This window comes from Lemur catta, chromosome 22, assembly GCF_020740605.2.
Source record: "Lemur catta isolate mLemCat1 chromosome 22, mLemCat1.pri, whole genome shotgun sequence".
NCBI classification, from domain to species: Eukaryota; Metazoa; Chordata; class Mammalia; order Primates; family Lemuridae; genus Lemur; species Lemur catta.
In genome coordinates this window covers 25,967,183-26,089,078 of record NC_059149.1, presented here as the reverse complement: position 1 = coordinate 26,089,078, position 121,896 = coordinate 25,967,183, and the positions used below count along the sequence as shown (strand labels likewise).

At 39.8% G+C, this 121,896-nt stretch overlaps 2 protein-coding genes and 1 long non-coding RNA gene across 12 annotated transcripts; 1 reads left to right on the top strand and 2 right to left on the bottom strand.

The window, feature by feature from the left end:
• Positions 1-7,226: 7,226 nt before the first annotated feature.
• On the bottom strand, positions 7,227-62,505 carry FZD3 (frizzled class receptor 3). 5 transcript variants are annotated; one of them, XM_045535566.1, is made up of 8 exons: positions 62,389-62,505; positions 55,890-55,935; positions 52,978-53,510; positions 39,503-39,699; positions 34,355-35,372; positions 19,704-19,852; positions 15,170-15,403; positions 7,227-9,847 (listed from the first exon to the last, which is right to left on the bottom strand). In XM_045535566.1, the coding sequence occupies exons 3-8, from the start codon at positions 53,164-53,166 to the stop codon at positions 9,634-9,636; spliced, it is 2,001 nt and encodes a 666-aa protein (XP_045391522.1). In that variant the 5' UTR covers positions 53,167-53,510; positions 55,890-55,935; positions 62,389-62,505; the 3' UTR covers positions 7,227-9,633. The 5 variants fall into 5 exon arrangements, with proteins under 5 accessions (XP_045391522.1, XP_045391521.1, XP_045391523.1 ...); XM_045535565.1 differs by lacking the exon at positions 55,890-55,935; XM_045535567.1 differs by lacking the exon at positions 55,890-55,935 and having other exon boundaries at positions 53,236-53,510.
• Positions 62,506-65,806: 3,301 nt separating this feature from the next.
• On the top strand, positions 65,807-102,129 carry FBXO16 (F-box protein 16). 5 transcript variants are annotated; one of them, XR_006730891.1, is made up of 9 exons: positions 65,807-65,942; positions 69,610-69,745; positions 75,727-75,762; positions 80,568-80,774; positions 83,417-83,581; positions 89,061-89,293; positions 91,373-91,475; positions 93,053-93,257; positions 101,755-101,780. XR_006730891.1 is itself a non-coding variant. In XM_045535561.1 (9 exons), the coding sequence occupies exons 2-9, from the start codon at positions 69,650-69,652 to the stop codon at positions 101,762-101,764; spliced, it is 876 nt and encodes a 291-aa protein (XP_045391517.1). In that variant the 5' UTR covers positions 65,807-65,942; positions 69,610-69,649; the 3' UTR covers positions 101,765-101,884. The 5 variants fall into 5 exon arrangements, 4 of the variants coding, with proteins under 4 accessions (XP_045391517.1, XP_045391516.1, XP_045391519.1 ...); XM_045535561.1 differs by lacking the exon at positions 93,053-93,257 and adding an exon at positions 101,241-101,266 and having other exon boundaries at positions 101,755-101,884; XM_045535560.1 differs by lacking the exon at positions 93,053-93,257 and having other exon boundaries at positions 101,755-102,129.
• LOC123626526 lies at positions 93,464-119,202 on the bottom strand. 2 transcript variants are annotated; one of them, XR_006730893.1, is made up of 4 exons: positions 118,966-119,202; positions 117,853-118,013; positions 98,748-98,879; positions 93,464-93,494 (listed from the first exon to the last, which is right to left on the bottom strand). It is a non-coding gene; the product is annotated as an uncharacterized LOC123626526 (long non-coding RNA). The 2 variants fall into 2 exon arrangements; XR_006730892.1 differs by lacking the exon at positions 93,464-93,494 and adding an exon at positions 96,545-96,855.
• Between the last annotated feature and the right edge of the window lie 2,694 nt (positions 119,203-121,896).

Genomic DNA, 121,896 nt, shown 5'->3' with positions numbered 1-121,896 from the left:
GTATAAAGAAAATCTTTAAATGGACTTTTGTGGCAAATTTGTTGACTATATAACATAGTAGTATTCATTATTTTAGAATGCCTACCAAGAGGATACAATTCTATAGTTAGCAAAATTTAATTCCATATTAGATGTGAAGGGGAAAAATTATTTTGCCTCTAAGTGAGATTTACAGATTAATCTTTTGATATATAACAATATCTCAGGTTATAAAAGCTTAAAAACTACCCACAGACTTGATGAAAGGCTTTGTAACTTATGCATTCTCAAAAGGCATTTGCTTCTATTATGAAGTCACATTTTGCTAAAGTATCTTTGAAAACTGGGGAATTTAACAACAAAGGAGAATTTTCTTGATAAGACTTGTGGATACCTATAGTCTCCTTCATAAAGTCTCTGATAGGTTGATCAGAAGACTTGGGTTGAAAAGTTAATATGTCTGTTCTAGAAGACCTTTTGGTTGTTTCTTGAATATACATTATGAAATTGCTAACGTCTGATCATTTTTAACCAACAAAACCAGCAATTTCACATAGTTCAGAATAATACTACACTCTTCATCTATGACCACGTGGCAAGAATCTCCTTGGCCTGATTCTCAGAGCAGTTGATCGACAGGACGGTTTTTCTGCTGAGAGCCGATCATGATACTCTAACATACAAAACACTGCACAAAGTTAAAAAAAAAAAAAAAAAGACAAAACAAGTCTCAAAAAACAGCTCATATTAAATCAATATGAGCTTTGGGTATCACATATTACAGAGAGTGAAATAACTAATAATTACTGTTAATTGTAGACACATATATATAAATAATCCCCCAAGTTCACTATCAGATTTAAATACAGGAAAGTATTTTTTTAATTAAAAATTTTTAATTTTGAATAAACAGCTTTCACTGCTCTTTTAAATAACAAAATAAGACAATTTAATACTTTTGAGTTGTCACATAAACTTTTCTTCTTGGGGTTAGGGGGAAGAGATGGTGGTAGTGATATTTTTACCATGCCAAAGCAAATGTCTAAACTACGGTCACGCCTTCATATATGCAATACTTTTAAACTTCAACCAGAAAATAAAACTCAAAAATAAAATTTGGCATTTGAAAACAAAAGCAGAAAAGTTGTTTGAAGATGGTGTTAAAGATGTGAAAAGGGATGATTCTAGAGAAGTACTATAAAACAATGAATGATAAAAAATTCAGATTTAGTCTGAAAACTCACAACTAAGGTGGAAATAGCACCTGATGGCAAAAGAACTGCTACATTAATATTTTCACATTGGAGAGTCCTATTTATGATTTTTAAAATTTTAAGTTCACATAAAAAGAAAATTGCTGGGAAATAGGCTAACAGACGTGAGGAGTTACAGGGGTTTTGCAGGGCTTTGCCTTGAAGGATTCTGTGGACATGTTAGTTCACAGTAGAAACTGCTTCCAACAAGGGGGGGATTGTCAGAGGACGTTTGCAAAGCAACATTTCTTCTTTGCCGCCGGCCATCGCCTTGAGATTTTTTGCAAGGCAGAAGCTCAGTTTGGGTCCTTGGCGGAGAAGCTGATTAAAAGGCCTGCCCGGAAGATAAGGTGCAGCTGGAACTATCCTAGACGTCAAGGCTGTTCCTGCTTCACCCCTGACTACATGTCTGTGTTTAGAAGAAGTAGATTAGAGTAGTACACAGACTCAGTGTTCTTATTTTATACATTTTATTTTGATTTGTATGCTCAGCTAGGTCTGTTTCTAACTTAGGGCTTAACATGCTTATCTTAGAAAAATTTTGTAACCGTCTATTCTTGTAGACAGAATTAGGTAAGGTTCCCCTAGAAACCTCAAAAAATGAACTGTACACGTAATTCTCTAACAAAAGAGAACTATTTGCTGTAACAATAAATACTGATGCGGGGACTTCACTTGTGGCCTCACAGCTCACGGGAATGCTGGGGGCCCCCTAACTCCCCCATCATTTAAACTGCACTTTGTCTCCGTCTCAATCATTTCTCCGTCTATATTATTTGTTTATTTTCTATTATTTCCAAATCCCTTGCAACGATCCTGCCTTGAGGCCTGTTTTGCTGAGGAAGTAGATAACTCCCGGCAGAAAATATATTATTTTAAAGTACACATTCACCTCAGCTCAATGTAAAGAACTACTGTGTTGATCTTATCTCAGAAATATGGAATTATTTCATATTAAATGTTTCTGCTGACAAGATTAGTTCAGGGAAAAATTATCTGAGGCAAAGCTAAGGGAAGACTTGTAAATTTCCTTTTCACAACTGAGGATGGGAAGAGTAGAGAAATAGGAAAATGGATGGATAAATATCAATTAAATCACTAAGATTATTTGATTTATCTTACAGAATATCCCATTATCAAAACTCTGAAAATATTCAAAGAAATATTTGAACCTCAGATTCAAATTTAACAAATGTGACAACAAACACTTGCTGAGCCAGGGAACTGAAAATAAATTTGTTGGGTTTCTTTGCAGGAAATCAAAATATTATCATATAGACATCTCTGAATGAGAAAGGCTGAGGATCCAATTTAATTTCTGGAAGCCAGGAGAGTTACCTGATCTGGTGAAATGACATAAGACAAGGAATCAAGTCTAGCTAAAGAAATCACATCAGAAACCAGTACACCTTCCTATATTAACCTTTCACTGTACTCATCAGATCCCAAGCCCAACACCTAGACTGTAAATCGACAGTCCAAAGTGTTCAAGAGACTGATAGGAGCTAATGTGGACAATCAGAGCAAAGACAATGATCTTTAAAAGTAACAGGAACCTCCGTGGCCTGGTTCTCAGAGAACACTGTTAATCTACAAGAGAACCCTGCTGAGAGATGGAACTAACGGAATCTCTACATTTTATTACAGGATAATTAAGGAACCTTTATGGAAATATTTTCTGTATAGCCAGAAAAAAAAATTAAAAATAAAAACCACATTTATCTCTTACAATATTTAAACCAGGACATTCACTTGTCCATGGCAATCAGGCACGGACATGTTTATATTTATTCAATCAATCTGAGAATGCAGTTTAAGAAGAATAATTTTTTTTAGAGACAGGATCTTGCTCTGTTGCCCAGGCTGGAGTGCAGTGGTGAGATCACAGCTCACTGCAGCCTCGAACTCCTAGGTTCAAGTGATTCTCCCACCTCAGTCTTTCAAGTAGCTGGGACTACAGCCGGCTAATTTTTAAATTTTTTGCAGAGACAGGGTTTAGCTATGTTGCCCAGCTGGTCTCAAACTCCTGGCCTCAAGCAGTCCTCCTGACTTGGCTTCCCAAAGTGCTGGGATTACAGGTGTGAGCCACCCCACCTGTCCCAAGAAGTTATTGAACAGAAAAATTTCAATCAACTCCTCTGAAATTTCACATTTTGTAGCTATTTTAATGTTAGTAAAACCCGATAGCTTTTCAATTAGCCGTATGGGCCAGTGTTATCATTCTTTGTTCACTAATTTCATCATGAATACATTTTGCATTAAAGATTAGGCTAACTAGCTATATTCATATTTAAGAGAACAAAGACCACAAAAATTTATGTCATTCTTTTCTGTATGTCAATTAAGGTACATATGTTGGTGCTTAAGAAGACATTTCCCATTAAAAAAAAGGTCATGGTGGCTGGGCCCGATGGCTCCCGCCTGTAATCCTAGCACTTTGGGAGGCCAAGGTGGGAAGGTAGCTTGAGGGCAGAGCAAAAGCAAGACCTTCCCATCTCTATAAAATAGAATAATTAGCTGGGCATGGTGGCATGTGCCTGTAGTCCCAGGTACGTGGGGGCTGAGGTGGGAAGACTGCTTGAGCCCAGGAGTTCAAGGTTGCAATGGGCTATGATGAAGACACTGCACTCCAGTTTGGGCAACAGAGGGAAAGCCTGTATCAAACAAAACAAAACAAAACAAAACAAAACAAAACAACAACAAAAAAAAACAGTCATGTCAAATATTTATAACTATTCTCTCACTTTTGTTATCTTAATTTTCCTCCTTTAAAATTACTTAAAGTCACAAATGGAAAACAAAAGTTAACATATCTGAATCCTATCAATTTAAGCATAAACTGCATGAATCATACAAGTTGATCTAGTAAATATAGTTCATGGGAAGAATTAGTAAGTATAAAAATGAGGCCAGGCTTGGTGGCTCACGCCTGTGTAATCCTAACACTCTAGGAGGCCAACTCGGGAGGATGGCTTGAGGTCAGGAGTTTGAGACCAGCCTGAGCAGGAGCAAGAGCAAGACCCCGTCTCTACAAAAAACATAAAAATTAGCCAGGTGTGGAGGCACACTCCTGTAGTCCCAGCTACTGGGGAGGCTGGGGTGGGAGGAGTCCAGGAGTTTGAGGCTGCAGTGAGCTATGATCATACCACTGCACTCTAGCTGGGCTGACAGAGTAAGACTCTGCCTCAAAAAAAAAAAAAAAGAAAATAATAAAAGAGACCAGAATAATGATTACAAAATGGTCAAAGGAGAACCAAGTCAGAGCTAGGTGGAATTTGAGACACTACCTAATCTAATTTCCTTGTTCCCTTCATTTACAGACAAGAAAATGGAGGCCCCAAGAGGTAAAATGCCTTGTCCAAAGTTACACAGGTAATTGAAAAGAGAGGCAAGACTAGAAATCAGGTTTCCTGACTCAAAATTCAGTATTTTAAAAATACCATAACGCATTTTTACTAATAATTAAAAAAAATACCCTGACAATTTAGGAAATAAAAGTTATTAAACTCTAAGATTAAAAACAGCCAATAATTACAAAGAAATATTTGTAAGTTAGCATATACAAACAAGCTGACTTATGTAAGAAAAACCTTAAGGCTACAAAAATAATACAGTAATTCACCCTGCTTCAGGAAATATGATAAAATAACAAGCTTTAAAAAAGCCTTAAAAATACTAAGTTTACCAGTTAATGGTAATTAGCAAAATAATGAAACACTAAATCTTCAAAATTTGAATATAAGGTAAAAAATCAGGGAAAACTGGTGACAGTGGCCAATAAAATGAGAGTCAATTATATGCAATGCTAACACACTAATGAAAATGTCCAAGAAAGAACACAACAGATTTCCTGAGACAGGTGATTATTAAAAAAGACATAATCTGAAGGAAATTACCCTTCAATGCATCTAAATAGATTGAACTACTCTGTCTTATAGGAAGTAATATACTGGCTTGGGGTTTGACTAAAATATAAGTAAACATAACAGATGTTTAATCTTCTTATTCCTTTCCCAAAACTCATATAACTGGAACAAAAAAAGAAGGGAAGAGAATTAAATTATGAAGAGATGCCAATATAATTTTTCATATAAAATAGGTCAAATTTATATAAAAATAATGTATAAAATTATATAGCTACTAGGAAAATTAAATGTAAATACTTTTTCTTAATCAATTGTAAAAAGGCATGAAATAAGTTTAAAATAATCATGAGTTTCTTTGTAAATCTATAAAAATGCTATCTTTTGTGTGATAATGGAGAAAAATTCTTACTTTACACAGGTTAAAAAAATTATAAATACATGTATATGAACAATTCCCACAGTATTATGACTTAAAGTTCGGCCATGATGAAAACCAGTAAGTTACAGTAATCGCCTTTTCAAAACTTGTTCTCAATCAGAAAGAATTAGGTACATAAAAGTCCTCAAAGAAAAAGAAGTTATAGGGCCTGCATTCCTCTTTATATTTTTCTTACAAATGTCACTCAGGGGAGTTTTCATTACACTAGACTGTTAAGTCATCCAAATATGATAATATATAAATGTACCTTTGACATGTCAAAAAACAATATAAATATCATCATAATGAAATTTTGGTATATTGTTTCTAAGCCACAGCAAATGATCCACTGTTTTATTAAAAAACATTTAAGTAGTTCCTTTTATTTTACAAGGATATGGCCCCAACTAAGAATTTCTGTTATTTCCAGCTATTATCTCAAAAAAAAAAAATGATGAGCTAGGTTAAAAATGAAAGAAGATTTTCTGATTTGAAGAGATTCTTAGAATTTTTATAAATCTAACTCTAAGAAGAAGCTGAAAAAAGAAAGGTTTGTTTGAATATTCATTCACCCAGCTGGTACACAAAGATCTAACTTCGCATGGGACTCATAGGAGCCTACTTACTTCTAAGAATCACTCTTCATCTTTTAAAATTAGTTAAAAGGATTGGCACATGTTTGTACATGTACGACTTAATTAAAATAATGATATGGACTGTTACTACAGAAGAAATAAGCTTCATTTGGTGTAATTTACATATTCTTATTACATGCCACATGTTATTCAGGTAAAGCAGAGACTTTATTTCACACAGTTTAAATTTAGATCTTTCAAATTTCTTTGAAGTGAGACTCACTACTAGGGTAAAAACAAGTTGTGTGACATGAGTTGTTCATTAAATATTTATTGAAAAACTTACTGTGTACTAAGCCCTGTGCCAGCTGAGTGATTAACCAATTGTTCTTTGAAACAAATTATCATTTTGAGCTTAAATATTTTGTCTTGGATCTTTTGCCTAATTACTGAATAAAACAATATTGCTGAAATTGAAGTACTTTTTGAAAATCTTTTGCTAATATATTAACATTTTAGGAGAACTATTATTTTCTCAGTTGTCAACTGAATGAATAAAACATTAAACATTATCATATGCCAATCAAAACACAAACGAAAGTTAAACATATGGTAGGAAAACTGTCCAGACTTGTTCAAATTGGTTTAAGCTAGTTGAGACTTGAAATTGTTTTGCTATAGTTCTTCAACTGTCTCTTCAAAATAAAAAATTCTTAATTTGGAACACTAGTTTGATAAGTAACACAGCCCCAACTAAATACTGCTATTTAAAGCAATGATTCAACAATCTTACATAAATTTTGTGGAGCAAAATTAAGATACTTACTGAAAGTAACTGAAAAGTCAACATAGCATTCACATATATACCAACACTTAATTTAACAGAGAAGATACAAATGAATATATAAAAATCTGAGAGCACAAAGTTAAGATTTTCATAACTGTCTATACTTGGCCCACTTGTATAAGAAAACCAATTAACATTTTGGCAGTTGATAATATAATGCAGATGGCGATGGATGACAACATCTTTGAGCTCAAACTGGTATCTTCTATTTTAACTTCTTATTTTTGTTTGTGAATGTTTGTTTTGGTTTTCTCATGCTGTTCTCAGGAGAGATTCTCAGACAAAAGCTTCATGAATTATTGATTTATTTATAAATGAGTTGTTATAAGTTTGGCTTTCAGAGAAAAGGTTTACTAATTATCAGTTATGAGGGAATTCAGACTCTGCCTGCCTTGAGTGCTAACTCCAGTTCCAAGAAGAAAGGTAATGAAGATAGAGAAAAAGAAAAATATTTTGAGCCAAATGTTCAAATATATCTTATGAAGAAGAATTAATAATAATTCACATTAAGACATGTGTACTTTGAAAGATACAACATGACAAACATTATTAACATCACTATCAGAAAACTGACTTTTCTGCCTGATGAAAGAAAGATTCTTTTTCAACACCTAATTTCTTGGTAGTTTTTGTTGTAAATCTTGAGAGAGAAAAGTAGACATGAATTAAACAAATGTTGAGGAATGTACTATAGTAGTCCTCAAATGAATCTCTTAAACCCACAAAACCTAATCCCTTATATTTCATAATGCTTTACAGTTTTCAAAGAGCTTTCATATTTTTTTATTTGAACTTAATTTGACAGCTTTATGAGGTAGGTAGAGTATTTATCTTCTATCTTCATTTACAAACAAGGTAACCGAGGCTCAGAGTTGACTTGTTCAAGGTCAAAAACTAGCATATGGCAAAACCAGGCTTCCCTAGAGTCTAGAAAAAATTTTCAAAGTGCGATTCTTCAATTACCTGCATAAGAATCACCTGTGGTATTTTTTCTAAATATAGATTTTAAAGTCCTACCACCTTTGACTTATTGAATAAGACACTCTAGGAGTGGAGCCCAGAATTCTACATTTTATAATAAACAGTAAAGTGGAGAGCAATTGAATGTTAAGTAATGATACAAAAACATACATTGAATCCAGCTAGATGTTCCAGTGACATAACATGATGCCTTCAGATCATCATCAGGGCGAGTTAGTAAAACCCGTGGATTTCAAGCCAGGCTAAAGACTGGCATCACCTGGAAAGCTTTAAAAAGAAACTCTACTGACTCTCATCTGAATGAGAGGAAGGTGTTGGGCATCAAAAGTTTCCCAAGTGATTCTTATCTGCAGTCAGGGCTGAGGACCACTTGTTTAAATATGCTTTTCTACATAACACATCCAGCATTTAACAGAATTTTTCTTTCCCTTTTGATCAATTTCATGCCTAACAAGGTTCACAGTTTATACTGCAAATTATTTAAACATTACAATATAAAATGTCAAACATTTTTTTACTTGATATTTTTAAGATTAAAAGATATTCATAGTAAGACTAATCATGCTTCATTTAGCCACAATGATTTTCAGATATCCAGATTAATCACCACTTTGGACTTAGGTTATATATATGTCAGCTGTAAACAAGAATGATCCAGAATCTGAAAATAAGGGTGTGGGGCAGCAGCTGTAGTCTACTGGCTACTGGGCAATGCAAGTGCAGACAATCAACTCACTGTAGGAGGGGCCTGGATACCAAGGTCTGGTGGCTTTGGCAAGATCATATCTCACTGTAGAAAAATACAACAATGAATACAGAGAAAATATTTTGCCATTTTGTAATTGTGGCTACCACAAAAAAACCTTATAATGTGTGATGCTTATTACATGCCTCCGTGGAGCAAAATCTGAATATGAAGTTTTCTATGAATCAATACTCTTACATGGGAAAAGATGGCTACAAATTAAAATTTTTCCATCATGCATATGGATGTTATAAAAACACAGCCAGTAAAAGTAATATTTACAAAAGTTATAAAAACATTACAATTATAGGGAAAAAATGCCCATCTCTGCTTTTATTCCATTGCTAATCCAAATCCTGAATATCTCTGAAGATTATCTTGATAGAATTTTGAGAGAACTGTCTATAGACTGATCAGATTCTTCTGTTGCACTTATATTCTACTAGCTAAAATACCCTTGCGGAATTATCAAATTCTTCTACAGTTTAAAAACACAGTTCTTTTTTCACTTAGTGGAAATAAAACTACAAAGTCCTGCTATTCATCTGAGAAATAAACCTTGCATAGAAAATTTCTTGAACTCTGAAATTGTTTTATTAACTGAGCTACCAGAATGTTATCTCACAACTAGTTCATATTATATGAAAGTTCACTACAAAGCAGTCACCACACATTTAGGATTTTTCTAAATATAAAATAAGTGGGTTTATAAAAATGCTCACCAGACAAATAATTATCTCTTTATAACCTAGAAAGAATTACTTTTGTGATGATATAATTTTTAGTGTTTGGGATGCCTTAATGTTCCAAGTTTAATGCAATATACATGGCAAAAATTTACCTTTCCAATGGATACAATCTGTACCTGACTGAAAGCATAACAGTGAGTCACAGCGATCAGTCATGCAAAGGCAAAGAATAAAATCTGCTTTTTAAATAGCACAAGTTTTCCACCTTAGACAAGACAAATTAAGCACTGGTTCCATCTTCTTCAATAACTCGATTCATGCTGGTGCCATGTGTGATGTGCGTCATGGGATTGTTACTGAGATCTCTGATGCTACTATGTCGTGATTGTTCATTGAGACGGTGAGAACTACTATGCCTGGAGTGATCCGTTAGTCGTGACATGCTGCCATGAGGTAGTCTCTCCTCCATTCCTCTGTAACTGCAGGGTGTGTACCTGATACAAGAGAGTTTATTTTGAAGTGAGTAACAGAACACACTAGAAAATAACACTAATAATTTTCATGAAAGTGCCTCATTAAGTGAAATGATGAGGAAACCAACAGTAAGTAATAAACTTTTGATTATTCAGACTAATATCATTAATGTTGTAGAATTACTGACATGGCCAACAAAAAAGGGGAGATAATCCACTGAGGTTCGGAATTAGGGTCCTATTCCCCGCAAAAGGACAGAAGTGAAGGTTAACTGCTGAATGATCTGGAGCTATACTAAGTATGGATTCTGTTCTCCTTCAAGAGTTTTGAGCATTGGGGTGGGTTCAGGAAGCGGAGGAACAACAATAGAAGAAATGTGGCCCTGCCCCTCAGAATCCAGAAGATTGGTTATATTAGTAGTACAGCAAAATCAAATTGTATGAAAGATTAGCAATGGAAGAGGGAACATACAACATCGGTGGAGGAATTACCGTAACCTAAAAGAATAAGTGAACTTGGTAAGCAATGAAGACGTACATGCCCACAGCTTATTTCCATATAGCCCACTTTTTCTTTCTCTCTCTTTTTTTTTTTTTTTTTTGAGACAGGGTCTCACTCTCTTACCCAGGTTAGAGTGCAGTGGCAGCATCATAGCTCACTGCAACCTCAAAATACTGAAGTCAAGTGATCCTCCTGCCTCAGCCTCCGGAGCAGCTGGGACTATAAGCTTGTGCCACCATGCCCGGCTAATGTTTTTCCATTTTTTTGTGTAGAGATGGAGTCTCGCTATGTTGTTCAGGCTGGTCTGGAACTGCTGGGCTCTAAACGATTGCCCGCCGCCCCCCCCCCCCCCCCCCCCCGAGTGCTGGGATTACAGGCGTGAGCCACCATGCCTGGCCCAGACAGCCCAGTTAACAGCTGAAATAACTACCTATAAATGATCTTAATTACTTTTCATTAGAGCTCGAGGCTGTGAAGATGCTCTTTCATAGAAGCTACATTTACCTGGAAGTTACATCCTAGTACTGTGTAACCTACATCTCCGCTAAAGCAAATTCTCTACCCCCCGAGCCTGAGACCCAGCTAGAAGTATGTCAGCTGGGCTACACTGCTTACTGCAGGCAGTCTCCTCCCTCACTGTAGGTATCTTGAAAGGCAACGGTGGGGGCTGTTAAATTTTCTTCTGTTGCAGTCCTAATTCACTGAGCCCCATCACAGGCAAGAAATTTTAAAAAATTCTCTGCCATGAAGAATAAGAGATTAGCTCTAGGCCAGTCAAGGTAACAAAAATCAATTACCATTTTTTTATTAGTCCTTTGCTTATAGAGCTAGTATGCTATTTATCAATGTTTCTGGCTTTATAGTGTGCTCTTTCAGGGTGAGGACTGTATTTTATTTATCTTTTAATCCCTAGTGTCTTAAGAAATATTTGTCTAAGAAACTTTTTGCTCATACATACACTCTTTTGTAAAAAGTATTTGATTTAGGATAATAAAGCTCAAAGAAAGCTCAGTATAATTTATAACTTTTTTTTTTTTGAGACAGAGAGTCTCACTCTGTTGCCCAGGCTAGAGTGCCATGGCGTCAGCCTAGCTCACAGCAACCTCAAACTCCTGGGCTCAAGTAATCCTCCTGCCTCAGCCTCCCAAGTAACTGGGACTACAGGCATGTGCTACCACGCCTGGCTAATTTTTTCTATATATATTTTAGTTGTCCATATAATTTCTTTGTATTTTTAGTAGAGACAGAGTCTCACTCTTGCTCAGGCTGGTCTTGGACTCCTGAGCTCAAATGATCCACCTGTCCCTCAGCCTCCCAGAGTGCTAGGATTACAGGCGTGAGCCATCGTGCCCGGCCTAATTTATAACTTTAATTAACATATCACGTTTTGAGTAACATTTCTAAAAATAAATAGAATATAGCAGGCTGTATTTTTTTAATAGTCATCAAAACAACTAACCATAAGCATTCACCTACTATTCCTTCATAATAATAATAGATTTCATGACTCAGTGTGAATCACTTACAAAATTTAAAGATTTTAAAGATAGATTCATACATTACTGAGGTGATCTTCTAAGTCTTATAGCAGTTTGTCAAATAACATTATTAGATCACAGAGTTTAAAAATTGAGAAGCCCCTTGAAAATTATTTTTTTAAAAAGCATATCTTTTGGGCCGGGCGCAGTGGCTCACACCTGTAATCCTAGCACTCTGGGAGGCAGAGGCGGGAGGACTGCTGGAGGTCAGGAGTTCGAGACCAGGCTGAGCAAGAGCGAGACCCCGTCTCTACTAAAAAATAGAAAGAAATTATCTGGACAACTAAAAATACATAGAAAAAATTAGCCGGGTATGGTGGCTCATGCCTGTAGTCCCAGCAACTCGGGAGGCTGAGGCAGGAGGATTGCTTAAGCCCAGGAGTTTGAGGTTGCTGTGAGCTAGGCGGGTGCCAAGGCACTCTAACCAGGGCAAAAGAGCAAGACTATCTCAAAAAAAAAAACCATATCTTTTGTTTCTGGTTTGAATTAAGCAAATAAGAAAATTTAAGAATCAAGAGATAAATATTTAAATATTTTTAAAATTTCTGTTAATGAGTAAAAACATTTCACATTTAGGACTTAGTTTTAAGTTTGTACTCTGTGCCTGGTAAATAATTACAATGTTTACAGATGAAAACATTTCAGAACGAGCTTGTTATTCTAGTTTAATAATTATTATTTTGCATAATGATTATTGCCCTAAAACTGAGTAAAAGATTTTTCTAAATTTCCAAATATGACTTGGCAACTGATTTAGATAAATATCTATTTCAAATAAATAAGGCAAATGAAAAAAGCAAAATATAATGTTCTAGTAATGATGTAAAACTAACAAATCATTACATAAAGTATGAATTGGATATTTTTTAAAATAAAATATAAGCCTTTGAGTTACAAATAAGACTCAACGAATACATTTTTCCTAGAAAAAAATTACCATAATGAGTAATTATGTCTAATTATTAAGTGATAGATAAGGCCATACACAAAAAATTTTAGAATATGAACAACCTGCCCATGGAAAATTCAGAATCAACTACATAGAAAAATAAACTTAATTATAGTATTTAATCCCAATTATATATGTAGGAATTATCACATTTATCTTTTGACAGTGATTTAAACCACTGTGACCATCTACTCTAATATACAACACGAAAACGTATATTAATACAAGCTTAGGCAAAACAATTAGGATGATTAATTTGCTGCTACTGTCAAAAAGATAATATGGTGCACTTCAAAGTCAAAGTTTAAAAAACTTGAGAATTTACTTTTTGATTCTGCACACTGCTATCATTAATTTAAATAACTGAATTAACTGTAGTTTAACCAATATCTCCTTAATTTATTCCCCAGCTTTCTCTTGTCATGTCAACTACTTACCAACCCCTAATCACTCATCCCAAACCTCCACCTACCTACTCATCCACTTCCTTTTCTACCCATCCTCTCATCTAACCACCAATTACTTATTCTTTGAAGTTGACATATATGTGTAGGTGTATTTACCTAAGCCTATTTTATTTTATTTTACACAGCACAGAGATCAATAATTATCCATCAAGGAGTCTGGGCCAGAGTGAGTATTAGGAAATGGGTATGTGTGTGATCTCACAGCCCAGAAATGATGAGATGATGAGAGAATGGCCAAAAGTGTTAATATGTAAAGTTAAAAACTGGAGCAAAAAGAAATTGTCACAAGGTGGCTTTTAAAATTATAAAAATCCTTGTTCAGACTTCTAGGTACAATGTGGTCTTAAATCTCTCAAAGTTGCCCTAATGGATGAAGGACAGAATAGATAGAATGGAAATATTCTAAATATTCCTTTCAAAAATCTGGCAAGGCAAGGAAAAATAAATGATAGAAGATTTATCAGAGTCAAAGAAAGACTGCTGCCCTTTTATAAACACGGTAGCTGACCAATTTAGAAGGCAAAAAAAAAAAGCAAGTTGAGAGGAACAGGTCAAAAAAAGAGAATATAGAGTATGGGAATCACATGCTACAAGATGAACACAGGGAGAAGGATGAAACTGACAGGATAGAAAACTGTTGTAGAAACAGAGATGTCTTAAAGTAAACAGAATGCTCCCGATTTTAGGTATCAGAATTTTCATTATTTGTTTCCAAAACTATAAGCCTAAAAAAAAAGGGAGAGAGAAAATCTTTGGTACATTCTTTTCTCCAGCTGCTAATATTCTAATATCACCAGCTCCTATCTTTTTTTCTTTCTAAATATTTTTCATGTCAGCCCTTCCTCTTTCCCCCGCTTGCCACTACTCTCCTATAAGCCTTTATCATCTCTCAACTGGATTACTGCAAAGCTGCCAGGCAGTTTCTAATTCTAGTACCTCATTGCTCAAATTTAACAAGAAACCCATAGCCAGGTTCTCTAAAATATCCTCACTGTGAAGCTTTTTTAGAAACTGCACCCCTCACCCCCCCACGACCAGAATTAGTCACTCCCTCCTCTATGCTATAACTGTACCTAATAAACAGGGATTGGCAAACTATGGCCTGCTGGCCAAACCTGGCCCCTATTTTTGGAAATAAATTTTATTAGAACACAGTCATTCCCATTTGACATATTGTCTATGACTGCTTTCATTCTGTAATAGCAGAATAGAATAGTTGCAATAGAGACCATATGACTCATAAAGTCTAAAATATTTACTATCTGGCTCTTCATGAAAAAGTTTGCCAACCCCTGGACTATATTATTGTACTTATGTTTTACTTTAATTGTTCACTTATAATAACAATATGAGCTGATATCAGGTACTTACTGAGACAGGCACTGTCCCAAGGAATTAGGTATGTCATCTCAATTTTTAACCACATTATTAAAATGACTATTTTCATTCTATAGATGAAGAAACTGAGGCTTATTCCAGACTGACGTTCTATACCAAAACACTGACTACACTTTCTAAACAGACTGTGAGCTTAAGAGCAAGAATCACGGTTAAGTCATCTTTATATTCCTAGAGCCTAGCACAGTGCCTGATGATGCAGGCATTCCATAATTGTTTACTGAATTGATCTCACTAAAATAACTACTTTCACACTGTCGTCTCCCCACTCATTTCCTACAATGACCCCCATATTGCTTACGCATCAAATCTAAACTCAAACTCCTCTGGCTGGCTTTAAGTCTGACCATAATCTGGGATAATTCTACCTAGCAAAGTTCAAAGGTTAATAATGTTCAACTTCTATTTCAGAATTGGCTACTCCTCTTTCTTAAGCTGTATGACCATCATTCAGATTATGAAATAAACTAAGCTAATAACAAAACTCACCTGCCATCACGTGATCTGTGGAGGCTGCCGTGGTAGCTGCTCACTTTGCTATGAACACTCCCTGCTTTGCTTCTCTGATCATCCACCATGGCCAGCTGTGTTGAGGAAGCATGTGTGGATGTTCCTTGAGTGGAAGTTCCCCTTGATTTTCTTATAATAGGAGTGTTTGGATCCCTCAGGAGAGACTGAGCAAAATCAGGCTCCTGGAGTACCTGTCGGCTCTCATTCACTATCCTAGACAACAAAAGAGTAAGTCTAAGAAACGTACTAACTCCCCTATAGACCAATAAGCAATATTTCTGTGCAATACTGAAGTTATTCTTGAAATTAATTGTTCTCCAAATTAGGTCTTTAGGATTGATATAAGGTAACGTTGACGGAGGAAAGAGGAACAAAAATCCATGTCAGGCCAGGCGCGGTGGCTCATGCCTGTAATCCTAGCACTCTGGGAGGCCGAGGTGGGAGATCGCTCGAGGTCAGGAGTTCGAGAGCAGCCTGAGCAAGAGCGAGACCCCATCTCTACTAAAAATAGAAAGAAATGATCTGGACAGCTAAAAATATATACAGAAAAAAAAGTAGCCAGGCATTGTGGCACATGCCTGTAGTCCCAGCTACTCAGGAGGCTGAGGCAAGAGGATTGCTTAAGCCCAGGAGTTTGAGGTTGCTGTGAGCTAGGCTAATGCCACGGCACTCACTCTAGCCTTGGCAACAGAGTGAGACTGTGTCTCCAAAAAAAAAAAAAAAAAAAAAAATACACGTTAATCTGTCCCCTAAAGTGGTATGATGGAAAGAGGCCTGTTTTTGAATAAGGAAATCAGGATTTTAGTTGCAACTCTATCAATAAATATGTGATCTTAGGCAAGTCACTGTCCCCCTTTTCCTTGATTTTCCTAATCCATAAAATGAAGGTAAACCATTTCATCATTTCTAAAAAGCCCTTTTCAGCTGAAGAAATTTATGATTCTCAAGACACTGAAATATTTACAAAGATATAACTATAAAATTGTTTTCTTGCATGTTTTATGGAAGTAGCAGAAGCTTCACTGTAGTACGGACACAACATTTTTTTAACTTGTAAGAGCAGTTGTTTTAAGAGCAAGTTGATTTTATGGCAGAAGCAGTTGTCTAGTGCTGGAATAAACATAAATGGTCATAATTAGAACAAAATAATATGAAAAGTTTAAGCAAACATACAGTTAAGTCTCAGGTATATTAAAAGCTTAAGGAGAAAATTTTAGAAGAATGAATTATTGTGATGAGCAAAAGTTTTTAACTGCTATGAAAGAGTAGACAGATGTTTATGATGATGAACAGAGCAGTAATTAAATTAGTAAAAGATCTAATTAAATAGCTGTAAAGATCAGTGTCTTGGGATATGTAAATAAATATGAGAATCAGAGATAAAGTTAAAATTAGATAAATAATTTCATTACAAAAAAACAAACTCCAACACAAAAAGATTGGATCATATGTTGAGAAAATACATATATTCCAGGTTCTCAAATTATAAAAGATTATTGTCGTTATTTTTAGCACAGTGGTAGAAGGGCTGAAGGAAGATAGTTATTGAGTATTTATACATACATCCTCTTAATATTACAGAGATTAATGTCCTCAGAGGATATTTCTAAGGGAATATGAGACACCTATTAATAATAGATATTGTGAACCCCATTTTATAGACAAAGAAACTGAAGTTGTAAGAGATTAAAGAACTTTCAAAAAAATCACAACAAAACCAACAGACAAGGATCAAACTTAAGTTTAAAGTCTTAGAAGCTAATCACAAAGTAATGATAAAACAGTGTTTATATATATCCCCAAAACAAAGTGTAAAAACGAGATAGAAGAATAAGTCAAAAATAGTGGGAAAAAATATATACATATAGATTTGTTCCTCTGTCATCAATAGCCTTATTCATCCCTATTCATATACACATACATCCCACCCAAGTCAGTCTTGATGGCTGACTTTATTTTCTAAACTCGGTTCAAACTGACTTCTGATTGATTGAAACATTTAATTAGCCTTCAAAGGGTGAAGGTTTGTCCCCTCATTTTACAGATAATTTCCAGAGAAATTAAGTAACATGACCCAGGTAATTCCAAAAGAGGATTTCTAAAAATATTTAAATCCATTCAGAATTATTAGCATAATTATGGTCTTAAATGTGGCTTCACTTAGGGGGAGAACATTCATTTGATTAGCACAATTTTAGAAGCCAGTTTCTTTACAGCATGGTATAACAGTCATTTTGAGCAAAGCTCGAGTCAGACTGCTTAAGTTTGAATCTACAAGCTAGCCATGCACTCACAGAATCTTGGTACTATACCTCAGTTTCCTTATCTGTAAAATGATCCCCTTCTTCACAAAGTTGTTTACAGGATTCAATGATTTGATAATGTATAAAGTGCTTAGAACAGTGCTTTGAATATTAAATATGACCAATACATTGGTAACCATTATTATGATTACTTTACAGTCATTTCTCAAAGGCTAACCAAGTAAATGCTAGAAACCCAGAGCACCTTCCTCGATTGGAGGATCATGACAACTTTGTTGCTTGGGGATTCACAGTAGCAGAAAACCAAATAGAAGGACCCTTGGGAGTTTTGACCAGTTTCAAAAGGATTCTGCCCCAATCAGGATCCCCCAAATACTAGGATGAGTCTGTAAGGGTAGCTTGGTTTTAGTTCTATTTGGAATTTCTAATACAAACCTATTACAGAATTATTTGTATATGTTCCAGAAGTGCCCAGGAATGTTTAACTCAAGCCCTTTCTTAAGCATTATGTTTTACTGTGATTAAAATATAATTATATTTTCCAAAGGATACACAAACAAATCACAGTAAATCCTACAAGGAAGGGTACTCCATGAAAGCAGGGTCTTGTTTGTTTGCTATTTAATCACTACTATCCCCAAATAGTTCATGGTACATACCAAACATTCAAAAAGACTTTCTTAAAGAATGAATAATTGCCTAGGAAATATATCTTTTTGTTGCTGTTGAATGAACCTCCCTGCTTTTCCTTCTCCTCCCTATGAAACTATATTTAAAGGAAAAATACATCATCTGATATCACCTACTAGCAGTTTCAGATATCATAATAAGAAATATATACAGTCTTCCCTCGATATCCTCAGGGGATTGGTTCTAGGACTCCCCTCCCCCAGGATACCAAAATTCAAGGATGCTCAAGTCCCTTATATAAAATGGCATAATATTTGCATATTATCTATGTACATCCTAGTGTATACTTTAAATCATCTCTAGATTATGTATAACACCTAATACATCACTTCATTTGTGTAGTCAGTGTAGTGCTCAGTATGCAGCAAATTCAAGTTTTGCTATTTGGAACTTCCTGGAATTTTTTCTTCCAAATATTTTTGAGCCACAGTTGATTGAATCCATTGATACAGAACCCTTGGATATGTAGGGCCAACTGTATTTTAAAACTGTTAATTCTTTTATCTCTGTGAATCTAATTTGTGTAACAGAAATTGCTATTTACTGGTATTTTAGTAAATAATAGATTTTGTTAGTGAGGCAAAAACTAAGGTAACTTTAAGTAGTATCATATAAGAAAACTATTAGTACATTAAGCATACACAACATTTCACATACAGTTTAAAGAAGTTTATAGACTATGCTCCAAAAACCATTTTCCACGAACTCTAGGTTAAGTAAAACCATAATAATGGATTCCACTAACTTAGAATTTGTGATATTTCAGATACAATATACACATGAGACTTAAACTGAGTGAAAAGTTTGAAATCATTCGTTCTGCTATGAATATTGCAGGGCCTTTTTGTTTTGTTTTATGAACTCAAAAATTAAAGATTCGTTAAATATACCCTTAAATGATTGCTTTGATGAATCTTATACTTTACCATATAGTTCTAATACGCAGTGTGGCCAACTCTGAATTAAAATAATTTCTTCAAACATAAATATCATTTTTCTATTTTTGTTTTGACATGTATGACATCACACTGGAGTAACAGTCTATCTCTTTACACTGCTTTTGGTATACTTGGAAGAACAGCAGACAGCTGGACAGTTAATCGAACTCTTAACACCAGCCCATCACTGCGACTGTGGCCAAGCAGTTAACCTCTCTGCGTCTCTGTTCTCTCTTCCATCAGACAGGGAGGAGAGCACACACCAACCCTCACAGGACTATCAGGAGGATCAAGTAAGAACGTAAAGAAAAGTACTGATTTGTTTTTAATTTTAAGAAAATTATAATTTGAATTTTTTCACAAAGATTGACCTTCCTTCAAATATTCTGACTTGGTACAGAAATAGACCACAAGCCTGGTTCTACCTGTCCATCTTTTCAAAATAAGTTTTTAGTTTTTAACGAAGACATGCTGCTATGCCAATTACAACTGACGGTTGCTGACAAGGTTACGATCTTGTTTGAATAATTCTCCAAATCCAAATCATTTTAACAAAAGCAACACAAAAACTTTAAATAAATACGAGGTTTGCGAACATCGTGATAATTTATTTCAACTTACTCTTTCTTCCTACGACCATGAAAAAAACTGGCCCATTCAAAGCATGTCTTTTTGCTTCCAACCCAAAAAATGGAGGGAATGCCAACTATGAGAGCCATCAGGTATTTCATCAGAAACAGAATCAGGTCTGGACGACTCATCTGAGTAACCTACAAAGATGGAAAGAAAAACATCTTAAGTGTGTTAAAAAAGCTTTCCATTAAAGGCCATTATAAAATCTTTTAAATAAAATAAGCAATAGTGAAATAATGCTACAAATTTGATGTGCTCATATATAAAGTTCTACAGGTAAATTTCTTACTATGTGGAAAAGATACACTCCTGAAGATTTGGCAATTAATTTATATCCAATACATCAAGCCCTATATTTTCCTTATTGGTTGACACTAGCCATCTTCTAAATAAAAAGATTACTAACTTGGAAAATAAACCATGGACAGGAATAGAGGTTCAAATAATACCTATAGTCTTCTTGGCCAATTTCACAATTAAGAAAGTATCAATCTTGTCCCCATTGTGTTAGTAACTCTGTTCTTGTCTTTAACACGCCCTTCCTTCAACCTATTTCATGTTTACTCTCCTGGCTGTTTTCAAGCTTCCTCTTTAACCTATAAATTATTTAGAAGTGCATTTTCCAGTTTCCAGTGAGATGAGCTTTTTTTTTAGTTTCTTTTTATTTTTGGTTTCCAGTTTAATTGCTGTGGTCAGAGAGAGTGGTCTATATGATCACCTTAAATTTTGGAGATTTCTTTTGTGGTGTAGGACTCAGTCAATTTTTGTAAGTAGGCCCTTTTGTTACATTCACCATCTGTTGCAAACATATCTTGCTCTTGCTCTGTAAACCTATCTTGCCCTTCCTCAATAAACTGTTTCACACTTTCCTTGCTTTTGGTGTGTCTGGTCATTCTTCAGCCAAAAGCACACCAAGAACCAAGAACAGGCAAGACTGCCTACCCAATAAAAATATTTAATAGCAGGTCAATATTATGTCAAATATATACACTAAGTTTTAACCAATCAAATATTTTTGTATATTAGGCAGTTTCTGATATTTTACTATAAACATACTTCTGAGTGTCTTTTTTAATAAAAAAAATTAACAAATTTCTAAAAAAAATGTATAAGTATTTCTTGTGTGCTCTACTGCATACTATTTGTTGGATACAAAATTTTCTATATGTATTATTAGATCAGATGTATTAATTGTGTTGTTCAACTCTTCTATATTCTTGACAAATTTTCTGTTTATCTATCAGTTTTAATAGAGGTATACTAGGATCTCTCATATGACTGTGAACTAATCAATTCTCCTTCTAATCTTACTTTTACTTTCAAGCTTAGGTATATATAAGTTCAAGAATGCTCTAGCCATTCTTTTTGCTTTATTAAGGCTCTTTATTGTCTAACATTAATATTGCCAATCAGCTTTTTTCTTCCCCATACCAGCATATTTTCATGGGTCTTTTCGTATTTACAAGTATATTTCTTTCAAGCCTGTGTTAGTTATACCTCTTCTAAGCAGTATATAGTTTACCCCCACTAAAATGTAAGCTCCAGGTAGAGATTCCACCCCTCCCCACTGTTTTATTCCCAAAGCCTAGAAGAGTGCCTGGCACATAGGTACTCAATAAACTATACTTATACAAACTGAAACTATATACTTGTACTTGGTTTTATTAGAAAAAATAGTTAAAATTATTCAGCACTTTTATCTTCTTCTTGAACAAGACAATGCTCCTATCTTTAGCTTCCCATCTTTCTCATTATTTTCCAGATATTCCAAGTACTCTTCATTGTTAATTAACTTTGCCAAAAAGCACACCCATTCGTACCTGTGGATTCCCTTTTCTTTGGGCTAAAGGATGCCCTTTAGAATTTCTTTCAGATATAGTATGGCAGAGATAAGTTACTTTTTTGTCCAAAAATTTCTTTATTTTGCACTCAATCTTGAATGGTGGTTTAACTGAGTAAAGTTATCATCTCTCAGCATTTTAATATTGTCTTCTAGCTCCTACCGTTGCTATTGAGAATAACTGATACTCTTTTGGAGATTTTTTTTTTTCTTCCTCTCTGGTAGCTTTTAAGTATGTCCTTTATCCTTTTATTTTATAGTTACACTGAACATTTCTCATTTTGATTGATTTTTATTTATCCTGCTTAGTATTCAGAGTGTACTTTTAATCTGAGGACTCAAGTTTTCCATTCTGGAAAATTCTCAGCCATTAGCTCTTTGGTCATTGCTTCTTAGTCATTCTTATAGCCTCTTCTGGAATTCCTATTAAATGTATAGTAAGTCCCTCTATCTATTTCTTGATGTTTTAACTGCATGATTATAAAATTTTGAGCCTTTTTTTGTCTCTCTATATTCTGTATTCTGGGCGAACTCTTAAGAACAATTTTCCACTTCACTAATTCCCTCTTCAACCATGTCTACTGTAGGGTTCACCTATCTACTGATATAATTTTCATAACTTCATACTTCATTGCTAAGATGTCTAATCAGTTCTTACATATATCTGTCTATTCTGATCTCATTTTTGTTTATTTACTATACTTTCTTATTCTCTTAAAATAGTTTTTATTATTTATCTTTTGGAGAATCCTAAATATACTTATTTTAAAATAAGTCTTTTAAAAAAATCAGTCTACTACTTTTATTTCATCTGAGAGTGAAGCCATCTTCTGGTTGTTTATTTTATTAAATGCCTTTCTAGGTTTAGCTTTTTGTTTAAATCATGATTTGGAATTTTAGTTTGCAGATCTTAAGTGAAAAAGTTCCCTCTCCCTTTCCCCATTCAGCTCACCCTGTCTCATGACCTTTCGTTTGCCTTCACCAGTACCCATGAGGCCCTAGTCAAAAACCTGGTCTTTCACTGGTGACTAAAAGCTCCAGATTCTAGGGCTACTACAGATTCAGGCACTGAGCCATTGCAGTTTGGCTCAACTACTGGTCTTCAGGGCGTCCCACATCTCTAGATAAGTATTTTTTACATAAATCACAGCCTAAGGGAACAGCTGGTGACACCTTTTATACAACCCTCCTTCCAGGAGCAAGACAGCCCCACCTGTAATTCCTACTTTTAACCAGTGAGCCTAGCTGTAGTCTCCTGACTTCCATGTGACACTCTGATTTCCCAATACCCCACAGAAACTGAACTCCTGGTCACCTCCTGCCACTTTCAGACCTTGAGTCCAGAGGGCCCATGTTTTTCTCTCTAGACATCATTGTCCATTTTATTCTACAAATAAATTCATGCTGTTTTGTAGATTATGTTTTTAAAGTTTTATCTATCACTGATCTATGAATATGGCTGGCTTGGTAAACCTAAAACATAGAACTTAAATTATTTGCCTTTGCTTCGTGAGGGGGGAAAAAAAAAGAACTTAAACTATAAGCATGATCTGAAATTGAGGTGTAATTCTTCTAGGTTTTACATAAAAATCAACCAATCAACCAATAAATATTTATGAATAGCTTACTACTCTAGGAATAATACTGTTCAAAGCCCTGGGTGAGACTTATGCAACAGAAGTAAGGCTTGCTCGGTGCTCCCACTAAGCTGATAATCTAGATGAAAATACAAATTAAAGAAACCACAGAATAGTTAAGAACTATTAATACAATTAGGAAGAAGTAGATGAGGAGACACTAAAGAACATCATTAAAAAAGCTCCTTGTTAACAAACACAGTAGCTTTTTGTTGGTTCAATTTTTTAACACTTCTACATATTATCACACTTAGCAATGACCATCTCATACTTTACAAAATTTTCACCCTAATCAGATATTACACTTTCTTCTTGGCCTCCCACACCTACTCTCTTTCTTTACCCTTTTCTCTTCCACTACCCTCCAGAGGAGCTGGTAAAGTCACTCCTCTGTTTTCTCTCTTTATACTCTCGACTCGTCACCCAGACTTAGAAGCCATCTAAGCATTACTTTTTACCTAACAAATTTGCTCTCAACTTAGTTCTTCTATGAATGTAATTAGTATAGTAGTACTGATAAAATACAAGGTTGCCTTGTCCATGTTCAAATAGCTGTAGCTGTTCTGCCCACCTGCAGTCATAGTTCTGTCCTCTGGAGCTATAAAAAGAACAAGGCTATAGCTAACGTTCCAGAAGTCCTAGCCAATTCAATAAGATGTCCTGCCAGACATAAAACTAAAAGAACAGTGTAAGTATCGGGAACAAAGAGACAAAAGAGTACCCAGAAAATCCAAGAGAACCAACAAAAAATATAATAAAAATAATCAAATGGCTCAGTAAGTTGGACACAATCAATACACAAAAACCACATCTTTTCTTATATACCATCAAAACCCAGGTAAGAAATATAATGAAAACAATTTCATTTATAATATCAACAAAACTGTAAAATATCCAGGACTAAACCTGACAAAAAATAAAAAGAAAAATAAAACTCTAGTGAAGAACACAGAGAAAAACTGAAATAAGTGGAGAAATATTCCATACTTCTACATGCAAAGATGCCATGTTTTAAAGCTATCAATTCCATTATCCCCGAAATTAATCCCATATACCTAATACAATCCCAAAAGATCAACAGGATTTTTCACAGAACTTGAAAAGTGTATGATAAAAGGTTAGGTACTTCAAATAAATGGGGAAAAGACAGATTTTTTAATAGAAGATATTGGGAAGGTTGGTAATCCCATTCACGTGAAAACAAAATAATTTAGATGCCATTTCACACAATAAATTCTACAGAGAGAAATAAATAATAAAAGTATGAAAAGAATGGAGAACTTATTTATAATGGGGGGGGTGCCAAAGGCCTTTTAAAAAGAGTAATGTGAAAATAAGACAACATAAAAGGAAAAGACTGATAGCTTTGACTACTAAACATTTAAAACTTCTACAAAACAAAAAATTATATATCAAATTAGTAGACTAATGATTAACTAGGAATATTAAGTGTATAATCAGTCAATAAAGCAAACCTAAGAAAAAGAAAATGAAGGATTAATAAATATTAAAAAATTCAGTAATTTAAGACCAAAAGTCACAAAACTAATATTATTAATACATTGACTGCCAGGAGAGTTGTACTTAACTCGGGCTTTTTTTTTTTTTTGAGAAGATGCTTTAAAACACACTCCCCTTAAAACATGTTCTTGGCTACAAAGAATCATTATCACAAAAATGCAGGTTCTCCTTAAGTCATTCAACACAATTCTAAAATTCCAATAAAAATACCAACAGAGTTATCTAGGAATTAGACAAGTTGATTTTAAAATTTATATGGAAAAACAAGCAAGAATAAACAGGAAAATCCTGAAAGAGAAGAGAAATATATCACTAAGCTATAATAATTAAAACTGTAGTAAATGGGCATAGACAGTTTTAGTATTTAATATAAGTGTTATTTCAAACCATTGAGAAAGAAGTTATTGAATAAATGGATTTTAGACAGGCATCTAGAAAAAAATTGAGCTGAAGCCATTCATCATACCTAAATGAATTTCTAGTAGATCAAAAGTTCAAATATAAAGAAAAAAATCCCCATAAAGTTCTAGATGAAAGCTTTTATAATCTTGGGGAGAAAGGAAAGAATGACTTTCTAACAATGACACAAAATCTACAAGGAGAGATAAACGTGACTACATAAAACCCCACATTTCTGCATGGCCATAACTTCCATAATGTTCAAAAGACAATAAAAAAGCTGGCATAAAATTGCTGCAAATTATAAAGGAGATAAAGGGGCTAATTTCGTAAATGAAGAAAGAACTCCTACAGTTAAATAAAAGCCTACAACCTAAAGAAAGATGGGCAAAAGATATGGACAATTTACAAAAAACAAAATACGAATATAAGAGCTCAGACTCATAGTTAAATTACATGATGGTTCTATTTTTCAACCTATTAGACAGGTAAGATCCAGAAGTCTGACAATACTTTGTATAAGTGTGTGGAGAAATACTCATATATTAGAGATGAGAATGTAAATTCATAAGCTTCTATAAAAGACAATTTGGCCATATCGATCAAAATTATACCCTATGACCAAGTAATTCTTTTAAAAATTTACGATACAGATATATTTATATATGTGAAATGATATATGTACATGTGTTGTTTATAATAGTAAAATATTAGAAACAATATGATTTATCCAGTCAATGGAATACAATGAGGGCATGAAAAGATACTGAGGAAGTTTCTCTTTAGGTGTTAATCTCCAAGATGTACTGTTAAATGACAAAAGGTGGGGAGTGTGTATGCTAGCTACCATTTTAGTAAAGAAGAGGTAGAAAAGGAATATACTTGCTTATATATGTACAAACACCTCTGAAAGGATATAAAAATTCCTTGTAACATTCCAAGTTAGCCTTGGGAGGGGCACCGGGAAACACAGGTAAGGATAGAAGGGAGACCTTTCCCATATACTTTTGTAGCTTTGGGGTTTTGAACCATTTACAATATATTATCCATGTAAAAATTTTAAGAAAAAGTATATTTTTTAGAAGTATCAACATTCTAAATATAAAAATAAGTGCTGGGCTCAGGGATACTGGAAAACACCCTTAATGCTGGTAAATTTTTGGTAAATTGGTATAATCTTACTGGGACTACAGGCGTGCACCACCAAGCCCGACTAATTTAAAAAATGTTTTTATAGAGATGGGGGTCTCACTATATTGCCCAGGCTGGTCTCAAACTCCTGGCCTCAAGCAATCCTCTCACTTCGGCCTCCCAAAGTGCTGGGATTATAGGCGTGAGCCAGAACTAGAAGATGTCTCTCCAAATACTCGTACCTGTGTTTTTTGCATAAGACAACTGTAGGCTTTGAAATCAGTTCACATCCCAACTCTATCACTTACTGTATCACTTAGGATAAACTGTATAATTAGATGAGACTCAGTTTCCTAATTTGTAAAACTGAATACAATCCACCTTACTGGGCTATTGTGAGGATTAAATGAGATAATGTACATAAATTCCTGAGCAAAGGACCTGGCACATAGAACATAACCTAAAAAAACTGGAAGCCACTGTGATTATTGCACTGTGGTGCTTCTAGTCTACTAGTCTCATAAAATACTGAAATTATTTCCTTAAATTGGTGTGGTGATGCCTTCAAAGACTACTGGAAATAAGTTTTATGGACATGTGTTCATTACAGTGATATATTAGAATTTATTTTTATTAACTATAGTGGTAATTGTACTAGATTGTACTAAATATTTTTAATACTGTTATGCAGTAGAATAAAACAATGATCCTCGAAATTAGTAAGTAGTAAGAATTCAAAAGTGACAATTTACACAGAATAGAAAAATACCCTTGGTCACCAACAATTGTTATGAAAGAATTATGAATATCAAAGGTGACACAGAATAATGCTTGCTGTAGATCAGGGGTTGACAAACAACATCCTGGAGGGTAAATCTGTCCCAATGCCTGTTTTTGTAAATAAAGCTTTATTGGAACACTTCCTTCCATTTGTTTATTTATTGTCTATGGCTGCTTTTGCAATAAAGCAGCAAAGCTGAGTAGCTGCAACAAAAACCATATGGCCAGCAAAGCCTAAAATATTTACCTATCTGACCGTTTAAAGTTTGCCATGCCCTGCTGTAGATCATGGCAAGTACATTGAATTTTTTCCTAAAAATGTGTAAACCGTTTGTACACCAGGTATATCTGCAGTTAAAACTTAAAAACAGGCTGGGCGCGGTGGCTCACGCCTGTTATCCTAGCACTCTGGGAGGCCGAGGAGGGTGGATCGCTCGAGGTCAGGAGTTCGAGACCAGCCTGAGCAAGAGCGAGACCCCCGTCTCTACAAAAAATAGAAAGAAATTATCTGGCCAACTAAAAAAATATATATAGAAAAAATTAGCTGGGCATGGTGGCGCATGCCTGTAGTCCCAGCTACTCGGGAGGCTGAGGCAGGAGGATAGTTTAAGCCCAGGAGTTTGAGGTTGCTGTGAGCTAGGCTGACGCCACGGCACTCTAGCCTGAGCAACAGAGCGAGACTCTGTCTCAAAAAAAACAACAAAAAAAAACCTTAAAAATGAACATACGGCTTAGGCTATTCTGTTTAACAGAAGCCAGAATAATAACGTGTATGTTTTATTATATTTATCTAAAAGTGTCATTTGACAGCATTTTACAACCCGTACATAGAAGTATTAACAGTTTCTATAAATTTCTATGATATTCTATATTTCTATATTTTCCTCCAAGAGACTTAGAATATTTTTTACTCTTTTCCTCTATTATAGAAACTGAATAATTCTGAGGAAAAATTAATTTGGTAGAAGGAAGTCATAGGCAGGCAGGATATTTATCCCTTTAAAGATTAGTAAAAAAAGATTAGTAGTACTATTAATAGTATTTATAAAGAAGAATTATTGTCTCTAATGTTGGAAGCATAAAACATACCCATTTCCCTCACGGTCCTTTCATAAACAATGCTGATTCCTTTTGGAACTTCCTGGTAAAGGGAAACACTCTTATCAGAAAATGAAGCTAAAATCATAACAAATTAGCTTTAATGTTATTCTGCCATTTTTGCATTTTTCTGAATCAAGACTAGATAAACAACAGATGGATTGCCTTGTGTGGCTGGAAGAATTCATATAATATTTTTTGTTTTCCATAAAAATAATTTTTTAGAATTCTACAACTGGCTCTAATGTGAATTTGATAGTCTTAGCTAAGCTGCTTGTACTATGGGAACACATTTCTATTGTTAAAATAAAAGTTTTAGTGTCAAAATTCCTTGGGATATATAGCACTGGATTAGATGGATGAAAGGGTTGAAAAAAATAAAGGAGCACTTTAGGAAAGGAAACTCTGCTTTTCAAAATCAGTGTTTAAAAGAAAAAATGATTCCAGTACAGAATACAGGGATAATCCTTTTTCAAACTTAAGTTATGTGCTTGTAATAACAGAAGTTAATACTGAAATTTTACTTTGTGCAAAGCACTCTGGTAAGAAGTTTAAATGTATCTTATTTAACCTTTGTAGCCAACCGTGAGACAAACATTACTATATCTAACACATTATTTCCTGCACTTTACATGACGAAATGGTAGAATCAGGACATAAACCAGCCTGTCTGACTTTAAGCCCATATTTTAACCAATACATTATACTATATTCAAATGCTTTTCTAGAAATATCAACAATCTTTGAGAATTGTAACTCTTCCATAAAATGCTTTGAGTCTCTTAGGAGGCACTAAATAAACAGAGGGAATTATTATTAGAGAAAAAACCTCAGGTATCTGAAAAATTACTAATGTTATTTAAAAATACATATGATGAAAAAACATTCTAGAAATAAACTTCACTGTACACTGTGAAATAAACATCACTCTGACAACTCAGGCTATATTTCATAATTAATTCTGAATTCAGCCACTAAATATTACTTTTTCAAGTATTATTTAACATATATCAAAAATGAATGTTCTTGCTAAAATAGTCTATTTTAAAATCTAGGCAGTGACATTAAAAACAAGGTAAGTCTGAGAGACTGTCACAGCAGGCTAAGGAGATACGACTACTAATGTAATGTATCTTGGGTGGAATCTTGGAACAGAAAAAGGACATTAGATAAAAACTAAAGAAATCTGAATAAAGTATGAACTTCAGTTAATAATAATATATCAATACTGGTTAACTAATTATAACAAATGTACCATACTAATATGTTAATAATAGGGAAACCTGGGTGCAAAGTATGCAGGAACTCCCTGTACTATCTTTACAATTTTTCTGTAAGTCTAAAGCTGTTCTAAAATTTTAAATTTTAAAAATAGAAAGAAAATCTAGGCAATGAAACAGTTATCAGCAAGAAATTCATTTTAAAGATTTTAAAATATGTTACAACTAGCCCATTTTCTTCAAATTATGAATTTATATTCATACGATTTGCACTAAACCCAACTGATATTTTGAAACAATATGATAAACTACTTTTTCAAATATTTGACAACTTCCCTAGTATGAGAGATGACTATAAGGCAACCTTACTATTTTTAAGCAGATATATTCAAATATTATTTTCTCTTTTTAAGTCACCTGAGGCTACTCCATTATTGCTTAATACATTTTAAGGACTACTCATTAGGAATTATCAGATCCTACTATAGGCATGCTCAATGATAAGCAAATCTTATTCAATTATGTGTGGATCTGGCTTCAAAATGAAAATTTTGGCTGAGCGAGGTGGCTCATGCTTGTAATCCCAACACTTTGGTAGGCCGAGGTGGGAGGGTTGCTTGAGGCCAAGAGTTCGAGACCATCCTGGCAAACAAGGCAAGACCCTATTTCCTAAAGAAAATTAGCTTGGAGTGGTGACATGCACCTGCAGTCCCAGCTACTTGGGAGGAGACTGAGGCAGGAGAATTGCTTGAGCCCAGGAGTTGGAGGCTGCAGTGAGCTATGATCATGCCAATGTATTCTAGCCTGGGCAACAGAGTAAGATCTTGTCTTTAAAAAAAAAAAAAAAAGATTAAAATGGTAGCCACATTACTTCTTTCTGCTTTAAAGGCTTTAGAATGATAAGAATGGGTCATACTATTTATTTCATCAGGTTAAGGCTATCAAATAAAAGCACAGATTTTACCCACAACAAAATCTGTATAAATAAGAGCTCTTTTTTCTTTTCTTTTCTTTTTTTTAAGAGACAGGGTCTTGCTCTGTTGCCCAGGCTAGAGTACAGTGGTGTGATCACAGCTCACTGTAGCCTCGAATTCCTGGGCTCAAGACAGCCTCCCGCCTCAGCCTCCCAAAATGCTGGAATTACAGGTATGAACCACCACGCCCAGTCAAGAGCTCACATTAATAGCACTTCATCTTTTTTGAACAAGCCAGGTTTAACCCAACATCTATTTACTCAAACAAGATTGGAAAGCAGAAGAGTCACAAAAGAATTTATAGAACTCACATACAGAATAAAACTATCTTCCAGAACAGCCTCTAAACTATTATGCTGAAGAGAATATTACTAATTCTAGAAAAAAAAAATACACACTAGAGGAAATTTTGAAAATGCATATGTCTGAGTGTTATTAACCCATGAAGTGTTAGAGTAAAAAACATCTTCTTCCATCAACTTTGGGAAAACTTCTGTGGAAGAAAAAGGCCAGAGATTCTCCGACTTAAATTAATAAAAAGTTCTCAAAAAAAAAATAATCATGAAGTTGCTTGCAGCTAAGTCTGTGAGACAGTGTGCATGACCAAATTGATTAGTAACGGTCTTTTGGTTAAATTTAAAGTAACTATTAAAAAATGCATTTTAAAAATTAGGAAGTATTGACAAAACACAAGTTAAGCTTTCAATTCAAGAATTTAAGGCTGGGCACAGTGGTTCGCACCTGTAATCCCAGCACTCTGGGACGCAGAGGCAGGAGGATTGCTTGAGCTCAGTAGTCCAAGACCAGCCTGAGCAAGAGTGAGACCCATCTGTACTAGAAATAGAAAGAAATTAGCCAGGCAACTAAAATAGGAAAAGAAACAAAAATTAGCCAGGCATGGTGGCACATGCCTGTAGTCCCAGCTACTTGGGAGGCTAAGACAGGAGGATCATTTGAGCCCAGGAGTTTGAGGTTGCTGTGAGCTAGGCTGATGCCACGGCACTCTAGCCCGGGAAACAGAGTAAGACTCTGTCTCAAAAAAAAAAAAAAAGGTTTTAGTGTTTTCTTCTTTGCTTCTAATGTATATCTTTCTTCCCCTTGATCAATCTTGCTAAAGGATTATCTTTTTAATCAATTATTTCTGGTCTTATTTCATGCCCATTGCTTTCTTTAGAATTACTTTGCTTTACTAGATTTTTTTTTTGAAACAGTCTTGCTCTGTTCCCAGGCCAGAGTGCAATGGCATCAGCCTAGCTCACAGCCTAGCCATCATGCCCAGCCTAAGAACTTTTAAAAAATGAACTTATGCCAATGTATTCGAAAAGTTAGATGAAATAATTTTCCACAAAAATATAAATTACCAAAAATGCCTCAAGAATAAAGCCATTACTATTAAAGATATTCAAATAATAATTTTTAAAAACATAGTGTCTTTCACAACTTCTCTCCTCTTACTTCAAAGATATGAAGACAGGGTTTTACAGGAAAATGTGCAAATCCTTTCAAAGAACAGACAGCTCTCATATGAAATGTAAGAAATGGAAAGTGAGCAAGAAACAAATCTGTCCTTATTTGCAGACAATGGAATTTCTACAAAGATTATCTAAGAGAATCTATACACAGAGCTAATAAAAAAGTTCAGCAGGGATGTTTGATATAAGATCAATATATAAAATCAATCAATGGCATTTTTTTGTACACCAGCCATAACAAATTAAAAAAGTGTAATGGAGAAAAGATCCCATTCACAACTGTAACAAAAACTAAGGTATCTAGGAACAAATGAATAAAAGTATAAACAAGAAAATATTAAAATTAGTTTTGCAAAAATAACAATTTTCCTCAGATTCATTTATAAATTGAAAAAAAATTCAATCGAAATCCTGACAGTGTTTTTCATGAAAAATTGACTCTAAAATTCACATGGAAGAGCAAAGTACCAAGAATAGCTAAACTAATTTTGAAGAACAAGGTAGATGAAATGTGGAATTGACACGTGGTTACATGAATGAGAGGGCCTAAGAATAAAACTTGACAGAGGCTACATTAAAATTTGGATGGACTATTTGATAAATGATGCAGAAAGCACACTGCTTATCCATACGGAAAAATAAAATTGTTCCATACAATATTGACAAAAATAAATTTCAAGGGATTAGTGATATGAATCAAAAAAGTGAACTGTAGAAACTGCTAGAAAAAAATATGGCAGACCACTTTTTATGACTTCAGAGGCAAGGAAGAATATCTTAAAACACGGAAGAAAGCACTAATAAAGTAAAAAGACAAGCTATGCTCTGTTATTCAAATAACTGACAAAGAATTAATACTAATAATATTTAGACAACAAAAAGCAAATAACCTAACAGAGTAATGGACAAAGGTAACAGGTGAATTACAGAAGAGAAACCCCAATAAACATAATAAGAAAACACACTCAACCTTTCTAGTAATAAGAGAATTGTAAACCACTACAGAATTGAGATAACTATTTCAAAGGCTGGCAAAAACTTAAAAGCACCAAAATGAGGAGAAATGGGAAACTTATACTCTGGCATGAGTATAAATTAAAATAATCACTTGAGTTGAAGATGCTTATATCCTACAATGCCAAAATTCCACTTTTTGGTATACAATCCATGGAAACTCTTGTTCATATGCAAGGAATGAGGTATTACAAGAATCTTCACTGCAGAATGGTTTACAGTAACAATACAACGGGGAACTATATGTCCATCAACAGAAGAATGAGTGAATAAACTGCAGTATATTTATATAATAGCATACTCTACTGCAGTTAAAATGAACTTACACCACAAAGTAAAAGAGAAATTGGCATTCTCAGTGTTCTATATGAGCATTTCCTACCTGCCAACCCCATACTCCTTGTTCCCAGTAACACTGTTACCATTTCTTAAAAATATTGCTTCTTCTCAATCTATATACCTACATTCTCATTGCTATCATCTACTGACCTACAGAATATGTATTCAAAAAATAAAAAAGTTCTTGCTTTCAAAGAGTTCACTGTCTAGCGGAAAGTGACTAGCAAACAGAAGTAATCTATAATACATAAGTACTTTACCAAAGGTACTTAAAAGGTGTTAAAGTAACACATGGGTTGGGGGAAATGGAAAGGTGGCTGGTACACTCAGAATAGGAAACCTAGGACATGATGACTAGGAGGCACCAAGTCAGGCTCTTACAAGAAAACTTGTTTTAAAAGGATGAAAGGAGGGTAACTGCTAAGGGCACAGGAGGATGGGAGATCCTCCTATGGGAGATGGGAGAGAGAAATACTTTGCATTAACTCCTCTGAACTATTTTCCTAGACTATATTCCTCATCTAAGACTCAGTCCCAGCTGGTCATTTATTAAGCATGAGCAAGTGACTTGACATTTCAAAGCTTCCAATGAGGTGCTAGATGTTTAAGAACTCGAAATTATAGAGGGAACCTGAGTGAATGATCTCTAAAGTTCTTTCTAGATCTAAAATCCTATGATTCTAGGACAATCAGAGGCTCTGAACTCTTTAAACTCAAAGATGAATCCCAAAATATCCAGTATGCAAAGAAGAAAAACCAAGACCATTAAGAGTTTGTATATTTGTGTAACTGCATTCTATCAGTTTTGCAAAACTGTTAAAACAATTAATTCCTAATATGAACATCAGTAAAATTCCCATAGAAAGATAGCACCTTTTTATTAGAGTTGGTAAAGTGCTTCTCCCGCACAAACCTGCAGACTTCTTAAAAAAAAAAAAATCAACATGCAAAAAATGCTTTTGTGTAACAGAAGTAAACTGCTTAAAAGCCCATAGCTTAGACTTACAAGTCATCTTTTAAAATGAAGATGTCTATATAAATATGTGCATTACATATTTACTATAACATATTTGTTAATCATGTTCCCTTTAAATTTTTAATGTACAGGTTTCAGGTTCATGAAGTTTTCTAAAAAATAGTTAAGAATAGTTCTTTATAATATGCTTTCATTTTACTATCATACATTCTGAAATTTATAATAAGGTTTCCCTTACCTGATACGGACATGGAATGTGATATTCTCTGCAGCGTTCTTGTATCCATGTTGTTTCCCAGATGCCACGGTAAGCTTGCTCATAAAAGTAGCATCCAATTACAACCAAGAGTGGTACGAGATAAAGAATACTGAAAACACCAATCCGGATCATGAACTTCACTAATTTATCTTGATTTTCCTTTTCTAACGGAATCTCAATTCGAACTCTGTTTAGGGATATAATGCCAGCTAAGAGGAGAGAAACTCCAACTACCACATATAGGCAGAGGGGAGCAAGAACAAAATATCTCAATGCATCAACGTCGTAGAGCCCAACAAAACACACGCCACTAATATTGTCACCTTCAATTTTATTCATCGCTAGAAGGATGATAGTTAGAGTTCCGGGGATGCCCCATGCACTGGCATGAAATAGCAATGCTTTCTTCTCAATAGCTTCACTACCCCACTTTGGCACAGCTGCTAAGAACCACGTGATGGTGAGAATTACCCACCATACACTGCCAGCCATAGTGAAAAAATAGAGTACCATAAAAAGCATGGTACAGGCTTTATTATGAGATCCTTGGGTCACTGTGGAAGCCTTATACTGTGCAGGGCTAGATGCATTGCAGGCTACTCGATCCTCAAGCAAAAACCCAATGAAGAAAATTAATGATACCATCATGTAGCAGACTGCATAAAATATAATAGGCCTTTCAGGATAACGGAATCTTGTGACATCAATCAAAAAAGTTAAAAAAGTAAACAACGTGGCAGAGAGGCAAATGATTGAAATCAATCCTATGAAATAGCGAGCAAATGACAGTTCTTCTCTCCTGAAGTACATATTTGGGCAAGGTGGTGAACAATCACGCACGTGCAAAAAGGAATAACCAAGATCAGGATCAATTTTCAACTCTCGGGGACACCAAAAACCATAGTCCCTCTGCACTGCCACTGGAGCTCCTTCAGTTGGATCTCCAGCTAAGTTCAGATCCACAAGTCGAGGATACGGCTCATCACAATCTGGGAACCTAAAAGAAACACATAAGATGAGAACCATTTTTACTTACGGGGAAATCTACTGACACCTAATGATTTGGATTTCCAAATTTAGCACCCATGACCTTATTTATTCCTATGTCCTTGGTGTGGGGTGGGGGTGGGGGGCAACTGCAATAAGTAGGAAAATAAATGGTGATATCTTGTTTGTGGGCCATACAACTAGATTTTCCATAGTTGTCAAAAAATGATATGGTTTGCTTTCGAAAGCAGCACTCTTAAAACAGTCAAGCATACGAGCCTGGGAGTTTGCGGCTGCAATGAGCCATGATCATGACAATGCCCTCCAGCCTGGGTGACAGAGACCCCATCTCGAACAACAACAACAAAGTCAAGCATAGCAATATATACAGAGTATTTATTTAGGACACAGCTTAGAGTAAGATTTCAAAGTATGAAAATGTATAGGCACAGCTATATAGTTCCAGGAGAATAGCTAAAAGTTACTTTTTGCTTTCCTTTAACTACCTCATAGTCCTGAATTTAGCCTAGACTCAAAATAGAACTTAATCCCCATTGTAATGGCATTAAGAGGTGAGGCCTTTTAGGAAGTGAATGGATTAATGCCCTTATAAAATAGGCTTCAAAGAGAGTTTGTCCCTCTTGCTCTCCTGCCATGTGAGGACACACTGTCCCTTACTAAAAGGACACATACCTTTAATAAAAGGATTTATTCTATAAAATTTGGATTCAGTCAGAAGGCTGCACTCAAGAATCCAGAAGGCCACATGTGGCCCCAAGGCTGCAGGTTTCCCTGGGACACAATGCTCCTCCCCTCTAGAAGATGCAGCAACAAAGTGCCATCTTGGAAGCAGAGGACAGCCCTCACCAGACATGCAACCTGCCAGCACCTTGACTCCCTAGCCTCCCGAACTGTGAGATATAAACTTTTATTGTTTATAAATTATCCAAACTGTGGTATTTGGTTACAGCAGCACAAACAGACTAAGACAGCAGGTACAGTAGGAACAAGGATATGAGAGATGTGGAAGAATGAAAGGTTGCTATGAAAGATCACTTTACCAGAATTTAAGATTTCAAAGTTAGGCAATCCTATGCTATAGTGAACACATAAAATAGGTTTAATACTACCAAAACAAAGATTTTATAAAAAGATTTTTATATTTATATGTAAGCTACTAAATTAAGAGACCTCTAAACAAAGGGAGTTAAATACAAGAAACATGAAATAAGGTTCCTGCTCAGGCAATTCACAACTGTTGTTTTATAACAATTTACAGACTTCTAAAAGAGGGCACCTCCAGGTGTTTGAAGAGAGACTAGATAAACAGATGGGGCTGGATAATAAGTCAAATAGGTGGGAAACAGAGAAATATGAGGAAGCAAAATGTCCATGAATTGACTACAAGAAGCTAATATAATAGTCTGCATTTAATGTTGTTGATAGGTTGTTATAACCTGTGCCTTTAAGCAAAACAACATATAGCAGGTCCTCGAATAACACCATTTTGTTCAATGTCATTTTGTTACATGTTGATGAGAAAAATTGGGTTTCATTATATGTCATTTTGCTTAAAATCATGGTTTTCAAGAACCTATCAACAATATTAAGTGAAGATTTACTGTACATGCTTTATTTCTTAAGTTGTTCTATCTGTCAAATGAGAGTAACATCACCTGCCTTCCTTACCTCCAAGGGCTACTGCCAAATAGCAAACAAAATTACTTTTAAACGTAAATGAGAAAACAATGTTGCTTATGATGCTGGTGCAGATGCAGTGAAAAGGGAACATATATACTGTTGGTGGGAACGTAAATTAGTACAACCTCTATGGAGGTCAGTATGGAGATTTCTCAAAGAACTTAAAGTAAATCTACCATTCAGTCTTGCGATCTCACTACTAGTTATCAACCCAGAGGAAAAGAAATCATTCTATCAAAAAGATACCTGCACTTGTATGTTTATCTCAGCACAATTCACAATCACAAAGATTTGGAATCAACCTAAGTGCCCATCAGTGGATGAGTGGATAATAAAGATGCAGTATATTTATACCATGGAGTACTACTCAGCAGTAAGAATGAAATAATGTCTTCAGCAGCAGCTTGGATGGAACTGGAGGCCATTATCCTAAGTGAAGTAACTCAGGAACAGGGAAAAAAAAAATGCCACGCATACTCATTTACAAGTGGGAGCTAAACTATTGCTACAAAGGGCACATAGAGTAGTACAAAGGTCACTGGAGACTCCAAGGGGGAAAGGTGGGAAGAAGTGAGGGATGAAAAATGACCTTTGAGGTACAATGTATACTACTCAGGTGACAGGTATACCAACAGACCCCACCAGTATTACAATGTATACATGTAATGGAAATCAACTTGTACCCCCTAAATCTATTAAAATTTTAAAAATAAATAAATTTTAAAAAAAGAATGTTGCTTATATGAATAATAAAAAAACCCCCTTATATGAATAATACCTAAATGACCATCAGTAGAAGATGGCTAAATAACTATAGGATACTAATACAATTGGCTATTACATAGCAATTAAAAGGAATGAACCAGACCTACAGATATAAACATAGATACATGCAAAAAAAATTATGTTTTTATGGATATGTATATATGTAGTAAAAGTATAAAAACAAACATGAGAACGATTAACAACAAATTCAACATAATAATTACCTTACTCTTGGAGAAAAAAGAAGGGAATCAGATCAAGATGGGTAACAAGGAAGAACCTTCAACTCTATATTGTTTTATTTCTTAAAACAAAACCTGAAGCCAATATTACAAAACGTTAAGATTGGACAAAGCTAGATAATAAAAGGTATATAAGTGTTCACCTTATTATTCTTTACCCTTGAAATATTTGAGAATACAATAGAGTAATTATATAAAATAGCATATTAACTACTAATAATGTTCACACATATAAAACTATAAGAATGTCTAACAAACAAATCCTTATTTTTTTTTTTTTTTGAGACAGAGTCTCACTTTGTTGCCCAGGCTACAGTGAGTGTTGTGGCGTCAGCCTAGCTCATGGCAACCTCAAATTCCTGGGCTCAAGTGATCCTCCTGCCTCAGCCTCCCAAGTAGCTGGAACTACAGGTGCTCACCACCACGTCCAGCTAATTTTTTGTTTCTATTTTTTTTTTCTATTTTAGTAGAGATGGGGTCTCACTCTTGGCCAGGCTGGTCTCGAACTCCTGCCCTCAAGAGATCCTCCCTCCCTGAGTGCTAGGATTACAGGCATGAGCCACCAAGCCCGGCCTCAAATCCTCAAATCTTTAAGAAATACTCACAGTCCATATATTGGATATAATTTCAAAAGCATCTGACGCACAAAAAAAGGACTGACGGAACTACCCTAGGCATTACCACATCTAAATCATAGAGGTATTTTGAAAATAAAGCCCCCACAGTGAGGTAATAAATGATTATTTTCTTCTCTGTATTTTATAGTGTCTCATAAATGACACTACTTTTATAATCCGGAAAAAAATGTTTTAAAGAGGAAAAATCAACTAAATGACTTAAGTATTTCTTAATTTCTTTTAAAAATTTCTTCACAAAAATGTTTTCTTGGCTGGGCGCAGTGGCTCACGCCTGTAATCCTAGCACTCTGGGAGGCAGAGGCGGGCGGATTGCTCGAGGTCAGGAGTTTGAGACCAGCCTGAGCAAGAGCGAGACCCCGTCTCTACTAAAAATAGAAAGAAATTATATGGACAGCTAAAAATATATATAGAAAAAATTAGCCGGGCATGGTGCGGGCATGGTGGCACATGCCTGTAGTCCTAGCTACTCGGGAGGCTGAGGCAGAAGGATCGCTTGAGCCCAGGAGTTTGAGGTTGCTGTGAGCTAGGCTGACTCTACGGCACTCACTCTAGCCTGGGCAATAGAGTGAGACTCTGTCTCAAAAAAAAAAAAAAAAAAAAATGTTTCTTCTTCGTTTAGTGCTTCCAAATTCCTAAGGAAATAAACAATTCTGAGACCATGAAACTACTGTTCAAATTTCATGGCTAATACATATACTTCAAAAAAGTTCCTAAAACAGATGAAATAGAAGGGAAGTAATTTAAAACATACTGCAACATAAGAAATTATCCATGAAAATCTATAATTTTCGCACCTACTGCATTCCATGTCTTCAGGCCAAGGAACACCAAACATCTCCATGAGCTTTGAACACTCGCTGTAAGCCCGCTGACACAGCCTACGACAGGGAAGTGTGACACGTCCATATTCCATACAAATAGGAGCATAGAGTGCACAAAGAAATGGCCGGAAATCCCGAGAACAATCCAGATTCACCATAGGGTGGAATGGCTAGGAAAAAGTTAAAAGTGAATAATTAGATAAAACATTGTAAACAAGTTAAAGTGTCCTGTAAAATTGCAACATTCATTTTTTTCATTTAAAATAATTTCTGAGGGCTACTAAACATTTCTGGAGGTTTTTATTTATTTATTTTTTTTAAATAAACTCCTCTTAGCCCTATGCCTAAAGATTCTGATTTAGTTAAACGTGAGGTGTATCCCAGAATCTATGTGTATATTTTAGGTGTTACAGATGATATTACTGAAGAGTCAGGTCTGAGAAGCACTAACAATATGACCCATTTTTACACAAAAAAATCCTCAAAAGATATGTACCAAATGCTCAAAAGCATGATTAGGGATTGGTGGTAGGATTACAAGAGATTTTAGTTTTCTTCCTTTTATGTATTTCAATATCTACATTTTCTTCCGTTAACAAATATCAACAGGAAAAGAGATGACAAGAAGTAAAAGGTAGAAAGGAGAGAGGAGAAGATGAGTAGTATTGCATAGCAATACACACTAAGACAGTGGTACACAGCAGTAATAACACAGCAGTTATTTGAGAAGTTGGAAGTAGAGAAGGGTCTCTCACCTTTCGCTCAAATCTTCTTGTTCTTTTTACATATTAAAAAACTTTCTAAACAGAGTTTTTTAAACTCTGAAATCACACGAAGTAAACAGAGCTAACACTGTAAGCTATTAATAATATTAAGGAAACAAAAATAGTGGCCCCAAACATAAAACCATACTAAAATAATCATAACGACAGGAATAGATAAAATATCCCAAGAAATGTGCACCTGGGCTTTTGATTACCGAATATTTTTTCTACTTGTTTATACGATAGTTTAAGTCACTGCTGATTTTGAACTGGTTATAGAAATTTTCACCAGGCCTTTCTAATCAATTTATTTCTACACTGATGTGTAATATTTTCCAGAGGTCTCCTATACATAATGCAATAAAAAAAATCAAGAGTAAAAGAAACTGATGTCAAAGAAGTTAACTATAAAGATGTAATAACTGATATATAACAAACTATACATGACTATCACTTCCAAGTATGATGGAGAACTTTGTGGTAAACCAATGTTTCCATCAAGAACTTAAAAAGAGAGACAGAAAGTTTTAAGTTATCTATTTAAAGCTATTAGAGAATTGTTAAAGCAAAAGAATGAGAGGGACCAAGAATCCAAATAGCAGGGAAGAAAAGACAAGAGGCCTGGTAAACGCAGCCACTTCTCCAAGGAAGCATTGGTTGATCAGGGAATACAGGAAGAGGCTGAGAATCAAGCTTTGCCTAGGCCGGTGCTAGAGAACTGAGAAACCAGCAGAGCTTTAGGTGGTCTTGAGAGGCTACAGAAACAAAATTGGAAATGAAAGGAACAAGATCTAAGTGAGAAGGGGAAGTGTGAAGGATGTAAGCCTGACACAGAGTCAGTTTTCCCTTCAGGATATTTTAAAATTCTGAAGCTGCACAGGGAAGGAGGCTAAGAAGCTAAGCAGAAAGTCTCTGAAAAGTAGAGTGGAGATTTTGGCAGTCTTATCAGGCTGAGGAGACGAGAATTACAGTTCAAGCCCTGCAGAGGAACTGAACATATAAGACTTTCAGGAGTCATTCAGTCCTGAATGACTATACCCTAGTAGCAGAGACTAATCAGAGGGAGAGAGACCTACCAACATTGCAACCCAGCCTCAACTCAGCTTAGTCCCTGACTGAATTAAAGTAATCTGCCCCCATTTATCTGCTAAGCCAAAAAAAGTATGAACCTTTTCTGCAGTCATATAACATCATCTGGAATCTCATCAATATTTTATAATGTCTAGCACTCAGTTAAAAATTACTGGGCCAAGAGACAGGGCAATTCAACTGAAAACCAAGGAAAAAAATACATTGTGGTGACCCAACTATTGGAGTTAACAGATGAGCCTGTATACAACTATGACTAGTATCTTCAAGAAAAAAAGATTCAAAAAAATTCATCAAAAAATCAGAATCTATTAGAAGAATCAAATGGAAACTCTATAATTAAAATATATAATTAATGAAATTAAGAACTCACTACATATATCAAAAGATAGGAATGGCGAAACAGAAAACAAGGCAATAGAAAATATTCGAACAGAAAGCAGCTCACAGACCAAAAAATAACAAAAAAAAATAGAAATGTGCCTACAAGGCATGTAAAAGGCCTGACATATGCAATCTCAAAAGGGGAAATGAGTGAAAATGAGGCAGAGGAAATACATAATGTAATGATGATGGCTGAGGATTTTCCAAAAGTGATTAAAGACAACCACCCACAGATCTGAGAAACTCTGCAAACCCCAAGAAGGATAAATACAAGAAAACCACACCTAAGCATATCTTGTTTAAATTGTTGAAAACTAAAGAAAAATATCTTAAAGGCAGTATAAAAAAAAGACACATTACCTTCAGGGAGGCAACAATAACACTCAGAGCTGACTTCAAAAAACCAGGTAACAATGAAATGACTAATTTTAAAAACTAAGAGAAAATAACTGCCAACCTATAATTCTCCAGCCAGTGAAAATATTCTTTACCAATGAAGGCAAAGACATTTTTAGATAGACAAAAACAAAAAAGAATTAGTCATCAGCAAACCTGAACTAAAAGGAATGCTCGAAAGTTCTTCAGACAGAAGGAAAATGATCTAAGATGAAAACTCAAAAGGAATTAAGAGCAATGAAAGGGGTGAAAATATGGGAGAGTATAAGTGAACACTCTGCCAACAAAAGTAGTATCTTTAGATACATGTAAAATTAATATGTGCAATAATAAAATGGAAAAGATAGAGTCAGAGGAGCACTAATGGAGGAGTGGCTTAAATAATTATTTCTATTGGACTGTTCTAAGTCAAAGGTACATACCATAATTTTTAGGGTAAGCAATAAAAGAATGTGCAACTAACACGATAATAGTGAAACAGAATCATACAAAGGCAGGCTAGATAAAAGAATGAAAAATGCTTTGGACAAATTAAAATCAAATAGTAAGATGGCAGATATAAACCCAAGTCGATCAGTAACTACGTTAAATCAGTAACTATAAAATCTATTAAGTAAAAGAGTAAAATTGTTGAACTAGGTAAAAAGAAAAACAGGAAAAAAACTGCTTACAGAAAACATGGTTTCAATATAAGAACACAAACAGGTTAAAAGTAAAAGGAAGGTAAATTACAAACAATGCAAAACCAACCAAAGAAAGAACAGACATTATGACAAGAAGTGTTTCTAGAGATAAAGGTCATTTCATAAAGATAAAACAAAAGAATCAATTCACCAACACTAAAAAGCAAATCTAAACATATATGCACCAATTAACATAGCTTCAAACTATTTTAATCGAAAATTGACAAAACTAGGCTGGGCACGGTGGCTCACGCCTGTAATCCTAGCACTCTGGAAGGCAAAGGCAGGAGGATTGCTTGAGGTCGGGAGTTCTAGACTAGCCTGAGCAAGAGCGAGACCCCATCTCTACTAAAAATAGAAAAAATTAGCCAGGCATGGTGTCAAAGCGCCCATAGTACCAGCTACTCGGGAAGCTGGGGCAGGAGGATTGTTTGAGCCCAGGAGTTTGAGGTTGCTATGAGCTAGGCTGACTCCACGGCACTCATTCTAGCCTGGGCAACAAAGTGAGACTGTGTCTCAAAAAAAACCAAAAAACAAAAACACAAAACAACTATAAGGGAAAATACATAAATCCACAAAGTGCTATACTTTCCTCAACAGGTGACTGAAGAGTGAGAAAAATTCTGTAAGAATATAAAAAAATCTAAACAACCCAATTACAAATCTGACCTAAATGACATATTTATAATCATGGCACCCAACAACGACTGGACCCTAGTTAACACACACTGAATCTTTTCCAAAATTGACCATATTCTGGGTTCACTGATCTGACAGGAGGCAGAGCTCAGGCGGTGATGCAAGTTATGAGGTACAGCTGTAAATACAGATGAAGTTTCACTGGCTGACCTGCCATTCACCTCCTGCTGTGAGGCCTGGTTCTTAACAGATCATGGACCATACCAGTCCGCAGCCACCAACAATGACAGAAAGCGGATCAGTGGTTGCTTGGAGCAGTGGGTAGAGAAAGAGATGGACTACAAAGGGATATAAGGAAGCTTTTGAGGTGATGGAAATGTTCTATATCTTGATTGTGCTGATGGTTTCACAGGTTGTCAAAACTCCAACTGAACACTTCAAATGGGCATAGTTTATTGTACACACATTTTATCTCAATAAAGCTGTTATATAAAAACAAATCAAAATATTAATACTTTTCAAATAAGCAAATTGCCTTGATTTTAACCTTAACAATTTTTAACCTCAGCAAAATCTAAATTAAATAAGGTAGCCTGAATACTGAAAAGTTGAGAACAAATGTATAACATAAGGAATACTATTAAAGTTGTATGAAGTAGAAAAAAGGAACTTTAGCTGATTGGATTTTAAAAGAATCTTACTGAGTAGTTCCCTAAACAGTAATACTTTTGTTCACTAAATCAAGACCATGATATAGGAAGTTTACAAACTGGAAAGTAACTTTCTAAAATTAAATTTCTGGTTTCTACAACAAAGGTGCACTACAGGGAACCTTCCATTCTTTGTTCAAATTCAAATGAACCAAGCCTTTGTGCTCCCATTCTCTTTCTTCTTTCAAATTTCCATTCCTGTTACCATAGGAACCTGCTAGCTGACAAGCCTTCAAGCATAGCAACAGCCCAAGCTTAGCAAGGGTGTGCAAAAGGGACAGAGTCAAAGGCCAAAATTTGAGTCATGAGAATCAGAATTCCAACCTTTGTCACTGTACAAAGGGTCTGGTAACCATAGAAACCATACCCTACTGGGTTTGGGAATATTATGACTAAATTCGCTAAATGTGAAACCAAATGTAGAATACTCTTGTAACTTCAAAAATGGTACTCATAGCTATTTCAGATCCAAATTAGAATTAAAAATTATTCAAAAAGAACTTTTAAAAATAACTTCAAGTGATTAAAAATAAAACCTTTTAAAAATCTTTTTGTAACAATACAATGCTTAATGAGAAAAGGTCCAAAACTTTAAGAATCATTTTATATTTAAAAACCTCTAGGTTTACAAAAACAGCTTTAATCCCATAGATTTCTTTTACAAATCTTAATTTTTAAAAACGCCCCACGATAGCATACTTTCCAATAGTCTTTCTGTGAGTTTGCAGAAATTTGCCATTACCACAGAGGCATATTTTTCTTCATAAGCAAAAGCAAAGTTCCCAGAGCAATCCATAAATCTGACTTTTCTTTTGGAAGTAAACTTTTAATATTTACAATATCATGGACAGTTCTGAATTATGGTCTGTCTCAGAAGATAAAACTTTACAAACCAAATTCTACTACATTTACTAATTTAATTTAAAACAAGTATTTTTAAGGTATTTCTTTAAAGTGATTTGTCACACAAGAAAATCAATTAAAACTACCATTTTTTTCCCTAAAGTCAGAAATGACCAAGTGCAATTCATTCTCCACTACTTGTATGTACCCTTTGCAACTTACAAGGTTCTTGCCTGGTTTCCCCCTTCACACAACAGGCTTCTCAAGCCACTTCACTAGATATTGTGTGTTTACAGAAAACTACCTTATTAATATTAATCTCAACAAAAAATAATAGGAAAGTAGATCTTCTGGATAATACATGTATTCTAAAGATTTAAAACATGAATTCTATGAATAAATATTAATATAATAAAAGAAAGTTCATTTTTTAAAAAGCCTATCCACAAACCGTTAATAGTTATTATTGCATGGGAGTACATTATACTATTCTCTTAGAACAACAAAAATCAGTCTTTCAAGGTTCATTCAAATACCACCTGCAACTTGAAGCTTTCACTGACTGCCCCCCCCATTTGTGATCCTTCTCTCTTTGAAACCTCTTACTATTTTGTCTATTTTGTGGCATTTACCAAGTTCTTCATTTGTTGTAGTCATTTAATCAAAATATGTTTAATAAATACTAAATGTTAGGCCCTACACTGGGAACTAGACAAAAAAAGAACAGTTGAGATTTTTAAAAATAAAATTGCTTTACTAATTTTGCTATTTTAAAAGCACAATGTGTTTCTTATGGAAAAATCAGAAAATACAAATAAAAATGAAGAATATAGAAAACACAAATAAACTGTGCTAATTTAGAATTCAGGAACAACCACTGTTGACGTTGGTAAAAATCCTACCAAATCGCTTACTCTTCATCAACATGCATTCTTTTCCCCCAACAAAACCAAGATGATACCATACATAATGTTTTTTTATCTATCCCCCCTCCTTTTTACTTAACAATGGATCAAGTACAACAGAGTTCTGACAAACAAAGATGGAGGGTATTTACGCAGAAGGAACATTAAAGGCTTAGAGACAGGAAAGTTGTATTGCTTTATTCCTTTGCTTAATTGTATCACTTATAAATGCAAACACATAATGTTGAAAGCTTTAAGTCACTTTGATTAAAAAAAAAAGTAAAGTAAAATACTAGTGTTCAAAGGTATGCGGTAACCTTAGTATTATAATTACCATCACCATCCCCACCAACCATACTACTATTTACAACCCCAGGAGATTCAAAGCTTAGGTACAGCACCAAAACTATGACTACTGCCACCTCTAAGAGATTTATAGTTTATAAGGTTCATGAATTCAAATATATATTTAGCAGTTAATATGTGTAAAGCACACAAAGATGAATAGGACAAGCTCTGTTTTCAAGGAGTTAAAATTCTTGTAGAAAAATAAAAATGTAAACAATTCCAACAGAATAATATAGACACTAAAATAGAGGTACATATAGAACATACTGATAAGTATGAGTAAGACAGTCACTAACTTCTGGGCATCCCAGGTTTCACAAGAAAATAGCATCTAAACTAGGCCTTAAAAATTAAATAAGGTATCACCAAAGAGGATATTGGAAGAGCCTTCCAGGCAGAGACAGCGTTTGCAAAGACTTGGCAGATTTAAGGAGTGCTAAGAAGTTCTGTGCAACTGTGATGAACAGAGATTCTGAAGAGTAATGAAGCTAGGAGAAAAAGTTGGAGCCAATTTGTGAATGCCTATCATGCTTTAGATTTGATCCTCTGGGAAAGGGTTTGGCAATGACTTTTTTTTTTCTTTTTTTTAAGAGACAGCATCTTGCTCTCTGTCCAGGCTGGAGTGCTACAGCGGTGCGATCATAGCTCACTGCAACCTCCAACTCCTGGGGCTCCAGAGATCCTCCTGCCTCAGCCTCCCAAGTAGCTCAGACTACAGGTATGAGCCACTATGCCCAGCTAAATAAAAAAATTCTGTTAACGTCATTCCTTAAAAATAAAATGAAACATACGAACCTAACTGTGCATTGAGTTTACATGGAGAAAAAGTATTTAAGTGACTTTAAAACACAATAATTTGACTGTACATCCTTGGGGAGATACATCCCTAAGGACAAAAAGAAGTACAAACAAATCTTAAAACTGCCTTCAGTAATCATACTGTTAATAATAATATTGCTATTATTATTCTGAAACTACATGTGAATAAAGCTTCAGTATGAGAAATAAAAATAAATTTAAAGATGTTAAATAAAAACGTTGCAATATTATTTGAAAGTATCAGTATAAACTCATGAGGATTTTCTCTTAAAAAAAAAAAGCTATTTACTAACTCGGTCTAGGAAAAGGTCTAAAAATGACTAGCTTAGTATCAATAGGCTTAGCACACAGATAGTAGTCTAAGATCATTTCCAGTTAAAAGGAACCAGTGCTCCCTAAAGAAACTGATAATTCAAGGTTTGAGGCAGAATGTTATGAAGTAAACTTGGATCATACCAGAAAGCAAAAGACCTCTAGGAATAGTGTCAAAAACACTCAGAAGCTACCATGTAGAGGATCCTACTACCAAAGATGGAACATTCTGAGCCCCAATAACTATGGCAGATTAAAAACACATCAAACATGTTAATCCATGAGTTAATAATGAAACTTAAAAAAAAAAATTTCATTGGTCACATTTGGAGGATGCTTGGGAATCAATTCATTATTCTAAAAACTAATAAATAAAGAGGAACAAGCAAGTATTTATCCTTTCTTATATAAACTGTACATAAGAGTAACAAATAGTTAATGAGAGGAAGTTTCTGTTTATAAGGTATTCCAGCTGAGAAACGAAGAAAGTGAATTAGAAAATCACCATTTCTCAAATCCCTAGAAAAATTATCGATCCAGGAAATCATCAATGGCTGCTAACATTATAAAAAGAGTAATAATCTGATATGTGCCTCCTGGGAGGAGTATGTTATACTGCCTATGAAGTATTCTCCCCCCCAAAAAGCACACCCCAAAACAAACCAGAATCTACTTAAATAAAGCCTATGGAAACTCTATAGGACAAATATATTACAAGAAAAAAGGAGTAAGGGAAAGGGAAGGAAAATCTATAAATTAAAAGCAACTGATCAGGCCGGGCGCGGTGGCTCACGCCTGTAATCCTAGCCCTCTGGGAGGCCGAGGCGGGTGGATCACCTGAGGTCAGGAGTTCAAGACCAGCTTGAGCGAGACCCCGTCTCTACTAAAAATAGAAATAAATTATCTGGACAACTAAAAATATATATGGAAAAAATTAGACGGGCATGCATGCCTGTAGTCCCAGCTACTCGGGAGGCTGAGCCAGGAGGATGGCTTAAGCCCAGGAGTTTGAGGTTGCTGTGAGCTAGGCTGACGACACAGCACTCACTCTAGCCCGGGAAACAAAGTGAGACTCTGTCTCTAAAAAAAAAAAAAAAAAGCAACTGATCAGACACACCAATTGAATGCAATGTATGAACCCTGGTTTGAAACAGCCAATGAAAAATAATTGTGAAACACTCAAGGGTAATTTGAACATTAATTTGATACTTGATGATACTGAGAGTATTATGTTTATATATTTTGAAATAGAGCTTACTTTTTAGAGACATGTGCCAAAATATTTATGGATGGAATTTTGCTATCTGGGATTTGCTTCAAAGTTGTGCATGCAGCCACAATGAAACAAAACTAGCTATGAGTTGGTAATTTTTAAAGCTGGATGAAGGGTATATGGCGTTAATTAAGTTATTCTATCTATATATACATATAACTGAAAATTTACATAATAAAAAGTTTCCTAAATAAAAAGCTAAAATATGGGCTGGGCACAGTGGCTCACACCTGTAATCCTAATACTCTGGGAGGCCGAGGTGGGAGGATTGCTTGAGGTCAGGAGTTCAAGACTAGCCTGAGCAAGAGTGAGACCCCATCTCTACTAAAAATAGAAAAAATCAGCTGGGCGTGGTAGCACATGTCTATAATCCCAACTACTTGGGAGGCTGAGGCAGGAGGATTGCTTAAGCCCAGGAATCCATGGTTGTGGTGAGCTATGATCACGCCACTGAACTCTAGCCAGGGCAACAGAGCAAGACTCTGTCTCAAAAAAAAAAAGCTAAAATATGAGTTTGGATAACTGGGAGACTGGTTCAAACATACTTTGTTGTTAATGAACCATAAAAGATAGCAAGGATATTCAAGCTTTTAGGTGTCCCTATGAGGATCTATCCCACTGCCAGCTTCCCGTGGTCCCATTACAAGAAAACCTTAAATAATAGAAAATATTTAATAAAAATGACAAAGGAAAACATTGAAAAGGAGGCAAACACAAACCATCCCAGTTTTTTCTCTGATTTGCCTATGGAGGGCTAGTTTCTAGGAAAAGAAAAAAAAGAATAGACAAGCAATCAACCTCCCAAAGAGACTAAAGATTGCTCACTATATCCACTAACTGAAATTAAAGAACAGGGTGACAGGCACACAGTATTCACACAGCACTTTAACTTTTTGAAGTTCTTTGATATAAATTGCCTCATTTGATCTTGACAATAACCCTATAAAATGGACAGGAGAAAAATTCACTTCCTAGAGGAAACTAACACAAAGAGGTCTCTAAAAACTAGTTAGTGACAGAACACAAGTCTTCTATCCCTCTTCCAGTGCTTCTTCCACTAACCTGTTCCCTTCCTATCCAATTTGGTTTAATTATTCAGTTTGGGGCAAAGCCTGCCCAGATCTCTTTTACTACCACTGGAGTCATAAACACCTGATAATATGTGGCTCAGCAAAGATAGCTACTGACACTTTGTTGATTTTTGCTCCATGCTGGACAGTTGCCAAAAATTTACTTAGCAATTTAGACAGCTCAAACTGGCTTAGAAAACTCAGAAATGAGGAAATTTTTTTTCCTATCAAAAGCCACTGGTACTCAGGGCAAAAAGATAAACATCAAGTTAACAATTTAGAAAAATTTAACATGGGTGTTAGTGTATAGATATGCATGTTTTGGAAGGTAGGGACAGAGAAACATATTAGCAAGGACCTTTTCCAACTTAATGGACTGACACTTATCCCATTTATTTAAACATGTCCCAATTTCAATGAAAGTACAGACTAGGAACCCTCTAGACACAATGCAAGAACATTCAATTTATTGACTGTGAAGAATTAAATTTAAAATAACCCACATTCTGCACTTTTTCTCGTCCTTGGCAAACCTAGCTGACTGCCCATATACCATTCTGTTCCAGGAATTCATTTTAACTCACCAAACATCAGTAATGGAAGGGAGGCTTAAAGCCTGGCCCTGCTGAAAGATGCTATAACTAGGAAATTCTCTTTCAATTCAACCACTATCACAGTGAACACTCAAGAATGTGCTGGGACTGTCTGCTGCAATTACTTGCTCCTGGATCAGTAGAGGGATAGAGGTGGAGGGTGTCAGCAGCCCCTCTGAGCATGCTGTGTTGTCTGCTGAGTTTCCATGTCTTTTGCTATTACAGGAACTTCACACTTTCAAACTGTATCTGATGATTGTTTTTGTCAGTGGCATCACTGTCCTGATAAGACAACCACGCAATAAGCAACTATCCCCAACATTACTTCAAGTCACTAGAGCCTTCTCTTAGAAACTGTTATTCACTTAGGTACTCTCCCTAGAACGTCTGAAATTCAAACAGAGGTAGCCCCATTGCCACTAAAATATCTAAACTACTTGGGCATATTTGAGAAGAGGGTAGAGAGAGCCTACTATACTAGCATTATGAATGAACCTACAACTAGGGATGCAAGTTCTTTGGAGCAAATACATCTCTCTAGTACTTTCCTTTAGGTAATTTAGAAATGGAATTTGGAACAGAATTAACATTTGTGAATCAATCACCTAATGTGTACTATGCATTGTGCTAGCTACTTTATAAATCTCTAATTTAATCCTAACAGGCCTTCAAGGCATTTTTGTTATTATTGCCTTTCACAAATGAAGAAAACAAAGATCAGGAATGTTAAGTAACCTGTCCAAACTCTTAAACCTACTACATGGCAGAGTCAAAAGTTGAACCCAAGACAGCACAAACATCTTAATGGCTTGCTTCTCACTACCTTATCTGCTTTCCAAAGGAGTTATGACTTATAATGACACCAGAAATAAGGGTATTTCTAATTCAAATTTTTATGAGAAAATCAACAGCTATAATACATAGCAAAGAGTATCATGCTTGGAACCAACTTATTGTATTAAACCAATACCTATTTTCATATATGCTAATCTGACAGTCTATACCAAATCTCTCCACCAGTTAGACCTTGTATATTCAAAGGAAGAACAATGTTTTGTTAAATCTCTATAGCACTTTCAAATATTTGAAATATATGATACTCCTCCATTTCAAAATCTATCAATAATCTTTCTACAAATTTTCCCAGAAAGATTTATGCTAGTCTACCTCAAAGTAATGAACCTTTGAGTTTTACTATAAAATGAAGAATTCCAAAATATGTAGGCTTCCATTTACTGAAAGCACTATAAAAATGGATTAAAAACTAAAGTATAAAGCTTTCCCTCTGAATTATGTAGCCACATTAATACAAGAACATGGATAAATGGTAAAAGCTATCACTTACAGAGTACTTAGTATGTGCCAAGTACTTTACACATGTATTTTCATTTTCTACCTTACAAAAGCCTCTGCAATTATTATTAGCTCTATTTTGCAAGCAAGGAAACTAAGGTGAGAAAGTTCATATAACTTGGCCAGAGTAACAGCTAGAAAGTGTTGGTGCTAGAACAGAAATCCAGGTTGGTCTAACCCCAGAGCCCATGCTCTTTACAGCCACTATTTACTGCCTCTCAGTTCTTATCTGGTAAATATATTCTTGTCCTCAATTCTGAAACCATTATAAACAGACATACACACTTATTTAAACCTATTATTAACTATATCCATTAATCTGTCATAGTTTCTAAGGTAAAATCATTAAGAAGTGCCTGAAAAATTACCATTAGAAAAATTCAAATAAGGCAACAAATTGTCATAATTCTGAGAGATCAAGAATGGATAATTCACATGACAAAAACTTCTTCATTGCATGGGAGTTATTTTTAAATTGATAAGAACATGGTATGACCAGGAAATCATTTTAAGTATTTAAGAAAATTCAAGGCCAGGTGCTGTGGCTCACACCTGTAATCCTAGAACTCTGCGAAGGTCAAGGAGGGAAGATCGCTTGAGTTCAGGAATTTAAGACCAGCCTGTGTAAGAGTGAGACCCCATCTCTACTAAAAAATAGAAAAATTAGTAGAGCACAGTGGCACATGCCTGTAGTCCCAGCTACTTGGGAGACTGAGGCAGGAGGATTGCTTGAGCCCAAGAGTTTGAGGTTGCTGTGAGCTATGATGACACTACTGCACTCTAGCCCAGGGGACAGAGTGAGACTCTGTCTCAAAAAATAAAAAAAATTCAAATACTGTAAACCGAAACGTTGAACAAAAGAACTTATTTTTTAAAAATCACGTTATACTTAACAACTGAACTGTGAATAATAACATATTCTGCTCTTTATCCAAACATTTTATTAATATTAGCCAAATTACAGAAGAGATGTAATCATAACTTGGACAATTTTAAACTTCTGAATGGCTATTATCACCCATGTTTCACTGTTCCAAAATTCTTTAGAAAGTGTAATGTCTAAAAAAAAAGCCAACAGTAACATTCCCTAAACATGAATCCTTCAGTCTATTAGTATCTGAACCAAAACATATAAATCTTTAAATGTACAAGATATTATTTAAATAGCGTATTCTTCTCCGGTTATCAAACACATTCATCAGATTAGTTGACAGGACAATGTAAGAGTCATTTTCTAAGAATTGTCAAAGAATAGATCAAGCCTTACCTCCATTGCTAAAGCTGCTGTCTGTTGGTCATAATGATTCAGAAGATTAGGCATGAAGGTAGTATTATAAGGCAAATCTTGGCACATCCTCAAGGTAATAGGTTCACAAGAAAACAAACTGTGCCCACCTATATGCCCCACAAACATAGTCAAGGGCCAAAGATAGAAGACAATCCAACTCATAGCCATCCTTCCTCGATCTGAATGAGATTCGGATGATCAGGGCCTACTCAATACGTATTTTAGATCTTTACACACCTGCAGGTCTCAGCTTGAAAGTACTTCTTGTATATCTTACTGTAAAGTTCTTCAAATAGTTAAATACTCTTTGTGCTGTCAGAGGTTCGTTAGCTTGGTCTCACAAAAGGCATTTGTTTTTGGTTTCACAATATGGGAAAATGACATCATCTTGCCTCTTCTTTTCATTTTATTACATAGGGCACATCTGGCCAACAATCAAGTTGATCAACCACATTCCCAAACAACAGATTCCATCTTAGGAGAAGAGCTATTTCTTCCTTTGATTGAAATATCTGAAAAATATTATTTAAAAAATGAGAGCAATTAGTCATTTCCTCTTAAAATACTGTGAACTTCATATTAAAATCTTTCACGAGAGATATCATACTGACCAAATATATAAAAATACATGGGTACTTCATAAAGATATAATATGGGTTTTCTACTTTATCATTCATGTTATAGATATACTAAAATAATCCTTACACAGCATTTAAAGACAAATTTTTCTTCCCTCAGTTGCTTATATAACGCATGGTTTAACTTCTCAAGTATGATGGCAATTTTTCATTTGTCACAAGATGTAATTGATCCATTTTGAAAGACTCTTAAGCTGTGTCCTAAATTTTATTTAAATGATATCAATTATACTTATAACCTAAATTATTGAATTTGAAATTTATTATGTTTTAATCCTTAATAGCATATTTTTACATTAGTTGATTTGACAGAAGCCATCTGTGAAAGGCGTCTGAAAAATAAACCAAAAGATATAGATTCAAGCCTCTTACAAGCTGTGTGAATGTAAACATATCACTTAATTTCTTTGAATCCAGAATTTTTCTTCCTGAAAATGATTCCAATACCACCTCTCTCTCAGGGATGATGTATAAGTGAATCATGAGAAAATGTATGCAAAAGTACTTCATAAATGGTTACACAGCATCAAATGTTAGGTATTTTTATTACTGAATTACAGCTGATACAAATGCTACCTCTATCAACCAATACTGAACTGACAAATACAAGGTTATAAAAGTAATACCAGGAAATTTTCCCAATATTACATCATCTTTTTAGACCATGCAAAAATTTAATACCATAGATATAGCCTTTGAATTAGAAACATTTAACCAACAAATGGCCATTACATACAGCTAGACTGCAGAGAATAGAAATCATCCCTAAAAAGTCACAGCAGAAATAAGAATAATTCCCAGTTATCATTTCCATTGAGCTTTAGAATTTCTGACTTGCCCCTACCTTTCCAGGGTTGGGATAGTATGGGTTAAACGAAAAGCAGGTCTGGTAGAAAAAAAGAAAATTCTAAGCTATCACATTTTTATTTGGTTTAGTAATGACATTAACTTCAGTTTTACTTGATTTTGTTTCACATGCATTGGCTATTCTTGTGTTTGTTGTGCAAAGTCTATGTTGGGAAAAGATGAGAAATTCAGATTCAGAAATTCTCAGAGACCCAGGTTAACAGGACAACTCAAATACTAGCACCCATGATAGCTTACACCTTGACACCTGGAATTGGTTTGGCTTAAGGAAGAAAAAAAAACTGTTCTTTGTGCATTGACTATCAATGCCTGGGACCTCTATATCCCAAGTGTCACTGACTAGGCAGAAAACTATTTGGAGAAAGTAAAACAGTTGCTGAATCTTCCCAATTTCTCCCTCTCGTAGATGGTCTTGAGTGGTGGAAGAGAAAAGGAAAGTCTGAGGCCTCTAGAATTAGGAAAACTAAGGTTATGAGCAATCCCTGCTCAAAAAGCCTATCTCCCTGTTCTCTACAGCAGAGATTTCTGTGACAACTTCTTGGCCTGCCATATATTTTTCCTCCTTCAGGTTGGCCCCAGAAATGTTAAGACCTGGCTATAGAAAACTAATATTAACCATAATTAAAAACATATTTAAGCTTAATTACCATGTAGCACAGTAATAATTATGCATATCATTAAATATATGTAAAATAACTGCTGAAAGCTTTGATTACAGTTTTAAAACATCCACACAAGTTCAATCTTTGTAGTTTACAGCTTATGCAGCATGTTCATCTGCTTGCAACTAAAAAACAAAATTAAAGAGAACATTGCTCCCTATTGAATATGTATATAATATCAAGAATTTCAAAAATTTCATTTAGACTAATCTATTTTCAAGCCATTATAGGCTTCAAATTAACGGTTCAAAAAAGACTAAAACCCAAGAGTTGAGGAAGAAACTAAGCAATATCTCACTGGGTTTTTAAAACTAGATGAAATGCCTCCTTATACTTCTGCCTACTCCATCTATTTTATTTGCTTTCCTCTTGATTATTCTTTTTGCCTCACTTGCAAGTGAGGCTTCCACCTTATTTTAAAAGTGCTTCCACATGTACTATGACATCAAAATTACCACATTTCAAGACACTTTCATAAAATCTATTATGTTAAGCTGTAGAAAGACAATCTTAATATAGCAAGATTGTAGTTTACGATTATTAAGAGGGAAAAAACAATGGAATTCAGTGAGACAAAAAGAAAACAGGCAAAATATAGATTTTAAGAATTTTCATTTCCCCAAAATATCAGTTCTCTAATTTTATAAAGTGTAGCAGATTGATCGATCCTCTGCAAGTCTAAGAAATCTGAATGCTGGAGAAAGACATACATTCTGATGATTACCTCAGGTTATAAGTGCTCCATAAGTCAGGTCTTGAGAAATGTTATCCTAAGATAGAATAATTAAAAAGAGTAAAGGTAATATTTATATATAATTATATGCACAAAGTGAATTTTAAGAATAAAAGCAGATAAAGAATAACACTTTAATAGATGAGCAAACAACATAAATTTACAAAAGAAATACAAATAGCCAATAAACACATGAAAAGATATTCAATTGTACTAATAATGAAAAATGCAAACACGAGATAACAGTTTTGCCAACCAAATGGGCAAAAATAATAATGATAGAACACCATATAGGAAAGGGCATAGGGAAAAGAACATTTTCAATGTTTCCACATTTTCAAATACTACTGGTAGGAATGCAAACTAGTTGGTACTTTTTACCAAAAAAGGGCTACTTATATCAAAAGCCCTTAAAATGGGCACAATCTGATCCAGCAAATCTTTTTTATAATTTATTCTAAAAAAGTAAACACACAAGTACTCATGATGCATAACCAAAATATTAGCATAGGCCGGGCACTGTGGCTCACATCTATAATCTTAGCACTTGGGAGACTGAGGTGGGAAGACTGCATGAGGTCAGGAGTTCAAGACCAGCCCGAGCAAAAGTGAGACCCAGACTCTACAAAAGAAATACAAAAATTAGCCAGGCATGGTGGTACACGCCTGTAGTCCCAGCTATTTGGGAGGGTGAGGCAGGAGGATTGCTCAAACCCAGGAGTTTGAGATTGCAGTGAGCTACGATAATGCCACTGCATTCTAGCCTGGAAGACAGAGCGAGACTCTGTCTCATAAAATAACATTGTTTATAACAATAAAAAACTGGAAACAACCTAAAAGTCTACCAATAAGCAATTGGTTAAATTATGGTACAATCATATAATGAAATATTATAGTCACTAAAATGATGAGCATAAACCTGTACTTATTGACATAGTAAATAAGTACTACGTAACAAAAAGTAAAAAATTAAGGCCAGGCAGAGTAGCTCATGCCTATAATCAATCCTAGCACTCTAGGAGGCTGAGGTGGGAGTACCGCTTGAGCTCAGGAGTTGGAGACCAACCTGAGAAAGAGTGAGACCCTGTCTCTACTAAAAATAGAAAAAGTAGCCGGGCATCCTAGCTATTCAGGAGGCTGAGGCAGGAGGATCACTTCAGCCTAGGAGTTTGAGGTTGCAGTGAGGTACGATGACACCACAGCACCCTACCCAGGGCAACAGAGCGAGACTTTGTCTCAAAACAAAAACAAACAAAAAAAAATCAGTTTACAAAACAGTGTGTGTATATATATCCCATTTTTGTCTGAAAAAATATGTATACATAATAAAACTATTTTGTTTAAAAATATTATAGCTACTCTATGGGATTTTATAAAAGAACCCATGATACATTATTTTGTGCAGGAATAATTAACGTTGCTAAATCTATAAATGTGTGCTGATTAACTGACAAAATACTAGTTGAATGACTGGTTTATTGGCTGTTAATTAAAGCAACAAGCCAAGAGATACACACTACTGCCCTAATGTAGGTAGTAAGAAAAGCAAATAAGTGATTGATCAATTTAGTATGAGCCAAAAACTGATTTTCAATACTGAAAAAAAAAATCAGATCACCTATCAACTGAATCAAATGGTATGCACATTATTTAAAACTCCCCCACGCCTCCCCAAACAGGATCTGGCTCTGTCTCCCAGGCAGGAGTGCAGTGGCAGAATCACTGTTCACTGCAGCCCCAAACTCTTGCCCTCAAGTGATCCTCCCAAACTTCAGCCTCCCAAACTGCATATTATGGGGATGAGCCACTGCACCCAGCCATAAACTTTTGATACATATTCCAAATTACTCTTCAATAACACAATGAAATATCTGCTTATCAGGATCATGTGAATGATCATTTTCCGAAGGTAGGGGCATCCATGCAAATGCTTTAAGTTGAAGTTCCAGACCTGCAGGACATAGCAAAGATTCTGAACCCAAAGAGATCCTATCAAAATATAGCAACTCATTAAATAAAGGTTAACAGTTGTTTTTGGCATTCTTATTATCATTTTTTTATTGCAGGAATCTGCAGTATTTCACCTGAAAAAAGGGACCTACTGGGTTAGCATAACTGGAGTAAACAGCTTTACAGGCTAGGCAGGGCCCAGGGCTATGGCAATAGCTGTTCACACCCTACCTGTAGGAAAAAAGACACATTCACTTCTCCATACAGCAATATTAAATATTTGGAAAACTGATTTCAGATTAAGTTACTGGGTTAACATTCCATCAGAAAACAAAAAGGACTATGAATGTATAATATCAGGAATCTGTTATTCCCCAATTATTATCAGCTTTCTTTTGATGATAAAAAGTAAAAGCCCTTGGCCAGGAGCAGTGGCTCACGCCTGTAATCCTACCACTCTGGGAGGCCAAGGTGGGAGGATCGCTTGAGGTCAGGAGTTCGAGAGCAGCCTGAGCAAGGGCGAGACCCCGGCTCTACTAAAAATAGAAAAACTTAGCAGGCACAGTAGTAGCACATGCCTACAGTCCCAGCTACTTGGGAGGCTGAGGCAGGAGGATTTCTTGAGCCCAGGAGTTTGAGGTTGCTGTGAGCTAGGCTTATGCCACAGGCGCGCTAACCTGGGCAACAGAGTGAAACTCTGTCTCAAAAAAAAAACCACACAAAAACAAAAAAAGTAAAATCCCTTAAAATAAAATCAACTGAGTATATGTCCTGAAGGACAGCAATAAAGGCAGGGATGCAACCTTGAAAGACTGTTTTCCCAGGCTGGCTACAAAGCCAGACCCGGGGCTGCTCTAGGGGGTTCTGCAACGAAAGATTATGTTCAGCAATTCTATTCCAATTTGCACTTTCTCTACAGAAAATGATCCATTTTATCATTCTGTTTAGATTTCATTTTCTTGACACCCTATAAATACAGGTAACATTTTGCATTTCCAATTCAGAAATACCACCTAAAGGTTGTCCCAAATTAAATGCTGGATACACACTAGCTACAGTGGGAACAGAAGTGATATTCTTTTCTTCTTTCAGACTCATTTTCCAAGAATGCATTGCAAGGATTAGCAATGACTACGTCTAAATAACATCTTTTCTGTTTTTTTTTTTTTTTTTTTTTTGAGACAGAGTCTCAAGCTTTGTTGCCCGGGCTAGAGTGAGTGCCGTGGCATCAGCCTAGCTCACAGCAACCTCAGACTCCTGGGCTTAAGCGATCCTACTGCCTCAGCCTCCCGAGTAGCTGGGACTACAGGCATGAGCCACCATGCCCGGCTAATTTTTTTGTATATATATTTTTAGTTGGCCAGATAATTTCTTTCTATTTTTAGTAGAGACGGGGGTCTCACTCTTGCTCAGGCTGGTCTCGAACTCCTGACCTCGAGCGATCCACCCGCCTCGGCCTCCCAGAGCTAGGATTACAGGCGTGAGCCACCGCGCCCGGCCTAATAACATCTTTTCTCAAGGAAATTATTGTGTTGTTAGAGAGACAAAATATACCCTTAGAGTATACTCATTACTAGACTGTTACTTTCCTTTCCCTAAAATTTATATAGTCTTTGGTCCTTTGTTGTCTATTTAAAAAATACATTCATTCTCAAAATACTGCCTCCTGGTTGCTACAAGAAAGTTTATACAGCTTCATATTCTCAGGACCTAGATTCCTACTAATCTCAGAGTATCTCTTTTCTGACCTTTCCTATTTCATCTAATTTTTAAAGTCCATCTTGTCATCTGCTGATTATAAGTAACCTAACCTAATGTGTTGAGTCACACATACACATACACAGGCTCAAAACTAAAATAAAGGGGGGTAGCCATCAGAATTCAGTCCAATTTACAAATTATTAATTACTAAGACTAAAGAGAAGATCTTTTAAAATTAACCTGAAAATAAAGTGGAGAGTTAAAAGATGGATAGATTATGGACTTAAAAAAAGTCAGGCTAAAATTCCAGCCAGCTTCCCTTTCCAATTAAAATCTTTCAGAAAATTCTCTAATACCAAGCACCTGCTTTTCCCCCTCTCACAAGGTTGTACGCTTTATATGCATTGACTACAGAATCATTTCAATGAGATAAAATTTGGGAGTAGGATCTGGCTTTTCAGGCCCACTAGCTTTATTATATTTACCTCAAACTTGATTTGCAATGCATTCCTTGGACCCAAACTGTCAATACTCCTCAGCATGATGAATTGGAAAGTAAAAAGAGGGAATTCATTTTTGACACAATAGATAAAACTTTTTCCTAGCTAGTGAAGAGTTGTTACTCTTCAAACATTTGTTCCTTATAGAACTATCACTACGGAAAACCTCATTTCTCTCCTCAAGACCTTGCTACACAGCTCTCCCCCATCTATACTGAATAATTTCTCCAGTATGTATTTTCGAAGCCATTCTTTTTGTCTTATTGCTCTTTTGGGGTACAGCTGTGGTTTTAATCAGGCATAATTCTAGAGTTCCGGGGGTAAAAAAAAAAAAAAAACCTTGAGGCCCAAACAACTCATCCTTGTGAAATAAGGTAAAGATGTGGTAAGAACTGTTTCCTACTACGTCTCCTAAAAAAAAAAATCAAAGTCAAAGGCAGCCTAACATCAACAAACTAATATGCTCAGAAGTTTTCAGTATAAAATCTTAGAGTTTTACTATCAAACTGCTATGAAATATAAGTTGGGTAGATTTTTTTCCTAAGGTCAAGTGGGAAACATACGACTTATTGTGAGCAAAAAACTACTCTCTTCTTCCCCAATGCCAAAGCTTTCACTTTGTACCATACAAAGACAGAATGTGCACTTCGCTATTAAATTCCCCCCAATCCTATTTCAAATATCGCAATCATGAAACTCCCAAGAAAAATCCACCTAAATGCTCAAAGCACAAAACAAAGCTCAAAGGAATATAGTAGCTAAGATGAGGAAAGAACCTATAGTCCTTTCATTTCCTTTTATTAATAGGACACTGCTATAGATTTAGGAGAGATGCAGACAGAATATCAGTAGTGGATGAGGGGGAAAAAGCAAGAAGAAAGAGGGTAGAACGGTAGGTTTTATCAATAATTTACTTACTTTCCTACTACAGTGAAAGCACGGGAGGGGCATGGTGAGAGGAGCGCTGTGTCTTAGTTATATTTTACCTTCAGCTCTATCCTTCCAACCCCACCCAGTCAAGTTTTTACACCTCTTTTGTATGCTCCCTAATTCCGAATCTTTTTGCCTTTATTTTGTGGTTTGGTAGTTCAAGTAGATGGGTTTTTGTTTTTTTTGTTTTTCCCCTGGAGGAAAAAAATAGTACTGATTTGTTTAAAAGTAAAGATACAAAGTGTTATCTTCAGGAGTAACCACTTCTTAATAAGAACAACTAAGGCTTTCTATCCCTTTCCCAGCCTATGATGCCATAAAGGCTACCAACACACCACCAAAGGCTAAAAGAAGGGTGAGGGAGGAAGGTAATACCCCAGGGTCGTTGAGGTCTTTGTTTCCTTGCTCATACGGCAGTGGCTTTGCAAAGTAACTCAATTCCTGTAAGTGCACCCTCCAGGTCTATCAAAACCACTTTTGCAAGGTAAGATTTTGTTTGAATCCGTTCACACGGCACTCACCGATGCAGCTGGTCTGCTCTGCTGCTGCATCTACCTAAATTCGGCAGGGAACCACAATTCAAATTTTCATTCTACACTGGGCAAAAAACTGGACCTCTTTTATGAGGCACAAATCTCTAAACTGTAGGTCTATTCCTCCGTCTAAATTAATGGCATGTGGCTTTTGTTCTTTAAGAATAAGAATAATAATAATAAAACCCCCCTCTTTCTTTCTCTTACGGGAGAGATCTAACTCCCAGACTCCCAAGATGTGAAAGCCTCTAGGAAGATGTTTACATGTCTTGAAATGACACAAGCCTCCTCCACACCGCTTCACGTTTTAACAGCTCCTTTATTCCAGGGCCACCCAGCGGCGCCCACCGCACGGAAGGGGGCCGGCGGGGGGACGCCCCGGGAGGAGGGGACCCGACTTTGCAAACTGATGGGCTGGCGGGGACAACTTTTAGGCGCCGGGCAGACGAGGCGGGCCCCACGCCGAGGCGCGTCCGGGCCGGGGGGCATCGCGGCGCGGGAGCCCCCGGCCACGGTCCGCCCACGCGCGCAGGGGCCGGGCCGGGCGGCGGGGAGCGGGCCGGGCCACACTCGCACAGGTTGCCGGGCGCAGGCTCCGGACGGCCGGGGCGAACCGTCTCCCGGGGCATCTCCCACCTGAGCCCCCCGCCCCGGGCCCGGGCCCGCCAAGCCGCCCCGACGCCCGCCCGGCCCGGCGCCCAAGGCTTTTGTTTTGGCCGCGACGAGAATAACGATCCTGAGGAGGAGGTGCCGGGCGGGGGCTGCTCCTCGGCACAGGGTTAGGCGGAGCAGCCGCACCGCACCTCCGCATTCCCCACGCCCGCCGCTCCCCTGCCCGCCGCCCCGGCCCGGGGGGCCGCTCGCCTCCGCGCTCACCTCAGACCCAGGGACTCGGCTCCAGGGGGCTGCAGCGCCGGCCGGGGCCGGCCGCGCGTCCCTCAGGTACCCGGAGCGGCCGAGGACCGTCGGCGCGCGCCTCGGAGCGACCGCGAGCGCCAGGGCGCGCGGCTCGGGGAGCGAGTGCGCGCGCACGCACGGCGCAGGCGCACTGCGCACGCTTGGCCGAGCGCTCGCCGCGAGAGCCCGGCTGCGCGGGGCCGGCCGGGCGCGCTTCGTTGTTCTCCGCCTGGCGCCCCAGGTGACGCCTGAGCGTCCGTGCCCCGGCGGCGTGCCGGGTCCGAGCCCGCCAGCGTTCGTGTGAAGTGCACTGGGCCCTCCTCGCAAAGCGCTCCCTCCCCCGCGGAAGCGGCGCGGCGACTCGCGGTCACACAAGCCCGGGAGGCTGTTGTGGCGACACCCGCAAAGCTGGTCCCGCGTGCCCGCCTCGCAGGAGCCAGCGACTGGGGCTGGTCGAGGGGCGGTCGCCGGCTGCTCAGGGTGGAGCGGGGCGCAGGGAGCGCTCGGCACCTTGCAGAGCTCCAGCCGGGAACGGGAAGAGAGCCCCTTTGCCGAGACCTTGGGAAACAGGTGGAGCTTAGTTCCTGGTGCCGTGGCCCACGCTTTGCCCCGTAGGAAACGATTCCCCTCGCCTTGTCTACAGCAGCGGTTTTAGCGCTGAAAGAGTCCTTAGAGATGACCTCAACCACCTTTCAGCCGAAGGGAAAAACTCCCCAAAACGTTAGGTGACTTACCCAAAGCCATGCACCACCATTTTAATGGCGAGGTCTGGATTCATTCAAAGCTAAGGCTGTTTTTCTTTCCCCTGCACCGTTTAACCTATTTTTCTTTCTCTCTTCGTCCCTCTCCAAGCTAGACTTCATGGGCATCATTTTGTTCTGTTGGTAGCACACATTTAGAGTAGTATTGAACAATGTGAATGTACTTAACACTACTGAATTGTACTCTTGAAAAGGGTTAAGATGGTAAATTTTATGTATATGTTGCAATTCTTTAAAAAGCGCTCAATAAATGTTAAGTAAATATTGAAGAGTACTGAGCCTAGACATAGAGTTTCACAACAGGTGAGCTGTGTAAACAAACATAATAAATGAGATCTGAAATGACAGTTTCCATTTTTCTAATAAGTAAACACTTGTGCAGTAACAATTTTTTAAAAATGATAATATTGATCCTTAGGTCGATTCTAGGCAGGCCAGTGGAGCCAGTGGTCCCTCTGCTGAGGATGAACAAGGAGCAGAGTGAATGGGAAAATCTGTGTGTGCCAGATCCTTGTAGCTGAGGACCTCTAGAGATGCATTTTTATTCGATTTACACACCATCCTGTAAAGACTGTCAGGCAGGGGCACATCATAGCTCACGTTGGGAGGTGGGAATGATGTAGAAATGATCACAAGTGTATCTGCAAGACTAAATCTCAGAAATAAAATATTGAGTGAAAAAACAAATTATAAGATATGTAAATGATGATGCCTCATTAAAAAAACCTGCCAATACTATATATTGTTTATGAGGGCAAACGTGTGTATAATGAAAGCGCAAAAAATGAACAAGAAGGGCCGGGCGCGGTGGCTCACGCCTGTAATCCTAGCACTCTGGGAGGCCGAGGCGGGCAGATGATTTGAGCTCAGGAGTTCGAGACCAGCCTGAGCAAGAGCGAGACCTCATCTCTACCAAAAAAAATAGAAAGAAATTATCTGGACAACTAAAAATATATAGAAAAAATTAGCCGGGCATGGTGGTGCATGCCTGTAGTCCCAGCTACTCGGGAGGCTGAGGCAGGAGGATCGCTTGAGTCCAGGAGTTTGAGGTTGCTGTGAGTGAGGCTGACGCCATGGCACTCTAGCCCAGGCAACAGAGTGAGACTCTGTCTCGAAAAAAAAAAAAAAGTAATGTTGACGTATCACAGACATTGAGTTCTGCGTGTGCTCGCTGTGAGCACAGTGTGAACGGCATGGCTCAGACTCTCCTAGGGGAGCCAGGTCAGAGGACGAGATGCAGACAAGAGGAGGCCCAGAAGGCACTGGGTGAGAGGAGAGACGAGGGCTAACCTGAGATGCTCTATGATCCCGTCTCTCTCTCATTCCATGTTGCAACCACCAATAGAAAGTCTTTAATGAGTGGGAACTTCACAGAGAGACACAGCACTCTCGACATTGTTAAAACTGGCCTCTTTCTGGATGAACCCGTTTTGAAACCATAAACGTTAACTGGTAATGCATGGTAATTTAGTATTGCATCTACATACCACCCCCAGACCCTCCCCTGCCCATCTCCCCCAAGGCTTTGTTTATTCATTTATACACAACCTGGTCATGTGGAAAAATCACTAGGCTGGAATTCAGACAACCTGGGTTCTAATTTCAGTTTGGCCATACTGATCCTTTGTTAACGTAAGGAAAGCAACTTCTATGCACTCCACTTTCCTTTTTCCTTTTACACTGGAGGGATACAAATGCTGCCTACTTAAAAACTACAAAACACAGTACAAACAGGGTTTGTACATTTGTTTGAGGTGAAGGGGAGTACATTCTTATCTATTTTAGGAAACAAAAATAGCGAAGAAAGTCTCTTTTTTGCTGTTTTTGTTTTGTTGTTGGTTGCTGCCCATAAGAACTGCTTTTCATTGACCAAAAGAGCTCTGTTTTGGAATTCTGATTTTGCTATTCTCCAGCACTTGCTTATAGTTCTACCACAGCTGTACGACTGGGAGCTTTCCATTAGTTACTTCTTATACATTGCATTTTCCAGTCTTCCTGATGCGATTTCTCTTTTATCCTTGTATTCTCACTCTGCTTCTGGCGCTCAATAAAATTAATTAATTAAATTAGACTGCATTTTTTAAGAGTTCCCAAATTTAGAGTGGTTCTTATTAAGGCATGCCATCTGCTGGTTCCCTGGTGAATCTGTCAACCAGCCTAAATTCCAAAATCCAATAAATTGAAATTTGTGTTGAAGCATCCGTGTGTGTGTTGGGCAATTTCCCCGCGTGCTTCCACTTCCGGTTGCAGGTGCTATTCTTTTACTGAGCCGGTTGCGAATTCTTTTTCCTCCAACCCTCTTTTACCTGTTGGCCACTCTTAAAACCTGGCAAAGTGGAGTTTGCATTTCGGAGCTCCAGAGTGACAGGGGCAGTAGAACCGGGCATGCTCGGTAGGTAGGGCTCATTTGGAACACACCGTGCTTTGAACCAAGGTTTGCAACGCTGCCTGTTTCAGGATTCGACGCATCTTCCTTCTCGACTTGGATCGAGATATTGCAGTCCCTCCCATCCTCTTGGCGCCCACGTTTTTTAATTTTATCCCTGTGCCCAATTTTGGAGCCAGCCCTCCTGGATCTCCCGGCCAATCAAGAGCCCACACATTGTTGCCTAAGAGACCCCGGATGCCGGCGACAGGATTTACAGATGGCGATTGGACTCCTTGGAAGCTGGGAGGGGTGCGGGGCTGGAGGGAGTCAAAGAAAAAGCTGACCTACTGCAACTATGGCAACGTCAGCGCTTGAGGCTTGAAGAGGGAGACGAGCTAAAAGAGGTGAGAGCTGTGGGCAGTGGATGGGAAAGATGGAGCCTCTCCTTGGAGGGCTCCCGGGCTTCTCACGAGCCTTGCCGGTGCTCCCGGGGATCATATTTTGCTCTCCCACGTCAGCTGCAGTTCAAGTGCCAGATACTGCATCCTTGTGAAATTAACAACCAACAAAAACCCATCTGCCTCTCCAGCCCTAGCTCTTCACATTGTATTATACTTCTTGCTTTGTTTTTAACTAGTTAACTATAAGATGAATTTGTATTTAAATCTACCCATACTCTATTTCCTGATAATATTTGAGATTCCCTTGTCTGATGATATTGCGGTTTACAGTGGATGAGTTGTGCGTTAGCAGAGAAACCCAATCCTATTCTGTTCTGTAGACTCCAAATAAAAATCCGATAACCCTGAGTATAACCCCAGTGCCCGGTTCATAATGTTCTGAGTTTCGCTCTACATTTCCACTAGTTTTAATCTTTAAACTCTTTCCCCCTCCCCCAGTGTTGTATTCATTCCTTCTGTTGATTTAACAAATATTTATTGATCACCTATTATGTACTACTGTGACTAGGATTCAGGTGAGCAGTATCAGAAAACCACATAAACAAAGAAGCATTGGAGTTTTGTATGGTGTTCTCAGAGTTATCAGGAGTTCAATGTGTCTGGGCAGAGAATGAAGCTGAAAAGGTAGGAAGTGAAATCATAGTGAACCTAGACTTCCATGCCAAGGAGTCTGGATTCTGTAGCCATTAGTGAGCCTGTGAAGGTTTTTGAGCTGAAAAGTGACGTGAGCAACTGGTCTTAAAAAAAAAAACACAACAAAAAACCCTTTCTAAGGTAGACAGTGAGCTCCATTAAAGCAGAGACTCTTATCTTTGTACCCCTAACACGTGTCTAGTGGACACTTAATAAAGTTATTGAATAATAGTGACACTGTGAAGAATGGCTCAGACCAGCTTGGAAGCATGTAGCCAGAGGACCCGTCCTTGCTGTTGAAAATGGAACTAGAACCGTACATTTGGGGACTGAGGTCATAGGTCCTCTTCCTACATTTTAATCCCAAGAAAAATTAAAGATAAGCATTCAAGGGCAGTCATCACAGGGAAAAGAGGTCCTAGAAAAGCAACAGCAAGACTTACCTGTGGAAGGAAGCGAAGACAATTTGTTTTGTTGAAGGAGCGGGAGCAATTCTTTTTTGTGTGTTTTATATAAAGGTTTTTGTCTTCTTAGTAGTAGCGAGTGGTCTGTACTTTGAACATTTGTATGTGCATACAAATACACACACTGCCCACCTTCTGGAATGGAGGAAAGAGGAAAAAATTGTAAAAGCATAATACCAAAAGACAAGGCAAGACACCCCCATCGACACCCCCATCGGCTCGCTTTAGGAGGACTGTATTAACCGAGAGCGCTGTTTCTCCTGGCCGGGCCCACATGCTATAAACCAACCTTTCCTCAAGTAGGTTTGTAGAAAGCCTAATCTACGTGATACCTAGGCTCTGAGGAACCAGGAAAAAGAAAACAACCAGTGCAGGCCCTTGGAGGAACCACTGAGAAAAGCTACTTTGTCCTAATTCAGAAGTTTTGCCTAGGATCAGTGAGATGGTTTCCTACACAAACTCAATGGAGAGTTTCCCAGCGTAGAGCAGGGGTAAGCTCTAAGCTTCCCTGGAAGCTTTGAGGGAAGCAAAATTTCTATGTTCATGTACATTTTTCTAGGGAGATGATTCATAGCTTTCATCATATTCTCAAAGATCTTTATGATGCTCAAAAAAGGATTCAAAACAACTGGTTTAAGGAGAAGAACTGTAGAACATAAATACGTAACAACAAAAAGAAATATGCAATTTTTCCCTGGGCAGATCTAGACTCAGTGGCCATGCTTTGTGTCTATAATTTGCCTGCTCACATGAACTTTTATCACTAGCTGCCAATGCATAATACCGTAATGAAATCATTTCTTTTGCCTTTGTAACTTACCTAAACCTGTGGGGACTCAGATAATTAGCTGTTAGGGGCTGAGAAGAACCTGAGGGCTGATCTGAACCCCTCCGTTCTAGTGGCAGCAGGTAGCTGCAGGAAGGCACTGTCTTGATGACACCTGGGAGGGTTTAAAATATTGGCTTTATCGTCCGTCATAACTTAAACCTGAGAGAGAATATTATAGGTCAAGTGAGAACCTCAGAGATTTCAGATATAGCATTTGGGGAAATCCTATATCAGCCAAAATAATCATGATTTTTTTTTAATTTCCCAGTATTCACTGGTGTAGGGTCATTGGTGGAGCCCATAGGTCAGGCAGGCAGGCAGGCCCTGGTCCCCCTCAGCGATCACTACTACCTGTCTATGGGAAACCTATAGAGGAGGACAGGCGGAAGCATCCAGAAACACTGCGGATATATATTGAAACTACTTTCAATCTTCTGTAAATGTCTTCTACTTTGAAATATTTTGTCACGGTCTTCCAGAGGACAGGTTTGCAGACACTGTGTAAATGCCAAGTTGAAGAAAGGGTGCCAAGGAAGATATTACTTATCCAGGACACCTCTCTGCCAGGCCCTCTGCCAGACCCTTCTCTAATCTCTGCAATAGCAGTTGAGGGTAGATAGTTACATCCTTATTTTACAAATGAGGAAACTGAGTCTCAGACAAATTAAATAACTGGCAAAAAGTTGCACAGCTAGTAAGTGTTAGAGCCAAGATTAAACCTGTACAAGGTAAACAACAATAAAAAAGCTGTTTGCAAACAACAGAAACAGATTCTAGCTAACAAAAGCGAAACAGGCAATTTATTGCAAGGATAACGGGTAACTCACAAAATGGACAAGAAAGGACATGGGGCTTCTGGGGGGTGAAGTAGTGAGAACAATTTAACAGTCTGCTGGGGGCTCCAATGCTACTTTGAATGCCCCCCTCATCTGTAATATCAGGATAGGCCATTGTCAATCCAACTGGCCTAACTTGATTTTATGACCATATCTTGGCTATGGAAGGACAGGCCACCTTGATTAACCAGCCCAGCAGGCTCTCAACAATGAGGGAAAAGAATTCCTCATGAAAATTAAAGTGCTCTAATCAACAGGAGACAGATCGTAGACCGGGTAACTAAAAACAGCAAATTTCCCTGAATAAACTCAAATCCATCCATCTCCGAAGCCTTGGCTTTGTCCATGACACCATTCTACTTAAATATGGGAGTGGGCTGGAATTCTTGTTACTTGGATGTCAGAAAGTTAAGAGGGGAAGAGAAGGGTTGATAACATGAGGAACAAGAATGAAGCATTTTCTATTGCACCATGATTTGAAATTGAAAATATTCTTTCTGGCTACTATGGTAGCCAGATTGATTCTGGGTTTACCTCTATGGTCCAGTGAAAATAAACTAGAGTTAAACTGGCCTGGGTCTGACTCCCAGTACCACCACTTACTATCTGTGTGACCTTGGACAAGGTGACTTCGGTGAGCCTCATTCTCTTCGTCATCTGAAAACTGAGCTGAAAGCCACCACCTCAGCAGATGGTTGTGAGCTTCCACTGAGCATGCATAATATAAGTGCTTGACTTATAACAATAAATGTTCTTCCCACCTATTCTCTCTCCTAACATGCTAAAAAATTATACGGTATTAGTATTTTTAGTATTCTGAGGGTTATGTGATTCATTTCTTCTGATAGGTATAGTCTTTCTTATGGAAGAATAGCCACTTATTTCGTGATGGCATTTGCACCTCCAAAAAGCATAGATGGTCCCAAAATGCAGACAAAGATGAGTACCTGGACACCCCTAAACCATCAGCTTTTGAATGAGCGGGTAAGTGGCCGGAGCTGTTTTATCAATTGGATCCATGACTTAAAGAAAAAAATGTATTAAAAAATTGGCTACCTAAATATGAATAGGAATTGTTTAGGATTGTGTAATGGATGAAAAGAAAATGAAGGATATGTTCAAAAACTTTTATTGCACCCTTGCTATATGCACAAGGCTGGCAATAGACAGAGTCCCTGCCCAAGAAGAAAATGTTTTAGATGTGTTCCTTCCTCCACTGTCACTCCTTTCTCACCCCTGTTGCCTCTTTTCTTGCATCACTGGTTCTCCTCTAGGACCACCAGGACTGAGAGAGGAGAGGGTTGTCTGTCTGTGAGGAGTTCCCCAAACTCCAGCTCCACAATCTCAGTTCACACCCTCGCCACTCTCTGCCGGCACATGACAGTGACCCCCTAACTGGTTTCACTGCCTCTATCGCTACTGATCCATTCTCCATTCTGGCCCCAGAATCATCTTTCTATGATAAAATACCAGTCCTATCATGTGAAACTGACATGGGCCCCACCCCCAAGGTGGATTCCAGCCGCCCACGCAGAGCATCAAGACCAGCCTGAGCAACATGGTGAGACCCTGACTCTACAAAAATAGAAAAATTAGCTGGGCATGGTGGTGTTTGCCTGTAGTCCCAGCTACTCGGGAGGCTGAGGCAGGAGGATGGCTGCAGCCCGGGAGTTTGGGGTTGCTGTGAGCTACAATGACACCGCCACACTCTAGCCCCTAGGCAACAAGCAAGACTCTGTCTCCAAAAAAAAAAGGAAAGGCAGGGAAAGAGAGAGAACTCCAGCCTTCATCCAGCCATGAACACCAAACAAGTCTACTGAAAACCTTTTTTATTCAGCTCAACAATTATTTATTGAGCACTGTTTACAGTGCTCCAACAGTTTACATAACAGCTTATCTGCTTTCTCCCCCCAAAACTTCAGTGTTTAGTTTTGAAATATGTTTTCCCATAGAATTGTGATGGTTTTGCACACATGTGAAAAAGTGACTTGAATTGAAATATGCATTTGTTGGATTCCTTGGTTTTCAGACATGTTCTTTGAAAAACTAGGAGTCTTGATCAATTTAGCTGTGGAGAGAAAAGTGTCTTAACCAAAATTTGCCAGAGTGCCTGTTGCACGTTGGGTCACTAGAGAAGCAGATTCTGAGATTAGCGTGTAGGGCATTGAGTGGGGAGTGCTGTCAGGTTCTACACCGACAAGGGAAGGGGAGCAGAGGGGAGGGGAGAGGAGTGTAGGGGAGGAGAGGAACAGGCAAGACATAGGTGTGGGGCAGAGGAAGAAGTTGGGCTGGAATGCAGTCTCAGCGAGGTCTCCTCCACTGACCCCATATGACACCCTGAAGCTGGCACGATCCTATAGTGTGATCCTACACTGCAGCAAAGGGGTCCGACCTTTACACTTTCACACTGAGCCTTCAGTGGGCTCCAGCTCCCCTGCCCCCAGCCTGACCTTGGGCAAGGCAGCTCTCTCAAGCTCATGACTGTCAACCAGCAGCCTCCCAACAGGGGAGGGGTTCAATCCTTCCATCCTGGAGGGGAATCAGTGCATCACAGCAAGCATGACGTCATCTTACCGTGGTTCTTTAATAGATTTTTATCAAATGTAACGATCATTTCTAGAGATAGTATTTATTTCATTGTTCAGAACTCCCATTTTATTCTGCCCCCAAAAATCATTTTTTGGTTTAGTTAGGTTTCTGGTTTGGAGTAAAATTATGTTTTAAAATCTTTGTGTGGATATATATACACACACATAGACTTTGTATATGATTATACCAAACTATTAATACTGGTTTCCCCCAAAGAGTGAGACGGGCGTTGGTGGCCAGAGGGGATGTGTCAGAAGAGAGCGCTTTCATTTTCTTACTTCATAGAGTGCGGTAATGTTCCATTTTAAGACAATTTTAAAGACAAATATAAGCAAATGCAAACGAAGAACAGTAACTCTGGGAATTGAAAACTCTGGGTGCAGATCAGCTTCTCCCAGTGCTTCCCTGCATGACTGAGTCCCGCACCTTCCCAGGGCTTTGTCCTTCTTTGTAAAATGAGTGGGTTGGATCAGATGACCTCAAAGGTCCCTCCCAGATCTAACATTTTGACCGTGTGAAAGGGATTAAAAATAAATGCCCAAGGAGGATGCAGCTGGCCAAAAGGCGTCCTGCAAGAATTTCAGGGGGTTTTCTAGACCTCAGAATCAGGGTACTTGTCACCAACGATCAGTGCAATTTTCAGGTCCTGTTTTTCGTTTCTGTATTAATTTTGTCTTTCTTCTGTTCTTGTAGTAAAATGTGAAATATGTAACTATCTCAGACTAAAATAAGAGTCACAGAATTTTAACTTCACAGCAGGCTTGAAGCAGAGAGTTTGAATTCAAATTTGGATGCCTAAAAAAACAGCATCATCAGGGATATGTAGGCATATGTAACAGAGTACAAAATAATTCAGGCATTGTGAATTTTGAGGGGAGGAATATTTTAAAAGTATATATGTCTTTGCAGCTAGTGTTCTAATTGAAAGTGATCCTTATCTCTCTCTCTCTCTCACACACACAAAGGTGACTATGGGAGGTGATGGATAGGATAGTTTGCAGAACTATAATAATCAACATCATGTTATACACCTCAGATATATATAATTTTTTAAAAGAAAAGAAAGTGATCCACATTCCTTTTAAAGTATGGTGCACAGAGGTGGTACAGTACATGATCAAAGAGTGTTCTGAGGGCTGGATGCTGTGTCTCACACCTGTAATCCCAGGGCTTTGGGAGGCCGAGGTGTGAGGGTCACCTGAGAGGCCAGGAGTCCGAGACCAGCCTGGGCAACACAATGAGACCCTATCTCTACAAAAAAAAAAAAGATGTTTTTAATTAGCTAGGTGTGGTGGCGCACACCTGTAGTCCCAGCTACTCAGGAGGCTGAGGCAGGAGGATTGATTTAGCCCAGAAGTTCGAGGCTACAGTGAGCTATGATCGTGCCACTGTACTCCAGCTGGGGTGACAGAATAAGACCCCATCTCTAAAAAAAAAAAAAAAAAAAGTGTTCTGAGAAAAAGCACCTAGTTACCACCAATTAATCATTATTTAGGAGCCCTAAATATCTCCCTCCGACAGTGTAATGGTGTCACATAATGAAATATGTAACTGCAGTGTCAACAGACTAAAATAACCACCATGGATTTTGACTTAACAGCAGGCTCTGAGTAAACTGTGATGTAAACAAACTGCAGCATTCTGCAAGAAAAGAAGATCCCTTTTAACGTTTCCACTTTGAAGAGAGATTTTGTTTTCCAGCTCTTTAAAATGAAGGACCTGATTGCAAATCTTTGCAATGAACACTTGCTCCAAACCGGGGAATATAAGACTATAGATCCGACTGGGGACCTGACCATGAAATCATTTGCCCAGAATTCTATTTCTTGCCAAGGGTCGAGTCAGAACCAGATGCGGGGGCTGCTGACTTCCAGCCTCTCGCCTTTTCTCCCATCCGTTTCTGCGAGGGTCTGGACCCATCTGGTCAAGAGCCGACTTGCTTGGACCCTGCTTAGACTTTGTCGAATGTTGGCTGCATAACACTCCCCACCTCCACCCATTCCTGCCCCGCTGCCTTCTTGTTGACTGTCCTCCCACATTCAAGTCAGTGTCCCTTTGTCCCCAAAGGGCCACACCATCGTTGGACACCATGATGTCCCAGCCTCCTTTTGCAAGCTTGGTTGTGGTGTCAGCACGTGTCCTCTTCTTCCTACCATCAGGCCACAGCGTGGGCAGCCGTTCGTCAGGAACACAGGGCTGGGAGTCGGGATGGGAAGACCTAGGCCCTAGTGAGGCACCAAGTGCAGAGTTGAGTTGAACAGAGAGTCTGGATTCAGTGATTTTCTTTGAAAAAAAAATCTGTCATTGTAACCTCTTTGGGCCTCTGCTTGTCCTCTCTAAAACACGGGAATTGAACAAAAAGATCTTTAGGATTTCTCTTAGCTCTAAAATTGTATGTGACTGTTGAAGCCTTCTTGTTCTTGTTACTCAGTCAGCAAAATGGTTTATCGAGGGCCTGCCATGGAACTTGAACTTGCTGGTTCTGTGGAGCACTCACAAGAAAGTGGTGTAATCTACATGGGAAGGTAGAATTAACAGAAACCACTAGAGAGCAAAAGCAAACACTATAAAGTCTAAGTGAAGCATGAACCATAAATGGAGTAGGAGTTGGGAGGAGAGAGATCACTGTGCATTAGAAGTGACCTAGGTTAAGTGACAGGTGATTGACAGAGAAGATGTCAGGAAATATGTATCTAGATTTTTTTTGAATCTTCTGTGCTCTCTAGGTTTTCTTCTGTTTTCATCTGGAAATTCTGAGTTTATCTGTTGCCGTTATTTGAGGGTCCCAGCAGCCCAGGTGGCAGTTGATTAGGGAAAAGGGTCTTCTTTTTTTTGTTTGTTTGTTTTTGAGACAGAGTCTCGCTCTGTTGCCCAGGCTAGAGTGCCGTGGCGTCAGCCTAGCTCACAGCAACCTCAAACTCCCGGGCTTAAGCGATCCTACTGCCTCAGCCTCCCAAGTAGCTGGGACTACAGGCATGTGCCACCACACCCAGCTAATTTCTTTCTATTTTTAGTAGAGACGGGGTCTTGCTCTTGCTCAGGCTGGTCTCAAACTCCTGACCTCAAGCGATCCTCCTGCCTCATCCTCCCAGGGTGCTAGGATTACAGGCGTGAGCCACCATGCCCGGCCCTTCTTTGTCTTCTTTGATGTACAAAAAGTATCTACCTGTGAGATTCCCTGGCCGAGAGCAAAACTGACATTTCACTGGTCCCAAGGTGGTTGTTGAACCAATTACTTCAATTCCCATTTTGAATGTCCTTGGCAACCAGAGCTTGAGAGTCTAAAAAAGGAAAGCAAGCATTATCTGTTGGAAGCATAAAACCAACGCCTCATCCTCCTCCACAAAAAGGGAAGAAATAGGTCTGTGCCACCTCTCCAAGAAGGAACACTCTTACAGTGCTGGGGAATTTAGGGAGTGCCAGCCAAGCGGAAGGGAAAAACATCGATCCCAATTCTGAAAGCTGACAGAGGGTGTATGTGTTGTCTAGAGAGAGACATTCACATATGTTCATTACTCTCTATCTTCCTCTCTTCATAAGCCCCTCTTCTGCCAAACATACCCGCATTAGTCTTCCCTTCCTCACTAACTCCAATACCATATGCACCGATGCTCAGAAAACCACCTAGACACCAATAGATAAATATACTCACATTGTACTGATACATCCATAATGATGTACATTCTCCAATCACATCCATTCAATTCAACAAGCATGGCCACCTGTAACATGCTGTGTATAGCGCCCCACACTGGAGATGGCAGGATGAATAAGGCGTAGTGTCTGTCCTAAATAGTGTATCATAATAAACCATACAGATACTCAGTTGCAAGCCCAGAGGTATACTACATAAAAACAGATATCTAATCCTACAAACATACAAGTACATGTACACTGACTGATATGTGTACACACTGAAATATAAAAACAGAGCTGCTCCTTCATAAACTTTGTAAATTCTCCTATCATTAATATAGAATTTCAGAGGAGGGAGTTCCATGTTCCTGTTTTTTTCTTTGTTAGTTTTTTCATCTCCTTTCAAATTCTAAAATCGATTTCTCTTTACAATTCTATTTTTCCATTTTTTTTTTTACTTCCCTGAAGCTCAAGAACACTTCTTTTAAAAAACTACTAATATTTCTTCTTCTTTTATATGAGTTATTCCACGTGGAGAAAGAAACTGAAAGAAAAAAAAAAGAGAGAGAGAAAACCTTTCCCTTGCATAGTTTTACTCCTCTCAGGAGTCAAATCTGTCTTTTTATAGTCAGCTGATATAATGAGTATTTATCCACTGGTCCCTTAATGACATCTTTTTTGTAATGGGTATTTTGAACCATGATATATGAAATCACTCTATTCTTTTTTACTTTTTGTAGGTATTTGAAGAAAGAAGAGCCCTGCTTGGAAAATGGGTAAATATTTAAAATATACCTATTTCTGTATTATATTGTTATATGTCTTTGTCTGTTCAGGCTACTAACCACAGACCGGGTGGCTTGTAAACAACAGACATTTATTTCTCACAGTTCTGGAGGCTGGGAAGCCCAAGATCAAGGTGCGGGGGACCCGGAGTCTGGTGAGGCCCCCCTTGTAGGCAGCCGTCTCCTTGCTGTGTCCTCACGGGACGTGGCAGAAGAGGCGAGTGGAGGCTCCTTTATAAGAGTGCTAATCCCATCCACAGGGCCTCTGCCCCCATGTCCTAATCGCCTCCCAAAGGCCCCAGCTCCTAATCCCATCGCATTGGGGGTCATAATCTCAACATATGAATTTGGGCGTGACACAAACCTTTAGTCTGCAGCAGTGTCACAAGGACTCAGCATGGCTCACAGAAGGGCTTGCTCATTTCCTGGGCAGCATGACTGGCACTTTCTATATGGAACAGTTAGGGTTTGGTCAGGAAAACAGAAATCAGACGTTATTTTAACAGACACAATTTAATGGAAAGGATTGGTTAAACAAATACTGGAGAACGGAAAAGACAAAAAGGCAATGCTGAGGTTCCACAGAGACAGAACTGCAGGCACTAGCTACCGCCAGCTTTACGGAATCCACGAAGCTCAGAGGGAAGGCCTCTGGCCCCACAGGGGACCCACACTTCTGTGGAATAAAGTGCATGACGTCATCACAGTCCATTCTGACCTGTCTGAGGAAGCCTGGTGGTTCTGGGTGTGTGGACAAGAGCTGGACCCTGGAGTCAACTGCCACTGTCAGGGCGAAGAGTCAGGTGATCCCGACAGCAGCAAAGACAAGCAAAAGAGAAAGGAGTGAGTCTGTTCTCCCTCGGTTTCCCACTGGCAGCATTCAGCAGGGAGCCAGGTGTCCAAGGCTGCATGGTTGTAGAGTCTCAGCCTCCTACACTCACAGAGTAGAGTACAGAAAGGTGGATTTGCATCTGAGAGACAAGAGCGTAGTATCCAGCAGTTCATCCGCTGGCTACTCTGCATCTTATACCCCTTCCACATAGCCTTAGACATCCATATGAGAACTGTACAGGACAAACGAGGACTTCCTCACCTGTTCCTCACAAGGGGAGACACAGGGTCCCAGTGGTCCTTGTCCATCCCTGGGAGATGATCAAAGTATCCACTTCTAGGCGATGTGTATTACTTGCACATTCCTTTCCAATAGCACCTAAACATTCTCTGCTACCCAAGAGAATTGAAAACATAAGGTCATACAAAAACTTGCACACTAATGTTCACAGCAGCATTATTTGTAACGGTCAAAAGGTGTAAAAGATCCAAATGTCTATCAATGGCTGAATGAATAAACAAAATGTGGTCTATCTATATGATGGAATGTTATTCAGCCACAAAAGGAAGGGAATTCTAACACGTGCTACAACATGGATGACCTTTGAAGACGTTGTGCTAAGTGAAATAAGCCAGCCACAAAGGACCAATATTGTATGAATCTACTTACATGAGGTACCAAGAATAGGCAAATCCATAGAACAGAGGAGAAAAGCAACTACTAGGCATGGGGAGTTATTGTTTAATGTACAGCGTTTCATTCTGAAATGATGAAAAAGTTCTGGAGATGGATAGTGGTGATCATTGGACAATAACGTGAATATACTTAATGCTAATGAACTGTACACTTTAAAAAAATGGTTAAAATGGGCTGGGCGAGGTGGCTCATGTCTGTAATCCCAGCACTTTGAGAGGCTGAGGCAGGAGGATCACTTGAGCCCAGGAGTTTGAGACCAGCCTGGGCAACATAGCAAGACCCTGTTTCTAAAAATAAAAGAAATGCATGAACACAAAATTTTTGAATGCTGGTTATCTCTGGGGAATGGAGAGAAATTTGATAGGGAGTAGTGGTCAAAGAGGATTTTCATGTTTACATTAGTATGTACCTGTGTGAAACTTTTAAAACAAGAATGCATTCATACTTTAATTATGAAATTAAATTTTTGATAATAGGACTCAGAAACTCAACCAGATTAAGATAGTATAACCAATAAACAAACAAAAACAAGCTTCCCTCTTCATCCTTACCCTCCCTAACTCCCCCGGGACTTCTTCTTGCCATTCAGTGTGAGACGGATGGCATTTTATTTTATAGCTCAATCCAGGCTGGCAGCTCTGGTAACCTCCTCACTTCCTGAAACTGCAGCAAGAATCCTTGTAACAACTACTCTAAAAATAGGGTTAATGTGAGGCAAGAAAGCCCTATAAAAAGGCATCTTTCAAGAAGGAACTGTGAAGTCACGTACCATATGTGACACTGGAACAGGAGCATAGTGGTCCTGACTGCTCCCCAGTGTCACACACTGGATCTCTGGCTACTATGTTATGAGCATTTCCACTAGAGAGAGGACTCAAGAGATGTGGGAGACAAGCAGATTCCTGTGCAGTGATCTCTTCCAGGGATTCTCTACTTTTTGTATTATTCCTAGCGCCTCCTAAATTCCGCAGGGATTTCCCCCTACTGTTATGCATTCTTCTGAGTAATCTTCCCACCTTCTTCAATTGTTAGCAGTTCAAAGAATGTAAATTAGTTTTCTATTAGCCTAAACAAACACAATTAGAAAGGAAAATCCCTTGAGGCAAAGAACACCTATCAAAGCCAAATATAAATTACCTTTGACCATCGTACTCCGGGAAATAAATGAGAAACCGATGTAATTATCTTTTTAATCTCTAGAGAAAGGGTTTTAATGCTTTCTTTTATAGATTTCGCCGGTATTTTATAATCCTAATGTTCTTTTATATTCATTAAATCACTCGTTCTGTAAGCTGAGCCCGTTCCCTTTTGTGGGCATCAGGAAAATAGATGAGCTGACCTCGGTTATTCTAAATGAACTTCCCATCCTTGAAAAGGTACAAACACGGTAATTTTATGCGCATATATTTTTTATATTGGTTTAGCCCACATACATGTTATTTTTAACATCGCTGTGGCATTTTATAATAATAGCTGCCAGGTCTACAATGAGTCGTGCACTCTATTAGGAATTTTATACGTATGTTTTGTATTTAATCCTTGCGACCACCCTACCATGTAGAAATGATGATGTTCTTAATGTAGAAATGAAAACAAATTGAGGCTGCAATATTTCTAATGAGTAAAAGAAAAAATGGAATCTTGGGAGTGAGACAACAAATTGTCTGATTCCCAAGCCCAACATCAATCCATAATACAACACTTTCTGCCATCACGTTGATACATTATAGTTTGCATAGCTGATCTGCTGCTCTTAGGCATTTGGCATTATCTCTGATTTGTGGCGGTGATAATATCTCATGAAAATATTTTGTAACTGTCATCATCCTGGGTCCCCACGTAGCTCAGTCTCTACAGGCTCACATAGTAATTTAAAGTAATTTAAAAATGAATTCCAATCTTCATTTTGTCTCTCAAAGAAAAATCACAGGAGATCCATTGTAAAACTCACAGCAATACTCCTCAAATATCCTCCCTTCGTTCCTCCCACACTAACTGCTGTGGAGGCCTCACTGCCTCTGTGAACCCTGCAACTCGCAGCAAGTCAAAGCCTCGCACCTATTCTATCGCCTTGAACTTTTGGCTCTTTATTTTATAGATCAATTCAGCTTCCAGGGCCCGTTCCCTAGCTAGGTCTGGTTTCTCTCTACTCATTCTCCTAATAACCCATCCCAAAAGAGCAGGGAAAGAAGTCTCCTTTTGTGAGAGCTGGAGATGGGGGTTGGACAGAAACAGGGATAGGAGAAGGCAGGGAACACTCACTCACACATGAATCAATTTCATTCCTGTGGTGTTTGCAGTTAAGGTTTTTGGTTTTTCATTTTAGAGTACCCTCCCCCTTGAGTGGTAGTCTCCAGAGTGAGATTTGTGGGTCACTGAATAAATCTATAATAGTGAATAGTTTTAATCAGGAAGTGGTCCTACTGTTAAACAAAATGTATGGGAATCCATTGTCTTGGACTGAGCTCCTGCACCAGGCCCCAGCAGACCACACCAAACCAGATCGGAGCTTCTGGTGAAGTGGCTCGCTCAGCTATTAGTATTTAATAATAGGTATTCTCCCCTTAAGAGCCTTTTTTGGATTTTGGCCAATCCCAAGGTTCTCATCGTTGGTCAGTCCCCGATCTTGGGACTGGTTTATTAGGGTAATCTCTGGGAAAAATTATGAAGTAGCCAAAGCTTTTGTTGGACATACCTGGCTTCCTTTGGCATTACTTCCTCTCTCCAGGTCCTCCCTTATTAACACTTCCTCTCCAATCATATCAGTCATTTACATACTAGTAAGAATTTAACCCAATATACTTTCCTTCTCAGGGATATTTGCATGTTATACCTTATCTCCAATTGTGAATGCAAGGGTTTGTTTCTGGCCCTGGAGCTTTAAGCACTGATGAGATAATGTAGAAACTATTACACTTGAGGGGAGAGAAGTTGCCCAGGTGTCTTCTCTTGAAATTGTATTTTATAAGTAGGTATTTTCTCAGTTTATGAATATGGTCAGCTCCCAACTTACCACTCTTATGTAACTGCAAGTTTCGAGGTCAAATGCATTTCTGTGTGCACACTCTGGTCGTGCACACACACATAAAGGTAGAGAGGACAGGTAGGTAGCAAAACATGGAATTTACTGATTAGGGAAAGAAATAGATGATTTGCATTAGAAACAAATTTCTAAATTCACTTTTTATGCCATTCTCATCTCTTACTCATGATGAATCTTGCTATCGGACTAGACCTGGAGCTTTTTATGTTTTGCTTATTTTTCCAGTTTGACAAATGGACAGACTCTCAAAGGAGAAGAATCCTCACGGGCCTGTTGGAGCGCTGCTCCCTGTCACAGCAGAAGTTCTGCTGTCGAAAGCTTCAGGAAAAAATTCCAGCAGAAGCCCTGGATTTTACTACCAAGCTTCCGAGGGTGTTATCTATATACATCTTTTCTTTCTTGGATCCCCGAAGCCTTTGTCGTTGTGCACAGGTAAAGGCAAAGAAGGGGCATGGGGCGTTTTGTAAGAGCTGCCGTAGGAAACTCTGGCACTTGAATAATTTAAGGAAACACACACACACACACACACACACACACACACAACCAAGAAGCAGATGAGATGGTCCGTATGTTCAGTCTGGATAGTTCGAATGAACCCCACCTCCTTTGTACTTAAGTCTGTATTTAGTGAGTGCTCAAAAGGGGGAAAAATATGAGACACATCAGTGTTCACAAAAATGTATTGGCTAGTCGGGGAGATACACATGTAAGAAAAGACCCATCAGCAGGCCAGTCTCTTACTGCACAGCATACAACAGAAGCCTAAAGTGCGTAGTGCAAGTAATTCCCTAGAATAGAAAAGCTCACAGTAAGTTCCTAATGGGATATATACAAAAGAGTATGAGACTAAAAGAGACCTGAGTAGGCAGGGATGCTTGCAGAGGCATTGGAAAAGGAGCTGTTGTTTTCTTACAAGTAATTCTGTGGTGTATTAAAGTGAAGTTAAAATATTTAAGGTATAAAACTGATAGTCATTTTGTTGAGTCTTTCCTAGAGTCTAGCAAAACCAGAAATCACTTGCTACCGTGCATTCATATACATGTAACATGTTAACTTTAGTTTTTAAAATTAAGAACATGAATGCAGCAAGAAAGATGAATTGTTTGATAAATGGTGTTAGGACAATTGGGCAGCTATCTGGGGGGAAAAAATCCCAGTAGAATAAAGAGATTTATATGAAACCAAAGAAAACCATTAAAGTACTCAAAGAAAACATAGGGAGGGAGGACTTTGTGAGTATTCTATAATACCCAGAAGCCTTGAAAGAAAATATGCAATTGAAAGTCGAGCTTTCTTCATTTTATCTATCATGAGCAAGAATGAAGAAAGCAAGATTTTAAATTGTGACTATAAAAATTTAAATATTCTTCATGGAACATAACATCCTGAATACATTCTAACAGAAGATGGGGTGGGGGGGGGAATCTATTGAAAATGAAGGGCTAATTTCTTTATTTTTTAAAAAGCTCCTATATAAGGCCAGGCTCACGCCTCTAATCCTAGCACTTTGGGAGGCCAAGGAGGGAGGATTGCTTGAAGCCAGGAGTTCGAGACCAGCCTGAGCAAGAGCAAGACCCCATCTCTATAAAAAATAGAAAAATTGGCTGGGCATAATGGCATGCACCTGTAGTCACAGCTACTTGGGAGGCTGAGGCAGGAGGATCGATTGAGCCCAGGAATTTGAGGCTGCAGTGAGCTACGATCACACCACTGCACTCCAGCCTGGGCGACAGAGTGAGACCCTGTCTCAAAAAAAAAAAAAAAAGAAAAAAAAGGAAAAAAAAAACTCACAAAAACAAAACAAAAATATCTTATCTGCCGTGGGGGAAAAAAACAACTTAAGTACCTAGATCAAAATAAAATCTAAGAGGAGAAAAGGAGTGAGAAGGGAGAGACTTTTCTCCCCATTCTCTCCCTGAAAAACTCCATCTCTCCATCGAACTCTGAGTTAATTTACCATATGGAGGTTAAGATGGGTGTTGTTTCATTTCTGGGCTGAACAAACTAGATGTGGTTTCTGTTCCTGCCTGCAGGGCTCTATTATCAGATCCTCTTTGTTCCCCCTTCCAGCTCCTGAATCTTTCATTTCTTCTAATTGTGCCCCACTCTCTCCTCAATGTCTTCAGCACATGAAACAATACTGACAGTAGGAACTCAATAGCTGGTGGATGGGAGAAGGGAGGAAGAGAGGGGTAGAAAAATGGGTGTATGGATAGCAAGGGCCATTACAGGGTGGTCTTCTTTTGGGGGAGGGGCAACTCAAAAATTATTAATTATGTAATTGATTTTGAAAAAGAGGCCAGTTTTCTGAGGATGAAATTTGGGCTTGAAGGTTATATGTCATCTTTGCAACTCTTACAACTAAGACACAGAATCTCTAGTCTCACCTTTATATATGAACTTGATCCTAGTTTCCAGCAAGACTTATTCAAAACCTTGGGTAAATTATTACAACTATTGCTACAGAGTAGGGGCACTTCCATCACTGGCTGGATGTATGGGATTGGCCATAATGCTATGGAAATGGAATGTATAGCACAAATACTTTATGCTTTTTGAAATCCTAAAGGCTCTATAAGACATACCATATAGTATCAGTAACTGTGTTCCATTTATAAAATGTATATTTAGTGAAATTGTAAGAACGGAGGAAAAAGGAAGCACATCATGAAAAGAAGAAATAATGTGCAGACCTGAGTTTGTATAACCTTCATATAACTTTCATGTGACCTTCAGGAACCTTTAGGAAGTTTCAAGGTCTGAGTCTCAGTTTCCTCACTTGCAATATGAGAGTAATAATTATACTGATCTCCCTAGGTTGCTATGAGGATGGTTAATAGGTGCTCAATAAATATTAGTTGACTGATTCTAAGTCTAAATTAGTGTTTAAAGTACATCCTTTTGCTTGGATGGATAGGAAGCACTTCAGGTTAGGAGGTAACCATTTAAGCTGTGATTTGGAGAAAAAGGACAAAATTATTTCAGGTCCAGGAGGACAGCTCAAAACCTAGAGAAAGTGGGCATGTAAACTGAGTAGGTTGCTTTGGTTTGTTGAATTGTCATTGTTTTTCCAGGTGTGCTGGCACTGGAAGAACTTAGCCGAGCTGGACCAGCTGTGGATGCTCAAGTGCTTACGGTTTAACTGGTACATCAATTTCTCTCCTACTCCTTTTGAGCAGGGCGTCTGGAAGAAGCACTATATTCAAATGGTGAAAGAACTTCATGTTACCAAGCCTAAGGTAAATTTCAGACAAAAAGCAACGAGCTTACAAACATAAGCTCTTTGCAAATTCTAGAACTTTCAAAAGCAATATAATGTGATTTCAAAATTCTCCTTTTCTGAGACTTGGTAGCTGTTTTCAAGATATCCGTGTTAGTTGAGAACCCTCCTCTGACACTCCCAGGCCACAGCTGGGCCCAGGAGATGAGGACTAGGAAGTTTCTTCCTCTGCCCGGTCTCCGTATCTCTAACTCAGACACCAGATGGTTCTGACACGGGGACTCCGTGGGCAATATGCAGTATTTGTTATTTCTGGGTCTTCAAATTTTGCTTTACTAATTCAAATTTTCTATGACTCTATCAGGTGAGCTGAAGTTTATTTTTGTGTCATTTATAAGGAAAAGTTTTCCAAAAAACAAGTCCTTAGAGAAGAGTCAAATGGGCATATTAAAGTTCTTAGTTTTTGCTAGAAACTAAGCAATGTAGAGCATTTACATATAATCATAAAAAGCAAGTAATGCAAGGATAATTTTTTCTAGTGGCTTTCTGTGCATGGTAACCAATGTTTATATTCACTCTTATAGTCATAGCTAATTAGATAATTTATGAGCAATTTTTATGAGCCCTTTGTTTACAGCATTATCCATACGCATGCGGAGTTGTGCATCATTTCTTACAATAGATGAGTTCCTGAAAAATTATGTGTAAATTAAAATTTTTAAATGATTTTTAAAACCACAGGGGTATTATAGCCTGTGAAAAAAACTGCAATGAATCCTTTTAATATTAAAGAATCCTTTTGAAATATGACTAGTCAACTCCAAACTTGCTTGTTTAGGTTTAGGTTTTATTGTGTTTTCTTGAAATAGATTCCATCTACATTTAATACAGTAATAAACTATGCATAATTAATATTGTTACAATTGCAATGATAAAACTATTCTTTCTGATTGCAGTAGTTTGGTATGCTCCTTGAGGATTTCTTTAAAAAAGAGAATTTTAAATGCAGAATTTTAAAAAGAATTCTCCTAGTTCTAACTCCTATCCTCATAAGGCTTTTCTTAAATCTCATTCTCAGTCGGGGAGCAGAGAATGGCCTTCAATAGCTGAAGCTCGGGCTGTTTTAGGGGCAGAGAATAGTGATTAAACAACTAATAAAATGAGAAGAGGTTTTGAGTATTATCCATAAAACTGACTTCAATGCTTTGTCTTCAGCAATAACTCTTTCCCACAAAGCATTTATGCATAACTATATTTAAACACAATGAATATTGTAGTTTGGATGCAAGAAAATTGCCATCTCTTTGCTTGGTATTAAAGTTCTATAGGGAATATTTAGTTATATGAAACTTAAATTTTATTCTGTTAAAGAAATAGACCTAAGTCCGAAAGCCTAAGGTTAAGAAAATCAAGTTAATAAAGTTATCAGTAAAAGAGATAGACCTAAGTCAGAAAGACTGAAGTTAATAGTCCTCTGACTGAGGTTAATAAAGTCAGCTGTCAGCACCGTGTATACTTGTATCATTTGTGTAATTCCCTAGGAGGTGGCTCCAATGATGGTGAACATAGGCAGCCCCTAGAGTGCAGCAAACTTTACCCTCCCTCAAGCAAATTCACCACCCCCTTTTCCTCAATCCTTTGCAGAGCTTTTGAAAGCATGTTATGAGCAGGTGGGAGCGGTTAACCCTACCTTAACAGTTCCCCCAACCTTAACATGAGAGGGCTGAATTAGAATGATCTTCAAAACCGTCCGTGAGCCTACGTTATCCACGCCGGAAAACATCATTTCAAGAAGGCTTCAGACTAGAAAAAGAAGAGTAAATGAAACCCAAAGCAGATAGAAGGAAGAAATAATAGGCCGGGCGCAGTGGCTCACGCCTGTAATCCTAGCATTTTGGGAAGCCGAGAAAGGCGGATTGTTTGAGCTCAGGAGTTCGAGACCAGCCTGAGCAAGAGGGAGACCCCTCGTCTCTACCAAAAAAATAGGAAGAAATTAGCTGGACAACTAAAAATATATAGAAAAAAAATTAGCTGGGCATGGTGGCGCATGCCTGTAGTCCCAGCTACTCGGGAGGCTGAGGCAGGAGGATCGCTTAAGCCCAGGAGTTTGAAGTTGCTGTGAGCTAGGCTGACGCCATGGCACTCTAGCCCGGGCAAAAGAGTGAGACTCTGTCTCAAAAAAAAAAAAAAAGAAATAATAATAAAGAACTGGAATTGATGAAATTGAAAACAGACAAACAATAGAGAAAGTAAAGGAAGCCAAGGGGACTTTTGGAAAACATAAATAGAAATGATAAGTTTGTAGCTAGATTAATCAAGAAGAAAAAGAGAAAACACAAATTACTAATATGAGGAATGAAAGAAGGGGCATCATTAAAGATTCTGTAGACGGCTTGGTTTTCATAAGTCAAGCCTGTGGATCGATACTGCACTAGCTGAGTTTTAGTACGCTGCAGTCAAATTGGCCAAACAGAACGGACAAATTGTATTTAACAAAAACCAGTGAAAGGAAGGCAATGCAATTTCCCCTTTCCTTGGGAAGACAGTGGTTTATGTCACTGCTATCTTCGGGTGAATGTTGTAAGTTTTCATTATGAAGATGTTGGATTTATTTGAAATCCATTTAAAAAAATCAATGTGTCTATTCCACCTGAGGGTTGTTTTATGCTGAAAACAAATAGCATTATTTTTCTAATATTGAAATAAGTGCTTCCACTGGTAAAATAAATGACTTATTTCAACTGAAGAAAATTGAAAAAAAAAAAGATTCTACAGACATTAAAAGAATGAGAGAATATTATGAACAACTTCATGTCACTAAATTCAACAACCTAGGTGAAATGGACAAAATACTTGAAAAATACAAATTACCAAAACTGACTCAATGAATAATAGAAAACATGAATAAAGCTATATCAATTTAAATTGAACTCATAATTTAAAAACTTTTCACAAAACTCCAGACCCAGACAGCTTCATTGGTAAATTCCCTCACACATACAAGGAAGAAATAATATCAATTCTACATAACCTCTTTCAGAAAATAAAGGAAGAGGGAACACTTTCCAACTCTTTACCCTTATGCCAAAACCAAAGACTTTACAAGGAAAGAAAACAAAACTACATACCAATATCTGTCATGAACATAGAAACAAAAATCCTTTAAAAGTATTAACAAATTAGGCCGGGTGTGGTGGCTCACACCTGTAATCCTAGCACTTTGGGAGGCCAGAGGAAAAGCTTGCAGCCAGGAGTTCAAGAACAGTCTGATCAAAAGTGAGACCCCATCTCTATAAAAAATAGAAAAGTTAGCCAGGCATGGTTTTGAGTGCCTGTAGTCCCAGCATCTCGGGAGGCTGAGGCAGGAGGAATGCTTGAGTCCAGGAGTTTGAGGTTGCAGTGAGCTATGATGATGCCTCTGCACTCCAGCCTGGGCAACAGAGTGAGACCCTGTCTCGAAAAACAAAACAAAACAAAAAACAATTAACAAATTAAATCCAGTAGTACCTAAAAAGAATGATACATGATGGCCGAGGAAAGTAAGATTGTCATAATAGCCCAAAAATCAATGTAATTCACAGAACAAAGGAGAAAAGATATATGATCATTTCAATATATACAAACAAAAGCATTTAACAAAATTCAACATCCACTCATGATAAAAAAATTCTCAAAAAGATTTCAAGTGATGTGAACAAATATTTCGTTTACTTAATTCAGAAAAGTTGTCACAGATTTCGTTATTACCTATTTTGTTGTTAAAGTGTCAGGCATTTTGTACTCTCCAGAATTAAGGATTTTTATATATAATTGCTAGCATGTATGCCTGAATTTTCCCCCTGAAGTTCTTTCTTATTTTCTTGTATTATTTATTCCCGGTCATGTTAAACTAGACATCCTTCAGCAAAAACAGATTTAATTCAATATAAGCTCAGGGAAATGAAATGAATATCCATTCTAAATGAGGCCTGCATTCAGACATCTTCACGGGTCAAAAAATATATTTAAAAAAAAAAAGAAAAAAGTTATTAAATTTAAAAAAATTAAAAATAAATGAGACCTGCATAAAATATTGAATATTAAGCCAATAATGAGCTGTCAAAATATAAAATGTCTGCTTAATCTCCTACTAGGCTACAATCATTCATTAAATGAATAAATATTTATTAAACACTGTTGTGTGCTAGGTGCTAAGAGTACGAAGATCCTGACCCTGCTTTCAGAGCCTAGTTTAGTGGCCCAGGACATAGACAAACAGATAACCACAGCCCTGAGTACTAAGTGGTATCCTGTAATAGAATTGTATGCAAAAAGCAGTTGAAACAAGGATCAGAAACTGACTGATTATGCTTGGAGGGACTGGGGAATTTCTTGATTTTCACAAACAATAGAAGCAAACCGATTTACCAAGCAAAGCTTTCCTAATCTCTTAATGAACAAAAATTAAGCCCATAATGGCTTCTCCACATACCAATACCCATTTCCTTAGGCTACAACCACATGAGAACTTTATGAGTTTCACACACAAAAGACAGACTTTTGATTTTGGAAATTAAAGCAGAAGTATTCTTGGGAGTGGTTGAGGTTTTGATCATTGATAAAAGTTACAGTCTACCTCTATACAACTCAAAATTGTCCCTGTGTGTTAGAGGTCAGTAGGGCTGAAGTATGTCTTTTGGGAATGTGTACTATTCATCAGGAAATTAACTGCAGTTGTGACGAACCAGACAATGATGTGATAGAACAGGTGGCAGTATAGGATAGCGAGCTTAGGCGTGTGGGCTTGAAGCAAGACAATCCTGGATTCAGATTCTGGTCCTGTACAATTAACTAGTTTCTCTGATCTTCAGTTTCCCCTTCTGTAAAATGGGAGTAGAAATGATTACCTTATAGTCATTGTGAAGCTTAAATAAGAGAATGCAGGCTGGGTGTGGTGGCTCATGCCTATAATCCCAGCATTTTGGGAGGCTGAGGCAGGAGGATTGCTTGAGCCCAGGAGTTTGAGACCAGCCTTGGCAACATAGCGAGACCTTGTCTCTACAAAGAATTAAGAAATTATTTGGGCATGATGGCGTGCCCCTGTAGTCCCAGCCACTCTAAAGGAGGCTGAGGCAGGAGGACCATGGGAGCCCAGGAATTCCAGGTTACAGTGAGCTATGATTGGGCCACTGCACTCCAGCCTGGACAAGAGAGTGAGACCCTATCTCTAAAACAAAAACGAAAATTAAATTGAAAAATTGAAAAAAAAAATAAGATAATGCATGAAAACTGCCTGAGACAGTGCCTGGCACAGGGCAAGTACTCCTGGGGTGGTGGCTGCTGTGATCATCATCACCATTATGGTTACCATGGTGATGAGGATGATGATGGTAATGATGCTGCTACTGAAGATGATGGCGATGATGATAATGATGGTGGTGATGATGATATTCTTTGTTTTTATTGTTATTATTAAGACAGTGTTTTGTGAACAGAAATAATTAACTTTCTTCTTCTAGACACCTCCAAAAGATGGATTTGTAATTGCTGATGTTCAGCCAGTTAAAAGCAAATCTCCAGAGGAAAAGCAGTCTCCTCTATCAGTTCTTTGGTCCTCTTCCTCTTTAAGAAAGAATAACAAACCAGGGAAGAAAGAACTTCCACCATGGCGATCCTCTGATAAGCATCCAACTGATATCATTCGCTTTAATTACCTAGACAACTGCGACCCCATCGAGAGTGTCTGGCACGGGTAAGCAGCTCATGCCCCTCTCAACTTCTTTGTTTTTAGAAAAAACGTTTTGGAACAAAAAAAAAAAAGAAAAGGAAAAAAAAAAGAAAAAACGTTTTGGCACTTCATATAAAGAGAAGAAAGTACAACAGAAAAGAGTCCAGCAAAAAGTGCAAATATATATGTTCAAGTAATTTTCAGCAAAGGCAATGAGAAGACACAATAGTGAAGCGATTGCCTCCTCAATAAATACTATTAGGAAAACTGGATATCCACGTGCAGAAAGAAAAAAAAAATGAAATTGGACCCTTTCTACACCATACACAAAAATCCACTCAAAATGGATAAAAGACCTAAACATAAGACCTAAAACCACATACATAACTTCTAGAAGAAAACATAGGGGGAAATCTTCTTGACATTGGCCTTGGCAAAGATGTTTTACATATCACACTAAAAACACAGGCTTCAAAACCAAAAATAAATACATGGGACTACATCAAACTAAAATTTTCCACACAGCATAGGAAACAATCAACAAAATGAAAAGGCTGCCTATAAATTAGAAGAAAATATTGGCAAATTATATATCTGATAAGGGTTTAACATCCAAAATACATAAAGAACTTACATGACTCAATAGCAAAATCCTACCACCTTGGCCTCCCAAAGTGCTGGGATTACAGGCCACCATACCTGGCCTGTTTGACATTTTTAAACAGTTGGTTTATTTAGTTAGGTTCCAAATACGGTCTACACATTGCATTTGATCCATGCGTCACTTCAGTGGATTTTTTTTTTTTTTGATCCATAGGTTTCCCCTCTGTCCTTTTTTTCCCCTTGAAATTATAAAAATCAGATCATTTATCCTGGAGAGCTTCTCACATTCTGGAGTTTGTTGATTGCACCATCAACTTGCACCTTAACATGTTCCCCTGTCCCCTACACTTGGACGCACTGACAGACCTAGAGACTCGAGTATATGATGAACTGGGGTGTGCACTTCCATCAGGAGGCACATAATTTCTGCTTGTCTCCCTTTTTGGTAGCCATGGATGCTCATTGCCTAGATCCATTATTTCTGTAAAAAAAGTTCTATAAAGGGCCAGGCAGGAAATATTTTAGTCTTTGCAGGACATATGGTCTCTGTCACAACGGCTCAACTCTGCTGTTGCAGCCTGAAAATAGCCATAGACTATATGTAGAAATAAGTTTGACTATGTTCTAATAAAACTTTATTTATAAAAACAGGCAGCTGGATTTGGCCTGTGAGCTGTGGTTGGCTGATCCTTGCTTTATCCTAATATTTATGATAGTTTTACTAATATTGTATTAATGCAAGCAATAGGGTGATTGAAAACAGTTTAAGATTTCCTTGCTGTGTTTTTGTCCTTGAGGTATATTCTACTAAGGATATTCAGAAAAATTACTGTGTTAGAGTCACATGAAATAACTCCTTTGTGTGTAGTAATGCCACCAACTTGACAGACAAGATCATTTGTTTCATTTTCCTTTTCAGATTTTAGGTATTTTTCCCTTCACTTTATAATTTTGAGAAAAAATTTAGATGGTTCCAAAATTAAATATACAAAATAAGGTATATTTGGAGGGGAGTCTAGCTTCTGGTCCCTGTTCTTCCATAGTCCCTGTTCCTGATCACTTCACATGGGAATCCTACTTACAGGTAACCATTTTTCACTTTATGGTTCAGTTCTTCCATTTGATTAATAAAAAGTACAAGCAAATACATAAAATACATTTAGAAAGATATTTTAATAGCTCCTTTCTGAAATGAATGGTAGCGCACAATACACGCCACTTTACCCACCTTTCTTTTTTCATGCAACAGTATATCCTGGAGATCCCCCCACACTTGTACATAAAAATATCCTGCCCTCCTTTTCACAGTTCCTATTGTGTGGCTGCACCAGAGTTTATTCAACTGATTCTCTCTTGATAGATATTTGGCTTATTTCCAGTTGAGTGGAGACAATCTTTTAAACCACAGGAACAACAAAGTCAAACGGACGAACAGCTATGCAAACCATCAAAGTTTTAAAATCATAATTGATAATTTTCCCATTGTCTTCCAATTTACAGAAGAAAGAAAAGGAATGAAATGACCCCAGACTTCAGCCGACAGTCACATGATCAGAAAAATAAATTGCAGGACAGAGCTAGGCTAAGAAAAGCACAGTCACTGGTGAGTACTGCTTATAAAAGACACACCACCATCATGTTAATGAAAACCACTAGATCTCCAATCCTATTTGCGAGACTGAAGTTTTTTTTTTTTAATCAGAATCATCAAGTGGTGCTTTAAATCCTGGTCTCTGACATTGAGTGACAGATGAGACGTGTGACCTTGAAGATGCTCTTTATTTAATCTCTCTGAGCCTCTGTTTTCTCATCTATTTACAAAAAGAGTGGAGGAACTGATGTGTATGAAACCGCTTTGAAAACTATACGATACAAAGGGAGTATGATAATTATTGGTTCTTTCTTCTGCCATGAGTCCTCTGGGGCAGGGGCAGGGGCGACCAGAAATTGCTTCTCCATAAGGGAAGGTTCCAGGAACCTAAGAGAAAGGTATGCTTTCCATAGCTCTCCTCCTGCCAATGGAGCACGATCATAAAAGTGCATTTAAACTAACTTCAGAAAAATGAATTAAGAACTTTTCTTTCCCTAATTAAAAAACAGCGAATGGACTACCTAATAAAGTCAGTCATTGTGACTAGGGAACATTATCACTTCACAGCAGAGTTTCCCAAAAAGTGGTGCTGAAGCCCCGTGGATCTCTTTCAGCACATTAGGAGAGTCTTATGGTGCAGAGTAGAAAGGAATGAGGGTGGCAAAAAAAATTCGCATATAGTGGTAAAGATTTAGAAAAGAGCCGAGGAGACACTCTCAAGGAAAATTAATATAAAATGGATGTCAACTGGGAGAGGAGTAAGTATGTACTCATGAATAAATCACTTTTATAGCTCTGCTTTAAGGCTCTATTACTTTCTGTCTAAATGTATTTTCAAGTGTTATGTTCCCCCCAAAAAGAGAGAGATGAGCTTCATTAAATAGTGCAGTCTGTATTCCGAGGGGCCGATTTTGTTGGGCTGGACGAGGCTTGTCGTAGACCTGCGTGCAGATGCCCAAGGGAATGAGGGCGCTTAGAGCAGAGCAGTAAAATTGTCAGTGAAACCATTAATTGAGAAAAATAACTTTATGAGGCTTAGCACATGGGCCATTATGGCACGCTGCTGCCTGATTTCCGGCCCCTGCTGGGCGAGGAATAGAAGAGAAGTCCAAGGGAGAAAAGGGAATTTGAAGGACGATAAAAGTTGATGGTGATGCATGCTTACAAATGATCAGCGCAAACATTTCTCCTGCCTAAAACACGCAAAAACCAATGGCTAACCAGAAGCCATCCCCAAGGGCTTTGGACGTTAACCATCTGTCCAACACTAGCACAATTTGCTTAAGTTGAAATATTCCTTATAAATTAAAAAGTTAAAAAGTTGTGCTAATTGAGGCTGAAAGGGAAACCAGGGTAAATTCAGCAATGGTGGAGAACGATTAGCTGTTAGTAAATGAACTTGTGTTGTTTCGGTAAATATCCTAATTATAATCACTATTTACGTTTCGTAGTTTTGATAAAAAGCATAAGGCATAATTAAACACCCCCCAGAAGTGTGCTGTGGTCTTTGGCTCATTGCTGTGATGTGCTGGCTATGACAAGCCTGTTTGGCTACAAGGCTGTGTGTGGCTAAGATCCCTTTTCCACAGGGTGACAGTTTGCCCTCACCAACCTCCTAAGTGACGCAAGATGACTATGAAAATGAAGAAATGCTGCACATCAGACCTGAAAGAAGAGGAAATCCAAATAGGGCATTGACGGAGAGTAGAGAGTAAAACTCTGGCAACTACAGCCACAGAGATCATTTTGTTATGACAGACACAGCCCAGCTGCGCTTCCAATGCAGAAAATCAGGTATTCATCTGACACAAAGTTCCCACCCCGTGTAGACAGGTTTATGGAGGAAGACTGCAGGAGGGACAGGTGAGCAGGAGAAACTCAGGGAGCACCTTCTAAAGGCAAGGATGACAGTGACATACCCTCAAACCTAGGAGGTTACCTGACACCTGAACACCTGGAGCCTTCTTGCTCCCATCGTCGGAAAAGCAGGTGTGTGACACGTGAAGTCAGAGCTTCGTTAAATGGAAACGGCTGGAAAAGATCACAGGCATGTGAAAGGGCACAAAGAATATTCCTTAGGTCCCCTCTCCAGGAACGTGACCGTCAGACCACCGGGACACTTCCCTTTTTGCCTGTCATTACAGCTTTCGGATATGAGCGTTCTCTCGGAAAAGAGAAATGTTCTCAGGGAAATGGTTTCAAATCTACGCGTATTGCTGTGAGCATGTGATGTTTTCTATTATTTAATAGGGTTCAGCTTTCAAAGCCTGCCCCCTTGGAAGGGTACCTGATTTCCTCTTCTGCTTTCAGTTCTAAAGGAGACCCCAATATGTGATAATTTTCAGGGCTAATGAGCAAATAAATAAATAATGAAAATACGAGGGACCCCCAAGTGCTGCCTTAGTTACAACCACTTAATCTAACCACTTTTTGATGTGAAGGATTGATGATAGATGGGAAGAAAGCTTAGATCTGATCGCTAATGCTTTATAAATTTCAAAGACGGAAATGAAAATTATATAAATTTCGAGAAACCCCCGTTACTATTCGTTATAAAATACCACACAGAACAAAGCAATTAAAAAATATAAACACCACAGCACAGTCAGATACCATCTTCATTCAACTTCAAAGATTTTTAATCTTGTGTAAAGACTTCTTTTTAAAATCCTAACAGCTGACCCTGAAATGCTGGCTGGGGAAGCACGGAGCTGTCTCCTGGAGGGAAAGATCTGAGAAGCGGGTGGGGAGGGCTGAGACCTTGAGGGGAAGGATGTTCCTGGCTCCAGGACTTCAGAGGGGGGGAACCTGCTGGGCTGGAGATTAGAGGAAGAGTTTGTAGTTTCTGCTCCTGGAAAGGAAGGGATGGAGAAGGTGAGAGGAGGAAGAAGAGAGAGGAGAGCAGCTGAGATTAGGCAGGGCAGAGGGGCCAGGGCAGTATTGATACCAGCTGTTTCAATTGAATTTATTTGCTATTACTGGGATGTAAAATCTCCTTCCATCTCTGTGGTAAATTCAACTCGATTTACACATGGAAGCGAGAAGATCTCAGAGGCCTAAAAGGCCAAGAAAACAAAAGCTCCTAGGAACAACTCACAAAAAACACGGTGAAGGGCTCTGGGTTTCCTAGGCCCTGGAACTGGGCTAAGAGGACCCCAGGTGACATCTTGTTTCAGGTTTTTTTTCCCCTACTAAGTATAAAACCAAATACCTTTTGTCTCACCCTGAACTTTTACATGGCAGTTAGAAGTCCTCACTTTCTAGGGCCTTCTCTAAAAGCTCACTGTTTCAGAGCATTCACCTAAATCCAAGTAACAAAAGTCTTTAATCGCCTGCTTACTCTAATTGCCTTAGATTAGACCTTATCTTTTCCTGTGCTCTGCTAATTCCAGCCTCTGAAATTACCTTCAGATAACTTTACAGGGATAACCTCATTTTTTTTAAATGCTTCTTTAATCTTTCTCACTTTTTTTTCCTCCCTGGGTCAAAAGAGGAAAAAAAGGGAATATGCTCTAAAGTGATTCCGGGATCATCTTGTGGAAAGAACAATGGTTTAAGAATCAGGAAACCATGCTTCTAGTTTCAACTCTACTGTTAACCAGTAGTCATTCAACCGCCTGGAGTTTTCGTTTTCCCATTTATAAAATAAGAGTTTCAGCCAGGTGCAGTGGCTCATGCCTGTAATCTCAGCACTTTAAGAGTCTGAGTTGGAAGGATCACTTGAGGCCAGGAGTTTGAGACCAGCTTGGGCAGCATAGCAAGACCCTATGTCTACAAAAAAATTAAAAATTAGCCGGACATGGTGGCACGTGCCAATAATCCCAGCTATTCAGGAAGCTGGGACAGGAGGATCACCTGAGCCCAGGAGTTTGAGGTGACAGAGCAAGACCCTGTCTCTAAAATAAAAAAATTAAATTAGAGTTTGAATTACCATTTCTTTAAAGTTTATACCAGGCTACATTCTGGGCCTGTGGAGCCCCCCACAGGTTTCTAGGCGTTCACATCCCTCACTCTCCTGACACCTGAAGAACACAGCTGTGACTAATGTGACTTCACACAGAATACCAAAAAAATAAATTCATTACATTTGTGAATCCTAATTTTAAGCCAATAAAAACTAGTTTCTGTCTCCTCTCCCATCTTTTTCTTTGAACTTTAGAAAACATAATTAACTAAATCAGAAGAATTTACAAAACAGAGTTAATGCAGTGGTATACCTGCAGGTGATCTTTACTAGACTTCTCATCAAATGCTGATGAACTCCCCAGGTGTTTGTTTTATAACATCTGTTTGGTTTGAATGCAAAAAACCAAAAATATCCATAGGAAGAGATTTTTTTTTTTTTTTTTTTTTTGGAGACAGGGTCTTGCTTGCTCTGTCACCTGAGCTAGAGTTCAGTGGCATCATCACAGCTCACTGCAACCTCAAACTCCTGCCCAAGCAATCCTCCTGCCTCAGCCTTCTGAGTAGTTGGGACTACAGGTTTGTGCCACTACACCGGGCTAATTTTTCTATTTTTTATAGAGAAAAGGATTTGCTCTGTTGCCCAAGCTGGTCTCAAACTCCTAGGCTCCAGCAATCCTCCCACCTTGGTCTCCCAAAGTGCTGGGATTACAGACGTGAGCCACTGCGCCTGGCTGGAAGAGATTTTTAATTATTTCATTCAACCAATGAAATTCCTGGGAATTCCATTTGGCAAGAACAAGAAAGAATATGAGCTTTGCAGTCAGACAGACCCGGGTTCACGTACTAAACAATATGACTTGGAATAAGTTACTTAACCTCCCTAAGCCTCGGTTTCTTCATCTGTAAAATGGGAATAGTGATACCTACCTGGCAGGATTCTTGTCAGGACTAAATACATGGTATATAATGTGTACTTAAAACATGTTTTTGTTCTGCCCCCATTCTATATAATCTTATTTTTTATTTTGCTGTTTAAGGACACAGACTGGGACTCAAACAGTCCAGGTTCAATGGCAATGTACCACTATTTTAGTCACTTGGTGATTTTGGCCAAGTCATTGAACCTCTCCGAGGCGCTGTTTCGTCATCTGTGAAATGGAATTAGTGGAGCATTTAGCACAGAACCTAGCTCAAAGTAAGCGTTCAGGAGATGGTAGCTAGCGGTGGTAACAGCAGTAGCAGCAGCAGTAAAAATCATAGTAGATCATCACCTGGGACCACAGGAAGGATGAGAGAAATCTGACGGTCAGCAGAGGCAGGAGGGACTCGCCAGGCAGCTGGATCGCACTGGCAGGAGGCTCCAAACTGTGGAACAAGATTCTCCTTCTCACTTTTACCTTGACCTCCCCGCAAGCTTTCTGTTTCTTTCTCCTTTGTCTTTTCTTTGTCTTGGTTTCCACGGAGTAAGCCATGGTTGCATCAATGGCTGCATGAAACACAAGCACCGACCTCAGAGTAGCCCGGTGCCTGTGCATACTCCCACGCGTGTACTCCCCACCGGGGCTGTTTCACTCCGCGCCCCGGACTGCAGAGTGCACGGGTGTGGAACTCGGCGCCATGAATTCTGCGCTCTGTGCACGCCACTGCTTAAGAACCACAATCTTGGTGGCTGTTCATTTTTTGACACCTAAGAGAAGAGAAGTCCTGCTTGCTACAAATCCTGGGGGCAAAACTAACTCGCAGGAGGGACCACGACTTAGAGTCCTGGCATTTCTCCTCTGCCTCTAAGAGAGCTCACTTAGTTACTTGTTCCATCTTGTTGCCTCTGGTTTTATCAGGCTGCACGTAATAAATTACCCTGGTACATCCAACTGCAATGATTCTACCTGCTTCTCTTCTGCTGAACATTTAGACAGGTGCCAAATGGCTATTTGTTTTTATTGAGAGTTAAAGACAAAATATTTGACACTGATTAGCTTCTATTCAGCATCTACAAGAGAAGAACTATGTGAATTATATGATATTTCCATATGTATATTAGTTATGATATGTTTTAAGCATTGTTACTACTGGGGTTTAAAATATATACGTATGTATGTAGCATGTGTGTATGTGTGTGTGCGTGTGTGTGTGTGTAGCATTTAGTAATATGGTATCTCACCACAACTGTACTGGAAGCCAATTTTCTGAGACATGGATATTTTGAAATGTGAGTTCACAATCATTGCTAACAATCACTCAGGCCTTATGGTCTATGAAGGTTTTGCAACACATCCCTATCTTGTTTCACCTACTTGGATGGCTGTGTGATGTAGGCACATAGTCTTGGAGTTAAATTTCAAAACCCTGGCTACAGTTGCTTGAGTCTTCCTGGGCAGCTGAAAATATTACCCCAAGGTTACTTAAAAGATAGATAGGCCAAGAACAAAGACAGACCTGTGGCTTCTTTGAAGCTGTGTGGATTATTTCTTCCTAACACTTTGCCTCTATTTCTGGCAGAAGCAGAACAAGCTAGGAGGACAGGGGAACAGCCCCTTCATAGTGTTGACCAAAGCAGGGGCCCCCTGGAAGGTGACCAGACAGGTCTGAGCAGCTTTCTGGGCCCCTAGGCAGATGGGAGACAGCGGGGGTCCCCCTCACAGAATTCCTAGATGGAAATGTCCATGAAGCAGCTCCATCCTGGGGACGAAGGGTCAATTCCACTGGATGAAGCTGCCATTGGCAGTCACCCCTCTTAGGCCCTCCTCCTAGAAGGACGTCCCTCTGGGCGAGGCCTCCTCAGCCAGCTTCTCTATACTCTGAGTTTTGTCTCCACCATACGCTCATCGTTCAGCCCTCCACCTATGCTTAGGCGATCTACAGGGGTCTGTTCAAACTGTGTTTACATGACTAGAACAAAAAACTTCTGATTTTATGATTTCCAAACACGATAATCCATATCTATATATAATATTACTTACATCACCCCTCAACTGGGAGTCATAATAAAACATTGAGGGATAGATTTTTAAAAAGGGAAGCAGTAGGGCCTGGCTTGGTGGCTCACACTTGTAATCTCAGCATTTTGGGAGGCCAAGGTGGGAAGATCGCTTGAGCCCAGGAGTTCAAGACCAGCCTGGGCAACATAACAAGACCTCATCTCTAAAACAATTTTTAAAAACTAGGCAGGCGTGGTGGCGCATGCCTGTATAGCCCCAGCTTCTTGGGAGGCTGAAGTGGGAGGATTGCTTAAGCCCAGGAGTTGGAAGCTGCAGTAAGCTATGATCATGCCACTGTACTCCAGCCTGGGTGACAGTGACACAGCAAGGCCCTGTCTTAAAAAAAAAAAAAAAAAAAGAACAGTAAGTTCAACAGATGAGAAAAATATATTTAAATTACCTGGGTCCATCCTTCCCTCTTCATAGGAGCAGGCTGAGGACTGGAATGCTCCGCCATGATGCTCCAGCACGGTCTGGGAATACTGGCACATTGCACGGCTGTCGGCATCATTGGCCCTCCAGAAACAAACGGCTACAGCAGAGAGACATGCACATTTGTAAAGATCATTATATCACCATTGCTTATAGGAGTAAGATATTGAAAACACCCAAAATACCTATCTATATGGTTCATCTGTAAATGTGCCATTGTACAACCGTTGAAAGACTGAGGAAGCTCTTCGTGTACTGCTTTGTGGCAATCACACACACACCCACACACACACCCACACACACACCCACACACACACACCATGCATATACTCTCACATATAAACTGAGCAAAAAGTGATGGTGTTTCTAGTTTGCTACCAATTGTGTGGGAAAGGAGAGGGGACAACGTATTTGCATTTTATGTGTACATTTGCTTGCATATATATACAACGTCTCTGGAAGGAGACACAAAAACCTGGTAATCTTGGTTGCTCTTGAGGAAGGGAACGGGGAGGTTAGGGGAGGAGGCAGGGGGAGGTTTTTCACTGAACCTTTTGTATCTCTTGAATATTAAACTATGTATTATAGAAAGGTAACCTATTCAAAAATGAAAAAAAATACTTAAATATTTTAAAAGAGGGGGAAAAGATCACTGAGGAGCCACAGGAAAATGCCCTTTAGGGAAGATCCCATGCAGGGTAGAGGCGTAGTGAAATATGCCTTGCTCAGTCTCGAGCTGCTCAGAAGTTAAATAAACCGCTCGACGTTAGGGTTCGGTTATCCTAAGATGCTCCTTGTCGTTAAGTCTATATGCTGAGAAGATGGCCCTTTCTGGGGGAAGGAGGTGGGGATGGATTCACAGCAAGGTAGCAAAGATCACTAGGCAGGAGAAGGTTTGGTGACCCCCAACACTGGTATAAAAGAAATTTCTAGCTATCATTTCAACCAAGTAGTCAGATGCTATAGACCGAGATCCAGGACTGTAAGATTTTTGCCCTTTTATATAACACCCCCATGTTGTCCCCTTAAATCTTGTCTTTTCTCTGGTAAGGATGGACAGTAAAGTCTTAAAATGAAGAGGGTCCATGAGCTTGTTTTCCGGGACAACAAGGAAGGGTGGCCGGAAGGAGACCACCTTCCTGGAGCCCATCTTGGAGGAAGAGAAACCCAACGGTCTGGATGGGCGGTGACAACTACCGAGAGGGGCGGAGAGCAGGGGGAGGCCCTGCGACCTGCCACAGTGAAAAAGGAGGGTTGTGAGCAGCCTGCCTGGGCCTGTGAACCGCCCGGGGATTCGGGAGAAAGGGGCTCCTCAAATGTAGTGACAGATAAGCGCTGCACAGCAATAGGATTAAATTTGAAACTGTTACAGGTGAGATGTGACGAGCCCATTCTTGTATGTCAGAGAGCTAGACTTTTTCTTCCTTCAACAGGTATTACTTTCTCTTCGTTGTTACTAAAAGAGCACAAAGGCACATTCCTACTTATTCTCTTACCTTATGCTGATCTTGAAACAACACTGAAAATGCTTACTCGCCGGGGATCTTCAACACTGAAAACTCCAGAGGGAAGATTACTTACTCCCCTCTCTTCTCCCTTTTCCTCTTCAATGCTAACAACTTGCCACTTTAACCACCTCCCTTTTTTTCTTTTTTTAAAAATTTTTATTTTATTTATCATTAGAAAATTTAAAATTTACCAAGGAAAGAATGTGCATATTAACCCCTCTTTTGCACACTCTTTCCCGGAAATATCAACAGACATGTCTGGACCTACCATAGGCAGGCACCTGTCGATTCCAGGAAGTACAAGATTCCAGCTTTGCTCGCAGGGAGCTTGCAGTCAGTCTCATCAGAGGACAAAGACTCACACTCAGAAATGCCTGCTAATGCCTAGGAGCAGGCGTCCACTGTCAAGTCAGAGGGCCCAACCGTGACGGCTTCAGGAATCCCACTGGAGAAATTCCTCAGGACTGAGACATGCAAGCTTCTTGGGGCAGGTGGGCCTTGAAGGACAGGTTAGATCTAAGGGAGGACCACAAAGAGCACCTCCGCAGGAGTGGGCATCCTTGCGGAATAACGAGGGACCTCGTCAGCTGGAGAGGAGGACGGGAGAGATGTGACTGGCTGATGCCACTTCCAAGCCAATCAAAGTCTAAAGTAGGATTTTCCCAGATTTGTAGAAACCCTGTGTGTTGCAAATACACCCGCCGCGGCATCACAGTGATCTGATAGGACTCCCACGACTTGCCAGCTGGCGACGGCGTGACAGGCAGGCACCATGCTCAGGGGAGGCCACGGTATCTGTGTTCTGCCGAATCCCCTATGTCTCTCTCCGCACAGCTGGACCCAAGATAAGGGCAGACTTTAATGAGTGCATCACGCTCTCTCCCTGCAAGCTCAGCTCAGATTATTTCTTTCTCTTCCTCTCCCCATTCTCTCCCTTTCCTGCTCACGGCCAGATGTCGAGGAGAAATCCTTCCCCACTGTGAGTTTCGGTTGGGATGCCGACCCGTGGCACTGCCTTTGTGGGGGGATTGTGTGCATGTGCGGATGAGTAGAGTGTCAAACACGGGGACCAACCCAGCATCCCGCTGGCCTAAGAATCCTGTCTCCGGGCCAGCAGCGACACATTTTAGCTGTGTGAACTTGGGCTGTCGCTAAACTGCCTGTTCCTCCGTTTCATTTATTTGTAAAACGGAGCTTGGTAATATCTTCCTACCTACCTCGGATGATTTTCTCGAGGTTCAAATGGAATAACGTCTGTGAGAGCACTTGGGAGACAAAAGAACTTATTATTCGCAGCGTGGGGTGGAGACTGCATAGGGTGGAGGGGAGGGAAATCGGGGAGTCTCAGTAAGTCCCATCAGCCCTGGGATTCTATAAAACTGTTTTATATCATTAAACAAGTTTCACTAGATAGCTTCCTTCGCTGTTGTAATAACTCTCACTCTAATGCTTCCTTTTCCCCCCCAGATGTCCCTAAGTTGCAGCTCCCGGCTGAAAGTCCCAGCTCCTCTGGCCTGGCCTGCTCCCCAGTCGGTGGGACTCCCCGCCGCCGCGGAAATGCTCACGCGGCATCTTCACAGACACTCTGGGCGTCACGACGTGGACGGACGCGCATAGAAATGGCGAGAGGCTCTGCAGGGCCCGGAGCTGCGTTGTACCGGGCTCCTCTGCCAGATGCTCTTTCAGTTTAAGTACCTTAGTGCGAAAGTGAGTCCTGCAGCACTGCAGTAAAAAGGATTTCATGGCATAAATGTTGACGGATTTACTAACTTGGAGATACGGTGACGGACACCAGCAGGTTGATGAGGGGACAGAGGATGGCTCCACTGGTGGCATCAGGTGGGTGAGGCAGGTCCCAGAAGGACACAGATGGCACACTCCCAGGGCTACGTGAGCAGTTCCATGAAGTTCTGTTTGCCAGGGCTGCACCACAGACCGGGCAGCTTCAACAACCGCTGTTTGTCTCCTCACAGCTCTGGAGGCGGGAAGTCCAAGGTCAGGGTGTCAGCAGGGCTGGTTCCTCCCAAGGCCTCTCTCCTCGGCTTGTAGGCGACATCTTCTCCCTGTGTCCTCAGACGGTTGTCCCCCTGTGTGTCTGTGTCCTAACTGCTTCTTATAAGGACCCCAGTCATACTGGATTAGGGTCCACCCCAATGGCCTCATTTAACCCTAATACCTCTCTAAAGACCCGCAGAAGTGCTGTCCAAGCAGAAGCCAGGACGAGTCGTATTTAGTAGTAAATAGGAGGGGGGCACGCAAGGGGGAGCGGTCCAGAGGGAGGAATAAGATAGGCAGAGACCTAAGGCAAAACCAGGGTGAGGAACCTCCCGGCTTACCCAGAACCATCCTGGCTTTAGCACCACAAGATCCACATCCAGGAAAGCCTTCAGTCACTGTGAGTGATCCTTGGGACTGTCAACCGTCCAACACAGCCAGCCGCAGCCCAGAGGAGCAGGGCTGGGTGTGGCAGGGCTGGAGAGGGAAAGCTGGAAAGGCCGCCAGGAGCCCAGTGGGAAGCCACGCTGTGCTAGGGAGCTCAGACTTTATCTTAAAGGCAGTTGAGCAACCACAGGACTGTGAATAGGAGAGTGACTTGCTAGGACTTGCCTTCAGAGAGGGCTCTGGCTTCCGGAGAATTAAGAAGAGGGACAACACTGTGGACCACTTAGGGAGGCACTGCAGTTTTCCAGGGAAGAGGAGAGGGTGACTTGACTAGAGCGGTGGAGTGGGGCGGAGAGAACGAGAGGGGTGTGGAATATCCTCAGAACTGAGAAACTTCGAGGTAGGCGGCGAGAGAGGAGAAATCCAGAATGACTCCCAGTTTTCTGGCTTGGGCAACTGGAAAGAGTCTTGGAAGTAATTAGGATGGTTTGGAAATACCTTCCCCACACCACCCTGCACCAGCCAACAAAGAGCTATTCTTCTGCTTCCGTAGCTCCTGTCGACTTACAAGTAAGCCCAGTTGCTGTTCAGCTGGCCCAGGGTCCCAGGCAGAGCCGTGAGACTTACAGGAACTTCAGGACAAGGAGGAGGTTTGGGGGATGAGGGGAAGGCGATCATTATTTATTAAACTAGATATTCCCCTAAATTTCTTTTTCTTAGAGACAAAGTCTCACTCTGTCGCCCAGGCTGGAGTGCAGTGGCACTACCATAGCTCACTGAAGCCTCAAACTCCTGGGCTCAATCGATCCTCCTGCTTCAGCCTCCTGAGTAGCTAGGACTATAGGTGCATAGCAACATGCCTAATTTTTCTAAAAAAAATTTTTTTAGAGATGGGGCTCTCACCATGTTGCACAGACTGATCTTGAACTCCTGGCCTCAAGCAATCCTCCCACCTCAGCCTCCCAAGGTGCTGGGATTACAGGCGTGAGCCACTGCGCCTGGCCCCTAAACTGTTTTTATAGTGGATCTTGTTTAATCGAGTGGGTGGGTAGGCATTGTTATCCTCATTTTATAGGTGCAGAATTCGGCATAAAGTAGTGTGCCGAAAGTGGCCACAGCTACAAAGCAGGACTGGAATTTCAGCCCAGATGTGTTTGATTCCAAAGAATTGCCATTTCCACCTGGCGGCTTCCCCAGTGAACACTAGTTTCTACCCGATTGGATGTTTCTTCACATCTGCTGCCATGCCTCGATTCCAGCTTCACTGAGCATTTGTGCTCCCAGGAAGAGAGGTTAGCACCAGTAGACAAGGGCACAGCCCAAGGGACAGGAGTGTCACCTGCCTCAGGATTCTAAGAGGCCAGCTAACAGCTGCTTCCAGGGGACTGGGATTGCAAGGCACTTTCTTAATCCTTTGTAACTTGTCCATGTGCTGATTATATGTGCAAAATCCTAAAATCAGAGGACCTATATAATTATCTTTGCAGGCATCTGGGACAGGGGACGCTATGGAGGCAGCGTCCCTGCCAACAGCCAGTTTAGGGAAGAGGGTGTGTCAGGAGATGAAATAAGGAGATAGACAGCGATGGGGAGGGCGCTCCACAGGATAAAGGGAAGCAGATAGGTTCCCAGGGCCTCCCTCTAAGGGGTTCAGGAACATGACAGCTAGACTGCATGGTCCCTACGTGGAGGCTGCCCTCCCAGGACCAGACAAGCTGGAGCTAGAGCCATATTTAAACAAACAAACAAAAGCACAGAAAAAACCCAGTAACATCTCGAGCTATTTCTTAACCAGCCAGGTGTACATGTTGATGTAAATCTCTACTTATGTCTCCTTGGAAGCCTTGATCCTTCCATATTCATGCTGTGCTCTGGCCCTTTTGCTCAGTCTGTCTGCTACTAGTTATTTCTGCATGTACCTTATTCCCCCTCTAGATTGGGAATTCTTTGAAGGATCCCAGTTTCACTCGCTCCAGATTTCCACATTTTCTTTTATGCAGTAGGCACATGATTGGCGTTTGACGGTAACACTGTCATTGGTAACGTGCATCTCAGCGGGCTTCTTTAGCCACTGGCACTAGCAGAGAAAGGACACTAGAGGGCGCGCCCTCCCCTCTTATCGGAGTTCAGGAAGCTCCTGCCCCTCGGGTCTGTCTGAAAAATTCAAACATGTCTGAAGTTTTGTTTTCCCCACTATCGGGGAGGAGCTTTGGGGAATTTTGAATACATATACCAACACCCTTAGGGAACTACTCATTTATTGCACTCGGGACTCGGTTTTTGAAAAACAGTCTTAATGAAGAAACACATATTCTAAAAAGTAACCAACCACTTTACACCCATTAGGATGGCGATTATAATGACAAACAAGCCACACAGAAAACAAGCTGTCAAGGACGTGGAAAAATCAAAATCCTCATGCATTGCTGATGGGATGTAAAATCGCACGGCTGCTGTGGGAAACAGTGTGATGGTTTCTCAAAAAATTAGACATACAATTGCCACATGATCCAGAGATTCCACTTGTGGGTCTACGCCCCAGAGAACCTAAAGCAGGAATTCGAACAGGTATTCGCACACCCGCGTTCATTGCAGCATCATTCACAACAGCCAAGAGATGGAAGCAGCCCGCGCATCCACTGACAGATGAGTCAATAAACAAAACGTGTTCTATACACACAGTGGAATATTGTCCCACCATAAAAACGAAGGAAATTGTGACTCATGCCACAATCTTGGATGAAGCTTGTGGACACTATGCTAAGTGAAAGAAGCCAGTCACAACAGGACAAATGCAGTATAATTCCACTTATATGAGGTCCCTAGAGTAGTTGATTTCATAGAGAAAGTAGAATGGGGGTTGCCAGGGGCTGGGGGGAGAAGGAGGATGAGGAGTTAGTGTTTAATGGGGACAGAGTTTCAGTTTGGGAAGATGAGAAAGTTCTAGAGATGGATGGGGGTGATGGTTGCACAACAATGTGAATGTACTTAACGCTGCTGAGCTGTACATTTAACAATGGAAGGAACAGCCTGCGCAACATAGCAAGACCCACCCTCTACAAAAAAATTTTAAAAAGTAGCCAGGTGTGGTGGAGAAGTGGTATGATAAAAGAAGCATTTTTGGAAGATTAGTGGTATACAGGATAGATATGAGTAACCACTGTAGGTAGGTGTATCAGTTAAGACACTGCAGAAAAAACTCAGGGACGAGATTAAGGACAGTGGCCCTAATGATTAAAAGAAATGGATGGGGCTGACTGTGGTGGCTCACACCTGTAATCCCAGCACTTTGCAAGGCCAAAACAGGAGGATCACTTGAAGCCAGGAGTTCAAGACCAGCCTGAGCAACATAGTGAGAACCCCACCCCCGCCCCCAACACACAAACCGCCATCTCTACAAAAATTTAAAAAATTAACCAGGTGTAGCGGCTTGCTCCTGTAGTCTCAGCTTCTCAGGAGACTGAGGCAGGAGAATCGCTTGAGCCCAGGAGTTTGAGGCTACAGTGAGCTATGATCATGCCCCTGCACTGCAGCCTGGGCCACAGAGCAAGATCCTATCTCTAAAAAAAAGAAAGAAAGAAATGGATGTATTAAAATGCTGGGCCTTGGTGACAAAAACAATGGGGTGGGGGTTTGTGGGTGGGTCAAGGAAGAAAGTAGACTCCAAGATGATTCCCAAGGATCTATAAAGGGTCTAGCGGAGACTTTGGAAGCCTGGTGGTAATACTCTACGTACAACTGCTGCATGTTGCTAAACAGAGAAAATAAAATCTGACAGATTTTTCAGAATATTATATGAGTGACTTGCAGATTTTTATAAAATATTGAAGTTTTACTCTTTGATCATTTTGTTAATTTTCTAAGTCACTGCCCTACTTAAAGATGTATATAATATATATAAAATATATATAATATAATATATATATCTTTAATAGCCTTGCTCTTGAGTGTTTCCTGGACCAATAGCATTGGCATCAAGTGGGTACATATTAGAAATGTAGAATCTTGGTTGTAATCCCAAGCCTAATGAATCAGAATCTGCATTTTTGAGAGCTTGTTTGGAGGTTCAGGGGAGCACAGCTGCTCACATGCCCTTGACCGAAGATCAGTCCTCCTCTATCAGGGAAAGTCGTTCTCTTCAATAGAGCACACAGCTTCAGGAGGGACACACATGGAGTGGTGAGGAAAGGGACACCCGCCCAGCCAGCCAGATCAGCTGAATCAACAGGGTGACAGATGTTGCAGCCAGATGGCCCTTATATCCAGAATCTGCATTTTTTTTTTTTTAAGACAAAGTTTCGCTCTGTCGCCTGGGCTAGAGTGCAGTGGCATCATCATAGCTCACTGCAACCTCAAACTCCTGGGCCCTAGTCATCCTCCTGCCTCAGCCTCCTGAGTAGCTGGTACTACAGGCTAGTTGACACCATGCTTGGCTAATTTTTTTTCTTTTTCTTTTAGTAGAGATGGCGGGGCGGGGGCGGAGGGGGGGGTCTCACACTTGCTCAGGCTGGTCTTGAACTCCTGACCTTAAGCAAACCTCCCACTTGGCCTCCCAGAGTGCTAGGATTACAGGCATGAACCACCACACCTGGCCTGGAATTTGCATTTTTAATAAGATCTTCGGTGATTTGTAGGTACATTAAAGTTTGTAAGCAATACTATCCTACAAAACAAAGTCTGAACTCCTAACCATCAAAGTTCTCCAACAGCTTTTCTTTTTTTTTTGAGACAGTCTCACTGTTGCCTGGGCTAGAGTGCGGTGGGGTCAGCCTAGCTCACAGCAACTTCAAATTCCTGGGCTCAAGCAATCCTCCTGCCTCAGCCTCCCGAGTAGCTGGGACTACAGGCATGCGCCACCATGCTCGGCTAATTTTTTATATATATTTTTAGTTGTCCAGATAATTTCTTTGTATTTTTTTAGTAGAGACGGGGGTCTCGCTCTTGCTCAGGCTGGTCTCGGTCTCGAACTCCTGAGCTCAAACGATCCACCCGCCTCGGCCTCCCAGAGTGCTAGGATTACAGGCATGAGCCACCGCGCCCAGCCTAGCTTTTCAATCTTATTTTAGTCTCTTACTACAAAACATGAATTCTTTGCTTTCAATGTAATTTCAGAAAGGTGGTGTCACTGCATTGACAAGTGATAGGAAAATGAGTTAAATATAGTTCAACACAACCAAATGAGAACCTGCATGCAATACTTGATTAAGTAATGATGACTGGCAGAAACATTAAATGCTCTGAGTTAGGAGAGAGTTGTCATGGTTTTTGAAGTTTTCACCAAGCACAGAGTTGATTTGGTTGTTTAAGGTTGGGGAGGTTTCTATAGACAGGCGTGAGCAGAGACAGTTCCAGTTAGGGGTGAGGAACCTGTGGCCTTGGGGCCATATATACCCTTCTGGATCCTTGAGTGTGGCCTTTTGACTTTTGATTCAATCCAAATTCTACAGAACAAATCCCTTTATTAGAAGGGATTTTGGATTCCATTGAGGGGCCACACTTGGGGATCTGGAGGGTGGCGGGCAACAAAGCAAAAAAATTAAAAAGCAAAAAGGAACAGAGATTAGACAACTTTTTCTGAAATTAAAGTGAGTAGTAGTGAGAAGGTTGGGAAAACTGTAAATAAGAGGCCAGGGTATTTACTGAGTGCAATGTTTTCTCTAACTTGTTCATGATGGAATTTTGATATATTTCATTCCATCATCAAAAAACACAACACTTTTTAAGAAAGAAAATGACCTTTGGGAGGCTGAGGTGGAAGGATCGCTTGAAGCCAGGAGTTCAAGACCAGCCTGGGCAACACAGCAAGATCCCATCTCTACAAAAAAATTTTTATTAAAAATTAGCCCAGGTGTGCTGGTGTGTGCCTGTAATCCTAGTGACTCATAACGCTTAGGCAGGAGGATCACTTGAGCCCAGGAATTCAAGGCTGCAGTGAGTTATGATAGTGCCACTGCACTCCAGCCTGGGCAACAGAGCAAGACCCTGTCTCAAAAACAAAAGAAAGAAAATGACTATACAATTAATCAGCCCATGCCCATGAGAAAACCAAATTATTGAAGTAAATATGATATGCTGTTGCCAAATCTTTATTGTTTATTTGCTGCTTGTTAATTCATTTTGTCATCTAATAATGACAGCAGATAAAAGTTCAGATTCTTACTACTATGGAAAAACAAGTACACATGGGAAAAAATACAAGCTGAGGAAGTTCTATCCATTAACTTTTCTCTACGGATTGGGGAAAGGTCGTGGTTATCTGAGACGGGGTCAGACCACCTTGGTTCAGCTCTCAGAACACAGTCTTCCCAGGTAACGTGGAGGAAGGCCTGACCGTGGGAAGCAAGGCCCCAAAAGGATAGACGGGTGCTTTCAGGCAGATTACTCTGCTAACAGTATACAGGATGGGCTGGTCAAGGGAGCAACGAGACAGGAAGACCAGATAGGAGATCTCAGCAGTAAACAGCAGTAATCCTGACTTGAGATGGAGCAATAAGACCTTATGTTTACACAGTACTTTATGTTACACGAATTCTTTTCGCAGACACTCCTTAAAATGATTATGTGAGGTAGGTAATTTTTTTAAAAGTTGGAGGTTTAGTTAAAAAGGCAGCTATGTGAGAGACATGTCACAAAGAAGAGTTGACGGACTTAGTGAGAGTTAGGGTGGTGGGGAAGGGACAGGAATCCAAGATGCTCCCGAAGTGCTTCAGCTTGGGTGACTGAGAGGATGTCATGGCTCTTAACGGAAGTCTAGAGGGAAAGCTGGTGTGGAGGGGGGTTTGTAACGGTAAATTTTATCTTTTCTTTTTACTCTGAAATAATTTCAAATTTACAGGACAGTTACACTGAAAGAATAGTACGAAATAACGCCCTGTCCATGTTCCCTTTGCCCAGAGACTCGTTTAAGTCTCGCCTGTGGTCTCAATAACGTCCCTCATAGCAGAGCTATCCGATGGGGTCACACATGGCACCACTGTCGTCCTGCTGAGTCGCCTTCAAGCTAGAGCCATTCTGCAGGCTGTCCCTCAATTTGGGTTTGTCTGGTGTGTCCTCACGATGAGACCCAGGTGATGTGTCTTTGACAGGACCATCACAGAAGTGACAGTCACTTCTCATTGTGTTTTATCAGGCGGTACACAACGTCAATTCATCTCATTACCTGTGCTGTTAACTGTCATGATTTGAGGTGGTGTCTGCCGTGTTTCTCCACAGTGAAGTTATTATACTTCAACCCCCTTTCTGATCACTGCAGTATTTGCCAGGAAACACTCTGAAAGGTGCTGGCAAGGTTGGCTTCATGAATGATCCACCTGTACAGCTGCACAGCATCCTACACTTAGAAGTGTCCCGGGCTTGGTTTATTTTTTGCTGGAGAAGGAAGGGAGGGAGGGAAGGAGGAAAAGCAAAGGAAGGAGATGAACATTTAATGTACATTTAATTTTTTACTTTTTACGTTTCAGTTGCCAGGATGCCCAAGAATTAGAAAAGTCAAGACTAGGGCTTGGGAGGGAAATCTGGATTGGAGATAGAGGCTGGGGCGGTACATGCACACAGGTGGTGACTGAAACAGGGAGGACAGTCTCTCCAAAGGAATTGGGAAGAAAAAGAGGAACTGAGGACCTAATCTTTGGGAACACTCCCAAATGCCATGTAGAAGAAAGGGAAGCCAGCACAAGAGTTAGAGGAACGCAGCAGAGAGTGGGAAATCCAATGGTGCAATGTCGCAGAAGCCAAAGGAAAAGAGAGCTTTACAAGGAAAGGAGTCAACCATGCCAATGCTGTGACGTTAAAGGAGAGGGTGACCAATAGAAGACCCCTGCTTCCAATAACGAGCCACAATAACGAGATAAATTGTTTCTTTATTCATTCAACAAACATCCGTTAGGGCGTGGGCTTCAGGAAAATGTGCTGGCCAGGCGCTTAGAAGGGTTCCAGGCTTGGTTTAACTTAAGCTCTGCTGTCGCTATCGTGAAATTCTTAATCTTTCAGCAAGAGACCCTGCACTTTCATTTTGCACTGGACCCTGAAAATTACGCACCTGGCCCAGTGTGATGGAGCAAAAGTCAACTATCCTTGCCTTGGGAATATTTCTTGGTGACAGTGAGAGAGGGGTGGTATCTCGTCCCAGTGGCAAAGTGGAGGGAAAATTTGATTGGCAGAGTGTAGTGGATAGTGGGGAGGGATGGACTTACAGATGGAGGCAATGGACGGGTTCAAGCCCTTTGGTGCATCAGACTTAGCCTTGGAAAGGCAGCGGCACTGGAGGAAAGAAGTTGAGGCGGAAAGACAGGGAGGACGGAGGGGGCGGGGGCCGGATGAGGATGAGCCCCGCGCCCGGAGGAACCCTGTGTGCAGCCCGGTGCTGCGGCGCCTCCGGGCCCGGCTCCTGCAGGGTCCGCGGGCAGGCAGCGCCAGGGGCCAGGCTGGGCAGCCTCCCCGGCCGTCCGCACCGACGCCAGGGCGCACGCTCGGCTCGGCGACGCGATTTCGATCCGCTGGCCGGCACGACTCTGGGACAAAGGGGCTGATGGAGCAGCCGACGCGATCGCGGCCTCCTCGCTCGCTCCGCCCGCTGCGCAGGGAGCGGGCCTGGGCAGCCGGGGGCGCCCTCCTCCGCGGGGGCTGGCGCGGGGAGGCCTCCGTGGGCCCCGGCACGTCCCTGCCGCCGCCCCCGCGGCCGGGCTGAGCTGGCGGGGAGGGGCCGCCCCCCCCCCCCCCCCCCCCCCCCCCCCGAGCCCGGGCGCTTCCGCCGGCCGCAGCCCAGGTCCAAGCGGCGGGCCCGGGGGAGGGGACGGAACGCGGCCCTTCCAGTAACTCGCCCCGCGCTGCGCGGGGGCGGCCGGCCCGGCAAGGCCGAGGACACACGCGCTCCAACAGCCCCGCGGCCTCGCGAACCTTCCTCGCGGCAGCCCGCGCGTCGGCCAGAAGGGCCCTGCGTAAAAACTTTTAAGAGGGGGCCAGGAGCACATTAACCTGATGCCAAGAATTGGGAAGGAATCGAGCAGATTTGAGATCGTTTTCAACTTCCGTCCTCCACCTTATAATCAAAGTAGTATGTGCTTAGTGTATAAACGGGCAAATACAGAAGAGTATACGTAATTAGACTCCCCTTGCCCCCCCCAAAACCACTCGTAATTCCGCCACCTAGGAACAAACACTACATATCGGGATACTTCTTCACATTTTGCTACGTATATTTCGCTTTACGTACTTGATAGTTCTGTGCAAGTCATTCAGTGTCTTGTTTTTTGTATTTAGTATCTTATAAACAGTTCCCACTTCCTTAGACACATCATAAACATGTTTAATGGTTCTATGCTAACATCGTACAGCTGGTACCAAAATATGACCGTTTTCATTTTTTTAAAGGATCAAAGGATACAAATATTTGTAAAGTTCTTTATTCTTAGTGTCAAATTGTTTTCCAGAAGGACTGTTACTAATTTATATTTCCAGTCTGGCTGAGTGAAAGGCCAGTCTTACTAAACCTACGGATATAGACCAGGGAAAGACACCTGCTCTTGACTAGGTAACACTGTCTCACTGTCCAAACCTTTGCTCTACCTTCCTCCCTTCACTAAAAATGTAAAGAAATTGCAGAGCCTTCTGGATCCAGACATTCAGACTATGGGAACTTCGGCCAGTTCTTGTTCTTCAGTTTCCCCACCATCTTCCTTTTTTTTTTTTGAGACAGGGTCTTGCTCTGTGGCCTGGGCTAGAGTGCAGTGCTGTCATCATAGCTCACAGCAACCTCAAACTCCTGGGCTCAAGGAATCCTCCTGCCTCAGCCTCCTGAGTAGATGAAACTATAGGCATGCACCATCACACCCGGCTGATTTTTCTGTTAATATCTTTTGTAGAGACAAGCTCTCTGGCTCAGGCTCCCCCATCATTTTCTATTCCCCTCAAGCTTAAAAACAATACCACCCAACTGGTACCTTAAAGAATTAGAAGAATCAGCAGAAGTCTCTCCCCTAGAGCCCTGTGTGCCCCAAGGAGGCTCCTTCAGTGTGTTCCCCCAGGGGCTCAGCCTGCTAATAACAGGTGGGGCTCCCATGGGGCCGGGTCCCATAAGAAATCAAAGCTTAAGTGTTAAATAATTATTCCCATTAAGAATCCCCTGGAAAATTGGCCCATGACTGCCTCTCCATGCAGGACTCTGGCAAATCATGGTTCCAGAAGAATTTATTCTCTGAGTGGCTGACAGTATGGAAGAGACTTTCTAGAGCTCCGGCATTGCATCGTAAGAATAAACAGTGACAGTCACTCTACTGCACACAAGCCTGCACGCTCGTGAGTGTCAGGTCTTAACAGCCCTTTGAGGAAGGTGCTGTTATGGCCCTCACTTTACAGATGAGGAAACTGAGACTCAGAGAGGCTTGTCTGATGTCCTCATGCTCTGTAACTAGCAACATGTGTTGTTTTCTTTCACCTTTCTCCCTTTATTCCTGTGGAAAGTGAATCTGAGTAAAGCTGCACATTTTCTTATATTTTAAACCTTTGTGTACCATGTCGATGCAATCAGAGAGCATAGCTCTGATGGGATTAAAAAATAGTGACAGCTACTTTTCACGTTTACTTCTATTTGGCTGCAAATTTGCCATCTCATGGTTTTCCCATACTCTATCCCTTAAGCTGGCCTGTCTCCCCAGCCCCATAAATTCAGCTCACTACCGGCTGCAGCTGGAGCGTCCTGTTTTGCCTTTATCTTTGAAGTCGGTTATATTCGGGTGTCTGCCTGGCGTCTCCCATCTGGGCCACTGGCCTTGTGACATTTTTGAAGACTACTTTATTCTTCCCAGGGTGAGCTTGTTTTCTACCTCTTCTTTCAGGTTTCCTTAAGACTATTATCCATCCTCCTAGGATCATTAAATCAGGAAATGATTGAATTATCAGGCTAGAAAGGACTTTATCCACTGTCTATTCACCATTTTACAGAGGATTTGTTCTGGTCACTCAGCTAGTTGTGTCACCAAAGCTAAGACAGTGCTCTTTCTTGTAAAACAAGCAGCCTCTGGTCACTGGCTGTTTCTTTGGCTCTGGGCCCTCCTGAGTAAGCATTGCTGATAGGAGCAGATAACACAGCAAGGGGAGTAGGCCAGGCAGAGCTCTGTGTGTCTTGGCTATGCAGAATGGTTGCTTGGCCAGGCAGGGGATTCTTGAGCAATGTGGATTTTGCCTGTATTAACTCTGCAAACTGTCCTGATAAACTGTCCTGTTTATGGATTGGCATTGGCTAAGCATCTGACCCCTTGCAGCATGACAGGGACAGAGCAGTACAAAGGAGAAACCTTCAAAGAAACCGGAATACAGCCTGCAGAGGGCACGAACCTCCCCCTGCTGGCCCGAGTCTTAAAGCTTCCTTACATCTGGCAAGAGCCTTATTTTATTGTTTTCTTCAAATTAGTTAAAATTTATTTTAAAACATTAGCACATGCATATAGCATATTCATACCTTTAAAATTCATTGTCAGGTTTTTTAAAAAAATATTGTTTTGTGTTGATATGATTTCTAGATTGTTCCAATTCTGCAATTTGCTTTCCTGCCCTTTGTAAAAACTTAAAGTGTAATTTACATACAGAGAAATGCACGTATGACAATGGTACGCTTTGGTAAAGTTTCCCAAACTGAACACACCCAGTTGCTGGCATTCAGATCAGGAAACATTTCCAGCACCCCATATACAAGCACCCCTTGTAGAGAGCTTTATGTTGTTGCTTGTTCTTCTTTCTTTTCAGAAATTCACTTGATGTGAAAACGGATTTTTCTCTGATTTAAAGATGTCACATTCCCCAGCCGCCTAGCATGCAGAATGGGTACAACACAAGAAACATTTCTTTCTCTCTCACTCTGATGAGGCTAAGTTAAAATCAAGCGCATTTAAAACTTTGGCCTCTTAGGAGAAAGCTTGAGAGTAGATGCATAGATTCGCAGACATTTAAAGTTGGAAGAGACTCTGGAAAAAGGAGGTTAGGGCCAAGGTGTAACACCTCCCAAGTGGCAGATCTGGGACTCAAGCCCAGGCCTCCTAAGAACCCACCATTATTTTTTGCTTTGCTAATGTTATGTAAATAGCCAAAACCCAGGGTGGCAACAGGTACTAGGAAGAGAGACTTCAGGAAGATTTCCTGTGGACAGGTGAGCCATGACAGGGTGGCAAGACTGTGAACAAGGACACACAGTCTACTCTTCCATCCTACTGGAGAGAACCGTGCTGCCCTCTGGTTGTCTCCTGAAATAGCCTCCAACAGTTTCCTTAAGTCCATGTTTCCCAGATTGTGTGCCAAAGGGCCCTAGAATGCTGCAGCAAATTCACAGGGGCACTTCAGGATATTTTAAATTTTTGAGGCGAACACAGCGGTATCTGATATCTGTCACACTGCACAAACTATTAATTAAAAGAAATTCAGTTTTGGCATTAGATTGCATTACATTCCTTTTGATGACATTCTATCTTTACGGAGTTAAGTTTTGGTGATACTATATTAAAAAGCAAGCAGTATGTGTGAAAATTGATGGGGAATAGGAAATATGGGTGATTGTATACAATCTGATTCAAATGTGTGAGAAATTGTGCAGTGCTCAACAGGTACATACATTCCATTAGAAAGCAACTGCAGTTTGAATCCTGGAGTTTGAGGCTGCAGTGAGCTATGATTATGCCATTGCACTCCAGCCTGGGTGACAGAGTGAGACCCTGTCTCAAAAAAAAAAAAAATTGCAATTATTTAAGAAAAAAATTAAAATATCAATTTCTTTCAATTTATATGTGTTGTTTTGCAAACAACTACTAAATTGTTAAGACATAAATACTAAATTGTTTGGAACTAACTTAATAATCCCTTAGGTATTTCTTTTGGCCTACAGGCCCTATGAACCTTTGCCTTAGGCGTAAGGCTAGGTAAGATCAGGTTCTTCAAGTTACTTCAGCATCCTGGCTGGGTGCTACGTGTCAACTAGATACCAGAGTCCAGGATGATTTTATTCAGATGAAGAAAATAAGTCTCAGAAATTAACTTGATGGAGGTCATCCACTCCAGGCAGATTTACATTTTACGAAGTCTGAACCTTATGCAATTGTTGGAGCCCTCTTTAAGGAAAATAATGTAAAATCAGGGATTTGAAACTGGGTAAAGGGATTACAAAGGGCCTATGCAAGTGAGGAGCCCTGGAGCTTCTGGGTCATTCTCTTCATTGGCCTCTGTGACCAGCTATAAGTAGTGGAGATGGAATTCAAACCCAGCTTTGACTCCAAAGACACAAAATGGGGATTTCTTTTTCCTACAGATAAGAACAGAAAACCAGGGCTGGGACAGCACTCCTAGAAATGGGAGCCTAGTGGGTCCTCCCCACACTTGACTGTTGCAAGGAACCTGGCAGTGGGACCCAAGTCCTATATCTTCTCATTGGAAGGTTAAAGCTCCCCAAGCGATTGGAGAGGGCTTTGGTATCAAAGCTGAGTTTGAATTCTGGCTTCACCACTTCCTAGCTCTATGATCTGGGAAAGCTACTTACCACCTTTGGGAGTTCCTGAGGCAATTTACCCACACTTCACAAGACTGTGAGGATTAAATGAGATACCACAGGTGAAAGTGCCTGGTCTAGAGCAGGCACACCAACTGCATTAATCTCCCTCTCCTTCCTCGGCTCCCACACAAATATCATGTGTAGATGGACGTGAAATAAATATAGACAAGCTAGCTGAGAGTTTCCTTTGTGTGTGGGTAAATTCAGTAAATGCACATATATGGCAAGCAACTGTCTGCAAAAGATGCAAATCAGACCGCCTTGGCAGATCTTTGCCTGGTGTCTTGTCTTGGTTGAGTTCCTAGCTGTGTCTATTTTCAGGGGTTCCCCGTTACCCAGAGACTAAGGTGGAAATTCCTTCCCCTGGCACTTGAAATTTCCCCAAATCCTCCAACATTTTGTCTCAGCACAAGCCAAGCCAAACCTCTCTTTAGCCCAACTTGTCTTCATTGACCCTTATAAATACATCCGCTGTGGCCTCAGCAGAAAGCTACTTCCATTCTCAGGACCTCACTCTCTTTCCTTAGGTCCCCAATCCTACCCATCCTTCGGGGGCGCGGTTCAAGCCCTCTCTTGCAGTGAGCATTTTCTGCCCGATCCCAGCCCCTAGGTGATCCACACAACTCCTACCACACCCACCATTTGTACCATTCAGGTCTTAACCACATACTGCCTCATGTAGTTCTGTGAGTTTTAGGGCGTTTGCTTTTCCTTCTAACTGCATTGTAAGTACAGTGCGGTGTCATGGAAATAACATCAGGTTGAAAGCAGAGATTTGGCTTCTGTTTCTAAGTTGCTGTATAACCCTAGGCAAATATCTTTCCCTGCTTCCTTTAACTCTGAAGAGAGAGAGTTAGGATTAGGACCCTCTCTCTCCAAAGCGCCCAGCCTCCTGATACATACAAAATCTCATTTAACAAACATTCAAATATCTGTTGATCACTTACACTCAAAAGCACTGAGCTAGGTGCTAAAGGATGAACAAAGGCAAACCGAACAGTGGTGGCTCTCAAAAAACATGCAGTACAAGGAAGGACCTGGTGCACATACTCACTTGTGGGTCAGGAGCTAAAAGATCAGGAGTATCTGTCTAACATTCTGTCTAGTAGTTGCTTTGTCTGTCCACTCCACTGTCTGGCCCCATGACTGACTTCATGCTCTGAACCCCATCTTTTTCCATTCCAGCACCCTACCATGCACACCTCTGTCCTCCCTACCACAGGTGGTTGATGCCACACACGATGGCCCCCTGGTTTCTTCTTTTTACTTCTTTCATTTGCACAGAAGGATTATACCCTTGGTTTAGAAGTCCGCTGTGCTACACTCAACCTGAGGATGCCCCAGTCGATACAGCTACCCTGCCCTCTGCCCTTCCATTCACTCTCTGCCAGCAACCTTGAAATCCGTCCTCTAACGCTGAGCCTGGCTGCAGTATGTAATGGAGGGATCAGGAAGAGTGGTAGGAATGGTAAGAACATAGCAAGGTGGCTGGCACAGAGTGATTTCTTTGATTGCTTTACTAGAAGCCACGTGCTGTCTGCACTCTTTACCTGCATTCACTCATTTAATCCGAGCAACATCTCTGTGCGATAGTCTATCATCATCTTTGGTTTACAAATGAGGAACCAGAGGCAGAGACAAGGCAAAAGACTCACCCAAGATAGCAAGTTAGGTGGAGAAGCTGGGTTGGAATCCAGGCAGTCTGGCTCCACAGTTCACGCTTAACCTCTACGTCAAACTACTGCCTCTCTTGTAGTGAAGGTTCAGTGAAAGTTCTCCATCTATTCTTTCTGCCAGTTCTATTTCCTGGAGCTACCTTGAGACAGACATAAAGAAGGCAATGGGCATTTTCCCTGGGGCTAGGGGAGAGATCTGGAATGTGTCAACTGAATGACAAAGGCTGGGAGCTACCAGTTTCAAGGTCATCATCTGACCCTGAACTGCAGGAAGGGATCAGGGTGGAGAGCAGCCCCTGGCTACAGGGGGTCTGAGTTCTGGGTCTTAGTTCAGATCTAGGAAATCCTTCCACCTTTCTTTTCTTTTCTTAAAGGATCAGTTTAATTCAGGAATAATTTACATAAAAGAACAAGTTACCAGTTTTAGTGCACACTTCAGTGAATTCTGACCAAGTGTACACAGCCTTGCAACCATCACAACAATCAAGATAAAATACAGTTCCATCACCCCCCAAAATTCACTCGTGCCCCTTCCTAGTCAATTCCTTCCGTCCATCCCTGTCCCCTGGCAACCTCTGATCTGCTTGCTGCCAGTATAGTTTTTTGTCTTTTCTGGAATTTCACAGAAATGGAATCATTGTAGTCGTCTGGCTTTTTTCACATGGCTAATACTTTTGAGGCTCCTCCAAAACAGTGTTTGTATCAATAGTTTGTTCCTTTTTATCGGTGATTAGTGTCCCATTGTATGGGTATATTGCCATTTGTTTATTCACTGTCCTGTTGATGGACATTTCATTTAATGGCTATTATGATTAAAGATGCTGTGAACATTCTTGTGTAAGTCTTAGTGTGGCCATACGTTTTAATTTCTCTTGGATAAAACCTGGGATCGGGACTGCTGTACGGCCAATGTATGTTTAGATCTATATCCTTCCATCTTTCTGAACCTCGGGTTTCCCCAGCCCTACAGAGAGGGGAGGGCGCCGGGCCAGGTGAGCTCCACGCGGGCAGGCCAAGGTGTGCGGAGCCCGGACAAGGCAGGCCCGTGTGCGGAGGCGGGAAGCGGCGTGTTCGCGCCCCAGGAATACGTACGTTCGGGGCTCGAGGGGGCGTCGCGTCTGTGGACACAGGCAGGAAACTTCGGGAAGAGGCGCTGCCAAGTGGGGGATTAGGGATTAGAGGAGGGAGCCTCGCGGCCCGGCAGCGCGGAGGCTGCGTCCGGGGAAGCTGCCCCGGCGGCAAAGTCAAAGACCGGGCAGAGCCAGGCCCCGCGGGACCGAGGGGGCGGGGACGCAGAGCCGGGACCCCACGGGCTCCCGGAGCCTGAGGCGGCCAGGCCCGGCCCCGCCCTCCCGCCACCCCGGCGCAGGCCCCGCCCACAACACGAGTCACGTGCGCGCCACGCATCCTCCCTCGGCGCGGGCTCGGGGCGCGCGGGCGGGGCCGGCCGGGGGTCCGCGGGGAGCAGGCTCGGGGGCGGGCCGGGCACTCGGCACGGGGCCGAGCCGCAGGCGCGGGCGGGCGGACGCGGCGAGGGCGGAGGGCGGGCTGCGCGGGGCGGGGCCTGTCGCGAAGGGCGGGGCCTGTTGCCAGGGGCTGGCGCAGGAAACGGGGCGAAGGGGCGGGTCCTCCTGGCCGCCGGCTCGGGCTGCCTGTTTACTCCAGGTGGGGGAGCTTTAACGGGAGGGCGCGAGGGCGAGGGCGAAAACGCGGAGCCGGAGCACCGAGCCTCCGGAGCCGGAAGTGGGGCGGGGGCGCCGCGGGCCGGAGAGGGGCTGCCGCGGTCCTGGAAGGGTCGGGCTAGAGACGCCTTGGACTGACCCATGTTGGGTTTTCATTATCCCATTTTATAAAAATTCCTGGCCTGCTCGGTGCTCCCTCCTCCTCCAGCCCTCCCTGCCCCCGACACACACACATACACACACACACACACACACACACACACACACACACACACACACACACTAGTGTTCTAGGGATCGGGGATCGCTGCCTTATGGATGTCTGATGTCTGGATCCCTCAGTGGGTCTCTGCCACTTTTCTTAATCTAGGAAACGATTCGACTGCAGTATCGTCATATAGTTTATGGGACTACAGTTATACACATAAGTTGATTTTAGTCTGTATTCAAGGCAATCTAGTCTCTGGAGCTTCATTTTCTAATTTATATGGTAGATATTTTTTTTTTTGTAAAATGTACTCCCAAATGTATTAACATAAAAACAGAGGACAGCAGGCACTGTTGCAATACCTTCTTCAACTAAGTCGGTTTTTCATTATCTGAAAAATACAGAGTACAGAGATACTGTAACATAATTTAGTAACGTACTAGTAACTACCATGTAACCATTTTATGCTTGAAGAATTGCTCAAAAAGACACAGTGGTTTGTCAGAAGTCACACAGCTAGTAAAAGAGCACAGGGACAGAAGTCCTGTGACTCCCAAAAGGCACCCCTTCTCTTCTCCTACTTGTGTAATGGACATATGTGATTTTCTCTGTCCAATGTTCCTTCCTTTGGGCGGTCACTTCTCTGTTCCCTGTGGTTTTATTTGGGAATGCAAGCCTAGTATGCAACTTTCTGGCAACAGTGATCCAAAGGGTGGGCATTTTAACTGAGCAGAATCGATTATAGTCTTTCCCTGGAACTAATATATGAATATTGAGAGAGAAAAGTTTGTTTTCTGCTGGTGTTGCTAAATTGGGATGTCATAGTTGGGAGCTGCCAGCAACCATCTTTCCAACCCAAGTGTCAAGTGTAGGAGGGAAGTCCTTTTTTTTTAGTGAGGGAGAGCTCTGCTGAAGTAGGAAAAAATGCAAAACAAAAGGGGGGGGGACTGATATGAAGGGGCAAACAGAAATGAGAGATTTAGAGAACAAACCCTGACAACTTCGTTTAAACCTGGGGTCTGGCTGTGTCTGTGCCCAGTTGTACTCCTGGATTTCCCAGTTAAGTAAGCCAACAAGTTCATTTTTTTGCTTAAGCTAGCATGAATTGAGTTCCTGTCACTTGTCTCCAAAAAGAGGCCTGACTAATAAGTTTGGCACAGTGTTATTTATTTGTTCCTCAAAGAATAATGGAACCTGGCCACAACTATCACTTCTTAACTGTTCCACTTCCCATAATGAGTCATAGCAAGCGTGAGTCCTGTGGATATGGGGAGACAAGAGAAAATCTAATTTTGCCTCAATATTATTACCATTATAAAAAGAAAAAAATTCAACAAGCCCAAATTAGAGGTTGGATAGATAATATTTAACCTTGGGACACTGGGCTGGTCTGAATCATGAAGAGGATAAGACTAAGATTTTTGAGATGAGATTGAGACAAGGTGTTTCGCAACATGAGAAAGTGAGAGAAAGAGAGAAAAGAAAAAGAAAAAAAGGAAGGGAGGGAGGGAGGGAGGGAGGGAAAGAGAGGGATCAATAACAATCATTCTCTCAGTTGGTTAAAGCTGAAAGATGGGAAGGTGAGTGGGTCAGTTTTAAAGAAGCAATTAGAGGACAGGACATTGAATTGCAAGGAGAGGGACACTTGGAATCACAGAATTTTAGAGACAGATGGAGTCCGTGACAGGTCACTCACCTTCCTCCTGAGCAATTCTGGTAATGGACAGCTGGGTAGGTCACCAAGCAAAAGGTGGTCAGTGGTCCATGGAGAACAGGGAGGGGTAGACTGTTCACATACTTTGTCAGCCATGGCCATTCTAAGGGTCTGGGTATAAAATTATAGAGGCCCTATACATACTCCTTGAGAACATATCAGGGAAACTGAGACTGGTCTGATGTTGTTGGCACAAAAAGAAAACAAATTTGAATTTGAAGTGTATACGATACCGATGCCAGCACACTCCCCAACTTCCACGGGGGCAGATTCTTTACTGGCTCAGTCAACATTAGGCCTTTGACAACGTTGAGAGGCAGAAGTCAGGAGCAGCCTGTATTTCTCTACTTGAGAAAGGAGGAGAGAAAGGAAAGGGGTAGTTAGGAAGCGAGGAGAGCAAGGTTGAAGACAGCAGGAGA

Coding starts and splice junctions, on each gene's coding strand:
- FZD3 (XM_045535566.1), bottom strand. CDS start 53,166: ATGGCTATGAGTTGGATTGTCTTCTATCTTTGGCCCTTGACTATGTTT. Junction 35,373..39,502: donor GAAGACATGGAATGCAGTAG/GTGCGAAAATTA, acceptor TGTTTCTTTTAG/GTTCCCAGATTGTGATGAGC. Junction 9,848..15,169: donor CACAGATCACGTGATGGCAG/GTGAGTTTTGTT, acceptor CTCTTGTATCAG/GTACACACCCTGCAGTTACA.
- FBXO16 (XM_045535560.1), top strand. CDS start 69,650: ATGGCATTTGCACCTCCAAAAAGCATAGATGGTCCCAAAATGCAGACA. Junction 75,763..80,567: donor GAGCCCTGCTTGGAAAATGG/GTAAATATTTAA, acceptor TTATTTTTCCAG/TTTGACAAATGGACAGACTC. Junction 91,476..101,754: donor TAAGAAAAGCACAGTCACTG/GTGAGTACTGCT, acceptor TTTCCCCCCCAG/ATGTCCCTAAGTTGCAGCTC.